The sequence below is a fragment of the Oncorhynchus gorbuscha genome, unplaced genomic scaffold (genome assembly GCF_021184085.1).
Source record: "Oncorhynchus gorbuscha isolate QuinsamMale2020 ecotype Even-year unplaced genomic scaffold, OgorEven_v1.0 Un_scaffold_1667, whole genome shotgun sequence".
NCBI classification, from domain to species: Eukaryota; Metazoa; Chordata; class Actinopteri; order Salmoniformes; family Salmonidae; genus Oncorhynchus; species Oncorhynchus gorbuscha.
Genome location: NW_025746382.1, coordinates 1 through 120,652, shown reverse-complemented (window position 1 = coordinate 120,652; position 120,652 = coordinate 1). Strand labels below are relative to the sequence as shown.

General features: G+C 46.0%; 3 protein-coding genes and 1 long non-coding RNA gene across 5 annotated transcripts; 3 read left to right on the top strand and 1 right to left on the bottom strand.

The window, feature by feature from the left end:
* Window positions 1-11,977: 11,977 nt before the first annotated feature.
* On the bottom strand, window positions 11,978-31,202 carry LOC124023649 (ciliary-associated calcium-binding coiled-coil protein 1-like; the record flags this gene model as incomplete). The annotated part of the gene is made up of 7 exons (XM_046338004.1): window positions 30,833-31,202; window positions 30,576-30,670; window positions 30,327-30,496; window positions 28,512-28,650; window positions 28,267-28,339; window positions 26,849-26,956; window positions 11,978-12,136 (listed from the first exon to the last, which is right to left on the bottom strand). Coding segments are annotated over exons 1-7 (819 nt in total), but the record flags the coding sequence as incomplete, so codon positions are not given.
* Window positions 31,203-38,921: 7,719 nt separating this feature from the next.
* LOC124023647 lies at window positions 38,922-42,633 on the top strand. The gene is made up of 3 exons (XR_006836712.1): window positions 38,922-39,170; window positions 39,276-39,372; window positions 42,546-42,633. It is a non-coding gene; the product is annotated as an uncharacterized LOC124023647 (long non-coding RNA).
* Window positions 42,634-47,618: 4,985 nt separating this feature from the next.
* Window positions 47,619-52,868, top strand: LOC124023648 (transmembrane protein 26-like). The gene is made up of 2 exons (XM_046338003.1): window positions 47,619-47,721; window positions 52,516-52,868. The coding sequence occupies exons 1-2, from the start codon at window positions 47,619-47,621 to the stop codon at window positions 52,776-52,778; spliced, it is 366 nt and encodes a 121-aa protein (XP_046193959.1). The 3' UTR covers window positions 52,779-52,868.
* A 2,549-nt stretch (window positions 52,869-55,417) lies between these two features.
* On the top strand, window positions 55,418-117,153 carry LOC124023650 (rho-related BTB domain-containing protein 1-like). Of its 2 annotated transcripts, none has more exons than XM_046338006.1 (7): window positions 55,418-55,643; window positions 97,861-98,056; window positions 101,408-101,511; window positions 106,092-106,277; window positions 111,935-112,343; window positions 112,745-113,294; window positions 117,023-117,153. In XM_046338006.1, exons 2-7 carry the CDS (start codon window positions 97,877-97,879, stop codon window positions 117,151-117,153), a joined length of 1,560 nt encoding a protein of 519 aa, XP_046193962.1. In that variant the 5' UTR covers window positions 55,418-55,643; window positions 97,861-97,876. The 2 variants fall into 2 exon arrangements, with proteins under 2 accessions (XP_046193962.1, XP_046193961.1); XM_046338005.1 differs by lacking the exon at window positions 55,418-55,643 and adding an exon at window positions 94,477-94,894.
* The last annotated feature ends 3,499 nt before the right edge of the window (window positions 117,154-120,652 follow it).

Sequence of the window (120,652 nt, the reverse complement as noted above, 5' to 3'; positions counted from 1 at the left end):
GTGGATATATTATAGTCTGTGTGGTGTATTGTGTTCATAGTGGATATATTATAGACTGTGTGGTGTATTGTGGATATATTATAGACTGTGTGGTGTATTGTGGATATTATAGTCTGTGTGGTGTATTGTGTTCATAGTGGATATATTATATCAGATATATTATATTATAGACTGTGTGGTGTATTGTGGATATATTATAGACTGTGTGGTGTATTGTGATATATTATAGACTGTGTGGTGTATTGTGGATATATTATAGACTGTGTGGTGTATATTATAGTCTGTGTGGTGTATTGTGTTCATAGTGGATATATTATAGACTGTGTGGTGTATTGTGTTCATAGTGGATATATTATAGACTGTGTGGTGTATTGTGTTCATAGTGGATATATTATAGTCTGTGTGGTGTATTGTGTTCATAGTGGATATATTATAGACTGTGTGGTGTATTGTGGATATATTATAGACTGTGTGGTGTATTGTGGATATATTATAGACTGTGTGGTGTATTGTATATATTATAGACTGTGTGGTGTATTGTGGATATATTATAGACTGTGTGGTATTGTGGACATATTATAGACTGTGTGGTGTATTGTGGATATATTATTATAGACTGTGTGGTGTATTGTGGATATATTATAGACTGTGTGGTGTATTGTGGATATATTATAGACTGTGTGGTGTGGATATGTGTTGGTGTATAGTGGATATATTATAGACTGTGTGGTGTATTGTGGATATATTATAGACTGTGTGGTGTATTGTGTTCATAGTGGATATATTTATAGACTGTGTGGTGTATTGTGTATCATAGACTGTGTGGTGTATTGGATTGTGGATATATTATAGCCTGGGTGGTGTATTGTGTTCATAGTGGATATATTATAGACTGTGTGGTGTATTGTGTTCATAGTGGATATATTATAGACTGTGTGGTGTATTGTGTTCATAGTGGATATATTATAGACTGTGTGGTGTATTGTGTTATTATAGACTGTAGTGGATATATTATAGACTGGGTGGTGTATTGTGTTCATAGTGGATATATTATAGACTGTGGTGTATTGTGTGGATATATTATAGACTGTGTGGTGTATTGTGGATATATTATAGACTGTGTGGTGTATTGTGTTTATAGTGGATATATTATAGTCTGTGTGGTGTATTGTGGATATATTATAGACTGTGTGGTGTATTGTGGATATATTATAGTCTGTGTGGTGTATTGTGTACATAGTGGATATATTATAGACTGTGTGGTGTATTGTGTTCATAGTGGATATATTATAGACTGTGTGGTGTATTGTGGATATGTTATAGACTGTGTGGTGTATTGTGGATATATTATAGACTGTGTGGTGTATTGTGGATATATTATAGACTGTGTGGTGTATTGTGGATATATTATAGACTGTGTGGTGTATTGTGTTCATAGTGGATATATTATAGACTGTGTGGTGTATTGTGTATTGTGTTCATAGTGGATATATTATAGACTGTGTGGTGTATTGTGTTCATATTGGATATATTATAGACTGTGTGGTGTATTGTGGATATATTATAGACTGTGTGGTGTATTGTGTTCATAGTGGATATATTATAGTCTGTGTGGTGTATTGTGTTCATAGTGGATATATTATAGACTGTGTGGTGTATTGTGGATATATTATAGACTGTGTGGTGTATTGTGGATATATTATAGACTGTGTGGTGTATTGTGTTCATAGTGGATATATTATAGACTGTGTGTGTAGTGTGTTCATAGTGGGTGTATATATTATAGACTGTGTGGTGTATTGTGTTCATAGTGGATATATTATAGACTGTGTGGTGTATTGTGTTCATAGTGGATATATTATAGTCTGTGTGGTATATTATAGTTCATAGTGGATATATTATAGACTGTGTGGTGTATTGTGTTCATAGTGGATATATTATAGACTGTGTGGTGTATTGTGTTCATAGTGGATATATTATAGACTGTGTGGTGTATTGTGTTCATAGTGGATATATTATAGACTGTGTGGTGTATTGTGGATATATTATAGACTGTGTGGTGTATTGTGGATATATTATAGACTGTGTGGTGTATTGTGGATATATTATAGACTGTGTGGTGTATTGTGGATATATTATAGACTGTGTGGTGTATTGTGGATATATTATAGACTGTGTGGTATATTGTGTTCATAGTGGATATATTATAGACTGTGTGGTGTATTGTGTTCATAGTGGATATATTATAGTCTGTGTGGTGTATTGTGTTCATAGTGGATATATTATAGACTGTGTGGTGTATTGTGGATATATTATAGACTGTGTGGTGTATAGTGGATATATTATAGACTGTGTGGTGTATTGTGTACATAGTGGATATATTATAGACTGTGTGGTGTATTGTGTTCATAGTGGATATATTATAGACTGTGTGTGTATTGTGGATATGTTATAGACTGTGTGGTGTATTGTGGATATATTATAGACTGTGTGGTGTATTGTGGATATATTATAGACTGTGTGGTGTATTGTGTTCATAGTGGATATATTATAGACTGTGTGGTGTATTGTGTTCATAGTGGATATATTATAGACTGTGTGGTGTATTGTGTTCATAGTGGATATATTATAGACTGTGTGGTGTATTGTGGATATATTATAGACTGTGTGGTGTGTTGTGGATATATTATAGACTGTGTGGTGTATTGTGGATATATTATAGACTGTGTGGTGTATTGTGTTCATAGTGGATATATTATAGTCTGTGTGGTGTATTATGTTCATAGTGGATATATTATAGACTGTGTGGTGTATTGTGTTCATAGTGGATATATTATAGACTGTGTGGTGTATTGTGGATATATTATAGACTGTGTGGTGTATTGTGGATATATTATAGACTGTGTGGTGTATTGTGGATATATTATAGACTGTGTGGTGTATTGTGGATATATTATAGACTGTGTGGTGTATTGTGGACATATTATAGACTGTGTGGTATATTGTGTTCATAGTGGATATATTATAGACTGTGTGGTGTATTGTGTTCATAGTGGATATATTATAGTCTGTGTGGTGTATTGTGTTCATAGTGGATATATTATAGACTGTGTGGTGTATTGTGGATATATTATAGACTGTATTATAGACTGTGTGGTGTATTGTGGATATATTATAGACTGTGTGGTGTATGTGTTCATAGTGGATATATTATAGACTGTGTGGTGTATTGTGTTCATAGTGGATATATTCTAGACTGTGTGGTGTATTGTGTTCATAGTGGATATATTATAGACTGTGTGGTGTATTGTGGATATATTATAGACTGTGTGGTGTATTGTGGATATATTATAGACTGTGTGGTGTATTGTGGATATATTATAGACTGTGTGGTGTATTGTGTTCATAGTGGATATATAGACTGTGTGGTGTATTGTGGACATATTATAGACTGTGTGGTATATTGTGTTCATAGTGGATATATTATAGACTGTGTGGTGTATTGTGGATATATTATAGACTGTGTGTGTGTATTGTGGATATATTATAGACTGTGTGGTGTATTGTGGATATATTATAGACTGTGTGGTATATGGACATATATCTGTGTTCATAGTGGATATATTATAGATTGTGTTCTGTGTGGTGTATTGTGTTCATAGTGGATATATTATAGTCTGTGTGGTGTATTGTGTTCATAGTGGATATATTATAGACTGTGTGGTGTATTGTGGATATATTATAGACTGTGTGGTGTATTGTGGATATATTATAGACTGTGTGGTGTAGTGTGTTCATAGTGGATATATTATAGACTGTGTGGTGTATTGTGTTCATAGTGGATATATTATAGACTGTGTGGTGTATTGTGTTCATAGTGGATATATTATAGACTGTGTGGTGTATTGTGTTCATAGTGGATATATTATAGTCTGTGTGGTGTATTATGTTCATAGTGGATATATTATAGACTGTGTGGTGTATTGTGTTCATAGTGGATATATTATAGACTGTGTGTATTGTGTATTGTGGATATATTATAGACTGTGTGGTGTATTGTGGATATATTATAGACTGTGTGGTGTATTGTGTTCATAGTGGATATATTATAGACTGTGTGGTGTATTGTGGATATATTATAGTCTGTGTGGTGTATTGTGTTCATAGTGGATATATTATAGACTGTGTGGTGTATTGTGGATATATTATAGACTGTGTGGTGTATTATGTGGATATATTATAGACTGTGTGGTGTATTGTGTTCATAGTGGATATATTATAGACTGTGTGGTGTATTGTGGATATATTATAGACTGTGTGGTGTATTGTGGATATATTATAGACTGTGTGGTGTATTGTGTTCATAGTGGATATATTATAGACTGTGGGGTGTATTGTGGATATATTATAGACTGTGTGGTGTATTGTGTTCATAGTGGATATATTATAGTCTGTGTGGTGTATTGTGGATATATTATAGACTGTGTGGTGTATTGTGGATATATTATAGTCTGTGTGGTGTATTGTGTTCATATAGTGGATATATTATAGACTGTGTGGTGTATTGTGTTCATAGTGGATATATTATAGTCTGTGTGGTGTATTGTGTTCATAGTGGATATATTATAGACTGTGTGGTGTATTGTGGATATATTATAGACTGTGTGGTGTATTGTGGATATATTATAGACTGTGTGGTGTATTGTGTTCATAGTGGATATATTATAGTCTGTGTGGTGTATTGTGTATTGTGTTCATAGTGGATATATTATAGACTGTGTGGTGTATTGTGGATATATTATAGACTGTGTGGTGTATTGTGTTCATAGTGGATATATTATAGACTGTGTGGTGTATTGTGTTCATAGTGGATATATTATAGCCTGGGTGGTGTATTGTGTTCATAGTGGATATATTATAGACTGTGTGGTGTATTGTGTTCATAGTGGATATATTATAGTCTGTGTGGTGTATTGTGTTCATAGTGGATATATTATAGACTGTGTGGTGTATTATGTTCATAGTGGATATATTATAGACTGTGTGGTGTATTGTGTTCATAGTGGATATATTATAGACTGTGTGGTGTATTGTGGATATATTATAGACTGTGTGGTGTATTGTGGATATATTATAGACTGTGTGGTGTAGTGTGTTCATAGTGGATATATTATAGACTGTGTGGTGTATTGTGGATATATTATAGACTGTGTGGTGTATAGTGGATATATTATAGACTGTGTGGTGTATTGTGTACATAGTGGATATATTATAGACTGTGTGGTGTATTGTGTTCATAGTGGATATATTATAGACTGTGTGGTGTATTGTGGATATGTTATAGACTGTGTGGTGTATTGTGATATATTATAGACTGTGTGGTGTATTGTGGATATATTATAGACTGTGTGGTGTATTGTGGATATATTATAGACTGTGTGGTGTATTGTGTTCATAGTGGATATATTATAGACTGTGTGGTGTATTGTGTTCATAGTGGATATATTATAGACTGTGTGGTGTATTGTGGATATATTATAGACTGTGTGGTGTATTGTGGATATATTATAGACTGTGTGGTGTATTGTGTTCATAGTGGATATATTATAGTCTGTGTGGTGTATTGTGTTCATAGTGGATATATTATAGACTGTGTGGTGTATTGTGGATATATTATAGACTGTGTGGTGTATTGTGGATATATTATAGACTGTGTGGTGTAGTGTGTTCATAGTGGATATATTATAGACTGTGTGGTGTAGTGTGTTCATAGTGGATATATTATAGACTGTGTGGTGTATTGTGTTCATAGTGGATATATTATAGACTGTGTGGTGTATTGTGTTCATAGTGGATATATTATAGTCTGTGTGGTGTATTATGTTCATAGTGGATATATTATAGACTGTGTGGTGTATTGTGTTCATAGTGGATATATTATAGACTGTGTGGTGTATTGTGTTCATAGTGGATATATTATAGACTGTGTGGTGTATTGTGTTCATAGTGGATATATTATAGACTGTGTGGTGTATTGTGGATATATTATAGACTGTGTGGTGTATTGTGGATATATTATAGACTGTGTGGTGTATTGTGGATATATTATAGACTGTGTGGTGTATTGTGGATATATTATAGACTGTGTGGTGTATTGTGGACATATTATAGACTGTGTGGTATATTGTGTTCATAGTGGATATATTATAGACTGTGTGGTGTATTGTGTTCATAGTGGATATATTATAGTCTGTGTGGTGTATTGTGTTCATAGTGGATATATTATAGACTGTGTGGTGTATTGTGGATATATTATAGACTGTGTGGTGTATAGTGGATATATTATAGACTGTGTGGTGTATTGTGTACATAGTGGATATATTATAGACTGTGTGGTGTATTGTGTTCATAGTGGATATATTATAGACTGTGTGGTGTATTGTGGATATGTTATAGACTGTGTGGTGTATTGTGGATATATTATAGACTGTGTGGTGTATTGTGGATATATTATAGACTGTGTGGTGTATTGTGGATATATTATAGACTGTGTGGTGTATTGTGTTCATAGTGGATATATTATAGACTGTGTGGTGTATTGTGTTCATAGTGGATATATTATAGACTGTGTGGTGTATTGTGGATATATTATAGACTGTGTGGTGTATTGTGGATATATTATAGACTGTGTGGTGTATTGTGGATATATTATAGACTGTGTGGTGTATTGTGTTCATAGTGGATATATTATAGTCTGGGTGGTGTATTGTGTTCATAGTGGATATATTCTAGACTGTGTGGTGTATTGTGTTCATAGTGGATATATTATAGACTGTGTGGTGTATTGTGGATATATTATAGACTGTGTGGTGTATTGTGGATATATTATAGACTGTGTGGTGTATTGTGGATATATTATAGACTGTGTGGTGTATTGTGGATATATTATAGACTGTGTGGTGTATTGTGGACATATTATAGACTGTGTGGTATATTGTGTTCATAGTGGATATATTATAGACTGTGTGGTGTATTGTGTTCATAGTGGATATATTATAGTCTGTGTGGTGTATTGTGTTCATAGTGGATATATTATAGACTGTGTGGTGTATTGTGGATATATTATAGACTGTGTGGTGTATTGTGGATATATTATAGACTGTGTGGTGTAGTGTGTTCATAGTGGATATATTATAGACTGTGTGGTGTATTGTGTTCATAGTGGATATATTCTAGACTGTGTGGTGTATTGTGTTCATAGTGGATATATTATAGACTGTGTGGTGTATTGTGGATATATTATAGACTGTGTGGTGTATTGTGGATATATTATAGACTGTGTGGTGTATTGTGGATATATTATAGACTGTGTGGTGTATTGTGGATATATTATAGACTGTGTGGTGTATTGTGGACATATTATAGACTGTGTGGTATATTGTGTTCATAGTGGATATATTATAGACTGTGTGGTGTATTGTGGATATATTATAGACTGTGTGGTGTATTGTGGATATATTATAGACTGTGTGGTGTATTGTGGACATATTATAGACTGTGTGGTATATTGTGTTCATAGTGGATATATTATAGACTGTGTGGTGTATTGTGTTCATAGTGGATATATTATAGTCTGTGTGGTGTATTGTGTTCATAGTGGATATATTATAGACTGTGTGGTGTATTGTGGATATATTATAGACTGTGTGGTGTATTGTGGATATATTATAGACTGTGTGGTGTAGTGTGTTCATAGTGGATATATTATAGACTGTGTGGTGTAGTGTGTTCATAGTGGATATATTATAGACTGTGTGGTGTATTGTGTTCATAGTGGATATATTATAGACTGTGTGGTGTATTGTGTTCATAGTGGATATATTATAGTCTGTGTGGTGTATTATGTTCATAGTGGATATATTATAGACTGTGTGGTGTATTGTGTTCATAGTGGATATATTATAGACTGTGTGGTGTATTGTGGATATATTATAGACTGTGTGGTGTATTGTGGATATATTATAGACTGTGTGGTGTATTGTGTTCATAGTGGATATATTATAGACTGTGTGGTGTATTGTGGATATATTATAGTCTGTGTGGTGTATTATGTTCATAGTGGATATATTATAGACTGTGTGGTGTATTGTGGATATATTATAGACTGTGTGGTGTATAGTGGATATATTATAGACTGTGTGGTGTATTGTGTTCATAGTGGATATATTATAGACTGTGTGGTGTATTGTGGATATATTATAGACTGTGTGGTGTATTGTGGATATATTATAGACTGTGTGGTGTATTGTGTTCATAGTGGATATATTATAGACTGTGGGGTGTATTGTGGATATATTATAGACTGTGTGGTGTGTTGTGTTCATAGTGGATATATTATAGACTGTGGGGTGTATTGTGGATATATTATAGACTGTGTGGTGTATTGTGGATATATTATAGACTGTGTGGTGTATTGTGTTCATAGTGGATATATTATAGACTGTGTGGTGTGTTGTGTTCATAGTGGATATATTATAGACTGTGTGGTGTATTGTGGATATATTATAGACTGTGTGGTGTATTGTGTTCATAGTGGATATATTATAGACTGTGTGGTGTATTGTGTTCATAGTGGATATATTATAGACTGTGTGGTGTATTGTGGATATATTATAGACTGTGTGGTGTATTGTGGATATATTATAGACTGTGTGGTGTATTGTGGATATATTATAGACTGTGTGGTGTATTGTGTTCATATTGGATATATTATAGACTGTGTGGTGTATTGTGGATATATTATAGACTGTGTGGTGTATTGTGGATATATTATAGACTGTGTGGTGTATTGTGGATATATTATAGACTGTGTGGTGTATTGTGGATGTTATAGACTGTGTGGTGTATTGTGGATATATTATAGACTGTGTGGTGTATTGTGTTATATTATAGACTGTGTGGTGTATTGTGGATATATTATAGACTGTGTGTATTGTGTATTGTGGATATATTATAGACTGTGTGGTGTATTGTGGATATGTTATAGACTGTGTGGTGTATTGTGGATATATTATAGACTGTATGGTGTATTGTGGATATATTATAGACTGTGTGGTGTATTGTGTTCATAGTGGATATATTATAGACTGTGTGGTGTATTGTGGATATATTATAGACTGTGTGGTGTATTGTGTTCATAGTGGATATATTATAGACTGTGTGGTGTATTGTGGATATATTATAGACTGTGTGGTGTATTGTGTTCATAGTGGATATATTATAGACTGTGTGGTGTATTGTGGATATATTATAGACTGTGTGGTGTATTGTGGATATATTATAGACTGTGTGGTGTATTGTGGATATATTATAGACTGTGTGGTGTATTGTGTTCATAGTGGATATATTATAGACTGTGTGGTGTATTGTGGATATATTATAGACTGTGTGGTGTATAGTGGATATATTATAGACTGTGTGGTGTATTGTGTTCATAGTGGATATGTTATAGACTGTGTGGTGTATTGTGGATATATTATAGACTGTGTGGTGTATTGTGGATATATTATAGACTGTGTGGTGAATTGTGGATATATTATAGACTGTGTGGTGTATTGTGTTCATATTATAGACTGCGTGGTGTATTGTGGATATATTATAGACTGTGTGGTGTATTGTGGATATATTATAGACTGTGTGGTGTAGTGTGTTCATAGTGGATATATTATAGTCTGGGTGGTGTATTGTGTTCATAGTGGATATATTATAGACTGTGTGGTGTATTGTGGATATATTATAGACTGTGTGGTGTAGTGTGTTCATAGTGGATATATTATAGTCTGGGTGGTGTATTGTGTTCATAGTGGATATATTATAGTCTGTGTGGTGTATTGTGGATATATTATAGACTGTGTGGTGTATTGTGGATATATTATAGACTGTGTGGTGTATTGTGTTCATAGTGGATATATTATAGACTGTGTGGTGTATTGTGTTCATAGTGGATACATTATAGACTGTGTGGTGTATTGTGGATATATTATAGACTGTGTGGTGTATTGTGTTCATAGTGGATATATTATAGACTGTGTGGTGTATTGTGGATATATTATAGACTGTGTGGTGTATTGTGGATATATTATAGACTGTGTGGTGTATTGTGTTCATAGTGGATATATTATAGACTGTGTGGTGTATTGTGGATATATTATAGACTGTGTGGTGTATTGTGGATATATTATAGACTGTGTGGTGTATTGTGGATATATTATAGACTGTGTGGTGTATTGTGGATATATTATAGACTGTGTGGTGTATTGTGTTCATAGTGGATATATTATAGTCTGGGTGGTGTATTGTGTTCATAGTGGATATATTATAGACTGTGTGGTGTATTGTGGATATATTATAGACTGTGTGGTGTAGTGTGTTCATAGTGGATATATTATAGTCTGGGTGGTGTATTGTGTTCATAGTGGATATATTATAGACTGTGTGGTGTATTGTGGATATATTATAGACTGTGTGGTGTAGTGTGTTCATAGTGGATATATTATAGTCTGGGTGGTGTATTGTGTTCATAGTGGATATATTATAGTCTGTGTGGTGTATTGTGGATATATTATAGACTGTGTGGTGTATTGTGGATATATTATAGACTGTGTGGTGTATTGTGTTCATAGTGGATATATTATAGACTGTGTGGTGTATTGTGTTCATAGTGGATACATTATAGACTGTGTGGTGTATTGTGGATATATTATAGACTGTGTGGTGTATTGTGTTCATAGTGGATATATTATAGACTGTGTGGTGTATTGTGGATATATTATAGACTGTGTGGTGTATTGTGGATATATTATAGACTGTGTGGTGTATTGTGTTCATAGTGGATATATTATAGACTGTGTGGTGTATTGTGGATATATTATAGACTGTGTGGTGTATTGTGTTCATATTATAGACTGTGTGGTGTATTGTGGATATATTATAGACTGTGTGGTGTATTGTGTTCATAGTGGATATGTTATACTACGAGGTGTATTGTAGCTATTTGCAGGCAGAATGTTTCAGTGGTTCTAGTCTGGTACTGAAACTCTCCTCCTGGACTCTCAGCTTCTCTGTGAATTCAGCCTGTAACAACACAAGAGGAAAGCCACTGATAATAGTTTGGATAATGACTCATTATTTACCACATGAAGAGTGTTTCAACGTTGTCATCCAAAAGACCATATTGTATATCCCTGGCTCAGTGTATTCCCCCTGGCTCCGTGTATTCCCCCTGGCTCAGTGTATTCCCCCCTGGCTCAGTGTATTCCCCCTGGCTCAGTGTATTCCCCCTGGCTCAGTGTATTCCCCCTGGCTCAGTGTATTCCCCCTGGCTCAGTGTATTCCCCCTGGCTCCGTGTATTCCCCCTGGCTCCGTGTATTCCCCTGGCTCCGTGTATTCCCCCTGGCTCCGTGTATTCCCCTGGCTCCGTGTATTCCCCCTGGCTCCGTGTATTCCCCCTGGCTCCGTGTATTCCCCTGGCTCCGTGTATTCCCCCTGGCTCCCCCTGGCTCCGTGTATTCCCCTGGCTCCCCTGTGTGTATTCCCCCTGGCTCCGTGTATCCCCCTGGCTCCGTGTATTCCCCCTGGCTCCGTGTATCCCCCTGGCTCCGTGTATTCCCCCTGGCTCCGTGTATCCCCCTGGCTCAGTGTATCCCCCTGGCTCCGTGTATCCCCCTGGCTCCGTGTATTCCCCCTGGCTCCGTGTATTCCCCCTGGCTCCGTGTATCCCCCTGGCTCCGTGTATTCCCCCTGGCTCCGTGTATTCCCCCTGGCTCCGTGTATTCCCCCTGGCTCCGTGTATTCCCCCTGGCTCCGTGTATTCCCCTGGCTCCGTGTATCCCCCTGGCTCCGTGTATTCCCCTGGCTCCGTGTATTCCCCTGGCTCCGTGTATTCCCCTGGCTCCGTGTATTATCATGAAATCCTACCTGTAGGGTTCCCAGCATCTCTTTGGTCAGGTCTCCCAGCACGTCTTTGACATCCTGAACGTTGTATCCTTCCAACCATGTAGCCTTGTTCTCCTTCTCCTGCTCCAGAGCTGTTTCACCTGGTACCTCTCCATCCTCCTCCTGGCTGGTCCTCTGTCCCTGGGTCAACAGAACACCACCTATCAGACAGGCCGGTCCTCTGGGTCAACAGAACACCACCTATCAGACAGGCCGGTCCTCTGGGTCAACAGAACACCACCTATCAGACAGGCTGGTCCTCTGGGTCAACAGAACACCACCTATCAGACAGGCTAGTCCTCTGGGTCAACAGAACACCACCTATCAGACAGGCCGGTCCTCTGTCCCTGGGTCAACAAAACACCACCTATCAGACAGGCTGGTCCTCTGTCCCTGGGTCAACAGAACACCACCTATCAGACAGGCTGGTCCTCTGTCCCTGGGTCAACAGAACACCACCTATCAGACAGGCTGGTCCTCTGTCCCTGGGTCAACAGAACACCACCTATCAGACAGGCTGGTCCTCTGGGTCAACAGAACACCACCTATCAGACAGGCTGGTCCTCTGGGTCAACAGAACACCACCTATCAGACAGGCTGGTCCTCTGTCCCTGGGTCAACAGAACACCACCTATCAGACAGGCCGGTCCTCTGGGTCAACAGAACACCTATCAGACAGGCTAGTCCTCTGGGTCAACAGAACACCTATCAGAACAGGCTGGTCCCCTGGGTCAACAGAACACCTATCAGACAGGCTGGTCTTCTGGGTCAACAGAACACCACCTATCTTACAGGCTGGTCCTCTGGGTCAACAGAACACCACCTATCAGACAGGCCGGTCCTCTGTCCCTGGGTCAACAGAACACCACCTATCTTACAGGCTGGTCCTCTGTCCCTGGGTCAACAGAACACCACCTATCAGACAGGCTGGTCCTCTGGGTCAACAGAACACCTATCAGACAGGCTAGTCCTCTGGGTCAACAGAACACCTATCAGAACAGGCTGGTCCCCTGGGTCAACAGAACACCTATTAGACAGGCTGGTCTTCTGGGTCAACAGAACACCACCTATCTTACAGGCTGGTCCTCTGGGTCAACAGAACACCTATCAGACAGGCTAGTCCTCTGGGTCAACAGAACACCTATCAGACAGGCTGGTCTTCTGGGTCAACAGAACACCACCTATCTTACAGGCTGGTCCTCTGGGTCAACAGAACACCACCCACCAGACAGGCTGGTCCTCTGGGTCAACAGAACACCACCTATCAGCCAGGCTGGTCCTCTGGGTCAACAGAACACCACCTATCAGACAGGCTAGTCCTATGGGTCAACAGAACACCACCTATCAGACAGGCTGGTCCTCTGGGTCAACAGAACACCACCTATCAGACAGGCTAGTCCTCTGGGTCAACAGAACACCACCTATCAGACAGGCTGGTCCTCTGTCCCTGGGTCAACAGAACACCACCTATCAGACAGGCTGGTCCTCTGGGTCAACAGAACACCACCTATCAGACAGGCTGGTCCTCTGTCCCTGGGTCAACAGAACACCTATCAGACAGGCTGGTCCTCTGTCCCTGGGTCAACAGAACACCACCTATCAGACAGGCTGGTCTTCTGGGTCAAAAGAACACCACCTATCAGACAGGCTGGTCCTCTGTCCCTGGGTCAACAGAACACCACCTATCAGACAGGCTGGTCCTCTGTCCCTGGGTCAACAGAACACCACCTATCAGACAGGCTGGTCCTCTGGGTCAACAGACACCACCTATCAGACAGGCTGGTCCTCTGTCCCTGGGTCAACAGAACACCACCTATCAGACAGGCTGGTCCTCTGTCCCTGGGTCAACAGAACACCACCTATCAGACAGGCTGGTCCTCTGTCCCTGGGCCAACAGAACACCACCTATCAGACAGGCTGGTCCTCTGGGTCAACAGACACCACCTATCAGACAGGCTGGTCCTCTGGGTCAACAGAACACCACCTATCAGACAGGATGGTCCTCTGGGTCAACAGAACACCTATCAGACAGGCTAGTCCTCTGGGTCAACAGAACACCTATCAGAACAGGCTGGTCCCCTGGGTCAACAGAACACCTAAGACAGGCTGGTCTTCTGGGTCAACAGAACACCACCTATCTTACAGGCTGGTCCTCTGGGTCAACAGAACACCACCCACCAGACAGGCTGGTCCTCTGGGTCAACAGAACACCACCTATCAGCCAGGCTGGTCCTCTGGGTCAACAGAACACCACCTATCAGACAGGCTAGTCCTCTGGGTCAACAGAACACCACCTATCAGACAGGCTGGTCCTCTGGGTCAACAGAACACCACCTATCAGACAGGCTGGTCCTCTGGGTCAACAGACACCACCTATCAGACAGGCTGGTCCTCTGTCCCTGGGTCAACAGAACACCACCTATCAGACAGGCTGGTCCTCTGGGTCAACAGAACACCACCTATCAGACAGGCTGGTCCTCTGGGTCAACAGAACACCACCTATCAGACAGGCTGGTCCTCTGTCCCTGGGTCAACAGAACACCACCTATCAGACAGGCTGGTCCTCTGGGTCAACAGAACACCACCTATCAGACAGGCTGGTCCTCTGGGTCAACAGAACACCACCTATCAGACAGGCTGGTCCTCTGGGTCAACAGAACACCACCTATCAGACAGGCTGGTCCTCTGGGTCAACAGAACTCCACCTATCAGACAGGCTGGTCCTCTGTCCCTGGGTCAACAGAACACCACCTATCAGACAGGCTGGTCCTCTGTCCCTGGGTCAACAGAACACCACCTATCAGACAGGCTGGTCCTCTGGGTCAACAGAACCACCTATCAGACAGGCTGGTCCTCTGGGTCAACAGAACACCACCTATCAGACAGGCTGGTCCTCTGTCCCTGGGTCAACAGAACACCACCTATCAGACAGGCTGGTCCTCTGGGTCAACAGAACACCACCTATCAGACAGGCTGGTCCTCTGGGTCAACAGAACACCACCTATCAGACAGGCTGGTCCTCTGGGTCAACAGAACACCACCTATCAGACAGGCTGGTCCTCTGGGTCAACAGAACTCCACCTATCAGACAGGCTGGTCCTCTGTCCCTGGGTCAACAGAACACCACCTATCAGACAGGCTGGTCCTCTGTCCCTGGGTCAACAGAACACCACCTATCAGACAGGCTGGTCCTCTGTCCCTGGGTCAACAGAACACCACCTATCAGACAGGCTGGTCCTCTGGGTCAACAGACACCACCTATCAGACAGGCTGGTCCTCTGGGTCAACAGAACACCACCTATCAGACAGGCCGGTCCTCTGGGTCAACAGAACACCACCTATCAAACAGGCTGATCCTCTGGGTCAACAGACCACACACCACCTATCAGACGGGCTGGCCCTCTGGGTCAACAGAACACCACCTATCTTACAGGCTGGTCCTCTGGGTCAACAGAACACCACCCACCAGACAGGCTGGTCCTCTGGGTCAACAGAACACCACCTATCAGCCAGGCTGGCCCTCTGGGTCAACAGAACACCACCTATCAGACAGGCTAGTCCTATGGGTCAACAGAACACCACCTATCAGACAGGCTGGTCCTCTGGGTCAACAGAACACCACCTATCAGACAGGCTAGTCCTCTGGGTCAACAGAACACCACCTATCAGACAGGCTGGTCCTCTGTCCCTGGGTCAACAGAACACCACCTATCAGACAGGCTGGTCCTCTGGGTCAACAGAACACCACCTATCAGACAGGCTGGTCCTCTGTCCCTGGGTCAACAGAACACCTATCAGACAGGCTGGTCCTCTGTCCCTGGGTCAACAGAACACCACCTATCAGACAGGCTGGTCTTCTGGGTCAAAAGAACACCACCTATCAGACAGGCTGGTCCTCTGGGTCAACAGAACACCACCTATCAGACAGGCTGGTCCTCTGTCCCTGGGTCAACAGAACACCACCTATCAGACAGGCTGGTCCTCTGGGTAACAGAACACCACCCACCAGACAGGCTGGTCCTCTGGGTCAACAGAACACCACCTATCAGCCAGGCTGGTCCTCTGTCCCTGGGTCAACAGAACACCACCTATCAGACAGGCCGGTCCTCTGGGTCAACAGAACACCTATCAGACAGGCTAGTCCTCTGGGTCAACAGAACACCTATCAGAACAGGCTGGTCCCCTGGGTCAACAGAACACCTATCAGACAGGCTGGTCTTCTGGGTCAACAGAACACCACCTATCTTACAGGCTGGTCCTCTGGGTCAACAGAACACCACCTATCAGACAGGCCGGTCCTCTGTCCCTGGGTCAACAGAACACCACCTATCTTACAGGCTGGTCCTCTGTCCCTGGGTCAACAGAACACCACCTATCAGACAGGCTGGTCCTCTGGGTCAACAGAACACCTATCAGACAGGCTAGTCCTCTGGGTCAACAGAACACCTATCAGAACAGGCTGGTCCCCTGGGTCAACAGAACACCTATTAGACAGGCTGGTCTTCTGGGTCAACAGAACACCACCTATCTTACAGGCTGGTCCTCTGGGTCAACAGAACACCTATCAGACAGGCTAGTCCTCTGGGTCAACAGAACACCTATCAGACAGGCTGGTCTTCTGGGTCAACAGAACACCACCTATCTTACAGGCTGGTCCTCTGGGTCAACAGAACACCACCCACCAGACAGGCTGGTCCTCTGGGTCAACAGAACACCACCTATCAGCCAGGCTGGTCCTCTGGGTCAACAGAACACCACCTATCAGACAGGCTAGTCCTATGGGTCAACAGAACACCACCTATCAGACAGGCTGGTCCTCTGGGTCAACAGAACACCACCTATCAGACAGGCTAGTCCTCTGGGTCAACAGAACACCACCTATCAGACAGGCTGGTCCTCTGTCCCTGGGTCAACAGAACACCACCTATCAGACAGGCTGGTCCTCTGGGTCAACAGAACACCACCTATCAGACAGGCTGGTCCTCTGTCCCTGGGTCAACAGAACACCTATCAGACAGGCTGGTCCTCTGTCCCTGGGTCAACAGAACACCACCTATCAGACAGGCTGGTCTTCTGGGTCAAAAGAACACCACCTATCAGACAGGCTGGTCCTCTGGGTCAACAGAACACCACCTATCAGACAGGCTGGTCCTCTGTCCCTGGGTCAACAGAACACCACCTATCAGACAGGCTGGTCCTCTGGGTCAACAGAACACCACCTATCAGACAGGCTGGTCCTCTGTCCCTGGGTCAACAGAACACCGCCTATCAGACAGGCTGGTCCTCTGTCCCTGGGTCAACAGAACACCACCTATCAGACAGGCTGGTCCTCTGTCCCTGGGCCAACAGAACACCACCTATCAGACAGGCTGGTCCTCTGGGTCAACAGACACCACCTATCAGACAGGCTGGTCCTCTGGGTCAACAGAACACCACCTATCAGACAGGATGGTCCTCTGGGTCAACAGAACACCTATCAGACAGGCTAGTCCTCTGGGTCAACAGAACACCTATCAGAACAGGCTGGTCCCCTGGGTCAACAGAACACCTATCAGACAGGCTGGTCTTCTGGGTCAACAGAACACCACCTATCTTACAGGCTGGTCCTCTGGGTCAACAGAACACCACCCACCAGACAGGCTGGTCCTCTGGGTCAACAGAACACCACCTATCAGCCAGGCTGGTCCTCTGGGTCAACAGAACACCACCTATCAGACAGGCTAGTCCTCTGGGTCAACAGAACACCACCTATCAGACAGGCTGGTCCTCTGGGTCAACAGAACACCACCTATCAGACAGGCTGGTCCTCTGGGTCAACAGACACCACCTATCAGACAGGCTGGTCCTCTGTCCCTGGGTCAACAGAACACCACCTATCAGACAGGCTGGTCCTCTGGGTCAACAGAACACCACCTATCAGACAGGCTGGTCCTCTGGGTCAACAGAACACCACCTATCAGACAGGCTGGTCCTCTGTCCCTGGGTCAACAGAACACCACCTATCAGACAGGCTGGTCCTCTGGGTCAACAGAACACCACCTATCAGACAGGCTGGTCCTCTGGGTCAACAGAACACCACCTATCAGACAGGCTGGTCCTCTGGGTCAACAGAACACCACCTATCAGACAGGCTGGTCCTCTGGGTCAACAGAACTCCACCTATCAGACAGGCTGGTCCTCTGTCCCTGGGTCAACAGAACACCACCTATCAGACAGGCTGGTCCTCTGTCCCTGGGTCAACAGAACACCACCTATCAGACAGGCTGGTCCTCTGGGTCAACAGAACACCACCTATCAGACAGGCTGGTCCTCTGGGTCAACAGAACACCACCTATCAGACAGGCTGGTCCTCTGTCCCTGGGTCAACAGAACACCACCTATCAGACAGGCTGGTCCTCTGGGTCAACAGAACACCACCTATCAGACAGGCTGGTCCTCTGGGTCAACAGAACACCACCTATCAGACAGGCTGGTCCTCTGGGTCAACAGAACACCACCTATCAGACAGGCTGGTCCTCTGGGTCAACAGAACTCCACCTATCAGACAGGCTGGTCCTCTGTCCCTGGGTCAACAGAACACCACCTATCAGACAGGCTGGTCCTCTGTCCCTGGGTCAACAGAACACCACCTATCAGACAGGCTGGTCCTCTGTCCCTGGGTCAACAGAACACCACCTATCAGACAGGCTGGTCCTCTGGGTCAACAGACACCACCTATCAGACAGGCTGGTCCTCTGGGTCAACAGAACACCACCTATCAGACAGGCCGGTCCTCTGGGTCAACAGAACACCACCTATCAAACAGGCTGATCCTCTGGGTCAACAGACCACACACCACCTATCAGACGGGCTGGCCCTCTGGGTCAACAGAACACCACCTATCTTACAGGCTGGTCCTCTGGGTCAACAGAACACCACCCACCAGACAGGCTGGTCCTCTGGGTCAACAGAACACCACCTATCAGCCAGGCTGGCCCTCTGGGTCAACAGAACACCACCTATCAGACAGGCTAGTCCTATGGGTCAACAGAACACCACCTATCAGACAGGCTGGTCCTCTGGGTCAACAGAACACCACCTATCAGACAGGCTAGTCCTCTGGGTCAACAGAACACCACCTATCAGACAGGCTGGTCCTCTGTCCCTGGGTCAACAGAACACCACCTATCAGACAGGCTGGTCCTCTGGGTCAACAGAACACCACCTATCAGACAGGCTGGTCCTCTGTCCCTGGGTCAACAGAACACCTATCAGACAGGCTGGTCCTCTGTCCCTGGGTCAACAGAACACCACCTATCAGACAGGCTGGTCTTCTGGGTCAAAAGAACACCACCTATCAGACAGGCTGGTCCTCTGGGTCAACAGAACACCACCTATCAGACAGGCTGGTCCTCTGTCCCTGGGTCAACAGAACACCACCTATCAGACAGGCTGGTCCTCTGGGTAACAGAACACCACCCACCAGACAGGCTGGTCCTCTGGGTCAACAGAACACCACCTATCAGCCAGGCTGGTCCTCTGGGTCAACAGAACACCACCTATCAGACAGGCTAGTCCTCTGGGTCAACAGAACACCACCTATCAGACAGGCTGGTCCTCTGGGTCAACAGAACACCACCTATCAGACAGGCTGGTCCTCTGGGTCAACAGACACCACCTATCAGACAGGCTGGTCCTCTGTCCCTGGGTCAACAGAACACCACCTATCAGACAGGCTGGTCCTCTGGGTCAACAGACACCACCTATCAGACAGGCTGGTCCTCTGTCCCTGGGTCAACAGAACACCACCTATCAGACAGGCTGGTCCTCTGGGTCAACAGAACACCACCTATCAGACAGGATGGTCCTCTGGGTCAACAGAACACCACCTATCAGACAGGCTGGTCCTCTGTCCCTGGGTCAACAGAACACCACCTATCAGACAGGCTGGTCCTCTGGGTCAACAGAACACCACCTATCAGACAGGCTGGTCCTCTGGGTCAACAGAACACCACCTATCAGACAGGCTGGTCCTCTGGGTCAACAGAACACCACCTATCAGACAGGCTGGTCCTCTGGGTCAACAGAACTCCACCTATCAGACAGGCTGGTCCTCTGTCCCTGGGTCAACAGAACACCACCTATCAGACAGGCTGGTCCTCTGTCCCTGGGTCAACAGAACACCACCTATCAGACAGGCTGGTCCTCTGTCCCTGGGTCAACAGAACACCACCTATCAGACAGGCTGGTCCTCTGGGTCAACAGACACCACCTATCAGACAGGCTGGTCCTCTGGGTCAACAGAACACCACCTATCAGACAGGCCGGTCCTCTGGGTCAACAGAACACCACCTATCAAACAGGCTGATCCTCTGGGTCAACAGACCACACACCACCTATCAGACGGGCTGGCCCTCTGGGTCAACAGAACACCACCTATCAGACAGGCTGGTCCTCTGGGTCAACAGAACACCTATCAGACAGGCTAGTCCTCTGGGTCAACAGAACACCTATCAGAACAGGCTGGTCCCCTGGGTCAACAGAACATCTATCTTACAGGCTGGTCCTCTGGGTCAACAGAACACCACCCACCAGACAGGCTGGTCCTCTGGGTCAACAGAACACCACCTATCAGCCAGGCTGGTCCTGTGGGTCAACAGAACACCAACTATCAGACAGGCTAGTCCTCTGGGTCAACAGAACACCACCTATCAGACAGGCTGGTCCTCTGGGTCAACAGAACACCACCTATCAGACAGGCTAGTCCTCTGGGTCAACAGAACACCACCTATCAGACAGGCTGGTCCTCTGTCCCTGGGTCAACAGAACACCACCTATCAGACAGGCTGGTCCTCTGGGTCAACAGAACACCACCTATCAGACAGGCTAGTCCTCTGGGTCAACAGAACACCACCTATCAGACAGGCTGGTCCTCTGTCCCTGGGTCAACAGAACACCACCTATCAGACAGGCTGGTCCTCTGTCCCTGGGTCAACAGAACACCACCTATCAGACAGGCTGGTCCTCTGTCCCTGGGTCAACAGAACACCACCTATCAGACAGGCTGGTCCTCTGTCCCTGGGTCAACAGAACACCACCTATCAGACAGGCTGGTCCTCTGTCTCTGGGTCAACAGAACACCACCTATCAGACAGGCTGGTCCTCTGTCCCTGGGTCAACAGAACACCTATCAGACAGGCTGGTCCTCTGTCCCTGGGTCAACAGAACACCACCTATCAGACAGGCTGGTCTTCTGGGTCAAAAGAACACCACCTATCAGACAGGCTGGTCCTCTGGGTCAACAGAACACCACCTATCAGACAGGCTGGTCCTCTGTCCCTGGGTCAACAGAACACCACCTATCAGACAGGCTGGTCCTCTGGGTCAACAGAACACCACCTATCAGACAGGCTGGTCCTCTGTCCCTGGGTCAACAGAACACCGCCTATCAGACAGGCTGGTCCTCTGTCCCTGGGTCAACAGAACACCACCTATCAGACAGGCTGGTCCTCTGTCCCTGGGCCAACAGAACACCACCTATCAGACAGGCTGGTCCTCTGGGTCAACAGAACACCACCTATCAGACAGGCTGGTCCTCTGGGTCAACAGAACACCACCTATCAGACAGGATGGTCCTCTGGGTCAACAGAACACCTATCAGACAGGCTAGTCCTCTGGGTCAACAGAACACCTATCAGAACAGGCTGGTCCCCTGGGTCAACAGAACACCTATCAGACAGGCTGGTCTTCTGGGTCAACAGAACACCACCTATCTTACAGGCTGGTCCTCTGGGTCAACAGAACACCACCCACCAGACAGGCTGGTCTTCTGGGTCAACAGAACACCACCTATCAGCCAGGCTGGTCCTCTGGGTCAACAGAACACCACCTATCAGACAGGCTAGTCCTCTGGGTCAACAGAACACCACCTATCAGACAGGCTGGTCCTCTGGGTCAACAGAACACCACCTATCAGACAGGCTGGTCCTCTGGGTCAACAGAACACCACCTATCAGACAGGCTGGTCCTGGGTCAACAGAACACCACCTATCAGACAGGCTGGTCCTCTGGGTCAACAGAACACCACCTATCAGACAGGCTGATCCTCTGGGTCAACAGAACACCACCTATCAGACAGGCTGGTCCTCTGGGTCAACAGAACACCACCTATCAGACAGGCTGGTCCTCTGTCCCTGGGTCAACAGAACACCACCTATCAGACAGGCTGGTCCTCTGTCCCTGGGTCAACAGAACACCACCTATCAGACAGGCTGGTCCTCTGTCCCTGGGTCAACAGAACACCACCTATCAGACAGGCCGGTCCTCTGGGTCAACAGAACACCACCTATCAGACAGGCTGGTCCTCTGGGTCAACAGAACACCACCTATCAGACAGGCTGGTCCTCTGTCCCTGGGTCAACAGAACACCACCTATCAGACAGGCTGGTCCTCTGTCCAGAACACCACCCATCAGACAGGCTGGTCAACAGAACACCCACCTATCAGACAGGCTGGTCCTCTGGGTCAACAGAACACCACCCATCAGACAGGCTGGTCCTCTGTCCCTGGGTCAACAGAACACCACCTATCAGACAGGCTGGTCCTCTGTCCCTGGTCAACAGAACACCACCTATCAGACAGGCTGGTCCTCTGGGTCAACAGAACACCACCTATCAGACAGGCTGGTCCTCTGGGTCAACAGAACACCACCTATCAGACAGGCTGGTCCTCTGGGTCAACAGAACACCACCTATCAGACAGGCTGGTCCTCTGGGTCAACAGACCACACCACCTATCAGACAGGCTGGTCCCTCTGGGTCAACAGAACACCACCTATCAGACAGGCTGGTCCTCTGGGTCAACAGAACACCTATCAGACAGGCTAGTCCTCTGGGTCAACAGAACACCTATCAGACAGGCTGGTCCTCTGGGTCAACAGAACACCACCTATCAGACAGGCTGGTCCTCTGGGTCAACAGAACACCACCTATCAGACAGGCTGGTCCTCTGGGTCAACAGAACACCACCCACCAGACAGGCTGGTCCTCTGGGTCAACAGAACACCACCTATCAGCCAGGCTGGTCCTCTGGGTCAACAGAACACCACCTATCAGACAGGCTGGTCCTCTGGGGTCAACAGAACACCACCTATCAGACAGGCTGGTCCTCTGGGTCAACAGAACACCACCTATCAGACAGGCTAGTCCTCTGGTCAACAGAACACCACCTATCAGACAGGTCCTCTGTCCCTGGGTCAACAGAACACCACCTATCAGACAGGCTGGTCCTCTGGGTCAACAGAACACCACCTATCAGACAGGCTGGTCCTCTGGGTCAACAGAACACCACCTATCAGACAGGCTGGTCCTCTGTCCCTGGGTCAACAGAACACCACCTATCAGACAGGCTGGTCCTCTGTCCCTGGGTCAACAGAACACCACCTATCAGACAGGCTGGTCCTCTGTCCCTGGGTCAACAGAACACCACCTATCAGACAGGCCGGTCCTCTGGGTCAACAGAACACCACCTATCAGACAGGCCGGTCCTCTGGGTCAACAGAACACCACCTATCAGACAGGCTGGTCCTCTGGGTCAACAGAACACACACCACCTATCAGACGGGCTGGTCCTCTGGGTCAACAGAACACCACCTATCAGACAGGCTGGTCCTCTGGGTCAACAGAACACCTATCAGACAGGCTAGTCCCCTGGGTCAACAGAACACCTATCAGACAGGCTGGTCTTCTGGGTCAACAGAACACCACCTATCTTACAGGCCGGTCCTCTGGGTCAACAGAACACCACCTATCAGACAAGCTGGTCCTCTGGGTCAACAGAACACCACCTATCAGACAGGCTGGTCCTCTGCGTCAACAGAACACCACCTATCAGCCAGGCTGGTCCTCTGGGTCAACAGAACACCACCTATCAGACAGGCTAGTCCTCTGGGTCAACAGAACACCACCTATCAGACAGGCTGGTCCTCTGGGTCAACAGAACACCACCTATCAGACAGGCTGGTCCTCTGGGTCAACAGAACACCACCTATCAGACAGGCTGGTCCTCTGTCCGCTGGGTCAACAGAACACCACCTATCAGACAGGCTGGTCCTCTGTCCCTGGGTCAACAGGCCACCTGGTCCTCTGTCCCTGGGTCAGTATCAGACATTCTGTTGCTACATGTTCAAATCAACCGTTATGGTATGTACTAGTAGTCGTGGTAACACATTGATCAGTCATAGCTTCAGTTCTCAGTGAAGAGGTCTTCAACAGTGTGACAGCACCCACCTGTGGTCTTATGGGAAATAGCAGAATCACTGACTTGGTAAAAGAGTTTTGGAATAGGAGTGACACTAACTCAGAAATAATACACAATAATACAATATGTACTATTTATTAATCTACTTGTCTTTTAAATCCAGATAGTACATGAAAATATAAAAACATCAGCTGTGAGCAGTGACCTAAGCAGAGCCCATGGTAAAGTCAATTATAGTACCTCTTCCTGCTGTTCAACAGGAGTCATGTAATGGGGGTAGTCATCAGTAGTCCTACAGTACAGTACCTCTTCCTGCTGTTCAACAGGAGTCATGTAATGAGGTAGTCATCAGTAGTCCTACAGTACAGTACCTCTTCCTGCTGTTCAACAGGAGTCATGTAATGGAGGTAGTCATCAGTAGTCCTACAGTACAGTACCTCTTCCTGCTGTTCAACAGGAGTCATGTAATGGAGGTAGTCATCAGTAGTCCTATAGTACAGTACAGTACCTCTTCCTGCTGTTCAACAGGAGTCATGTAATGAGGTAGTCATCAGTAGTCCTACAGTACAGTACAGTACCTCTTCCTGCTGTTCAACAGGAGTCATGTAATGGAGGTAGTCATCAGTAGTCCTACAGTACAGTACCTCTTCCTGCTGTTCAACAGGAGTCATGTAATGAGGTAGTCATCAGTAGTCCTACAGTACAGTACCTCTTCCTGCTGTTCAACAGGAGTCATGTAATGAGGTAGTCATCAGTAGTCCTACAGTACAGTACCTCTTCCTGCTGTTCAACAGGAGTCATGTAATGAGGTAGTCATCAGTAGTCCTACAGTACAGTACAGTACCTCTTCCTGCTGTTCAACAGGAGTCATGTAATGAGGTAGTCATCAGTAGTCCTACAGTACAGTACCTCTTCCTGCTGTTCAACAGGAGTCATGTAATGGAGGTAGTCATCAGTAGTCCTACAGTACAGTACCTCTTCCTGCTGTTCAACAGGAGTCATGTAATGAGGTAGTCATCAGTAGTCCTACAGTACAGTACCTCTTCCTGCTGTTCAACAGGAGTCATGTAATGAGGTAGTCATCAGTAGTCCTACAGTACAGTACAGTACCTCTTCCTGCTGTTCAACAGGAGTCATGTAATGAGGTAGTCATCAGTAGTCCTACAGTACAGTACAGTACCTCTTCCTGCTGTTCTACAGGAGTCATGTAATGGAGGTAGTCATCAGTAGTCCTACAGTACAGTACAGTACCTCTTCCTGCTGTTCAACAGGAGTCATGTAATGAGGTAGTCATCAGTAGTCCTACAGTACAGTACCTCTTCCTGCTGTTCAACAGAGTCATGTAATGGAGGTAGTCATCAGTAGTCCTACAGTACAGTACCTCTTCCTGCTGTTCAACAGGAGTCATGTAATGGAGGTAGTCATCAGTAGTCCTACAGTACAGTACAGTACCTCTTCCTGCTGTTCAACAGGAGTCATGTAATGGAGGTAGTCATCAGTAGTCCTACAGTACAGTACCTCTTCCTGCTGTTCAACAGGAGTCATGTAATGGAGGTAGTCATCAGTAGTCCTACAGTACAGTACAGTACCTCTTCCTGCTGTTCAACAGGAGTCATGTAATGGAGGTAGTCATCAGTAGTCCTACAGTACAGTACCTCTTCCTGCTGTTCAACAGGAGTCATGTAATGGAGGTAGTCATCAGTAGTCCTACAGTACAGTACAGTACCTCTTCCTGCTGTTCAACAGGAGTCATGTAATGGGGGTAGTCATCAGTAGTCCTACAGTACAGTACCTCTTCCTGCTGTTCTACAGGAGTCATGTAATGGAGGTAGTCATCAGTAGTCCTACAGTACAGTACAGTACCTCTTCCTGCTGTTCAACAGGAGTCATGTAATGGAGGTAGTCATCAGTAGTCCTACAGTACAGTACAGTACCTCTTCCTGCTGTTCTACAGGAGTCATGTAATGGAGGTAGTCATCAGTAGTCCTACAGTACAGTACAGTACCTCTTCCTGCTGTTCTACAGGAGTCATGTAATGGAGGTAGTCATCAGTAGTCCTACAGTACAGTACCTCTTCCTGCTGTTCAACAGGAGTCATGTAATGAGGTAGTCATCAGTAGTCCTACAGTACAGTACAGTACCTCTTCCTGCTGTTCTACAGGAGTCATGTAATGGAGGTAGTCATCAGTAGTCCTACAGTACAGTACCTCTTCCTGCTGTTCAACAGGAGTCATGTAATGGAGGTAGTCATCAGTAGTCCTACAGTACAGTACCTCTTCCTGCTGTTCAACAGGAGTCATGTAATGAGGTAGTCATCAGTAGTCCTACAGTACAGTACAGTACCTCTTCCTGCTGTTCAACAGGAGTCATGTAATGGAGGTAGTCATCAGTAGTCCTACAGTACAGTACCTCTTCCTGCTGTTCAACAGGAGTCATGTAATGGAGGTAGTCATCAGTAGTCCTACAGTACAGTACAGTACCTCTTCCTGCTGTTCAACAGGAGTCATGTAATGAGGTAGTCATCAGTAGTCCTACAGTACAGTACCTCTTCCTGCTGTTCAACAGGAGTCATGTAATGGAGGTAGTCATCAGTAGTCCTACAGTACAGTACAGTACCTCTTCCTGCTGTTCAACAGGAGTCATGTAATGGAGGTAGTCATCAGTATTCATGCCTTCTTCCAACGGGGCTACAAAGTCTGCTGAGCTGATCACCTCTATGGTCCTCTGGAATACAGTAAGTCAGGAAATAGAGGTTGTAGTCTCACCCATGATCTTACAGTAGAATATGTTGGATGTTTGCCTTCACATTTGTGAATATATTAAGAAAAGGATCATATTAACTGGTAACAGACCTTGTTAAGGTATCAATGGGAAATCAAACAGACTCATTCATTATAGCTCCAAACTGTCAGGGATAAATCACTAAACTACAGCTCGATCTGGAAATGATGAGGAGTTTATATGTCACATCCTGGAAGTTGCAGCTCCTAGAAAAGAGCTCTGATTGAACAAATCAATTGAATGGGCTCTGATGTTATTATAGGCTCCATACATGCTGTGATAATGAGATCTGATACTATAGGCTCCATACATGCTGTGATAATGAGATTTAATGTTATTATAGGCTCCATACATGCTGTGATAATGAGATATAATGTTATTATAGGCTCCATACATGCTGTGATAATGAGATATAATGTTATTATAGGCTCCATACATGCTGTGATAATGAGATTTAATGTTATTATAGGCTCCATACATGCTGTGATAATGAGATCTGATGTTATTATAGGCTCCATACATGCTGTGATAATGAGATCTAATGTTATTATAGGCTCCATACATGCTGTGATAATGAGATCTAATGTTATTATAGGCTCCATACATGCTGTGATAATGAGATCTAATGTTATTATAGGCTCCATACATGCTGTGATAATGAGATTTAATGTTATTATAGGCTCCATACATGCTGTGATAATGAGATCTGATGTTATTATAGGCTCCATACATGCTGTGATAATGAGATCTGATGTTATTATAGGCTCCATACATGCTGTGATAATGAGATCTGATGTTATTATAGACTCCATACATCACTGATGGTGAGTTCGACAGAGAGGACAGATAAATTCTCTCCTGATGGTGAGTTAGACAGAGATGACAGATAAATGGTCTCCTGATGGTGAGTTAGACAGAGATGACAGATAAATGGCCTCCTGGTGGTGAGTTAGACAGAGATGACAGATAAATGGCCTCCTGATGGTAAGTTAGACAGAGATGACAGATAAATGGTCTCCTGATGGTGAGTTAGACAGAGATGACAGATAAATGGCCTCCTGGTGGTGAGTTAGACAGAGATGACAGATAAATGGCCTCCTGGTGGTGAGTTAGTTAGACAGAGATGACAGATAAATGGTTAGGGACAATGACAGGAAAGGACTCTTTATGGTCACTGCCCTTCCAAGTTACTCACTAGCTTCCTTCAGGAAACCTCAACATACATACGGACACAATGACCCAGGCAGTCTCACCTTCTTCCCAAGGAGCAGCTCCTCTCTAGGTTGGCTGAAGAGAAACTCATAGAGTTGGTAGTTCTGAAAGAGACTATCGTAAAACAGGTGAACCAAGATAAGTAACCAACAGAGCAGAACTTCAACATCCCATATGAGGGTCACTGCTCTGAATGGATTATCACCAGGTAAGTAAGGACAGTGTTCATGTGATATTAATCATGTAGGCCTTACTAAAAAAGGCTAATAGAGAAGAGTCTTGCTACCTGCACTTCAGGTAGTCAGTGATGGACATGGCCTGCTCAGCATCAAACAGTGAGTCGACCTCTGGAGAAGGAGACTGGCGCGTTCCTGATATCATCTTGGCCAACTCATTCAGGTTATCAACAAACGGCATCTGCTTCTCTGGGACATTGAGGACAGATATGAATACAGATATTAGCCACAGCCAGTCCATATTGACGTTAGCCATAGGAATCTGACTGGACGTTCATTACTTCTCTCTCTGAGGCAGGAACGGTGCCGTGCCAAGATCAGGACAGCAAGGAGCGTGAGATGTGTCTCGGAAAACATACCTTAATCCAAGGATGGGAGATGGCGCTGTATTCCTAATTATCCCAACTGACAAATCCAGAAGATTGAAATACTTTATCTCAAATGGTGAAGTTTTGGAGGAAATTAACTCTATTTTCTTCGCTCTGCTGTCATGAGGGGGGCAACTTAAATTCTCGCAGGGTGGGGTGGGACCCCAACTAAATGTTACTTAGGGCCCACTAAAAGGCTGTCTGCATGTGTGGGTATAGATGTGGATATGCAGGCCTGCGAGCCACTGTGGCCGGTCATGAGGAGTTCAGATTTTGTGGCCCACACCCCAATTTTGTGGCCCACACCCCAAGTTTCGTGGTAACAAATCAAAATTATAGGTTGCGGCTTCCCGGGTGGCGCAGTGGTTAAGGGCGCTGTACTGCAGCGCCAGCTGTGCCACCAGAGACTCTGGGTTCGCGCCCAGGCTCTGTCGTAACTGGCCACGACCGGGAGGTCCGTGGGGCAACGCACAATTGGCCCAGCGTCGTCCGGGTTAGGGAGGGCTTGGCCGGTAGGGATATCCTTGTCTCACCAGCGACTCCTGTGGAGGGCCAGGCGCAGTGGTTGCCAGGCACATTGGAGTGTCTCCTCCGACACATTGGTGCGGCTGGCTTCCGGGTTGGATGCACGATGTGTTAAGAAGCAGTGCGGCTTGGTTTGGATTGTGTATCAGAGGACACATGACTTTCAACCTTCGTCTCTCCCGAGCCCGTACGGGAGTTGTAGCGATGAGACAAGATACTGCTAATTGGATACCATGAAATTGGGGTTGAAATAGGGGTACATTTAAAAAAAATCATAATAATAATAGGTTGCACAGTAAATTACTCATCTCATACTTTATTCTATACTATGGTATCTCATTCACTTAATAATGTCTTGCATTTTTTTTAATAATATCTTGCATTTTTCATCTCTAATAATGTTTACATATCTTGCATTTTTCATCTCTAATAATGTTTACACATCTTGCATTTCTCATCTCATGTGTAGTGTATTCTATGTCATATATACTGTATTCTATTCTACTGTATCTTAGTCTGTGTATTTCTCATCTCATATGTACATACTGTATTCTATTCTACTGTATCTTAGTCTATGTATTACTCATCTCATATGTACATACTGTATTCTATCTTAGTCCGTTCCGCTCTGACATCACTTGTCATTTACTTAGATTTGTGTGTATTGGGTTTATGTTGTGTAATTTATTAGATATTACATGTTAGATATTACTGCACTGTCAAAGCTAGGATCACAAGCGTTTCGCTACACCCACAATAACATCTGCTAATTTTATTTATTTTACCTTTATTTAAATAGGCAAGTCAGTTAAGAACAAATTCTTATTTTCAATGACGGCCTCGGAACAGTGGGTTAACTGCCTTGTTCAGGGGCAGAACGACAGATTTGTACCTCGTCAGCTCGGAGATTCGATCTGTGACCGATAAAATTTGATTTGATACTGTCTGTTACCTATAAATCCTATGACTTACCACTGATGTTGTCCAGTAACAATTGCAGTAGAGCCATGATGAATGAGATCTGTTGACAGGTGTAGTTCATCTCCCTGGTCCACCAGAAGCCAGAGACAAAGTAGTCCAACCGGGAAGCCTCCTTCAGACACGTCTGGTAGTTCTTCAAACCAAGTATTTCTTCAAACTGGCTGTTGTAAAACAAAAGGTTGATACATGAAACACTTCCAGATAAACTGGCCAGTAGGTCCATATATCCTCGTTACTTACAATTGCACTTGTTCCACTGTCAAATCCAACAGCGTGTTGATTTGTTCATGGGAAATAGGTTTCCATTGAGGGTTGGCTTTTTCAGCATCACTTTCCTGTATTAATTGGATTCAGAACACAAGTTGAGTTTGGTTAGCTGGCCAAACTAGGTTAGTTCTAGCTATGATAACAGTTTGTCAAATAATAACCAGACAAATGATGTAGTAAATATTTCATATAATATTAAATATTAATAGGGTTTTAACATATCTTCCTACTTTGGACGCAACGTCATTTCTATCGTTTGCATTTTTATCCGCTGACTTGTTGCTTTGTTTCGCTTTTGCAGACATGTTTTAGTCACCAGCGTTACCATGGCAACATGTCCACAGTGGACGGGCGGTGAGCTTCCGGTCCGGGTGATAAGCTTCCGGTCCGGGTGATGAGCTTCCGGGCGGTGAGCTTCCGGTCCGGGTGATGAGCTTCCGGGCAGTCTGGTCTATCGAGATGGATAAAGCTGATTCTACAATCGCTGTGTTGTCAACTTAGAGACTCAGTCGCTGTATTTAGCGAGTATTCAGACCCCTCTAGCGACAAATAAAAATCAATTAAAAAACGAACCGCCAATAGCTACTTTCCATTACTGAGGAGTTGGCAACACTGTGTTAGATCTGTCTAGTCAACCTGTAACCAGTGCTGTCCGGAGCGCCGTACTGGTACTTCTCATTTTGGCCGAATAGCATACCGTCTCCTCTATAGTCAATGAAAGTACAGTATCAAGACAGGCAGAAGCTGCTTCTCCAATAGAAAACCAGGCGCTAACATGGTGTCTGGCTGAGATCTAATGTTATTATAGACTCCATACATGCTGTGATAATGAGATAATGACATGGGTAGAGAGAGACATGTCTTCTGGTTAACGGTTGTCTCGCACCGAACTGCGCAAGCCGTCAACTCAAAGGCTTTTGTTTTTGATGAAAATTAAAACGTGTAATTTCTCTCTTTCACTTGGTTGGAGTAATAACATGTTCTGCTACTTAAGACACTAGCTTAAATCTATGTTGTGCTTTTAGATTTCGAGAAAAAGGATCACACAAGAATGAAGGCGGGATCTGCAATGAAGAGAGGACATTCATTTCCTGATTCAGCTTCATACAAATGTATTTGCTTTAGGGTTGTTTTCCAAACACTTAAACGACACACCCTGTCCCCTCAGCCCTCAAATTAAGTGGACGCTTCTGATAACGTTTCAAGTATACACTTGCAGGGCGAAGGAGGCAGGAATGATTTTTAAATGGACCGGACTTTCCCGGAAAGGTGTCAGTCGTTCGTTCCGCGGCGACCGGTAGTTTATGGGTGCTTTACATACGCTACAGTCAATTATGATTGTCTAATTATATTAACTATATCATTATTAATATACGCCTACTGTATGATACCTAGCAAATTAACTAACTAACGTTAGCCTGCCTAGTTGGAACTTCTGAAGAGGGAAATGTTTTTATTTCTACAATTTCCAAAAGCTAACCAAACAAAAACATCATGACTTTTAAGAGACGTGTTCGTTCATTACAGACAATGCAATCGCCATCACACTGCCCCATCAAATCAAATTGTATAAGTCACATGCGCCGAATATAACCTTACAGTGAAATGCTTACTTTACGAGCCTCTAGCCAACAATGTAGTTTAAAATTATTATTTTTGGGGGGGTTGCTCTGACTTGCACTGTCAACTGTGGAACCTTATATAGACAGGTGTGTGCCTTTCCAAATCATGACCAATCAATTGAATTTACCAGTTGGACAATCAAGTTGTAGAAACATCTCAAGGATGATCAATGGAAACAGGATGCACCTGAGCTCAATTTATGTGTTAATTTTTTATACATTTGTTTTCGATTTGTCATTATGGGGTATAGTGTAGATTGATGAGAATTGTTTTTTAATCAATTTTAGAATAAGGCTGTAACGTAACAAAATGTAGAAACGGGTCTGAATACTTTCCGAATGCACCGTATAATAATACTTCCTACATGCAACTCCCTTAAACATGTAACATTTAATTTTACTCAACTAATTGCTTTGCAATGTCGCGCGTCAAGCGCAGCATTTTGCCACCGGCAGCACCCATTGGGTATTCGTTGTGCGGAGGCTGTTTGAGCGTTAAATGACGAGACAGAGGCATTGATGCGAGTAACCAGTCTTGTTCAGTACAACAACAGAGCGATATGATCCTTGTTTCAGCAGGATGTTGTATGTCATGCCTTATTGGAATGGATTTATTGATAATATCTGTTGGAAAAAAGTTTGGATGTTGCCACAAACATACCTACTTGTTAACAAAATTAAGGAAGTTTCCTTTAAAATTATTCATAAATATTATCCTGCCAACCACTATATGAAGAAGTTTAAGGAAAACATCAACTCAAATTGCTCCTTTTGTAATGACCACCCAGAAACAGTTGTGCATCTTTTTTGGCATTGTATGCATGTAAGAAAACTGTGGCAAGACATCAGTAGGTTTATAATTGAACACATTTATGAAGATTTTACACTATTGTGGAGAGATGTACTGTTTGGATTCTTTACATACAATAGAAATAAGCGGAATCATTTTTATGTAATTAATTTCATTATTCTTTTGGCCAAATTTCATATACACAAATGTAAATTTACAAACAGAAAACCACATTTTCGTATCCTTCAAAAAGAAATTGAACTGTATTTTAAGACGGTTAAATGCTCTACTAACAAAAAAGCTGTTATAATTGTAAGTATATGCATGTCCCTTCAGGTCCTTGTGTAATTGTAATGTGATATTGTACCCCCTAGCTCGATTGTCCATTGTTTGTAATCTATGTACGCTTGTGTTCCCTCATGTGCTTTATGTATTGATTTGTTGTTAATAAAACCTACAGATTAAGTCTTTTTGGTGGCTGGCCCAGACGCCCGCAGCGTGAAAAGACAGGGGGCTTGTCTGCGAGGACTGCGGGTTCCCGCACAGGCGTGTCACCTGAACGTCTAAGGGGAGAATTGATGGGCGAGGGAGCGGCCGACCTGTGATCCCCTGGCTCTTCGCCCAGTGCCTCAGGCCACATGTGACTTGCTGGGGTTCTGTCTTTTGTCATGCGACCCCTTTGGCCATCAGGGTTCGGAGTAGGTGCTGGCTCAGCAATCCGAAGGTCAACCCTGTTACGACGGTACATTGATCCATTCACTTCAACCAAGTAGGAGCATGGTGCCACTTTCTGTACACAGGATCCGAGTCTCCAGAGGCCTGTCCGGTCCCCTGGTAGTGGCTTCATTCGCACCGTTTCACCCACCCTGAGCTCAGGTAAGTATTTTGCTGATTTGTCGTAGATGAACTTGGAGACCTGTCTTCTGTGACGTGGCTTCACCAGCACGTCTGTCACCACACATGGCTCCAGGAGAGTGCTGGCTACTGGCAGAGCTGCTTTTAAGCGCCGTGCCATGAGGCGCTGTGCCGGGCTGCTGTCCATGCCTTCTGTCGGGGTATTGCGCCACTGCAGGATTGCTTTCCAGGCATCTTTGCCCTCTTGCAGAGCCTTTTTGCAGAGGTTCTTTGCAATTTTTACTGCGGACTCCACCTTCCCATTAGCTTTAGGGTGTCGTGGTGATGAAGTGACGTGCTCGAATTCCCATCCTGCAGCAAATTTTCGGAACTCAACTCCGGAGAATTGGGGTCCATTGTCTGAAATTACCCTATCTGGCTGGCCATATAGGCAAACTGAGCCTTGCAGCGTTTGATCGTTGTCTCTGCTGAGAGGTCGGGGAGGAGGTCAATCTCCCAAAAGTCTGAGTAATGATCGACTACCAGCAGAAAGTCTTTGCCACTGTGCTGGAAGAGATCTAGACTTACTATATGCCAGGGGCGCATCGGTACCTCGTGGGACATCATCGTCTCTCTCTGTTGCTCAATGGCATATTCATTGCAGACTGTGCATTTACTGACATAGTCTTTGATTTCACTCTGCATTCCTGGCCAATACAGTGTGTCACGTGCTTGTCTGTAACAGGCCTCACCTCCTATGTGACTTGAGTGCACGCGTGCCAACATCTCAGGGCGCAGAGATCGGGGAACAACGACTCTCTGACTCTTGAATATTACTCCGTTTTGAACACTGAGCTCCTCTTTGATTGGCCAATATTCTCTGACGGCTAAAGCAGTTTCTTCCCTGCAGTCGGGCCAGCCCATCAGAATCACAGACCTCAATGCCCGTCCCTGTCTGTGTGCTGTCTGATTTGTATAAGGTGCTGGTCCGTAACATTGAGGTAGTCCGCCTGGTTGATGTGTTCAAAATCCACTTGCTCTGTTTGTAAGCTGCACACTGCGTGTTGTTCATGCATGGAGTGTGTGTGAGTGCCTGATGCAGTAGCCCTGCTGAGTGTGCCACTCATACATCTCTGGCCCTGGCTTATACACCACCTTGAGGTTGTAGTTTTGTAGGGCCAGTAGCTCTGCAGTCGTATTGGGGCATTCAGGAGAGGCTTGCTGAATATAGCAATTAGGGGCTTGTGATCTATCTCTGCGGTAATATTGTCGCGCCCGTACAGGTAGTGGTGGAAGCGTTGGCATGCAAACACAATGCTGAGGCACTCCTTCTCTATCTGGGCATAGTTCTGCTCTGTTGGGGTGAGTGCCCTAGAGGCGAATGCCACAGGCTGGCCCTCCTGCATGAGGCAACAGCCAAGTCCATACTGGCTTGAGTCACTCTGAATCGTGACAGGTTTTGACTCATTGTAGTATCGCAGTACGGGTGTCTGGGTGACCAGTTGTTTTATTTCCCTCACCGCTGCGTCATGTTTTGGGAGCCAATGCCAGATGGTGTCCTTGTCCATGAGCCTCCTTAGTGGCTCACACACTTCAGAGAGCCGCGGTAGGAATTTGGTCAGGTAGGTGACGAATCCGACGAAGCCGTCAGATGGGTGGGGCATTTCCAAGACAGCCTTCAGTTTATCAGGATCCGCCTTCACCCCCTTCACGTCAGATGGGTGGGGCATTTCCAAGACAGCCTTCAGTTTATCAGGATCCGCCTTCACCCCCTTCACGTCAGATGGGTGGGGCATTTCCAAGACAGCCTTCACATTATCAGGATCCACCTTCACCCCCTTCACGTCAGATGGGTGGGGCATTTCCAAGACAGCCTTCACTTTATCAGGATGCACCTTCACCCCCTTCACGTCAGATGGGTGGGGCATTTCCAAGACAGCCTTCACATTATCAGGATCCACCTTCACCCCCTTCACGTCAGATGGGTGGGGCATTTCCAAGACAGCCTTCACATTATCAGGATCCACCTTCACCCCCTTCACTTCAGATGGGTGGGACATTTCCAAGACAGCCTTTACATTATCAGGATCCACCTTCACCCCCTTCACGTCAGATGGGTGGGGCATTTCCAAGACAGCCTTCACTTTTTCAGGATCTGCCTTCAATCCGGTGGAGGACAAGATGTGCCCATGAAAGCGGACCTCTGGCACATTAAACTGAAGCTTTTTTATGCTTAGCCTTAGCTTGACCTGTCTGCATCTGACCATCAGGGCCAGCAGCTTGGCGTCATGGTCACTTTCTGCCTCCTCATCACTGTCCCCACAGCCCACTACGAGGATGCCATCTGCTATGGGTTCCATGCCACTGAGTCCCATCAGCAGCTTGGCGTCATGGTCACATTCTGCCTCCTCATCACTGTCCCCACAGCCCACTACGAGGATGTCATCTGCTATGGGTTCCATGCCATCTGCTATGGGTTCCATGCCATCTGCTATGGGTTCCATGCCATCTGCTATGGGTTCCACACCACTGAGCCCCATCAACAGCTCATGCTGTTTCCGCTGATACACCTCTGGAGCCACAGAGACACCAAACGGAAGCTACAACCACCTCTTCCTGCCCCAGGGTGTCCAAAAGGTGGTCATGTATCTGCTGGGCTCGTCGAGCTTGCACTGCAGGAAGGCACCTCTGGCATCCACGAGCGTGAAGACTCTGGCCTTTGGGAGCTTGTAAAGAACATCCTCCAACGTGGGCATAATGTAATGTGAACATCGCAGAGCCCGGTTGAGGTGTTTAGGATCAATGCATATCCGTAGCTTGTCTGGTTTCTTGATGATAACCATATTACTTATCCAGTCCGTAGGCTCGGTGACAGATATGATGTGGCCATCTGCTTCGTATTTGTCAAGCTGAGCCTTCGTAGCTGCTTTCAAGGCCACTGGTACATTGCGGGGTGCACACTGGACAGGCTGGATTGCTGCGTCCAACTCAAAGTGGACTTCCCCGGGAACTGACTCGACCGGTGCGTTGAAGACATCATGGTACTTGCTTAGGAGTGTCTCCTTGCTCAGGGGCCCAGCCTGGACTTTGTCTATAATGTTAAGATCAGCTGGGATGGTGAAGTTAATAAGTCCAAGGAGCTCGCATGTAGAACCTGACAGTAATGGCTGTTGACTAGCCTCAACTATTTCAAACTCAAGGGTGTATTTCTGGCCACGTAAAACACACTCTGTCACAAACAGGCCTAAAGAGGTCATGAACTGGCCTGAATACAGTTTCAGCTTGGTGCTACTCTGTGTGAGTTTGTCTCTGGGCGCGAGCCTCCTTTTGTCTTTAAGGCTCATAACGTTGCATGTGGCCCCTGAATCTAGCTGGCATTGCTGTGGTTTATTATTAAGTAGCAGAGTGACAAACCACTTTTGTCCTTTTGCCCTCACTGCCCCTATGCACTCGCTAGCATATACATCCTCTGTGCTGTCGTTCCCTGTGTTTGTTTCCATGGAGTGTCACGTTTTTCATATGGTGAAGGAGAGTCGGACCAAACTGCAGCGTGTCGATTGCAATCCATGTTTATTTAAACAACGTAACACGAATCAATACATGCACTACAAAACAAATAAACGAAACGAAAACCGAAAACATCCTATACTTGTGTCAACATACATCGAACAAGGACATCAAGACACTCAGGACAATCACCCACAATACAACCAAAGAATATGGCTGCCTAAATATGGTTCCCAATCAAAGACAACGATAAACACCTGCCTCTGATTGAGAACCACTTCAGACAGCCATAGACTCTCCTAGAACACCCCACTAAGCTACAATCCCACTAAGCTACACACCACATACAAAAACCCATGTCACACCCTGGCCTGACCAAATACATGAAGAAAAACACAAAATACTTCGAACAGGGCGTGACATGGAGTGCACTTTACCCTCCTTTCTCTTGCTTTTCATGCAGACCCTTGTGAAGTGATTAGCTATACCACAGGATTTACATATTTTTCCATAGGCCGGGCAGTGTTCTTTTCCTCGTCCATGAGAAATGCCACAATATCGGCATGTATTGGGGTTGTCTACTGCAGAGTTGACTGTAGTATTAGCATTAGCTGTGGCAAAGGGGAATTTCTTTACTGGCTGCCTGAATGTAGCATTGACATTGTCCGTATGTTGCCTTTCTAGCTCTATGGACCTTATCCATATATCAGTAAGCTCTGCTGCACGGCATGTCTCCACTGCCAAGGCCAGCGTCAGGTCACGTTCTCTCAGCAAACGTCTGCGGGTGCCCTCATCAGTTATGCCAAGCACAATCTTATCTCTGATCAGTTCATCTCTTAAAGCACCATAGTCATATGTAGCTGCCTTTTCCCTTACTTAACCTAGTGACAAAGCTGTCAATGGACTCCCCGTCCTCCTGTTTGCAACGACCGAAAACATAACGCTCGTAGATGACGTTCTTTGCCGGCGTAAAGGTGCTGTTAGGGTCAGGTTGTGTTACGTGTCGGCATTCAGTTCCCATTAAAGTCCTTAAAGTGGCAGCCACTACCTCATCTTCCTTTTCCAGAAGTCCCGTTGCTAGCGCATAGTCCTCCCATTCACCTCTAAACGTATCCCAGTTCGTGCTCCAATCCCCCGCTGAGCTTCATAACGGCGGGAGGGGGAATGTTCGCTGCCATGTCTAACCGGTGCTAACAACACAAGCTAACTAGCAAACTCACTCTAGCTAAGGCCAATTCCGGGCGAAATTTTACACAAATAAGCATTTGTTTGTAAACCAGAGCAGGTGACTCTAATTTGCGGAAAGCATGGTTAGTTATCCGACTCTGACACCATGTTTGAACGTTAAATGACGAGACAGAGGCATTGATGCGAGTGACCAGTCTTGTTCAGTACATCACAACACATCCGGGTATCTCAAGCACCCCGGTAAAACACAAGAGTTGCAGTAATGAACATTTACCAACAGATGGCATCACTGTGCCATCTTACACCCATAACAGAGGCGTGCCTAAACGGTCACTTTTTCAACAGTGTGTTGAAGTGGCTGACAGCGAGCAGACTAGAAGCATGCCCCGTTATTGAGGCAGCTGGAGTTGTATAGTATTTCTCCGACCCAGACAAAAAGATGATATTGAAGTTTATCTGTGCGGTTGTTACCCGGTCGCTATTCCTCCTCATCTCTCTGATAGGAGTATGGAGGGTGGTCTGGGTTAAGAATAATGCTCTTTATTGGTTCTTGACGATCCTTTATCTTCCTCTGGTGGTCGAGATGATTTTAACCCTGAAGAGAAAACAATTACAGGATTATAAATGGTAAATCTAAATAACATAGAACTGTGAAATGACTTTTTCTTAAAGTTTAGTAGCCTTGACTGTTTGTTTTTAATACCTTTTCATGTTATCTTTCCGTGTCTCCAGGTTTTCTCCTGCCATCTTCCTGTTCCTCATCAGTATCATTCCATCTCTATGGATTCTAGAGTTACATCATCAGCAGAACAAAGCTACTGATTCCAGGGTAAGGACTTTGGTCTTCTGTTTTATTTAGGATTTTTAATCATTTATTCCTTCACTTTAGTTGTACATTTATTTGTAACTTGCATAATGAGCGGAAATCATATACTGTGTGTAAATGATGGTGAATGTAATCATGTACTGTGTGTAAATGATGGTGAATGAAATCATGTACTGTGTGTAAATGATGGTGAATGTAATCATGTACTGTGTGTAAATGATGGTGAATGTAATCTTATACTGTGTGTAAATGATGGTGAATGAAATCATGTACTCTGTGTAAATGATGGTGAATGTAATCTTATACTGTACTGTGTGTAAATGATGGTGAATGAAATCATGTACTGTGTGTAAATGATGGTGAATGTAATCATGTACTGTGTGTAAATGATGGTGAATGTAATCATGTACTGTGTGTAAATGATGGTGAATGTAATCATGTACTGTGTGTAAATGATGGTGAATGTAATCTTATACTCTGTTTAAATGATGGTGAATGTAATCATATACTGTACTCTGTGTAAATGATGGTGAATGTAATCATGTACTGTACTCTGTGTAAATGATGGTGAATGTAATCATGTACTGTGTGTAAATGATGGTGAATGTAATCTTATACTGTACTTTGTGTAAATGATGGTGAATGTAATCATGTACTCTGTGTAAATGATGGTGAATGTAATCTTATACTGTGTGCAAATGATGGTGAATGTAATCATGTACTGTGTGTAAATGATGGTGAATGTAATCTTATACTGTACTGTGTGTAAATGATGGTGAATGTAATCTTATACTGTACTTTGTGTAAATGATGGTGAATGTAATCATGTACTGTGTGTAAATGATGGTGAATGTAATCATGTACTGTACTCTGTGTAAATGATGGTGAATGTAATCATGTACTGTGTGTAAATGATGGTGAATGTAATCTTATACAGTACTTTGTGTAAATGATGGTGAATGTAATCATGTACTGTGTGTAAATTATGGTGAATGTAATCTTATACTGTACTTTGTGTAAATGATGGTGAATGTAATCATGTACTGTACTCTGTGTAAATGATGGTGAATGTAATCATGTACTGTACTCTGTGTAAATGATGGTGAATGTAGATGTGTGTAAATGATGGTGAATGTAATCATGTACTGTGTGTAAATGATGGTGAATGTAATCATATACTCTGTGTAAATGATGGTGAATGTAATCATGTACTGTGTGTAAATGATGGTGAATGTAATCATGTACTGTGTGTAAATGATGGTGAATGAAATCATGTACTCTGTGTAAATGATGGTGAATGTAATCTTATACTGTGTGTAAATGATGGTGAATGAAATCATATACTCTGTGTAAATGATGGTGAATGTAATCATGTACTGTGTGTAAATGATGGTGAATGTAATCATGTACTGTGTGTAAATGATGGTGAATGTAATCTTATACTGTGTGTAAATGATGGTGAATGAAATCATGTACTCTGATGTAAATGATGGTGAATGTAAATCTTACTGTGTGTAAATGATGGTGAATGTAATCATGTACTGTGTGTAAATGATGGTGAATGAAATCATGTACTGTGTGTAAATGATGGTGAATGTAATCATGTACTGTGTGTAAATGATGGTGAATGTAATCATATACTGTGTGTAAATGATGGTGAATGTAATCATGTACTGTACTCTGTGTAAATGATGGTGAATGTAATCTTATACTGTACTGTGTGTAAATGATGGTGAATGTAATCATGTACTGTGTGTAAATGATGGTGAATGTAATCTTATACTGTACTTTGTGTAAATGATGGTGAATGTAATCATGTACTCTGTGTAAATGATGGTGAATGTAATCTTATACTGTGTGCAAATGATGGTGAATGTAATCATGTACTGTGTGTAAATGATGGTGAATGTAATCTTATACTGTACTGTGTGTAAATGATGGTGAATGTAATCTTATACTGTACTTTGTGTAAATGATGGTGAATGTAATCATGTACTGTGTGTAAATGATGGTGAATGTAATCATGTACTGTGTGTAAATGATGGTGAATGTAATCATGTACTGTGTGTAAATGATGGTGAATGTAATCATGTACTGTGTGTAAATGATGGTGAATGTAATCATATACTGTGTGGAAATGATGGTGAATGTAATCATGTACTGTGTGTAAATGATGGTGAATGTAATCATGTACTGTGTGTAAATGATGGTGAATGTAATCATGTACTGTGTGTAAATGATGGTGAATGTAATCATATACTCTGTGTAAATGATGGTGAATGTAATCATGTACTGTGTGTAAATGATGGTGAATGTAATCTTATACAGTACTTTGTGTAAATGATGGTGAATGTAATCATGTACTGTGTGTAAATTATGGTGAATGTAATCTTATACTGTACTTTGTGTAAATGATGGTGAATGTAATCATGTACTGTACTCTGTGTAAATGATGGTGAATGTAATCATGTACTGTACTCTGTGTAAATGATGGTGAATGTAGATGTGTGTAAATGATGGTGAATGTAATCATGTACTGTGTGTAAATGATGGTGAATGTAATCATGTACTCTGGGTAAATGATGGTGAATGTAATCTTATACTGTGTGTAAATGATGGTGAATGAAATCATGTACTGTGTGTAAATTATGGTGAATGTAATCTTATACTGTACTTTGTGTAAATGATGGTGAATGTAATCATGTACTGTACTCTGTGTAAATGATGGTGAATGTAGATGTGTGTAAATGATGTAATGTAATCATGTACTGTGTAAATGATGGTGAATGTAATCATGATGTGTGTAAATGATGGTGAATGAAATCATGTACTGTACTCTGTGTAAATGATGGTGAATGTAATCATGTACTGTGTGTAAATTATGGTGAATGTAATCATGTACTGTACTCTGTGTAAATGATGGTGAATGTAATCATGTACTGTGTGTAAATGATGGTGAATGTAATCATGTACTGTGTGTAAATGATGGTGAATGTAATCATGTACTGTGTGTAAATGATGGTGAATGAAATCATGTACTGTGTGTAAATGATGGTGAATGTAATCATGTACTGTGTGTAAATGATGCTGTTTCTTTTCTATTGTCCATACTGTAGGCTAGAACACATAGTATCGTATGAATTTAACTCATGTACTGTATGTCTGTTCATCCTCAGTGTGACAAACTGGATTCATCTGAAAACATAAAGAGCCTGTTAAACATGTGGAGAGGGAATTCCACCAATGGCAGCGAGACGTTACTCCAGGTGGGCAGAAGCCACAGTGTTTCCTGTGTCCTGCAGGTTTTTCCTACAGGCCTGTCGAGACAGAGGCTGCCTTTAACACCAGTTTGTTTGGTAATGCTGCTGGTGCACCTCAAAGACTTTATTGTGAGCTCAGACTTTTTATAACTAAAATAGATCTACAGAAGTTGTTTTTTAACTAAACAACCCTTAATAAAAACTATTACAAGCTTCGTCATACAGGACTTTTATTCATGTGGCAGACTGCTGCTGGCTGTAGTACCCTCCCTGGCCTGAACTGGGCTCTCCCTTAACCTCTTAGAAAATATTCATTCATGTTTTTAAGGAGATTTTGAGATACTGATCCTTAATAATAACAACACTGGTTGGAGTTAATAACCTCTAATCAGTTATACTAACCACTATGTGTCTCTCTGGTTGGAGTTACCTAGTCATTAATAACCTCTAATCAGTTATACTAACCACTATGTGTCTCTCTGGTTGGAGTTACCTAGTCATTAATAACCTCTAATCAGTAATACTAACCACTATGTGTCTCTCTGCTTGGCCCAACAGGGCTCAGTTATACTAACTGTGTGTCTCTCTGTGTGCGTTACCTAGTCATTACTAATCCTAATCCTTATACAACCAGACCCTGTTGATCCTGCTGGTCATAGGGAATGGCTGCTCCCTGTTGCAGGAGGGGTGACCAGGGATGAACTGTCTCAGCTATACTCCTCATCTTCTGGTTGGACTGCCGCATGACATCCTGGAATCAGTTATACTAACCTCAGAGACACTGGTTGGAGTTACCTGTCATTAATAACCTCTAATCAGTTATACTAACCCCTAACCCCTGGTTGGAGTTACCTAAATTAATAACCTAATCAGTTAACCTGACATCCTGGTTGGAGTTCACCTCAGTCATTAATAACTGTAATGGATGTACAACCACTATGTGTCTCTCTGGTTGGAGTTACCCATTAATAACCCTAATCAGTTATACCATAACCACTGACATCCTGGAGTTACACCTCATTAATAACAATCAGTTATACTAACCACTATGTGTCTCCTGGTTGGAGTTACCTAGTCATAATAACCTCTAATCAGTAATACTAACCACTATGTGTCTCTCTGCTAACCCAACAGGGTTCAACTGTTGACATCCTGGATCCTCCCTCACCAGACCCTGTTGATCCTGATGTCATAGGGAAGTGGCTCCCTGACCAGGAGGGGTGACCAGGGATGAACTGTCTCAGCTCCTCACCTAACCATAACCTGACATCCTGGAGTTCACCTCAGAGACACTGTTGGATGTCAAGTAGGTCCCTGACCTCTAACCCCTAACCCCTAACCATAACCTGACATCCTGGAGTTCACCTCAGAGACACTGTTGGATGTCAAGTAGGTCCCTGACCTCTAACCCCTAACCCCTAACCCCTAAACCCTAACCATAACCTGACATCCTGGAGTTCACCTCAGAGACACTGTTGGATGTCAAGTAGGTCCCTGACCTCTAACCCCTAACCCCTAACCCCTAACCATAACCTGACATCCTGGAGTTCACCTCAGAGACACTGTTGGATGTCAAGTAGGTCCCTGACCTCTAACCCCTAACCCCTAAACATAACCTGACATCCTGGAGTTCACCTCAGAGACACTGTTGGATGTCAAGTAGGTCCCTGACCTCTAACCCCTAACACCCTAACCATAACCTGACATCCTGGAGTTCACCTCAGAGACACTGTTGGATGTCAAGTAGGTCCCTGACCTCTAACCCCCCCTAACCATAACCTGACATCCTGGAGTTCACCTCAGAGACACTGTTGGATGTCAAGTAGGTCCCTGACCTCTAACCCCTAACCCCTAACCCCTAACCCCTAAACATAACCTGACATCCTGGAGTTCACCTCAGAGACACTGTTGGATGTCAAGTAGGTCCCTGACCTCTAACCCCTAACCCTAACCCCTAACCATAACCTGACATCCTGGAGTTCACCTCAGAGACACTGTTGGATGTCAAGTAGGTCCCTGACCTCTAACCCCTAACCCCTAACCCCTAACCCTTAAACATAACCTGACATCCTGGAGTTCACCTCAGAGACACTGTTGGATGTCAAGTAGGTCCCTGACCTCTAACCCCTAACCCTAACCCCTAACCCCTAACCATAACCTGACATCCTGGAGTTCACCTCAGAGACACTGTTGGATGTCAAGTAGGTCCCTGACCTCTAACCCCTAACCCCTAAACCCTAACCATAACCTGACATCCTGGAGTTCACCTCAGAGACACTGTTGGATGTCAAGTAGGTCCCTGACCTCTAACCCCTAACCCCTAAACCCTAACCATAACCTGACATCCTGGAGTTCACCTCAGAGACACTGTTGGATGTCAAGTGAGTCCCTGACCTCTAACCCCTAACCCTAACCTCTGAGATACTGTCTAATGTCAAGTGAGTCCCTTAACCCCGACCCCTAACCCTTAACCTCAGAAATACTTTCTGATGTAGATATTTTATGTCAGTAGACATTATATGTAGCCTGAGTGCCAGTCTGTTTCTGCACTCTTGGCATGACAATTCCATAATGAACAGAAACAGACTGGACCCAGGCTATAATACCATGACAATTCCATAATGAACAGAAACAGACTGGACCCAGGCTACAGTACCATGACAATTCCATAATGAACAGAAACAGACTGGACCCAGGCTACAGTACCATGACAATTCCATAATGAACAGAAACAGACTGGACTCAGGCTACAGTACCATGACAATTCCATAATGAACAGAAACAGACTGGACCCAGGCTAAAGTACCATGACAATTCCATAATGAACAGAAACAGACTGGACCCAGGCTACAGTACCATGACAATTCCATAATGAACAGAAACAGACTGGACCCAGGCTATAGTACCATGAACAGAAACAGACTGGACCCAGGCTATAGTACCATGACAATTCCATAATGAACAGAAACAGACTGGACCCAGGCTACAGTACCATGACAATTCCAATAGGAACAGAAACAGACTGGACCCAGGCTACAGTACCATGACAATTCCATAATGAACAGAAACAGACTGGACCCAGGCTACAGTACCATGACAATTCCATAATGAACAGAAACAGACTGGACCCAGGCTACAGTACCATGACAATTCCATAATGAACAGAAACAGACTGGACCCAGGCTACAGTACCATGACAATTCCATAATGAACAGAAACAGACTGGACCCAGGCTACAGTACCATGACAATTCCATAACGAACAGAAACAGACGGGACCCAGGCTACAGTACCATGACAATTCCATAATGAACAGAAACAGACTGGACCCAGGCTACAGTACCATGACCAGAAACAGACTGGACCCAGGCTATAGTACCATGACAATTCCATTAGGAACAGAAACAGACTGGACCCAGGAAACAGTACCATGACAATTCCATAATGAACAGAAACAGACTGGACCCAGGCTACAGTACCATGACAATTCCATAATGATCAGAAACAGACTGGACCCAGGCTACAGTACCATGACAATTCCATAATGAACAGAAACAGACTGGACCCAGGCTATAGTACCATGACAATTCCATAATGAACAGAAACAGACTGGACCCAGGCTACAGTACCATGACAATTCCAATAGGAACAGAAACAGACTGGACCCAGGCTACAGTACCATGACAATTCCATAATGAACAGAAACAGACTGGACCCAGGCTACAGTACCATGACAATTCCATAATGAACAGAAACAGACTGGACCCAGGCTACAGTACCATGACAATTCCATAATGAACAGAAACAGACTGGACCCAGGCTACAGTACCATGACAATTCCATAATGAACAGAAACAGACTGGACCCAGGCAGACTGGACAGTACCATGACAATTCCATAAGAAACAGACTGGACCCAGGAAACAGAAACAATTCCATAATGACAGAAACAGACTGACCCAGGCTACAGTACCATGACAATTCCATAATGAACAGAAACAGACTGGACCCAGGCTACAGTACCATGACCCAGAAAAACAGACTGGACCCAGGCTATAGTACCATGACAATTCCATAGGAACAGAAACAGACTGGACCCAGGAAACAGTACCATGACAATTCCATAATGAACAGAAACAGACTGGACCCAGGCTACAGTACCATGACAATTCCATAATGAACAGAAACAGACTGGACCCAGGCTACAGTACCATGACAATTCCATAATGAACAGAAACAGACTGGACCCAGGCTATAGTACCATGACAATTCCATAATGAACAGAAACAGACTGGACCCAGGCTACAGTACCATGACAATTCCATAATGAACAGAAACAGACTGGACCCAGGCTACAGTACCATGACAATTCCATAATGAACAGAAACAGACTGGACCCAGGCTATAGTACCATGACAATTCCAGAAACAGACTGGACCCAGGCTACAGTACCATGACAGAAACAGACTCCCAGGAAACAGTACCATGACAATTCCATAATGAACAGAAACAGACTGGACCCAGGCTACAGTACCATGACAATTCCATTATGAACAGAAACAGACTGGACCCAGGCTACAGTACCATGACCAGACTGGAAGGCTAGACCATGACCCAGGACTACCCAGGCTACAGTACCATGACAATTCCATAATGAACAGAAACAGACTGGACCCAGGCTACAGTACCATGACAATTCCATAAACAGAAACAGAACAGAAACAGAACAGAAACAGACTGGACCCAGGCTACAGTACCATGACAATTCCATAATGAACAGAAACAGACTGGACCCAGGCTACAGTACCATGACAATTCCATAATGAACAGAAACAGACTGGACCCAGGCTATAGTACCATGAACAGAAACAGACTGGACCCAGGCTATAGTACCATGACAATTCCATAATGAACAGAAACAGACTGGACCCAGGCTATAGTACCAGTGCAGATAAACATACATGTGAATGTTTCTGCAGCTTCCCTTACCAATGTTAAACCATGTCTCCCACAGGGACAGCAGTCCCAGCATGGTGTACGTCATCCTCGGAGTCTGGACGTGGAGTATGTTCCAGTTTCCTCTCCACCTGTCAGGTACTGTGTGTTTCTATCCTGGCTCTTCTTATGGTTACGGTAACCATCATGTTATTGTACTGTTATACAGGGAATTATGGTAACCATAATGGTATTGCTGTGTTATACAGAGAATTACGGTAACCATAATGTTATTGCTCTGTTATACAGGTGATTACGGTAACCATAATGTTATTGCTGTGTTATACAGAGAATTACGGTAACCATAATGTTATTGCTCTGTTATACAGGGAATTACGGTAACCATAATGTTATTTCTGTGAAATACAGGGAATTACGGTAACCATAATGTTATTGCTCTGTTATACAGGGAATTACGGTAACCATAATGTTATTTCTGTGTTATACAGGGAATTACGGTAACCATAATGTTATTGCTCTGTTATACAGGGAATTACGGTAACCATAATGTTATTGCTCTGTTATACAGGGAATTACGGTAACCATAATGTTATTGCTGTGTTATACAGGGAATTACGGTAACCATAATGTTATTGCTGTGTTATACAGGGAATTACAGTAACCATAATGTTATTGCTGTGTTATACAGGGAATTACGGTAACCATAATGTTATTGCTGTGTTATACAGGGAATTACGGTAACCATAATGTTATTGCTCTGTTATACAGGGAATTATGGTAACCATAATGTTATTGCTGTGTTATACAGGGAATTACGGTAACCATAATGTTATTGCTCTGTTATACAGGGAATTACAGTAACCATAATGTTATTGCTGTGTTATACAGGGAATTACGGTAACCATAATATTATTGCTGTGTTATACAGGGAATTACGGTAACCATAATGTTATTGCTCTGTTATACAGGGAATTACGGTAACCATAATGTTATTGCTCTGTTATACAGGGAATTACGGTAACCATAATGTTATTGCTCTGTTATACAGGGAATTACGGTAACCATAATGTTATTGCTCTCTTATACAGGGAATTACAGTAACCATCATGTTATTGCTCTGATATACAGGGAATTACAGTAACCTTAATGGTATTGCTCTGTTATACAGGGAATTACGGTAACCATAATGTTATTGCTCTGTTCTACAGGGAATTATCAAAATCAAATCAAATCAAATTTATTTATATAGCCCCTCGTACATCAGCTGATATCTCAAAGTGCTGTACAGAAACCCAGCCTAAAACCCCAAATAGCAAGCAATGCAGGTGTAGAAGCACGGTGGCTAGGAAAAACTCCCTAGAAAGGCCAAAACCTAGGAAGAAACATAGAGAGGAACCAGGCTATGTGGGGTGGCCAGTCCTCTACTGGCTGTGCCGGGTGGAGATTATAACAGAACATGGCCAAGATGTTCAAATGTTCATAAATGACCAGCATGGTCAAATAATAATAATCACAGGCAGAACAGTTGAAACTGGAGCAGCAGCACGGCCAGGTGGACTGGGGACAGCAAGGAGTCATCATGTCAGGTAGTCCTGAGGCATGGTCCTCGGGCTCAGGTCCTCCAAGAGAGAGAAAGAAAGAGAGAAAGAGAGAATTAGAGAGAGCATACTTAAATTCACACAGGACACCGGATAAGACAGGAGAAGTACTCCAGATATAACAAACTGACCCCCGACACATAAACTACTGCAGCATAAATACTGGAGGTTGAGACAGGAGTGGTCAGGAGACACTGTGGCCCCATCCGATGACACCCCAGGACAGGGCAAAACAGGAAGGATATAACCCCACCCACTTTGCCAAAGCACAGCCCCCACACCACTAGAGGGATATCTTCAACCACCAACTTACCATCCTGAGACAAGGCCGAGTATAGCCCACAAAGATCTCCGCCACGGCACAACCCAAGGGGGGGGCGCCAACCCAGACAGGATGACCACATCAGTGAATCAACCCACTCAGGTGACGCACCCCTTCCAGGGACGGTATGAAAGAGCCCCAGTAAGCCAGTGACTCAGCCCCTGTAATAGGGTTAGAGGCAGAGAATCCTGGTGGAAAGAGGGGATTCGGCCAGGCAGATGACAGCAAGGGCGGTTCGTTGTTCCAGAGCCTTTCCGTTCACCTTCCCACTCCTGGGCCAGACTACACTCAATCATATGACCCACTGAAGAGATGAGTCTTCAATAAAGACTTAAAGGTTGAGACCGAGTTTGCGTCTCTTACATGGGTAGGCAGACCATTCCATAAAAATGGAGCTCTATAGGAGAAAGCCCTGCCTCCAGCTGTTTGCTTAGAAATTCTAGGGACAATTAGGAGGCCTGCGTCTTGTGACCGTAGCGTACGTGTAGGTATGTACGGCAGGACCAAATCAGAGAGATAGGTAGGAGCAAGCCCATGTAATGCTTTGTAGGTTAGCAGTAAAACCTAGAAATCAGCCCTTGCCTTAACAGGAAGCCAGTGTAGAGACGCTAGCACTGGAGTAATATGATCAAATTTTTTGGTTCTAGTCAGGATTCTAGCAGCCGTATTTAGCACTAACTGAAGTTTATTTAGTGCTTTATCCGGGTAGCTGGAAAGTAGAGCATTGCAGTAGTCTAACCTGGAAGTGACAAAAGCATGGATGAATTTTTCTGCATAATTTTTGGACAGAAAGTTTCTGATTTTTGCAATGTTACGTAGATGGAAAAAAGCTGTCCTTAAAATGGTCTTGATATGTTCTTCAAAAGAGAGATCAGGGTCCAGAGTAACGCCGAGGTCCTTCACAGTTTTATTTGAGACGACTGTACAACCAGTAAGATTAATTGTCAGATTCAACAGAAGATCTCTTTGTTTCTTGGGACCTAGAACAAGCATCTCTGTTTTGTCCGAGTTTAATAGTAGAAAGTTTGCAGCCATCCACTTCCTTATTTATGTCTGAAACACATGCTTCTAGCGAGGGCAATTTTGGGGCTTCACCATGTTCATGGTGAATTATGGTAACCATAATGTTATTGCTCTGTTATACAGGTGATTACGGTAACCATAATGTTATTGCTCTGTTATACAGGTGATTACGGTAACCATGATGTTATTTTTTAAAACATTTTTATTTCACCTTTATTTAACCAGGTAGGCTAGTTGAGAACAAGTTCTCATTTGCAACTGCAACCTGGCCAAGATAAAGCAAAGCAGTTTGACACAAACAACAACACAGAGTTACACATGGAATAAACAAACATACAGTCAATAATACAGTACAAAAATCTATATACAGCATGTGCAAATGAGGTAAGATTAGGGAGGTAAGGCAATAAATAGGCCATGGTGGCGAAGTAATTACAATATAGAAATTAAACACTGGAATGGTAGGATGTGCAGAAGATGAATGTGCAAGTAGAGATAATGGGGTGTAAAGGAGAAAGATAAATAAATAAATACAGTATGGGGATGAGGTAGATTGGAAGGGCTATTTACAGATAAGCTACGTACATGTGCAGGGAACTGTGAGCTGCTCTGACAGCTGGCGCTTAAAGTCAGTGAGGGAGGTAAGAGTCTCCAGCTTCAGATTTTGCAGTTCGTTCCAGTCATTGGCAGCAGAGAACTGGAAGGAGAGGCGGCCAAAGGAAGAATTGGCTTTGGGGGTGACCAGGGAGATATACCTGCTGGAGCACGTGCTATGGGTGGGTGCTGCTATGGTGACCAGTGAGCTCAGATAAGGTGGTGCTTTAGCTAGCAGAGACTTGTAGATGACCTGGAGCCAGTGGGTTTGGCGACGAGTATGTAGTGAGGGCCAGCCAACGAGAGCATACAGGTCGCAGTGGTGGGTAGTATATGAGGCTTTGGTGACAAAACGGATGGCACTGTGATAGACTGCATCCAATTTGCTGAGTAGAGTATTGGAGGCTATTTTGTAAATGAGTCGAAAGCCTTGGCCAGATTGATGAATACGGCTGCACAGTAATGTCTCTTATCGATGGCGGTTCTGATATCTTTTAGTACCTTGAGTGTGGCTGAGGTGCACCCATGACCAGCTCTGAAACCAGATTGCATAGCGGAGAAGGTACAGTGAGATTCGAAATGGTCAGTAATCTGTTTGTTAACTTGGCTTTCAAAGACCTTAGAAAGGCAGGGTAGAATAGATATAGGTCAGTAGCAGTTTGTGTCTAGAGTGTCTCCCCCTTTTGAAGAGGAGGATGACCACGGAAGTTTTCCAATCTTTGGGAATCTCACACGATACGAAAGAGAGGTTGAACAGGCTAGTAATAGGGGTTGCAACAATTTCGGCAGATAATTTTAGAATGAGGGGGTCCAGATTGTCTAGCCCGGCTGATTTGTAGGGGTCCAGATTTTGCAGCTCTTTCAGAACATCAGCTGACTGGATTTGGGAGAAGGAGAAATGGGGAAGGCTTGGGCGAGTTGCTGTTGGGGGTGCAGTGCTGTTGACCGGGGTAGGAGTAGCCAGGTGGAAAGCATGGCCAGCCGTAGAGAAATGCATATTGAAATTCTCAATTATGGTGGATTTATCGGTGGTGACAGTGTTTCCTATCTTCAGTGCAGTGGGCAGCTGGGAGGAGGTGTTCTTATTCTCCATGGACTTTACAGTGTTTCCTAGCCTCAGTGCAGTGGGCAGCTGGGAGGAGATGCTCTTATTCTCCAGAACTTTTTGAGTTTGTGCTACAGAATACAAATTTCTGCTTGTAATGTTATACAGGGAATTATGGTAATGGAAATATTTTCCACCAGAATTTCTTGGGACCCAACTGCAAATATATTTATATTTATTTTATTCAGTCAGTATTTATGTATGTGGCGATATTTAGACACAGATTCTGGATTTCAATGTCACTAACTTATCCCACATGACCAGCTGACCAATGTCTCTTCTATCCCCAGTGTCTACCTCCAGACCTGATGAATATTCAGAGGGGGACCAGGGTGTGTCTCTGCTGGCCAGACTAAGGACAGATATCTGGAGCATGGTGGAGAGCCTCTTCGTTCAGGACGGACCCTTCCTGGTGGTCCGCCTCACCCTCATCCTCTACTTCCAGGTCATACACCAGATGCTCATCTTCTTCGCCATCAAGAACTTCCTGGTGGTCATTCTGAACTTCTACCGTCTGTTTGCCATCTACTGCGACTACAAGGCTTCAGGTTGATCTGGGGTTATTGTCACGACTTCCTCAGAAGTCGGTCCCTCTCCTTGTTCGGGCGACGTTCGGCGATCGACGTCACTGGTCTTCTAGCCATCGCCGATCCATTTTCCATTTGTTTTTTGTCTTGTCTTTCCACACACCTGGTTTCAATTCCACTACATTACATGTTGTTTATTTAACCCTCTGTTCCCCCATGTCCTTGTCCGGGATTATGTTTGTATGTGCTTGTGCACGTTATGCTGGTGTGCGGCAGGTTTTTGTACCATTTATTGATTGTTCTGTTTTTATGAATAAACTGCGCCGTTGGAAACACTGTTTTTGCTCTCCTGCGAACTGATAAATATCTCTGGGTTAGGGTGGTAGAGGGCTGACAGCAGAGGTGTCTGTCTGAACTGATAAATATCTCTGGGTTAGGGTGGTAGAGGGCTGACAGCAGAGGTGTCTGAACTGATAAATATCTCTGGGTTAGGGTGGTAGAGGGCTGACAGCAGAGGTGTCTGTCTGAACTGATAAATATCTCTGGGTTAGGGTGGTAGAGGGCTGACAGCAGAGGTGTCTGTCTGATGAAAATATCTCTGGGTTAGGGTGAGGGCTGACAGCAGGGTGTCTGTCTGAGCTCTGGGTTAGACAGCAGGGTGTCTGTCTGAACTGATAAATATCTCTGGGTTAGGGTGGTAGAGGGCTGACAGCAGAGGTGTCTGTCTGAACTGATAAATATCTCTGGGTTAAGAGGGCTGACAGCAGAGGTAACTGATAAATCTCTGGGTTAGGGTGGTAGAGGGCTGACAGCAGAGGTGTCTGTCTGAACTGATAAATATCTCTGGGTTAGGGTGGTAGAGGGCTGACAGCAGAGGTGTCTGTATGAACTGATAAATATCTCTGGGTTAGGGTGGTAGAGGGCTGACAGCAGAGGTGTCTGTCTGAACTGATAAATATCTCTGGGTTAGGGTGGTAGAGGGCTGACAGCAGAGGTGTCTGTCTGAACTGATAAATATCTCTGGGTTAGGGTGGTAGAGGGCTGACAGCAGAGGTGTCTGTCTGAACTGATAAATATCTCTGGGTTAGGGTGGTAGAGGGCTGACAGCAGAGGTGTCTGTCTGAACTGATAAATATCTCTGGGTTAGGGTGGTAGAGGGCTGACAGCAGAGGTGTCTGTCTGAACTGATAAATATCTCTGGGTTAGGGTGGTAGAGGGCTGACAGCAGAGGTGTCTGTCTGGATTTTTAACAGTCACAGCTACTGACAAATTATAAACATAAGATTGTTCATGTTTGTTTGATCTCTCTGGGCGCTTCCCCTTTAATGCCCAATTAAATAGTGCTTCTCCTTCCAATAGGGCGCTTCACCTTTAATTCCCAATTAAATAGTGCTTCTCCTTCCAATAGGGCGCTTCCCCTTTAATTCCCAATTTAAGAGTGCTTCTCCTTCCAATAGGGCGCTTCACCTTTAATTCCCAATTAAATAGTGCTTCTCCTTCCAATAGGGCGCTTCCCCTTTAATTCCCAATTTAAGAGTGCTTCTCCTTCCAATAGGGCGCTTCCCCTTTAATTCCCAATTAAATAATGCTTCTCCTTCCAATAGGGCGCTTCCCCTTTAATTCCCAATTAAATAGCGCTTCTCCTTCCAATAGGGAGCTTCCCCTTTAATGCCCAATTAAATAATGCTTCTCCTTCCAATAGGGCGCTTCCCCTTTAATTCCCAATTAAATAATGCTTCTCCTTCCAATAGGGAGCTTCCCTTTAATTCCCAATTTAATAATGCTTCTCCTTCCAATAGGGCTCCAATAGGGCGCTTCCCCTTTAATTCCCAATTAAATAGTGCTTCTCCTTCCAATAGGGAGCTTCCCTTTAATGCCCAATTAAATAATGCTTCTCCTTCCAATAGGGCGCTTCCCCTTTAATTCCCAATTAAATAATGCTTCTCCTTCCAATAGGGAGCTTTCCCTTTAATTCCCAATTAAATAATGCTTCTCCTTCCAATAGGGCGCTTCCCCTTTAATTCCCAATTAAATAATGCTTCTCCTTCCAATAGGGCGCTTCCCCTTTAATTCCCAATTTAAGAGTGCTTCTCCTTCCAATAGGGCGCTTCCCCTTTAATTCCCAATTAAATAGTGCTTCTCCTTCCAATAGGGCGCTTCCCCTTTAATTCCCAATTTAAGAGTGCTTCTCCTTCCAATAGGGCGCTTCCCCTTTAATTCCCAATTAAATAATGCTTCTCCTTCCAATAGGGCGCTTCCCCTTTAATTCCCAATTAAATAGCGCTTCTCCTTCCAATAGGGAGCTTCCCCTTTAATGCCCAATTAAATAATGCTTCTCCTTCCAATAGGGCGCTTCCCCTTTAATTCCCAATTAAATAATGCTTCTCCTTCCAATAGGGAGCTTCCCCTTTAATTCCCAATTTAATAATGCTTCTCCTTCCAATAGGGCGCTTCCCCTTTAATTCCCAATTAAATAGTGCTTCTCCTTCCAATAGGGAGCTTCCCCTTTAATGCCCAATTAAATAATGCTTCTCCTTCCAATAGGTTCCCTTTAATTCCCAATTAAATAATGCTTCTCCTTCCAATAGGGAGCTTTCCCTTTAATTCCCAATTAAATAATGCTTCTCCTTCCAATAGGGCGCTTCCCCTTTAATTCCCAATTAAATTTCCAGCATCAGCTGCGCAAAAGTGGGGTTGTGATGGAGACGTGAATCAGGATGTGTTCAACCCCCAGTGCTGAAGCTTCTCTCTTCCGTTTATTTTGTTGCATTTAAAAGTGTGTTTGTAGCCTAATAACAAGTTTACCCAGGATAGTATCCACTCTTTGCGTCCGTTGGACTACAACTCTCCGTTGTTCTTCGTGGCCTTGTTTGACTGGCTACAACCTTTTTGTATGTGGTATTTCATTTGTTTTGATGTATACTGTGATGATTTATGTAGTTAGTTGTAGTTGAGGACTTATTAAGAGTTGATACGCTTCATGGTTGTGTGGTAAAATAATTTGTTATATTGATTGTATGATTAATACTGGGTTTACGCTACACTTGAATGAACGGACAAACATTGCGTGACAAAGGTCACTGGAGTTCACTGAACTCCGTTACCGGGCTGGACTCTTTTAGGCCCGAGGTACAGGACATTTCTGGAGTTCCATGAACTCCTTTACCGGGCTGGACTCTTTTAGGCCCGAGGTACAGGACATTTCTGGAGTTCCCTGAACTCCTTTACCGGGCTGGACTCTTTTAGGCCCGAGGTACAGGACATTTCTGGAGTTCCCTGAACTCCTTTACCGGGCTGGACTCTTTTAGGCCCGAGGTACAGGACATTTCTGGAGGAACCAGAACTCATTGTGTCATATTATTATATGTGTGTGTAATCATTGATGTTGTTAATACAACCCACGCAAAAGAATAGTTGTTTTTCAAGTTCTTTCCAATGTTTTAAGGGTTTATGAAAAGTTTATTTCCATCCTGACTTTTACACGAGTCCCTTGTATTGGTGTAGACTTGACGGACCAGATGGGACTCATTCCCTCCCAAATATCTAACAATTTCACAACATATACACACAAATCTAAGTAAAGGATTGGAATATAGAAATATATGGATGAGTAATGTCAGAGCGCCATAGACTAAGATACTGTGTAGATGAGTAATGCAAGATATGTAAACATTATTAAAGTGACTAGTGATCCATTTATTAAAGTGGCCAATGATTTTGAGTCTATGTAGGCAGCAGCCTCTGTGCTAGTGATGGCTGTTCAACAGTCTGATGGCCTTGAGATAGGTGTTTTTCAGTCTCTTGGTCCCTGCTTTGATGCACCTGTACTGACCTCGCCTCCCAGATGGTAGCGGGATAAACAGGCCGTGGCTCGGGTTGTTGTTGTCCTTGATATTTTTGTCCTTCCTGTGACATCGGATGGTGTAGGTGTCCTGGAGGGCAGGTAGTTTGTCCCCGGTGATGCGTTGTGCAGACCTCACTACCCTCTGGAGAGTCCTACGGTTGTGGGAGAGGCAGTGCTCTCAATTGTGCATGTATTAAAGTTTCTGAGGGTTTTAGGTGCCAAGCTGTTGCACCTTCACCACACTGGGTGGGTGGAACATTTAATTTAGTCAGTGATGTGTACACTGAGGAACTTGAAGCTTTCCACCTTCTCCACTGCGGTCCTGTAGATGTGGATAGGGGGTTGCTCCCTGCTGTTTCCACAATCATCTCCTTTGTTTTGTTGACGTTGAGTGAAAGGTTATTTTCCTGGCACCACACTCCCAGAGCCCTCACCTCCTCCCTGTAGGATGTCTTGTCCCCTTGTGGGGCCCCAGTGTTGAGGTTATTTTCCTGGCACCACACTCCCAGAGCCCTCACCTCCTCCCTGTAGGATGTCTCGTCCCCTTGTGGGGCCCCAGTGTTGAGGTTATTTTCCTGGCACCACACTCCCAGAGCCCTCACCTCCTCCCTGTAGGATGTCTCGTCCCCTTGTGGGGCCCCAGTGTTGAGGTTATTTTCCTGGCACCACACTCCCAGAGCCCTCACCTCCTCCCTGTAGGATGTCTCGTCCCCCTGTGGGGCCCCAGTGTTGAGGTTATTTTCCTGGCACCACACTCCCAGAGCCCTCACCTCCTCCCTGTAGGATGTCTCGTCCCCTGTGGGGCCCCAGTGTTGAGGTTATTTTCCTGGCACCACACTCCCAGAGCCCTCACCTCCTCCCTGTAGGATGTCTCGTCCCCCTGTGGGGCCCCAGTGTTGAGGTTATTTTCCTGGCACCACACTCCCAGAGCCCTCACCTCCTCCCTGTAGGATGTCTCGTCCCCTTGTGGGACCCCAGTGTTGAGGTTATTTTCCTGGCACCACACTCCCAGAGCCCTCACCTCCTCCCTGTAGGATGTCTCGTCCCCCTGTGGGGCCCCAGTGTTGAGGTTATTTTCCTGGCACCACACTCCCAGAGCCCTCACCTCCTCCCTGTAGGATGTCTCGTCCCCCTGTGGGGCCCCAGTGTTGACGTTCAGTGAAGTGGAGGTGTTGTTACCTTCACCAGTGGAGTGGAGGGCACTATGGTGTTAAATGCCGAGCTATAGTCAATAAACAGCATTCTTACATAGGTATTCCTCTTGTCCAGATGGGATAAGGCAGAGTGATGGCGATTGTATCGTCTGTGGATCTATTGGGGCGGTAAGCAAATGATTTGTACAGCCTGTGTGGGGAATGTCAGTGAATGGTTTTAATCAGTAGTCAGTATAGCTAGATAGTAGCAACGCTCATAACAGAAGAATGTAATTCCATGTCGTTTTATTATGCTGCATCTTTATTTTATTCAACAGTTGAATGTATGGCCAAGCGTTGCCTTAGCAGTTCCATCAAGTACTGTACAAATATTTTATCTTTCATTTTAAAATCTGTAGAAACTATGAGAATAGAACGTTTCAGAACTTGTGTGAAACATCACAGCACAGTTGAGAAAAAAATATGACAAATAGAAATGGATGTTGGATGTTGTTCAGAGATAGATGGGAGGGGTTGAGGGGAGCTGAAGGACTGGATGGTGGTCAGAGATAGATGGGAGGGGTTGAGGGGAGCTGAAGGACTGGATGTTGGTCAGAGATAGATGGGAGGGGTTGAGGGGAGCTGAAGGACTGGATGGTGGTCAGAGATAGATGGGAGGGGTTGAGGGGAGCTGAAGGACTGGATGGTGGTCAGAGATAGATGGGAGGGGTTGAGGGGAGCTGAAGGACTGGATGGTGGTCAGAGATAGATGGGAGGGGTTGAGGGGAGCTGAAGGACTGGATGGTGGTCAGAGATAGATGGGAGGGGAGTTGAGGGGAGCTGAAGGACTGGATGGTGTTCAGAGATAGATGGGAGGGGTTGAGGGGAGCTGAAGGGTGGGACTGGATGGTGTTCAGAGATAGATGGGAGGGGTTGAGGGGAGCTGAAGGACTGGATGGTGTTCAGAGATAGATGGGAGGGGTTGAGGGGAGCTGAAGGGTGGGACTGGATGGTGTTCAGAGATAGATGGGAGGGGTTGAGGGGAGCTGAAGGACTGGATGGTGTTCAGAGATAGATGGGAGGGGTTGAGGGGAGCTGAAGGACTGGATGGTGGTCAGAGATAGATAGATGGGAGGGGTTGAGGGGAGCTGAAGGGGGGACTGGATGGTGGTCAGAGATAGATGGGAGGGGTTGAGGGGAGCTGAAGGACTGGATGGTGTTCAGAGATAGATGGGAGGGGTTGAGGGGAGCTGAAGGACTGGATGGTGGTCAGAGATAGATAGATGGGAGGGGTTGAGGGGAGCTGAAGGGGGGACTGGATGGTGGTCAGAGATAGATGGGAGGGGTTGAGGGGAGCTGAAGGACTGGATGGTGGTCAGAGATAGATGGGAGGGGTTGAGGGGAGCTGAAGGACTGGATGGTGGTCAGAGATAGATGGGAGGGGTTGAGGGGAGCTGAAGGGTGGGACTGGATGGTGTTCAGAGATAGATGGGAGGGGTTGAGGGGAGCTGAAGGACTGGATGGTGGTCAGAGATAGATGGGAGGGGTTGAGGGGAGCTGAAGGGTGGGACTGGATGGTGGTCAGAGATAGATGGGAGGGGTTGAGGGGAGCTGAAGGGTGGGACTGGATGGTGGTCAGAGATAGATGGGAGGGGTTGAGGGGAGCTGAAGGGTGGTTATAACATTCTGAAAATATTCAGACCCCTTTTGACTTCTTCCACCTTTTGTTACGTTACAGCCCGTTTCCCTCATCAATCTACACACAATACCCCCTAATGACAAAAGCAGAAATATCTTCATTATAAAAGTATTCAGACCCTTTGCTATGAGACTTGAAATTGATCTCCGGTACATTCTGTTTCCATTGATCATCCTTGAGATGTTTCTACCACTTGATTAGAGTGAACCTGTGGTAAATGAAATTGATTGGACATGGTTTGGAAAGGCACATACCAGTCTATTTAAGGTCCCACAGTTGTCAGAGCGAAAACCAAGCCATGAGGTCGAAGGAATTGTCCCCAGAGCTCTGAGAAAGGATTGTGTCGAGGCACAGATCTGGGGATGTGGATACCAAAACATTTCTGCAGTATTAGGGGGTCGGAATACTTTTGGAATGCACTGTATAATGTCTCTAACTCTGTCCTCAGTTATGGGAGTTATAATGTCTTTCTAACTCTGTCCTCTGTTATGCGAGCTATAATGTCTCTGTAACTCTGTGGTCTGTTATGGGAGCTATAATGTCTCTGTAACTCTGTGGTCTGTTATGGGAGCTATAATGTCTCTCTAACTCTGTCCTCAGTTATGGGAGCTATAATGTCTCTGTAACTCTGTGGTCTGTTATGGGAGCTATAATGTCTCTGTAACTCTGTGGTCTGTTATGGGAGCTATAATGTCTCTATAACTCTGTGGTCTGTTATGGGAGCTATAATGTCTCTGTAACTCTGTGGTCTGTTATGGGAGCTATAATGTCTCTATAACTCTGTGGTCTGTTATGGGAGCTATAATGTCTCTGTAACTCTGTGGTCTGTTATGGGAGCTATAATGTCTCTGTAACTCTGTGGTCTGTTATGGGAGCTATAATGTCTCTGTAACTCTGTGGTCTGTTATGGGAGCTATAATGTCTCTCTAACTCTGTCCTCAGTTATGGGAGCTATAATGTCTCTGTAACTCTGTGGTCTGTTATGGGAGCTATAATGTCTCTGTAAATCTGTGGTCTGTTATGGGAGCTATAATGTCTCTGTAACTCTGTGGTCAGTTATGGGAGCTATAATGTCTCTGTAACTCTGTGGTCTGTTACGGGAGCTATAATGTCTCTGTAAATCTGTGGTCTGTTATGGGAGCTATAATGTCTCTGTAACTCTGTGGTCAGTTATGGGAGCTATAATGTCTCTGTAACTCTGTGGTCTGTTACGGGAGCTATAATGTCTCTGTAAATCTGTGGTCTGTTATGGGAGCTATAATGTCTCTGTAACTCTGTGGTCTGTTATGGGAGCTATAATGTCTCTGTAACTCTGTGGTCTGTTATGGGAGCTATAATGTCTCTGTGGTCTGTTATGGGAGCTATAATGTCTCTCTAACTCTGTCCTCAGTTATGGGAGCTATAATGTCTCTGTGGTCTGTTATAGGAGCTATAATGTCTCTGTAACTCTGTGGTCTGTTATGGGAGCTATAATGTCTCTGTAACTCTGTGGTCTGTTATGGGAGCTATAATGTCTCTGTGGTCTGTTATGGGAGCTATAATGTCTCTCTAACTCTGTCCTCAGTTATGGGAGCTATAATGTCTCTGTGGTCTGTTATAGGAGCTATAATGTCTCTCTAACTCTGTCCTCAGTTATGGGAGCTATAATGTCTCTGTGGTCTGTTATGGGAGCTATAATGTCTCTGTAACTCTGTGGTCTGTTATGGGAGCTATAATGTCTCTGTGGTCTGTTATGGGAGCTATAATGTCTCTCTAACTCTGTCCTCAGTTATGGGAGCTATAATGTCTCTGTGGTCTGTTATGGGAGCTATAATGTCTCTGTAACTCTGTGGTCTGTTATGGGAGCTATAATGTCTCTGTAACTCTGTGGTCAGTTATGGGAGCTATAATGTCTCTGTAACTCTGTGGTCTGTTATAGGAGCTATAATGTCTCTAACTCTGTGGTCTGTTATGGGAGCTATAATGTCTCTCTAACTCTGTCCTCAGTTATGGGAGCTATAATGTCTCTGTAACTCTGTGGTCTGTTATGGGAGCTATAATGTCTCTGTAACTCTGTGGTCTGTTATAGGAGCTATAATGTCTCTAACTCTGTGGTCTGTTATGGGAGCTATAATGTCTCTCTAACTCTGTCCTCAGTTATGGGAGCTATAATGTCTCTGTAACTCTGTGGTCTGTTATGGGAGCTATAATGTCTCTGTAACTCTGTGGTCTGTTATAGGAGCTATAATGTCTCTAACTCTGTGGTCTGTTATGGGAGCTATAATGTCTCTGTAACTCTGTGGTCTGTTATAGGAGCTATAATGTCTCTAACTCTGTGGTCTGTTATGGGAGCTATAATGTCTCTGTAACTCTGTGGTCTGTTATAGGAGCTATAATGTCTCTAACTCTGTGGTCTGTTATGGGAGCTATAATGTCTCTCTAACTCTGTCCTCAGTTATGGGAGCTATAATGTCTCTGTAACTCTGTGGTCTGTTATGGGAGCTATAATGTCTCTGTAACTCTGTGGTCTGTTATGGGAGCTATAATGTCTCTGTGGTCTGTTATGGGAGCTATAATGTCTCTGTAACTCTCTGGTCTGTTATGGGAGCTATAATGTCTCTGTAACTCTGTGGTCTGTTATGGGAGCTATAATGTCTCTGTAACTCTGTGGTCTGTTATGGGAGCTATAATGTCTCTGTAACTCTGTGGTCTGTTATGGGAGCTATAATGTCTCTGTAACTCTCTGGTCTGTTATGGGAGCTATAATGTCTCTGTAACTCTCTGGTCTGTTATGGGAGCTATAATGTCTCTGTAACTCTGGTCTGTTATGGGAGCTATAATGTCTCTGTAACTCTGGTCTGGTATGGGAGCTATAATGTCTCTGTAACTCTGTGGTCTGTTATGGGAGCTATAATGTCTCTGTAACTCTGTGGTCTGTTATGGGAGCTATAATGTCTCTATAACTCTGTGGTCTGTTATGGGAGCTATAATGTCTCTGTAACTCTGTGGTCTGTTATGGGAGCTATAATGTCTCTATAACTCTGTGGTCTGTTATGGGAGCTATAATGTCTCTGTAACTCTGTGGTCTGTTATGGGAGCTATAATGTCTCTGTAACTCTGTGGTCTGTTATGGGAGCTATAATGTCTCTAACTCTGTGGTCTGTTATGTGAGCTATAATGTCTCTAACTCTGTGGTCTGTTATGGGAGCTATAATGTCTCTCTAACTCTGTCCTCAGTTATGGGAGCTATAATGTCTCTGTAACTCTCTGGTCTGTTATGGGAGCTATAATGTCTCTGTAACTCTGTGGTCTGTTATGGGAGCTATAATGTCTCTGTAACTCTGTGGTCTGTTATAGGAGCTATAATGTCTCTAACTCTGTGGTCTGTTATGGGAGCTATAATGTCTCTCTAACTCTGTCCTCAGTTATGGGAGCTATAATGTCTCTGTAACTCTGTGGTCTGTTATGGGAGCTATAATGTCTCTGTAACTCTGTGGTCTGTTATAGGAGCTATAATGTCTCTAACTCTGTGGTCTGTTATGGGAGCTATAATGTCTCTGTAACTCTGTGGTCTGTTATAGGAGCTATAATGTCTCTAACTCTGTGGTCTGTTATGGGAGCTATAATGTCTCTGTAACTCTGTGGTCTGTTATAGGAGCTATAATGTCTCTAACTCTGTGGTCTGTTATGGGAGCTATAATGTCTCTCTAACTCTGTCCTCAGTTATGGGAGCTATAATGTCTCTGTAACTCTGTGGTCTGTTATGGGAGCTATAATGTCTCTGTAACTCTGTGGTCTGTTATGGGAGCTATAATGTCTCTGTAACTCTGTGGTCTGTTATGGGAGCTATAATGTCTCTCTAACTCTGTCCTCAGTTATGGGAGCTATAATGTCTCTGTAACTCTCTGGTCTGTTATGGGAGCTATAATGTCTCTGTAACTCTGTGGTCTGTTATGGGAGCTATAATGTCTCTGTAACTCTGGTCTGTTATGGGAGCTATAATGTCTCTGTAACTCTGGTCTGTTATGGGAGCTATAATGTCTCTGTAACTCTGGTCTGTTATGGGAGCTATAATGTCTCTGTAACTCTGGTCTGTTATGGGAGCTATAATGTCTCTGTAACTCTGGTCTGTTATGGGAGCTATAATGTCTCTGTAACTCTGGTCTGTTATGGGAGCTATAATGTCTCTGTAACTCTGTAGTCAGTTATGGGAGCTATAATGTCTCTGTAACTCTGTGGTCTGTTATGGGAGCTATAATGTCTCTCTAACTCTGTGGTCTGTTATGGGAGCTATAATGTCTCTGTAACTCTGTGGTCTGTTATGGGAGCTATAATGTCTCTGTAACTCTGTGGTCTGTTATGGGAGCTATAATGTCTCTGTAACTCTGTGGTCTGTTATGGGAGCTATAATGTCTCTGTAACTCTGTGGTCTGTTATGGGAGCTATAATGTCTCTATAACTCTGTGGTCTGTTATGGGAGCTATAATGTCTCTGTAACTCTGTGGTCTGTTATGGGAGCTATAATGTCTCTGTAACTCTGTGGTCTGTTATGGGAGCTATAATGTCTCTGTAACTCTGTGGTCTGTTATGGGAGCTATAATGTCTCTGTAACTCTCTGGTCTGTTATGGGAGCTATAATGTCTCTGTAACTCTGTGGTCTGTTATGGGAGCTATAATGTCTCTGTAACTCTGGTCTGTTATGGGAGCTATAATGTCTCTGTAACTCTGGTCTGTTATGGGAGCTATAATGTCTCTGTAACTCTGGTCTGTTATGGGAGCTATAATGTCTCTGTAACTCTGGTCTGTTATGGGAGCTATAATGTCTCTGTAACTCTGTGGTCTGTTATGGGAGCTATAATGTCTCTGTAACTCTGTGGTCTGTTATGGGAGCTATAATGTCTCTCTAACTCTGTGGTCTGTTATGGGAGCTATAATGTCTCTGTAACTCTGTGGTCTGTTATGGGAGCTATAATGTCTCTGTAACTCTGTGGTCTGTTATGGGAGCTATAATGTCTCTGTAACTCTGTGGTCTGTTATGGGAGCTATAATGTCTCTATAACTCTGTGGTCTGTTATGGGAGCTATAATGTCTCTGTAACTCTGTGGTCTGTTATGGGAGCTATAATGTCTCTATAACTCTGTGGTCTGTTATGGGAGCTATAATGTCTCTGTAACTCTGTGGTCTGTTATGGGAGCTATAATGTCTCTGTAACTCTGTGGTCTGTTATGGGAGCTATAATGTCTCTGTAACTCTGTGGTCTGTTATGGGAGCTATAATGTCTCTGTAACTCTCTGGTCTGTTATGGGAGCTATAATGTCTCTGTAACTCTGTGGTCTGTTATGGGAGCTATAATGTCTCTGTAACTCTGTGGTCTGTTATGGGAGCTATAATGTCTCTCTAACTCTGTGGTCTGTTATGGAGCTATAATGTCTCTGTAACTCTGTGGTCTGTTATGGGAGCTATAATGTCTCTGTAACTCTGGTATGGGAGCTATAATGTCTCTAACTCTGTGGTCTGTTATGGGAGCTATAATGTCTCTAACTCTGTGGTCTGTTATGGGAGCTATAATGTCTCTGTAACTCTGGTCTGTTATGGGAGCTATAATGTCTCTCTAACTCTGTCCTCAGTTATGGGAGCTATAATGTCTCTGTAACTCTGTGGTCTGTTATGGGAGCTATAATGTCTCTGTAACTCTGTGGTCTGTTATAGGAGCTATAATGTCTCTAACTCTGTGGTCTGTTATGGGAGCTATAATGTCTCTCTAACTCTGTCCTCAGTTATGGGAGCTATAATGTCTCTGTAACTCTGTGGTCTGTTATGGGAGCTATAATGTCTCTGTAACTCTGTGGTCTGTTATAGGAGCTATAATGTCTCTAACTCTGTGGTCTGTTATGGGAGCTATAATGTCTCTGTAACTCTGTGGTCTGTTATGGGAGCTATAATGTCTCTGTAACTCTGTGGTCTGTTATAGGAGCTATAATGTCTCTAACTCTGTGGTCTGTTATGGGAGCTATAATGTCTCTCTAACTCTGTCCTCTGTTATGGGAGCTATAATGTCTCTGTAACTCTGTGGTCTGTTATGGGAGCTATAATGTCTCTGTAACTCTGTGGTCTGTTATGGGAGCTATAATGTCTCTGTGGTCTGTTATGGGAGCTATAATGTCTCTGTAACTCTCTGGTCTGTTATGGGAGCTATAATGTCTCTGTAACTCTGGTCTGTTATGGGAGCTATAATGTCTCTGTAACTCTGTGGTCTGTTATGGGAGCTATAATGTCTCTCTAACTCTGTGGTCTGTTATGGGAGCTATAATGTCTCTGTAACTCTGTGGTCTGTTATGGGAGCTATAATGTCTCTGTAACTCTGTGGTCTGTTATGGGAGCTATAATGTCTCTGTAACTCTGTGGTCTGTTATGGGAGCTATAATGTCTCTGTAACTCTGTGGTCTGTTATGGGAGCTATAATGTCTCTATAACTCTGTGGTCTGTTATGGGAGCTATAATGTCTCTGTAACTCTGTGGTCTGTTATGGGAGCTATAATGTCTCTATAACTCTGTGGTCTGTTATGGGAGCTATAATGTCTCTGTAACTCTGTGGTCTGTTATGGGAGCTATAATGTCTCTGTAACTCTGTGGTCTGTTATGGGAGCTATAATGTCTCTGTAACTCTGTGGTCTGTTATGGGAGCTATAATGTCTCTGTAACTCTGTGGTCTGTTATGGGAGCTATAATGTCTATGTAACTCTGTGGTCTGTTATGGGAGCTGTAATGTCTCTGTAACTCTCTGGTCTGTTATGGGAGCTATAATGTCTCTCTAACTCTGTGGTCTGTTATGTGAGCTATAATGTCTCTGTAACTCTGTGGTCTGTTATGGGAGCTATAATGTCTCTGTAACTCTGTGGTCTGTTATGGGAGCTATAATGTCTCTGTAACTCTGTGGTCTGTTATGGGAGCTATAATGTCTCTGTAACTCTCTGGTCTGTTATGGGAGCTATAATGTCTCTGTAACTCTGTGGTCTGTTATGGGAGCTATAATGTCTCTGTAACTCTCTGGTCTGTTATGGGAGCTATAATGTCTCTGTAACTCTGTGGTCTGTTATGGGAGCTATAATGTCTCTCTAACTCTGTGGTCTGTTATGTGAGCTATAATGTCTCTGTAACTCTCTGGTCTGTTATGGGAGCTATAATGTCTCTGTAACTCTGGTATGGGAGCTATAATGTCTCTAACTCTCTGGTCTGTTATGGGAGCTATAATGTCTCTGTAACTCTGTGGTCTGGTATGGGAGCTATAATGTCTCTGTAACTCTGGTCTGTTATGGGAGCTATAATGTCTCTGTAACTCTCTGGTCTGTTATGGGAGCTATAATGTCTCTGTGGTCTGTTATGGGAGCTATAATGTCTCTGTAACTCTCTGGTCTGTTATGGGAGCTATAATGTCTCTGTAACTCTCTGGTCTGTTATGGGAGCTATAATGTCTCTGTAACTCTCTGGTCTGTTATGGGAGCTATAATGTGTCTGTAACTCTCTGGTCTGTTATGGGAGCTATAATGTCTCTGTAACTCTCTGGTCTGTTATGGGAGCTATAATGTCTCTGTAACTCTGTGGTCTGTTATGGGAGCTATAATGTCTCTGTAACTCTCTGGTCTGTTATGGGAGCTATAATGTCTCTGTAACTCTCTGGTCTGTTATGGGAGCTATAATGTCTCTCTAACTCTGTCCTCAGTTATGGGAGCTATAATGTCTCTGTAACTCTCTGGTCTGTTATGGGAGCTATAATGTCTCTGTAACTCTGTGGTCTGTTATGGGAGCTATAATGTCTCTGTAACTCTGTGGTCTGTTATAGGAGCTATAATGTCTCTAACTCTGTGGTCTGTTATGGGAGCTATAATGTCTCTCTAACTCTGTCCTCAGTTATGGGAGCTATAATGTCTCTGTAACTCTGTGGTCTGTTATGGGAGCTATAATGTCTCTGTAACTCTGTGGTCTGTTATAGGAGCTATAATGTCTCTAACTCTGTGGTCTGTTATGGGAGCTATAATGTCTCTGTAACTCTGTGGTCTGTTATAGGAGCTATAATGTCTCTAACTCTGTGGTCTGTTATGGGAGCTATAATGTCTCTGTAACTCTGTGGTCTGTTATAGGAGCTATAATGTCTCTAACTCTGTGGTCTGTTATGGGAGCTATAATGTCTCTCTAACTCTGTCCTCTGTTATGGGAGCTATAATGTCTCTGTAACTCTGTGGTCTGTTATGGGAGCTATAATGTCTCTGTAACTCTGTGGTCTGTTATGGGAGCTATAATGTCTCTGTAACTCTGTGGTCTGTTATGGGAGCTATAATGTCTCTCTGTAACTCTGTCCTCAGTTATGGGAGCTATAATGTCTCTGTAACTCTCTGGTCTGTTATGGGAGCTATAATGTCTCTGTAACTCTGTGGTCTGTTATGGGAGCTATAATGTCTCTGTAACTCTGGTCTGTTATGGGAGCTATAATGTCTCTGTAACTCTGGTCTGTTATGGGAGCTATAATGTCTCTGTAACTCTGGTCTGTTATGGGAGCTATAATGTCTCTGTAACTCTGGTCTGTTATGGGAGCTATAATGTCTCTGTAACTCTGGTCTGTTATGGGAGCTATAATGTCTCTGTAACTCTGGTCTGTTATGGGAGCTATAATGTCTCTGTAACTCTGTAGTCAGTTATGGGAGCTATAATGTCTCTGTAACTCTGTGGTCTGTTATGGGAGCTATAATGTCTCTCTAACTCTGTGGTCTGTTATGGGAGCTATAATGTCTCTGTAACTCTGTGGTCTGTTATGGGAGCTATAATGTCTCTGTAACTCTGTGGTCTGTTATGGGAGCTATAATGTCTCTGTAACTCTGTGGTCTGTTATGGGAGCTATAATGTCTCTGTAACTCTGTGGTCTGTTATGGGAGCTATAATGTCTCTATAACTCTGTGGTCTGTTATGGGAGCTATAATGTCTCTGTAACTCTGTGGTCTGTTATGGGAGCTATAATGTCTCTGTAACTCTGTGGTCTGTTATGGGAGCTATAATGTCTCTGTAACTCTGTGGTCTGTTATGGGAGCTATAATGTCTCTGTAACTCTCTGGTCTGTTATGGGAGCTATAATGTCTCTGTAACTCTGTGGTCTGTTATGGGAGCTATAATGTCTCTGTAACTCTGGTCTGTTATGGGAGCTATAATGTCTCTGTAACTCTGGTCTGTTATGGGAGCTATAATGTCTCTGTAACTCTGGTCTGTTATGGGAGCTATAATGTCTCTGTAACTCTGGTCTGTTATGGGAGCTATAATGTCTCTGTAACTCTGTAGTCAGTTATGGGAGCTATAATGTCTCTGTAACTCTGTGGTCTGTTATGGGAGCTATAATGTCTCTCTAACTCTGTGGTCTGTTATGGGAGCTATAATGTCTCTGTAACTCTGTGGTCTGTTATGGGAGCTATAATGTCTCTGTAACTCTGTGGTCTGTTATGGGAGCTATAATGTCTCTGTAACTCTGTGGTCTGTTATGGGAGCTATAATGTCTCTATAACTCTGTGGTCTGTTATGGGAGCTATAATGTCTCTGTAACTCTGTGGTCTGTTATGGGAGCTATAATGTCTCTATAACTCTGTGGTCTGTTATGGGAGCTATAATGTCTCTGTAACTCTGTGGTCTGTTATGGGAGCTATAATGTCTCTGTAACTCTGTGGTCTGTTATGGGAGCTATAATGTCTCTGTAACTCTGTGGTCTGTTATGGGAGCTATAATGTCTCTGTAACTCTCTGGTCTGTTATGGGAGCTATAATGTCTCTGTAACTCTGTGGTCTGTTATGGGAGCTATAATGTCTCTGTAACTCTGTGGTCTGTTATGGGAGCTATAATGTCTCTCTAACTCTGTGGTCTGTTATGTGAGCTATAATGTCTCTGTAACTCTCTGGTCTGTTATGGGAGCTATAATGTCTCTGTAACTCTGGTATGGGAGCTATAATGTCTCTAACTCTGTGGTCTGTTATGGGAGCTATAATGTCTCTAACTCTGTGGTCTGTTATGGGAGCTATAATGTCTCTGTAACTCTGGTCTGTTATGGGAGCTATAATGTCTCTCTAACTCTGTCCTCAGTTATGGGAGCTATAATGTCTCTGTAACTCTGTGGTCTGTTATGGGAGCTATAATGTCTCTGTAACTCTGTGGTCTGTTATAGGAGCTATAATGTCTCTAACTCTGTGGTCTGTTATGGGAGCTATAATGTCTCTCTAACTCTGTCCTCAGTTATGGGAGCTATAATGTCTCTGTAACTCTGTGGTCTGTTATGGGAGCTATAATGTCTCTGTAACTCTGTGGTCTGTTATAGGAGCTATAATGTCTCTAACTCTGTGGTCTGTTATGGGAGCTATAATGTCTCTGTAACTCTGTGGTCTGTTATGGGAGCTATAATGTCTCTGTAACTCTGTGGTCTGTTATAGGAGCTATAATGTCTCTAACTCTGTGGTCTGTTATGGGAGCTATAATGTCTCTCTAACTCTGTCCTCAGTTATGGGAGCTATAATGTCTCTGTAACTCTGTGGTCTGTTATGGGAGCTATAATGTCTCTGTAACTCTGTGGTCTGTTATGGGAGCTATAATGTCTCTGTGGTCTGTTATGGGAGCTATAATGTCTCTGTAACTCTCTGGTCTGTTATGGGAGCTATAATGTCTCTGTAACTCTGGTCTGTTATGGGAGCTATAATGTCTCTGTAACTCTGTGGTCTGTTATGGGAGCTATAATGTCTCTGTAACTCTGTGGTCTGTTATGGGAGCTATAATGTCTCTGTAACTCTGTGGTCTGTTATGGGAGCTATAATGTCTCTGTAACTCTGTGGTCTGTTATGGGAGCTATAATGTCTCTGTAACTCTGTGGTCTGTTATGGGAGCTATAATGTCTCTGTAACTCTGTGGTCTGTTATGGGAGCTATAATGTCTCTATAACTCTGTGGTCTGTTATGGGAGCTATAATGTCTCTGTAACTCTGTGGTCTGTTATGGGAGCTATAATGTCTCTATAACTCTGTGGTCTGTTATGGGAGCTATAATGTCTCTGTAACTCTGTGGTCTGTTATGGGAGCTATAATGTCTCTGTAACTCTGTGGTCTGTTATGGGAGCTATAATGTCTCTGTAACTCTGTGGTCTGTTATGGGAGCTATAATGTCTCTGTAACTCTGTGGTCTGTTATGGGAGCCATAATGTCTATGTAACTCTGTGGTCTGTTATGGGAGCTGTAATGTCTCTGTAACTCTCTGGTCTGTTATGGGAGCTATAATGTCTCTCTAACTCTGTGGTCTGTTATGGGAGCTATAATGTCTCTGTAACTCTGTGGTCTGTTATGGGAGCTATAATGTCTCTGTAACTCTGTGGTCTGTTATGGGAGCTATAATGTCTCTGTAACTCTGTGGTCTGTTATGGGAGCTATAATGTCTCTGTAACTCTCTGGTCTGTTATGGGAGCTATAATGTCTCTGTAACTCTGTGGTCTGTTATGGGAGCTATAATGTCTCTGTAACTCTCTGGTCTGTTATGGGAGCTATAATGTCTCTCTAACTCTGTGGTCTGTTATGTGAGCTATAATGTCTCTGTAACTCTCTGGTCTGTTATGGGAGCTATAATGTCTCTGTAACTCTGGTATGGGAGCTATAATGTCTCTAACTCTCTGGTCTGTTATGGGAGCTATAATGTCTCTGTAACTCTGTGGTCTGTTATGGGAGCTATAATGTCTCTGTAACTCTGGTCTGTTATGGGAGCTATAATGTCTCTGTAACTCTCTGGTCTGTTATGGGAGCTATAATGTCTCTGTAACTCTGGTCTGTTATGGGAGCTATAATGTCTCTGTAACTCTGGTCTGTTATGGGAGCTATAATGTCTCTGTAACTCTGGTCTGGTATGGGAGCTATAATGTCTCTGTAACTCTGGTCTGTTATGGGAGCTATAATGTCTCTGTAACTCTGTGGTCTGTTATGGGAGCTATAATGTCTCTGTAACTCTCTGGTCTGTTATGGGAGCTATAATGTCTCTGTAACTCTGGTCTGTTAAGCTATAATGTCTCTGTAACTCTGGTCTGTTATGGGAGCTATAATGTCTCTGTAACTCTGGTCTGTTATGGGAGCTATAATGTCTCTGTAACTCTCTGGTCTGTTATGGGAGCTATAATGTCTCTGTAACTCTCTGGTCTGTTATGGGAGCTATAATGTCTCTGTAACTCTCTGGTCTGTTATGGGAGCTATAATGTCTCTGTAACTCTGGTCTGTTATGGGAGCTATAATGTCTCTGTAACTCTGGTCTGTTATGGGAGCTATAATGTCTCTGTAACTCTGGTCTGTTATGGGAGCTATAATGTCTCTGTAACTCTGTGGTCTGTTATGGGAGCTATAATGTCTCTGTAACTCTCTGGTCTGTTATGGGAGCTATAATGTCTCTGTAACTCTCTGGTCTGTTATGGGAGCTATAATGTCTCTGTAACTCTGTGGTCTGTTATGGGAGCTATAATGTCTCTGTAACTCTCTGGTCTGTTATGGGAGCTATAATGTCTCTGTAACTCTCTGGTCTGTTATGGGAGCTATAATGTCTCTGTAACTCTCTGGTCTGTTATGGGAGCTATAATGTCTCTGTAACTCTGTGGTCTGTTATGGGAGCTATAAGCTATAATGTCTCTGTAACTCTGTGGTCTGTTATGGGAGCTATAATGTCTCTGTAACTCTGTGGTCTGTTATGGGAGCTATAATGTCTCTGTAACTCTGGTCTGTTATGGGAGCTATAATGTCTCTGTAACTCTCTGGTCTGTTATGGGAGCTATAATGTCTCTGTAACTCTGGTCTGTTATGGGAGCTATAATGTCTCTGTAACTCTCTGGTCTGTTATGGGAGCTATAATGTCTCTGTAACTCTCTGGTCTGTTATGGGAGCTATAATGTCTCTGTAACTCTGGTCTGTTATGGGAGCTATAATGTCTCTGTAACTCTGGTCTGGTATGGGAGCTATAATGTCTCTGTAACTCTGGTCTGTTATGGGAGCTATAATGTCTCTGTAACTCTGTGGTCTGTTATGGGAGCTATAATGTCTCTGTGGTCTGTTATGGGAGCTATAATGTCTCTGTAACTCTCTGGTCTGTTATGGGAGCTATAATGTCTCTGTAACTCTCTGGTCTGTTATGGGAGCTATAATGTCTCTGTAACTCTCTGGTCTGTTATGGGAGCTATAATGTGTCTGTAACTCTCTGGTCTGTTATGGGAGCTATAATGTCTCTGTAACTCTCTGGTCTGTTATGGGAGCTATAATGTCTCTGTAACTCTGTGGTCTGTTATGGGAGCTATAATGTCTCTGTAACTCTCTGGTCTGTTATGGGAGCTATAATGTCTCTGTAACTCTCTGGTCTGTTATGGGAGCTATAATGTCTCTGTAACTCTCTGGTCTGTTATGGGAGCTATAATGTCTCTGTAACTCTCTGGTCTGTTATGGGAGCTATAATGTCTCTGTAACTCTGGTCTGGTATGGGAGCTATAATGTCTCTGTAACTCTGGTCTGTTATGGGAGCTATAATGTCTCTGTAACTCTGTGGTCTGTTATGGGAGCTATAATGTCTCTGTAACTCTCTGGTCTGTTATGGGAGCTATAATGTCTCTGTAACTCTCTGGTCTGTTATGGGAGCTATAATGTCTCTGTAACTCTCTGGTCTGTTATGGGAGCTATAATGTCTCTGTAACTCTGGTCTGTTATGGGAGCTATAATGTCTCTGTAACTCTGGTCTGGTATGGGAGCTATAATGTCTCTGTAACTCTGGTCTGGTATGGGAGCTATAATGTCTCTGTAACTCTGGTCTGTTATGGGAGCTATAATGTCTCTGTAACTCTGTGGTCTGTTATGGGAGCTATAATGTCTCTGTAAGTCTTGTAGTTACCTGCAATCTGACATTAATGTAGCCTTTCTTCTGTAAATAAAGCATAGGTGAATTCCATGACAAATCTGCTTATCAGAATGTCTGTTGGGAAATCAAGATGGTCATATATCAAACGGAAATAAAATTCCATTTTGATCTCTCGTGTACACTGAGTCTCCAAAACATTAGGAACACCTGCTCTTTCCATGACAGACTGACCAGGTGAATCCAGGTGAAGGCTATGATCCCTTATTGATGTCACATGTTAAATCCACTTCAATCAGGGAGGAGACGGTTAAATAAGGATGTTTAAGCCTTGAGACAATTGAGACACGGATACACAGAGTGTGAATGGGCAAGACAACAGATGTAAGTGTCTTTGAACGCGATGTGGTAGAAGTGCCAGACGCACCAGTTTGAGTCAAGAGCAGCAATGCTGTGTGGATCAAGAATGGTCAACCACCCAAAAGATATCCAGCCAACTTGATACAACTTTGGGAAGCATTGGAGTCAACATGGGCCAGCATCCCTGTGGAACACTTTTATCAACTTCTAGAGTCCATGCCCCGACGATGACTTGAGGCTGTTCTGAGGGCAAAACGGGGAGCAATTCCATATTGGGAATCTAAGGTTCCTAATGTTTTGTCCACTCAGTGTAGATGTAGGACAGAATCATTATACTGTTAAAGGAAAAGTAATGATATCATCTGTCCTCCAGGAGGAGGTATTGGGTCACTAAACAACAATAGTAATGACATCATTTGTCCTCCAGGAGGAGGTATTGGGTCACTAAACAACAATAGTAATGACATCATCTGTCCTCCAGGAGGAGGTATGGGTCACTAACAACAATAGTAATGACATCATTTGTCCTCCAGGAGGAGGTATGGTCACTAAACAACAATAGTAATGATATCATCTGTCCTCCAGGAGGAGGTATGGGTCACTAAACAACAATAGTAATGACATCATCTGTCCTCCAGGAGGAGGTATTGGGTCACTAAACAACAATAGTAATGACATCATTTGTCCTCCAGGAGGAGGTATTGGGTCACTAAACAACAATAGTAATGACATCATCTGTCCTCCAGGAGGAGGTATGGGTCACTAAACAACAATAGTAATGACATCATCTGTCCTCCAGGAGGAGGTATTGGGTCACTAAACAACAATAGTAATGACATCATCTGTCCTCCAGGAGGAGGTATGGTCACTAAACAACAATAGTAATGACATCATCTGTCCTCCAGGAGGAGGTATGGTCACTAAACAACAATAGTAATGACATCATCTGTCCTCCAGGAGGAGGTATTGGGTCACTAAACAACAATAGTAATGACATCATCTGTCCTCCAGGAGGAGGTATGGTCACTAAACAACAATAGTAATGACATCATCTGTCCTCCAGGAGGAGGTATGGTCACTAAACAACAATAGTAATGACATCATCTGTCCTCCAGGAGGAGGTATTGGGTCACTAAACAACAATAGTAATGACATCATCTGTCCTCCAGGAGGAGGTATGGTCACTAAACAACAATAGTAATGACATCATCTGTCCTCCAGGAGGAGGTATGGTCACTAAACAACAATAGTAATGACATCATCTGTCCTCCAGGAGGAGGTATTGGGTCACTAAACAACAATAGTAATGACATCATCTGTCCTCCAGGAGGAGGTATGGGTCACTAAACAACAATAGTAATGACATCATTTGTCCTCCAGGAGGAAGTATGGGTCACTAAACAACAATAGTAATGACATCATTTGTCCTCCAGGAGGAGGTATTGGGTCACTAAACAACAATAGTAATGACATCATCTGTCCTCCAGGAGGAGGTATGGGTCACTAAACAACAATAGTAATGACATCATCTGTCCTCCAGGAGGAGGTATGGGTCACTAAACAACAATAGTAATGACATCATCTGTCCTCCAGGAGGAGGTATGGGTCACTAAACAACAATACTAATAACATCATCTGTCCTCCAGGAGGAGGTATGGGTCACTAAACAACAATACTAATAACATCATCTGTCCTCCAGTCTGCTACATCATACAGTACAGTAGACTGCTACATCATACAGTAAAGTAGACTGACACATCATACAGTAGACTGCAACATCATACAGTACAGTAGACTGCTACATCATACAGTACAGTAGACTGATACATCATACAGTACAGTAGACTGATACATCATACAGTAGACTGATACATCATACAGTAGACTGCTACATCATACAGTAGACTGTTACATCATACAGTAGACTGTTACATCATACAGTACAGTAGACTGTTACATCATACAGTAGACTGTTACATCATACAGTAGACTGCTACATCATACAGTAGACTGATACATCATACAGTAGACTGATACATCATACAGTAGACTGCTACATCATACAGTAGTCTGTTACATCATACAGTAGACTGATACATCATACAGTAGACTGCTACATCATACAGTAGACTGTTATATCATACAGTACAGTAGACTGCTACATCATACAGTAGTCTGTTACATCATACAGTAGACTGATACATCATACAGTAGACTGCTACATCATACAGTAGACTGTTATATCATACAGTACAGTAGACTGTTACATCATACAGTAGACTGCTACATCATACAGTAGACTGTTATATCATACAGTAGACTGATACATCATACAGTAGACTGTTATATCATACAGTACTGTAGACTGCTACATCATACAGTAGACTGATACATCATACAGTAGACTGTTATATCATACAGTACTGTAGACTGCTACATCATACAGTAGACTGCTACATCATACAGTAGACTGATACATCATACAGTAGACTGATACATCATACAGTAGACTGCTACATCATACAGTAGACTGTTATATCATACAGTACAGTAGACTGCTACATCATACAGTATACTGCTACATCATACAGTAGACTGATACATCATACAGTAGACTGCTACATCATACAGTAGACTGCAACATCATACAGTACAGTAGACTGATACATCATACAGTAGACTGATACATCATACAGTAGACTGATACATCATACAGTAGACTGCAACATCATACAGTACAGTAGACTGCAACATCACAGTACAGTAGACTGTTACATCATACAGTACAGTAGACTGATACATCATACAGTAGACTGCTACATCATACAGTACAGTAGACTGTTACATCATACAGTAGACTGTTACATCATACAGTACAGTAGACTGTTACATCATACAGTAGACTGTTACATCATACAGTAGACTGCTACATCATACAGTACAGTAGACTGCTACATCATACAGTAGACTGCAACATCATACAGTAGACTGCTACATCATACAGTAGACTGCTACATCATACAGTAGACTGCTACATCATACAGTAGACTGCAACATCATACAGTACAGTAGACTGCTACATCATACAGTAGACTGCAACATCATACAGTACAGTAGACTGTTACATCATACAGTAGACTGTTACATCATACAGTACAGTAGACTGTTACATCATACAGTAGAGTAGACTGTTACATCATACAGTACAGTAGACTGTTACATCATACAGTAGACTGTTACATCATACAGTACAGTAGACTGTTACATCATACAGTAGACTGTTACATCATACAGTAGACTGTTACATCATACAGTAGACTGTTACATCATACAGTAGACTGTTACATCATACAGTAGACTGCTACATCATACAGTACAGTAGACTGTTACATCATACAGTAGACTGTTACATCATACAGTACAGTAGACTGTTACATCATACAGTAGACTGTTACATCATACAGTACAGTAGACTGTTACATCATACAGTAGACTGTTACATCATACAGTACAGTAGACTGTTACATCATACAGTAGACTGTTACATCATACAGTAGACTGCTACATCATACAGTACAGTAGACTGTTACATCATACAGTAGACTGCTACATCATACAGTACAGTAGACTGCTACATCATACAGTAGACTGCTACATCATACAGTAGACTGCTACATCATACAGTACAGTAGACTGCTACATCATACAGTACAGTAGACTGCTACATCATACAGTACAGTAGACTGATACATCATACAGTACAGTAGACTGCTATATCATACAGTACAGTAGACTGATACATCATACAGTACAGTAGACTGCTACATCATACAGTAGACTGTTACATCATACAGTACAGTAGACTGTTACATCATACAGTACAGTAGACTGTTACATCATACAGTACAGTAGACTGCTACATCATACAGTAGACTGCTACATCATACAGTAGACTGCTACATCATACAGTAGACTGTTACATCATACAGTACAGTAGACTGTTACATCATACAGTACAGTAGACTGTTACATCATACAGTACAGTAGACTGCTACATCATACAGTACAGTAGACTGCTACATCATACAGTAGACTGTTACATCATACAGTAGACTGTTATATCATACAGTACTGTAGACTGCTACATCATACAGTAGACTGCTACATCATACAGTAGACTGCTACATCATACAGTAGACTGCTACATCATACAGTAGACTGTTACATCATACAGTAGACTGTTACATCATACAGTACAGTAGACTGCTACATCATACAGTACAGTAGACTGTTACATCATACAGTAGACTGTTACATCATACAGTAGACTGATACATCATACAGTAGACTGATACATCATACAGTAGACTGATACATCATACAGTAGACTGATACATCATACAGTAGACTGATACATCATACAGTACTGTAGACTGCTACATCATACAGTAGACTGCTACATCATACAGTAGACTGATACATCATACAGTAGACTGCTACATCATACAGTAGACTGATACATCATACAGTAGACTGATACATCATACAGTAGACTGATACATCATACAGTAGACTGATACATCATACAGTAGACTGATACATCATACAGTACAGTAGACTGCTACATCATACAGTAGACTGTTACATCATACAGTACTGTAGACTGCTACATCATACAGTAGACTGTTACATCATACAGTACAGTAGACTGTTACATCATACAGTAGACTGTTACATCATACAGTAGACTGATACATCATACAGTAGACTGTTACATCATACAGTAGACTGTTACATCATACAGTAGACTGATACATCATACAGTACAGTAGACTGCTACATCATACAGTACAGTAGACTGTTAAATCATACAGTAGACTGTTACATCATACAAGGTTGTTCAGTGCTCCCAGTCCCAGCTATAGTAGAGAGGCTGTTCAGTGCTCTCAGTCCCAGCTATAGTAGAGAGGCTGTTCAGTGCTCTCAGTCCCAGCTATAGTAGAGAGGCTGTTCAGTGCTCCCAGTCCCAGCTATAGTAGAGAGGCTGTTCAGTGCTCCCAGGCCCAGCTATAGTAGAGAGGCTGTTCAGTGCTCCCAGGCCCAGCTATAGTAGAGAGGCTGTTCAGTGCTCCCAGGCCCAGCTATAGTAGAGAGGCTGTTCAGTGCTCCCAGGCCCAGCTATAGTAGAGAGGCTGTTCAGTGCTCCCAGTCCCATCTATAGTAGAGAGGCTGTTCAGTGCTCCCAGTCCCAGCTATAGTAGAGAGGCTGTTCAGTGCTCCCAGTCCCAGTCCCAGCTATAGTAGAGAGGCTGTTCAGTGCTCCCAGTCCCAGCTATAGTAGAGACGCTGTTCAGTGCTCCCAGTCCCAGCTATAGTAGAGAGGCTGTTCAGTGCTCCCAGTCCCAGCTATAGTAGAGAGGCTGTTCAGTGCTCCCAGTCCCAGCTATAGTAGAGAGGCTGTTCAGTGCTCCCAGTCCCAGCTATAGTAGAGAGGCTGTTCAGTGCTCCCAGTCCCAGCTATAGTAGAGAGGCTGTTCAGTGCTCCCAGTCCCAGCTATAGTAGAGAGGCTGTTCAGTGCTCCCAGTCCCAGTCCCAGCTATAGTAGAGAGGCTGTTCAGTGCTCCTGGTCCAGGTCCCAGCTATAGTAGAGAGGCTGTTCAGTGCTCCCAGTCCCAGCTATAGTAGAGAGGCTGTTCAGTGCTCCCAGTCCCAGTCCCAGCTATAGTAGAGAGGCTGTTCAGTGCTCCCAGTCCCAGTCCCAGCTATAGTAGAGAGGCTGTTCTGTGCTCCCAGTCCCAGCTATAGTAGAGAGGCTGTTCAGTGCTCCCAGTCGTAGCTATAGCAGAGAGGCTGTTCAGTGCTCCCAGTCCCAGCTATAGTAGAGAGGCTGTTCAGTGCTACCAGTCCCAGCTATAGTAGAGAGGCTGTTCAGTGCACCCAGTCCCAGTCCCAGCTATAGTAGAGAGGCTGTTCAGTGCTCCCAGTCCCATCTATAGTAGAGAGGCTGTTCAGTGCTCCCAGTCCCAGCTATAGTAGAGAGGCTGTTCAGTGCTCCCAGTCCCAGTCCCATCTATAGTAGAGAGGCTGTTCTGTGCTCCCAGTCCCAGCAGTCTGTTCAGTGCTCCCAGTCCCAGTCCCAGCTATAGTAGAGAGGCTGTTCAGTGCTCCCAGTCCCAGTCCCAGCTATAGTAGAGAGGCTGTTCTGTGCTCCCAGTCCCAGCTATAGTAGAGAGGCTGTTCAGTGCTCCCAGTCGTAGCTATAGCAGAGAGGCTGTTCAGTGCTCCCAGTCCCAGCTATAGTAGAGAGGCTGTTCAGTGCTACCAGTCCCAGCTATAGTAGAGAGGCTGTTCAGTGCACCCAGTCCCAGTCCCAGCTATAGTAGAGAGGCTGTTCAGTGCTCCCAGTCCCATCTATAGTAGAGAGGCTGTTCAGTGCTCCCAGTCCCAGCTATAGTAGAGAGGCTGTTCAGTGCTCCCAGTCCCAGTCCCAGCTATAGTAGAGAGGCTGTTCAGTGCTCCCAGTCCCAGTCCCAGCTATAGTAGAGAGGCTGTTCAGTGCTCCCAGTCCCAGTCCCAGCTATAGTAGAGAGGCTGTTCAGTGCTCCCAGTCCCAGCTATAGTAGAGAGGCTGTTCAGTGCTCCCAGTCCCATCTATAGTAGAGAGGCTGTTCAGTGCTCTCAGTCCCAGCTATAGTAGAGAGGTTGTTCAGTGCTCCCAGTCCCAGCTATAGTAGAGAGGCTGTTCAGTGCTCCCAGTCCCAGCTATAGTAGAGAGGCTGTTCAGTGCTCCCAGTCCCAGTCCCAGCTATAGTAGAGAGGCTGTTCAGTGCTCCCAGTCCCAGCTATAGCAGAGAGGCTGTTCTGTGCTCCCGGTCCCAGTCCCATCTATAGTAGAGAGGTTGTTCAGTGCTCCCAGTCCCAGCTATAGTAGAGAGGCTGTTCAGTGCTCTCAGTCCCAGCTATAGTAGAGAGGCTGTTCAGTGCTCCCAGTCCCAGCTATAGTAGAGAGGCTGTTCAGTGCTCCCAGTCCCAGCTATAGTAGAGAGGCTGTTCAGTGCTCCCAGTCCCATCTATAGTAGAGAGGCTGTTCAGTGCTCCCAGTCCCAGTCCCAGCTATAGTAGAGAGGCTGTTCAGTGCTCCCAGTCCCAGCTATAGTAGAGAGGCTGTTCAGTGCTCCCAGTCCCATCTATAGTAGAGAGGCTGTTCAGTGCTCCCAGTCCCAGTCCCAGCTATAGTAGAGAGGCTGTTCAGTGCTCCCAGTCCCAGCTATAGTAGAGAGGCTGTTCAGTGCTCCCAGTCCCAGCTATAGTAGAGAGGCTGTTCAGTGCTCCCAGTCCCAGCTATAGTAGAGAGGCTGTTCAGTGCTCCCAGTCCCAGCTATAGTAGAGAGGCTGTTCAGTGCTCCCAGTCCCAGTCCCAGCTATAGTAGAGAGGCTGTTCAGTGCTCCCAGTCCCAGTCCCAGCTATAGTAGAGAGGCTGTTCAGTGCTCCCAGTCCCAGCTATAGTATAGAGGCTGTTCAGTGCTCCCAGTCCCAGCTATAGTAGAGAGGCTGTTCAGTGCTCCCAGTCCCAGTCCCAGCTATAGTAGAGAGGCTGTTCAGTGCTCCCAGTCCCAGCTATAGTAGAGAGGCTGTTCAGTGCTCCCAGTCCCAGCTATAGTAGAGAGGCTGTTCAGTGCTCCCAGTCCCAGTCCCAGCTATAGTAGAGAGGCTGTTCAGTGCTCCCAGTCCCAGTCCCAGCTATAGTAGAGAGGCTGTTCAGTGCTCCCAGTCCCAGTCCCAGCTATAGTAGAGAGGCTGTTCAGTGCTCCCAGTCCCAGCTATAGTAGAGAGGCTGTTCAGTGCTCCCAGTCCCAGCTATAGCAGAGAGGCTGTTCAGTGCCAGCCCAGCTATAGTAGAGAGGCTGTTCAGTGCTACCAGTCCCAGCTATAGTAGAGAGGCTGTTCAGTGCACCCAGTCCCAGTCCCAGCTATAGTAGAGAGGCTGTTCAGTGCTCCCAGTCCCATCTATAGTAGAGAGGCTGTTCAGTGCTCCCAGTCCCAGCTATAGTAGAGAGGCTGTTCAGTGCTCCCAGTCCCAGTCCCAGCTATAGTAGAGAGGCTGTTCAGTGCTCCCAGTCCCAGTCCCAGCTATAGTAGAGAGGCTGTTCAGTGCTCCCAGTCCCAGCTATAGTAGAGAGGCTGTTCAGTGCTCCCAGTCCCATCTATAGTAGAGAGGCTGTTCAGTGCTCCCAGTCCCAGCTATAGTAGAGAGGCTGTTCAGTGCTCCCAGTCCCATCTATAGTAGAGAGGCTGTTCAGTGCTCCCAGTCCCAGCTATAGTAGAGAGGCTGTTCAGTGCTCCCAGTCCCAGCTATAGTAGAGAGCTGTTCAGTGCTCCCAGTCCCAGTTATAGTAGAGAGGCTGTTCAGTGCTCCCAGTCCCAGCTATAGTAGAGAGGCTGTTCAGTGCTCCCAGTCCCAGTCCCATCTATAGCAGAGAGGCTGTTCAGTGCTCCCAGTCCCAGTCCCAGCTATAGTAGAGAGGCTGTTCAGTGCTCCCAGTCCCAGCTATAGTAGAGAGGCTGTTCAGTGCTCCCAGTCCCATCTATAGTAGAGAGGCTGTTCAGTGCTCCCAGTCCCAGCTATAGTAGAGAGGCTGTTCAGTGCTCCCAGTCCCAGCTATAGTAGAGAGGCTGTTCAGTGCTCCCAGTCCCATCTATAGTAGAGAGGCTGTTCAGTGCTCCCGGTCCAGGTCCCAGCTATAGTAGAGAGGCTGTTCAGTGCTCCCAGTCCCAGCTATAGTAGAGAGGCTGTTCAGTGCTCCCAGTCCCAGCTATAGTAGAGAGGCTGTTCTGTGCTCCCAGTCCCAGCTATAGTAGAGAGGCTGTTCAGTGCTCCCAGTCCCAGCTATAGTAGAGAGGCTGTTCAGTGCTCCCAGTCCCAGTCCCATCTATAGTAGAGAGGCTGTTCAGTGCTCCCAGTCCCAGTCCCATCTATAGCAGAGAGGCTGTTCAGTGCTCCCAGTCCCAGTCCCAGCTATAGTAGAGAGGCTGTTCAGTGCTCCCAGTCCCAGCTATAGTAGATAGGCTGTTCAGTGCTCCCAGTCCCAGCTATAGTAGAGAGGCTGTTCAGTGCTCCCAGTCCCAGCTATAGTAGAGAGGCTGTTCAGTGCTCCCAGTCCCAGCTATAGTAGAGAGGCTGTTCAGTGCTCCCAGTCCCAGCTATAGTAGAGAGGCTGTTCAGTGCTCCCAGTCCCAGTCCCAGCTATAGTAGAGAGGCTGTTCAGTGCTCCCAGTCCCAGCTATAGTAGAGAGGCTGTTCTGTGCTCCCAGTCCCAGTCCCATCTATAGCAGAGAGGCTGTTCAGTGCTCCCAGTCCCAGCTATAGTAGAGAGGCTGTTCAGTGCTCTCAGTCCCAGCTATAGTAGAGAGGCTGTTCAGTGCTCCCAGTCCCAGCTATAGTAGAGAGGCTGTTCAGTGCTCCCAGTCCCAGCTATAGTAGAGAGGCTGTTCAGTGCTCCCAGTCCCATCTATAGTAGAGAGGCTGTTCAGTGCTCCCAGTCCCAGTCCCAGCTATAGTAGAGAGGCTGTTCAGTGCTCCCAGTCCCAGCTATAGTAGAGAGGCTGTTCAGTGCTCCCAGTCCCAGCTATAGTAGAGAGGCTGTTCAGTGCTCCCAGTCCCAGCTATAGTAGAGAGGCTGTTCAGTGCTCCCAGTCCCAGTCCCATATAGTAGAGAGGCTGTTCAGTGCTCCCAGTCCCAGTCCCAGCTATAGTAGAGAGGCTGTTCAGTGCTCCCAGTCCCAGCTATAGTAGAGAGGCTGTTCAGTGCTCCCAGTCCCAGCTATAGTAGAGAGGCTGTTCAGTGCTCCCAGTCCCAGCTATAGTAGAGAGGCTGTTCAGTGCTCCCAGTCCCAGTCCCAGCTATAGTAGAGAGGCTGTTCAGTGCTCCCAGTCCCAGCTATAGTAGAGAGGCTGTTCAGTGCTCCCAGTCCCAGCTATAGTAGAGAGGCTGTTCAGTGCTCCCAGTCCCAGTCCCATCTATAGTAGAGAGGCTGTTCAGTGCTCCCAGTCCCAGTCCCATCTATAGCAGAGAGGCTGTTCAGTGCTCCCAGTCCCAGTCCCAGCTATAGTAGAGAGGCTGTTCAGTGCTCCCAGTCCCAGCTATAGTAGAGAGGCTGTTCAGTGCTCCCAGTCCCAGCTATAGTAGAGAGGCTGTTCAGTGCTCCCAGTCCCAGCTATAGTAGAGAGGCTGTTCAGTGCTCCCAGTCCCAGCTATAGTAGAGAGGCTGTTCAGTGCTCCCAGTCCCAGCTATAGTAGAGAGGCTGTTCAGTGCTCCCAGTCCCAGTCCCAGCTATAGTAGAGAGGCTGTTCAGTGCTCCCAGTCCCAGCTATAGCAGAGAGGCTGTTCTGTGCTCCCGGTCCCAGTCCCATCTATAGTAGAGAGGCTGTTCAGTGCTCCCAGTCCCAGCTATAGTAGAGAGGCTGTTCAGTGCTCTCAGTCCCAGCTATAGTAGAGAGGCTGTTCAGTGCTCCCAGTCCCAGCTATAGTAGAGAGGCTGTTCAGTGCTCCCAGTCCCAGCTATAGTAGAGAGGCTGTTCAGTGCTCCCAGTCCCATCTATAGTAGAGAGGCTGTTCAGTGCTCCCAGTCCCAGTCCCAGCTATAGTAGAGAGGCTGTTCAGTGCTCCCAGTCCCAGCTATAGTAGAGAGGCTGTTCAGTGCTCCCAGTCCCAGCTATAGTAGAGAGGCTGTTCAGTGCTCCCAGTCCCAGCTATAGTAGAGAGGCTGTTCAGTGCTCCCAGTCCCAGTCCCAGCTATAGTAGAGAGGCTGTTCAGTGCTCCCAGTCCCAGTCCCAGCTATAGTAGAGAGGCTGTTCAGTGCTCCCAGTCCCAGCTATAGTAGAGAGGCTGTTCAGTGCTCCCAGTCCCAGCTATAGTAGAGAGGCTGTTCAGTGCTCCCAGTCCCAGCTATAGTAGAGAGGCTGTTCAGTGCTCCCAGTCCCAGTCCCAGCTATAGTAGAGAGGCTGTTCTGTGCTCCCAGTCCCAGCTATAGTAGAGAGGCTGTTCAGTGCTCCCAGTCCCAGTCCCAGCTATAGTAGAGAGGCTGTTCAGTGCTCCCAGTCCCAGTCCCAGCTATAGTAGAGAGGCTGTTCTGTGCTCCCAGTCCCAGCTATAGTAGAGAGGCTGTTCAGTGCTCCCAGTCCCAGTCCCAGCTATAGTAGAGAGGCTGTTCAGTGCTCCCGGTCCAGGTCCCAGCTATAGTAGAGAGGCTGTTCAGTGCTCCCAGTCCCAGTCCCAGCTATAGTAGAGAGGCTGTTCAGTGCTCCCAGTCCCAGTCCCAGCTATAGTAGAGAGGCTGTTCTGTGCTCCCAGTCCCAGCTATAGTAGAGAGGCTGTTCAGTGCTCCCAGTCGTAGCTATAGCAGAGAGGCTGTTCAGTGCTCCCAGTCCCAGCTATAGTAGAGAGGCTGTTCAGTGCTACCAGTCCCAGCTATAGTAGAGAGGCTGTTCAGTGCACCCAGTCCCAGTCCCAGCTATAGTAGAGAGGCTGTTCAGTGCTCCCAGTCCCATCTATAGTAGAGAGGCTGTTCAGTGCTCCCAGTCCCAGCTATAGTAGAGAGGCTGTTCAGTGCTCCCAGTCCCAGTCCCAGCTATAGTAGAGAGGCTGTTCAGTGCTCCCAGTCCCAGTCCCAGCTATAGTAGAGAGGCTGTTCAGTGCTCCCAGTCCCAGCTATAGTAGAGAGGCTGTTCAGTGCTCCCAGTCCCATCTATAGTAGAGAGGCTGTTCAGTGCTCCCAGTCCCAGCTATAGTAGAGAGGCTGTTCAGTGCTCCCAGTCCCATCTATAGTAGAGAGGCTGTTCAGTGCTCCCAGTCCCAGCTATAGTAGAGAGGCTGTTCAGTGCTCCCAGTCCCAGCTATAGTAGAGAGGCTGTTCTGTGCTCCCAGTCCCAGTTATAGTAGAGAGGCTGTTCAGTGCTCCCAGTCCCAGCTATAGTAGAGAGGCTGTTCAGTGCTCCCAGTCCCAGTCCCATCTATAGTAGAGGCTGTTCAGTGCTCCCAGTCCCAGTCCCATCTATAGCAGAGAGGCTGTTCAGTGCTCCCAGTCCCAGTCCCAGCTATAGTAGAGAGGCTGTTCAGTGCTCCCAGTCCCAGCTATAGTAGAGAGGCTGTTCAGTGCTCCCAGTCCCAGCTATAGTAGAGGCTGTTCAGTGCTCCCAGTCCCAGCTATAGTAGAGAGGCTGTTCAGTGCTCCCAGTCCCAGCTATAGTAGAGAGGCTGTTCAGTGCTCCCAGTCCCAGCTATAGTAGAGAGGCTGTTCAGTGCTCCCAGTCCCATCTATAGTAGAGAGGCTGTTCAGTGCTCCCAGTCCCATCTATAGTAGAGAGGCTGTTCAGTGCTCCCAGTCCTAGTCCCAGCTATAGTAGAGAGTCTGTTCAGTGCTCCCAGTCCCAGCTATAGTAGAGGCTGTTCAGTGCTCCCAGTCCCAGCTATAGTAGAGAGGCTGTTCAGTGCTCCCAGTCCCAGCTATAGTAGAGAGGCTGTTCAGTGCTCCCAGTCCCAGTCCCAGCTATAGTAGAGAGGCTGTTCAGTGCTCCCAGTCCCAGCTATAGTAGAGAGGCTGTTCAGTGCTCCCAGTCCCAGCTATAGTAGAGAGGCTGTTCAGTGCTCCCAGTCCCAGCTATAGTAGAGAGGCTGTTCAGTGCTCCCGGTCCAGGTCCCAGCTATAGTAGAGAGGCTGTTCAGTGCTCCCAGTCCCAGCTATAGTAGAGAGGCTGTTCAGTGCTCCCAGTCCCAGCTATAGTAGAGAGGCTGTTCTGTGCTCCCAGTCCCAGCTATAGTAGAGAGGCTGTTCAGTGCTCCCAGTCCCAGCTATAGTAGAGAGGCTGTTCAGTGCTCCCAGTCCCAGTCCCATCTATAGTAGAGAGGCTGTTCAGTGCTCCCAGTCCCAGTCCCATCTATAGCAGAGAGGCTGTTCAGTGCTCCCAGTCCCAGTCCCAGCTATAGTAGAGAGGCTGTTCAGTGCTCCCAGTCCCAGCTATAGTAGAGAGGCTGTTCAGTGCTCCCAGTCCCAGCTATAGTAGATAGGCTGTTCAGTGCTCCCAGTCCCAGCTATAGTAGAGAGGCTGTTCAGTGCTCCCAGTCCCAGCTATAGTAGAGAGGCTGTTCAGTGCTCCCAGTCCCAGTCTATAGTAGAGAGGCTGTTCAGTGCTCCCAGTCCCAGCTATAGTAGAGAGGCTGTTCAGTGCTCCCAGTCCCAGTCCCAGCTATAGTAGAGAGGCTGTTCAGTGCTCCCAGTCCCAGCTATAGTAGAGAGGCTGTTCAGTGCTCCCAGTCCCAGTCCCAGCTATAGTAGAGAGGCTGTTCAGTGCTCCCAGTCCCAGTCCCAGCTATAGTAGAGAGGCTGTTCAGTGCTCCCAGTCCCAGCTATAGTAGAGAGGCTGTTCAGTGCTCCCAGTCCCAGCTATAGTAGAGAGGCTGTTCAGTGCTCCCAGTCCCAGCTATAGTAGAGAGGCTGTTCAGTGCTCCCAGTCCCAGCTATAGTAGAGAGGCTGTTCAGTGCTCCCAGTCCCAGCTATAGTAGAGAGGCTGTTCAGTGCTCCCAGTCCCAGCTATAGTAGAGAGGCTGTTCAGTGCTCCCAGTCCCAGCTATAGTAGAGAGGCTGTTCAGTGCTCCCAGTCCCAGTCCCAGCTATAGTAGAGAGGCTGTTCAGTGCTCCCAGTCCCAGTCCCAGCTATAGTAGAGAGGCTGTTCAGTGCTCCCAGTCCCAGCTATAGTAGAGAGGCTGTTCAGTGCTCCCAGTCCCAGCTATAGTAGAGAGGCTGTTCAGTGCTCCCAGTCCCAGCTATAGTAGAGAGGCTGTTCAGTGCTCCCAGTCCCAGCTATAGTAGAGAGGCTGTTCAGTGCTCCCAGTCCCAGCTATAGTAGAGAGGCTGTTCAGTGCTCCCAGTCCCAGCTATAGTAGAGAGGCTGTTCAGTGCTCCCAGTCCCAGTAGAGAGGCTGTTCAGTGCTCCCAGTCCCAGCTATAGTAGAGAGGCTGTTCAGTGCTCCCAGTCCCAGTCCCATCTATAGTAGAGAGGCTGTTCAGTGCTCCCAGTCCCAGTCCCATCTATAGCAGAGAGGCTGTTCAGTGCTCCCAGTCCCAGTCCCAGCTATAGTAGAGAGGCTGTTCAGTGCTCCCAGTCCCAGCTATAGTAGAGAGGCTGTTCAGTGCTCCCAGTCCCAGCTATAGTAGAGAGGCTGTTCAGTGCTCCCAGTCCCAGCTATAGTAGAGGCTGTTCAGTGCTCCCAGTCCCAGCTATAGTAGAGAGGCTGTTCAGTGCTCCCAGTCCCAGCTATAGTAGAGAGGCTGTTCAGTGCTCCCAGTCCCATCTATAGTAGAGAGGCTGTTCAGTGCTCCCAGTCCCATCTATAGTAGAGAGGCTGTTCAGTGCTCCCAGTCCTAGTCCCAGCTATAGTAGAGAGTCTGTTCAGTGCTCCCAGTCCCAGCTATAGTAGAGGCTGTTCAGTGCTCCCAGTCCCAGCTATAGTAGAGAGGCTGTTCAGTGCTCCCAGTCCCAGCTATAGTAGAGGCTGTTCAGTGCTCCCAGTCCCAGTCCCAGCTATAGTAGAGAGGCTGTTCAGTGCTCCCAGTCCCAGCTATAGTAGAGAGGCTGTTCAGTGCTCCCAGTCCCAGCTATAGTAGAGGGCTGTTCAGTGCTCCCAGTCCCAGCTATAGTAGAGAGGCTGTTCAGTGCTCCCAGTCCCAGCTATAGTAGAGAGGCTGTTCAGTGCTCCCAGTCCCAGCTATAGTAGAGAGGCTGTTCAGTGCTCCCAGTCCCAGCTATAGTAGAGGCTGTTCTGTGCTCCCAGTCCCAGCTATAGTAGAGAGGCTGTTCAGTGCTCCCAGTCCCAGCTATAGTAGAGAGGCTGTTCAGTGCTCCCAGTCCCAGTCCCATCTATAGTAGAGAGGCTGTTCAGTGCTCCCAGTCCCAGTCCCATCTATAGCAGAGAGGCTGTTCAGTGCTCCCAGTCCCAGTCCCAGCTATAGTAGAGAGGCTGTTCAGTGCTCCCAGTCCCAGCTATAGTAGAGAGGCTGTTCAGTGCTCCCAGTCCCAGCTATAGTAGAGAGGCTGTTCAGTGCTCCCAGTCCCAGCTATAGTAGAGAGGCTGTTCAGTGCTCCCAGTCCCAGCTATAGTAGAGAGGCTGTTCAGTGCTCCCAGTCCCAGCTATAGTAGAGAGGCTGTTCAGTGCTCCCAGTCCCAGCTATAGTAGAGGCTGTTCAGTGCTCCCAGTCCCAGCTATAGTAGAGAGGCTGTTCAGTGCTCCCAGTCCCAGCTATAGTAGAGAGGCTGTTCAGTGCTCCCAGTCCCATCTATAGTAGAGAGGCTGTTCAGTGCTCCCAGTCCCATCTATAGTAGAGAGGCTGTTCAGTGCTCCCAGTCCTAGTCCCAGCTATAGTAGAGAGGCTGTTCAGTGCTCCCAGTCCCAGCTATAGTAGAGAGGCTGTTCAGTGCTCCCAGTCCCAGCTATAGTAGAGAGGCTGTTCAGTGCTCCCAGTCCCAGCTATAGTAGAGAGGCTGTTCAGTGCTCCCAGTCCCAGTCCCAGCTATAGTAGAGAGGCTGTTCAGTGCTCCCAGTCCCAGCTATAGTAGAGAGGCTGTTCAGTGCTCCCAGTCCCAGCTATAGTAGAGAGGCTGTTCAGTGCTCCCAGTCCCAGCTATAGTAGAGAGGCTGTTCAGTGCTCCCGGTCCAGGTCCCAGCTATAGTAGAGAGGCTGTTCAGGGCTCCCAGTCCCAGCTATAGTAGAGAGGCTGTTCAGTGCTCCCAGTCCCAGCTATAGTAGAGAGGCTGTTCTGTGCTCCCAGTCCCAGTCCCAGCTATAGTAGAGAGGCTGTTCAGTGCTCCCAGTCCCATCTGTAGTAGAGAGGCTGTTCAGTGCTCCCAGTCGTAGCTATAGCAGAGAGGCTGTTCAGTGCTCCCAGTCCCATCTATAGTAGAGAGGCTGTTCAGTGCTCCCAGTCCCAGCTATAGCAGAGAGGCTGTTCAGTGCTCCCAGTCCCAGCTATAGTAGAGAGGCTGTTCAGTGCTCCCAGTCCCAGCTATAGTAGAGAGGCTGTTCAGTGCTCCCAGTCCCAGCTATAGTAGAGAGGCTGTTCAGTGCTCCCAGTCCCATCTATAGTAGAGAGGCTGTTCAGTGCTCCCAGTCCCATCTATAGTAGAGAGGCTGTTCAGTGCTCCCAGTCCCATCTATAGTAGAGAGGCTGTTCAGTGCTCCCAGTCCCAGTCCCAGCTATAGTAGAGGCTGTTCAGTGCTCCCAGTCCCAGCTATAGTAGAGAGGCTGTTCAGTGCTCCCAGTCCCATCTATAGTAGAGAGGCTGTTCAGTGCTCCCAGTCCCATCTATAGTAGAGAGGCTGTTCAGTGCTCCCAGTCCTAGTCCCAGCTATAGTAGAGAGGCTGTTCAGTGCTCCCAGTCCCAGCTATAGTAGAGAGGCTGTTCAGTGCTCCCAATCCCAGCTATAGTAGAGAGGCTGTTCAGTGCTCCCAGTCCCAGCTATAGTAGAGAGGCTGTTCAGTGCTCCCAGTCCCAGTCCCAGCTATAGTAGAGAGGCTGTTCAGTGCTCCCAGTCCCAGCTATAGTAGAGAGGCTGTTCAGTGCTCCCAGTCCCAGCTATAGTAGAGAGGCTGTTCAGTGCTCCCAGTCCCAGCTATAGTAGAGAGGCTGTTCAGTGCTCCCGGTCCAGGTCCCAGCTATAGTAGAGAGGCTGTTCAGTGCTCCCGGTCCAGGTCCCAGCTATAGTAGAGAGGCTGTTCAGTGCTCCCGGTCCAGGTCCCAGCTATAGTAGAGAGGCTGTTCAGTGCTCCTAGTCCCAGCTATAGTAGAGAGGCTGTTCAGTGCTCCCAGTCCCAGCTATAGTAGAGAGGCTGTTCAGTGCTCCCAGTCCCAGTCCCAGCTATAGTAGAGAGGCTGTTCAGTGCTCCCAGTCCCAGCTATAGTAGAGAGGCTGTTCAGTGCTCCCAGTCCCATCTATAGTAGAGAGGCTGTTCAGTGCTCCCAGTCCCAGCTATAGTAGAGAGGCTGTTCAGTGCTCCCAGCCACAGCTATAGTAGAGAGGCTGTTCAGTCCTCCCAGTCCCAGCTATAGTAGAGAGGCTGTTCAGTGCTCCCAGTCCCAGCTGTGTGGTTTTGATGTGTCTGACATATATACAGAATGCTGTGTTGTTCTGATGTCTGACATATCTACAGAATGCTGTGTTGTTCTGATGTGTCTGACATGTCTACAGAATGCTGTGTTGTGCTGATGTCTGACATATCTACAGAATGCTGTGTTGTTCTGATGTCTGACATATCTACAGAATGCTGTGTTGTTCTGATGTCTGACATATCTACGGAATGCTGTGTTTTTCTATTTTGTCTGACATGTCTACAGAATGCTGTGTTGTTCTGATGTCTGACATATCTACAGAATGCTGTGTTGTTCTGATGTCTGACATATCTACAGAATGCTGTGTTGTTCTGATGTCTGACATATCTACGGAATGCTGTGTTTTTCTGATTTGTCTGACATGTCTACAGAATGCTGTGTTCTGATGTCTGACATATCTACAGAATGCTGTGTTGTTCTGATGTCTGACATAGCTACAGAATGCTGTGTTCTGATGTCTGACATATCTACAGAATGCTGTGTTGTTCTGATGTCTGACATATCTACAGAATACTGTGTTGTTCTGATGTGTGACATATCTACAGAATACTGTGTTGTTCTGATGTGTGACATATCTACAGAATACTGTGTTGTTCTGATGTCTGACATATCTACAGAATGCTGTGTTGTTCTGATGTCTGACATATCTACAGAATGCTGTGTTCTGATGTGTGACATATCTACAGAATACTGTGTTGTTCTGATGTCTGACATATCTACAGAATACTGTGTTGTTCTGATGTCTGACATATCTACAGAATGCTGTGTTGTTCTGATGTGTGACATATCTCCAGAATGCTGTGTTGTTCTGATGTGTTTGACATATCTACAGAATGCTGTGTTGTTCTGATGTGTGACATATCTCCAGAATGCTGTGTTGTTCTGATGTGTTTGACATATCTACAGAATGCTGTGTTGTTCTGATGTGTCTGACATATCTACAGAATGATGTGTTGTTCTGATGTGTTTGACATATCTACAGAATGCTGTGTTGTTCTGATGTGTGACATATCTCCAGAATGCTGTGTTGTTCTGATGTGTTTGACATATCTACAGAATGCTGTGTTGTTCTGATGTGTGACATATCTCCAGAATGCTGTGTTGTTCTGATGTGTTTGACATATCTCCAGAATGCTGTGTTGTTCTGATGTGTTTGACATATCTACAGAATGCTGTGTTGTTCTGATGTGTCTGACATATCTACAGAATGATGTGTTGTTCTGATGTGTCTGACATATCTACAGAATGATGTGTTGTTCTGATGTGTCTGACATATCTACAGAATGATGTGTTGTTCTGATGTGTGACATATCTCCAGAATGCTGTGTTGTTCTGATGTGTTTGACATATCTACAGAATGCTGTGTTGTTCTGATGTGTCTGACATATCTACAGAATGATGTGTTGTTCTGATGTGTCTGACATATCTACAGAATGCTGTGTTGTTCTGATGTGTCTGACATATCTACAGAATGATGTGTTGTTCTGATGTGTTTGACATATCTCCAGAATGCTGTGTTGTTCTGATGTCTGACATATCTACAGAATGCTGTGTTGTTCTGATGTGTCTGACATATCTACAGAATGCTGTGTTGTTCTGATGTCTGACATATCTCCAGAATGCTGTGTTGTTCTGATGTGTTTGACATATCTACAGAATGCTGTGTTGTTCTGATGTCTGACATATCTACAGAATGCTGTGTTGTTCTGATGTGTCTGACATATCTACAGAATGCTGTGTTGTTCTGATGTCTGACATATCTCCAGAATGCTGTGTTGTTCTGATGTGTTTGACATATCTACAGAATGCTGTGTTGTTCTGATGTGTCTGACATATCTACAGAATGCTGTGTTGTTCTGATGTGTTTGACATATCTACAGAATGCTGTGTTGTTCTGATGTGTCTGACATATCTACAGAATGCTGTGTTGTTCTGATGTGTTTGACATATCTACAGAATGCTGTGTTGTTCTGATGTGTCTGACATATCTACAGAATGCTGTGTTGTTCTGATGTGTCTGACATATCTACAGAATGATGTGTTGTTCTGATGTGTTTGACATATCTCCAGAATGCTGTGTTGTTCTGATGTGTTGTCATCTTATATAGAAGGAAAAAGCTCATTGCGTCCCATTCATTTAAATTGCAGCGGCTCATATCTCACGGACCACTGCTTTAACCTGTTAGTTTAGACACAATTTGAATGGATGCAAACAACAGGATGCGGAAAGCATGAATGATTCTGATTGGTCCTTGTCTCAACCTTCAGCCCTTCCAACCGCTCTGTCTAGTCTATCACATGATTATGTTCCGTTTCCAATCTCTGCATTATTCCAATGGAAGGCTTACATAACTCATTTTAATATTAATGACGCCTTTTGCAGCTGTCCTTTTTAGTGCCTGGACTTCAGTGTCAGTTGAAACATAGTGGTCCAGATACTACCGCTTGCCCGGTACAGTATATCATTAGTGCACAAGATATTTACCTTGTTGTCAATACCACTTCAGTTATAACTTTATCAAATGTTGATATTCTGTATAACATATTTCTCTCAAATGATAAACATGTCTCCTATATTCACAGATGGCATCGGTCGAAACGCTCAGCTCAGCAGCGTCCCTCCCTGCCCGGTCTCTCTCTGTCTCCAGCGGGACAGGCTATACAGACAAGCCTGGTGCCCACATGGATGATGTATGTTGCGCAGTTTAAAAGTGAAGGGTGTGTGGAGACAAATGAATTCGGTTCAGTCAGTCGTCCTGATAAGCCCTTCCGATAAAGTTTAGCAACAGACGCAGCATGGCACTAGTTCAAACTTGTAAAAGAAAGTGGTTTATTTCGATGGCCGAGGGAGAAATTACTTGTAGTATTGGTCACCATCTTCAATTTGTTCCATCCCACTTGATTTTATTCCGAGTAGGATAGCAGCCTACACGATAAATAACTTGTAATAGTGGTAGTAACTGCCGGGATGTCACCGTGATACAGTCTACACTGCTCAATGGGGAGAGTTTGCGCTGCAAGCAGACATCACAACATTTTTATTTTATTTAACAAGGAAAGTCTGATAAGAACAAATGATTATTTACAATGACGGCCTACCCCGGCCAAACCTGGACGACGCTGGGCCAATTGTGCGCCGCTCTATGGGACTCCTAATCACGGCCTCCCCGGGCAAACCTGGACGACGCTGGGCCAATTGTGCGCCGCTCTATGGGACTCCTAATCACGGCCGGATGTGATACACCATGGGCCACATCACTGTCATCGCTCCTGCTGGAGGTGGAAGTAGATAGATATAGTGTAGCCAATATCAGGCCAGGGTGAAAGCTAAAGCACATTCATTGTAGTGGTTTTCGACGAAAATGTACAACTATGGCATTAATTTCGGTCTAAAGAGACATTTGTGTCTAAATAAATAAATAACACTATTACTCCGGTAGAACGGAATGATTCTGAACACTCCCACGTCCCAACTTCGACAGACACGTTTCAAATGATCACTGACATTTCTAGACAAAAACATAAATCCTTTAACTGAGAATCAGGATGACTGACTGAACCGAATCCGTTTGTCTCCACTCGACTCAACTGCGCTCCAAACGTCATCAATTTAGGCACCCGGCGTCCGCGTATAACCTCTCCCGTCGCGGGCTGAACCACCTGGTTTTCTGAATGAAACCGTAGCTCGCCTCGCGCTATAAATAGAACTGACGGGGCTTGACGTCACCATGGAAGCCGCATCACGTCGTTTTGTTCCGTGCTGTTGTGGCTGCAGATGATTTTTCCCCCCGAAGCGCTTTCGGATGGGGACGGACGGAGTACTTCTGAAGGCAGCCCGAACAATCAAGCCGGATACATAGTAGTGGTTCATGTTCCATTGGGAGAAAAGGATTAACGTTCAACATGCTGGGGCGTGATACCAGTTACGAAATGATCTTGCAGTATTTGCCTAGCTAGCGGCGAGCGATTCTTATTTGTACAGGAGCCATCGAGCTACCTGCAATTATTGAATCGCACTCTGAACTCCTGCCTGTAGTTTTGGTTGACCAGATCACACTCACTCAGCCCTAGAGAACGGTAGGTGCTTCTGTTATGACATCTTGGCCAACTGGAACGAAGACTAGGGTGTCGTCCTCTCTGTTATGTCATTACAGAGCTGTGCTTGGCACTTACACGGTAGTTGAGTCGAGAGGCACTTCAACTCATTTTAATGTGGATACAAATTATATCATGCAAGGACATCATCCTTGTTACATTATTTGATTCATTTCATTATTTGAGTCCCAAGTTAGTGTCAATTTCGAGTAAACTACAGCAGTCTGGTTGTGAAACACATTGTGGAGGTTTGGAAACGTTTAAAGACTTTGCACCTAAATGACATCGGAGTGATTATGCCAAGCAGCAGACTCCCATCAACTATCTTCTGAAATTATAAACAAGTCATGTTTAATTATTTTAAAAAATGTATGTAGCTAATTAGATTAGTTTATTAGTCACATGCACAGGGTCACAAATGTAATTGCAGGGTACAGTGAAATTCTTAAGTTCTGACATGTTATTACACTCAGGCCCATTTTGGGGAATATCTCCTGTCATCAAATCTCTGACATGTTATTACACTCAGGCCCATTTTGGGGAATATCTCCTGTCATCAAATCTCTGACATGTTATTACACTCAGGCCCATTTTGGGGAATATCTCCTGTCTTCAAACCTCTGACATGTTGTTACACCCCGTTTCCTCCTCTGTCAGAGTAGCATCACTGGTGTTGACTAGGCCCGTTTCCTCCTCTGTCAGAGTAGCATCACTGGTGTTGACTAGGCCCGTTTCCTCCTCTGTCAGAGTAGCATCACTGGTGTTGACTAGGCCCGTTTCCTCCTCTGTCAGAGTAGCATCACTGGTGTTGACTAGGCCCGTGTCAGAGTAGCATCACTGGTGTTGACTAGGCCCGTTTCCTCCTCTGTCAGAGTAGCATCACTGGTGTTGACTAGGCCCGTTTCCTCCTCTGTCAGAGTAGCATCACTGGTGCTGACTAGGCCCGTTTCCTCCTCTGTCAGAGTAGCATCACTGGTGCTGACTAGGCCCGTTTCCTCCTCTGTCAGAGTAGCATCACTGGTGCTGACTAGGCCCGTTTCCTCCTCTGTCAGAGTAGCATCACTGGTGCTGACTAGGCCCGTTTCCTCCTCTTTCAGAGTAGCATCACTGGTGTTGACTAGGCCCGTTTCCTCCTCTGTCAGAGTAGCATCACTGGTGTTAACTGGCCCGTTTCCTCCTCTGTCAGAGTAGCATCACTGGTGCTGACTAGGCCCGTTTCCTCCTCTGTCAGAGTAGCATCACTGGTGTTGACTAGGCCCGTTTCCTCCTCTGTCAGAGTAGCATCACTGGTGTTGACTAGGCCCGTTTCCTCCTCTGTCAGAGTAGCATCACTGGTGTTGACTAGGCCCGTTTCCTCCTCTGTCAGAGTAGCATCACTGGTGTTGACTAGGCCCGTTTCCTCCTCTGTCAGAGTAGCATCACTGGTGTTGACTAGGCCTTTTCCTCCTCTGTCAGAGTAGCATCACTGGTGTTGACTAGGCCCGTTTCCTCCTCTGTCAGAGTAGCATCACTGGTGCTGACTAGGCCCGTTTCCTCCTCTGTCAGAGTAGCATCACTGGTGTTGACTAGGCCCGTTTCCTCCTCTGTCAGAGTAGCATCACTGGTGCTGACTAGGCCCGTTAGCATCACTGGTGCTGACTAGGCCCGTTTCCTCCTCTTTCAGAGTAGCATCACTGGTGTGACTAGCCCCTTCCTCCTCTGTCAGAGTAGCATCACTGGTGTTGACTAGACCCTCCTCTGTCAGAGTAGCATCACTGGTGCTGACCCCGTTTCCTCCTCTGTCAGAGTAGCATCACTGGTGCTGACTAGGCCCGTTTCCTCCTCTGTCAGAGTAGCATCACTGGTGTTGACTGGCCCGTTTCCTCCTCTGTCAGAGTAGCATCACTGGTGTTGACTAGGCCCGTTTCCTCCTCTGTCAGAGTAGCATCACTGGTGTTGACTAGGCCCGTTTCCTCCTCTGTCAGAGTAGCATCACTGGTGTTGACTAGGCCCGTTTCCTCCTCTGTCAGAGTAGCATCACTGGTGTTGACTAGGCCCGTTTCTCCTCTGTCAGAGTAGCATCACTGGTGTTGACTAGGCCCGTTTCCTCCTCTTAGCTACTGAGGTCAACTGTTCTGAATGCCATGGCCTCCTACCTTCAGCTGGCCCCTCTTTACCTGAGACCTGTCAGCTGGCCCCTCTTTACCCGAGACCTTTCAGCTGGTCCCTCTTTACCCGAGACCTGTCAGCTGGCCCCTCTTTACCCGAGACCTGTCAGCTGGCCCCTCTTTACCCGAGACCTTTCAGCTGGTCCCCTCTTTACCCGAGACCTGTCAGCTGGTCCCTCTTTACCCGAGACCTGTCAGCTGGTCCCTCTTTACCCGAGACCTGTCAGCTGGCCCCTCTTTACCCGAGACCTTTCAGCTGGCCCCTCTTTACCCGAGACCTGGCTGGCCCCTCTTTACCCGAGACCTGTCAGCTGGTCCCTCTTTACCCGAGACCTTTCAGCTGGCCCCTTTACCCGAGACCTGTCAGCTGGCCCCTCTTTATCCGAGACCTTTCAGCTGGCCCCTCTTTACCCGAGACCTGTTAGCTCTGTTGAAGAGCTAAACTGATTTGTTTTGGATGCAGGGCTGCGGATTAGAGCCAGTTTCCTCCTCCTCCCTTTATTCCCTGACCTCTGGATGTGTTCTGCAGCAGTGTGGTTCTAGAGCAGCAGAGTGACAGATTAGTGGACCTCAGTGTTAATACTATCCTGTTGCCATGTCATCAGTATAATCATAAGAATGTGAATAGCTGCTTATTAGAACGTGTTTCAGGGTTGTTTTGAATGAACTGCGTGAAAATGAAGTCTTAATTTAAACGTGTACCTACGTTACGTTGTTCATCTGCGTTGTTTAGACGATCTACTACCTGACGTTGCATCGTCATCCAAGGTGATTGAGCCTGTTTTCTCTCCTGTCACACAGGGCCCTGAACAGTAGTATGGACTACGAGAGACCCAATGTTGAGACCATTAAGTGTGTTGTGGTGGGGGACAATGCCGTAGGGAAGACACGGCTGATCTGTGCTCGGGCCTGCAACACCACTCTGAACCAGTACCAACTACTGGCCACACACGTCCCGACGGTCTGGGCTATAGACCAGTACAGAGTCTGTCAAGAGGTACCATACCTAACCCTGACCCCTAACCCCAACACACTTCCCTACGTTCTGGGCTATAGACCAGTACAGAGTGTGTCAAGAGGTACAAACCTAACCCTGACCCCTAACCCCAACACACGTCCCTACGGTCTGGGCTATAGACCAGTACAGTCTGTCACTACCTGTCACACTGCAGCTGAAACAGCCCTAACCTGTCACCAAACAGCCCTAACCACCAAACAGCCCTCCCTACCTGTCACCAAACAGCCCTCCCTACCTGTCATCAAACAGCCCTCCCTACCTGTCACAAACAGCCCTCCCTACCTGTCATCAAACAGCCCTCCCTACCTGTCATCAAACAGCCCTCCCTACCTGTCACCAAACAGCCCTCCCTACCTGTCACCAAACAGCCCTCCCTACCTGTCACTAAACAGCCCTCCCTACCTGTCAGCTGAAACAGCCCTCCCTACCTGTCACCAAACAGCCCTCCCTACCTGTCACCAAACAGCCCTCCCTACCTGTCATCAAACAGCCCTCCCTACCTGTCACCAAACAGCCCTCCCTACCTGTCACCAAACAGCCCTCCCTACCTGTCATCAAACAGCCCTCCCTACCTGTCATCAAACAGCCCTCCCTACCTGTCATCAAACAGCCCTCCCTACCTGTCATCAAACAGCCCTCCCTACCTGTCATCAAACAGCCCTCCCTACCTGTCATCAAACAGCCCTCCCTACCTGTCACCAAACAGCCCTCCCTACCTGTCACCAAACAGCCCTCCCTACCTGTCACCAAACAGCCCTCCCTACCTGTCATCAAACAGCCCTCCCTACCTGTCATCAAACAGCCCTCCCTACCTGTCATCAAACAGCCCTCCCTACCTGTCACCAAACAGCCCTCCCTACCTGTCACCAAACAGCCCTCCCTACCTGTCACCAAACAGCCCTCCCTACCTGTCACCAAACAGCCCTCCCTACCTGTCATCAAACAGCCCCCCTACCTGTCACCAAACAGCCCCCCTACCTGTCATCAAACAGCCCCCCTAGCCTGTCATCAGCCCTCCCTACCTGTCATCACTCACCCCCAGCCTGTCATCACTCACCCCCAGCCTGTCATCACTCACCCCCAGCCTGTCATCACTCACCCCCAGCCTGTCATCACTCACCCCCAGCCTGTCATCACTCACCCCCAGCCTGTCATCACTCACCCCCCAGCCTGTCATCACTCACCCCCAGCCTGTCATCACTCACCCCCAGCCTGTCATCACTCACCCCCAGCCTGTCATCACTCACCCCCAGCCTGTCATCACTCACCCCCAGCCTGTCATCACTCACCCCCCAGCCTGTCATCACTCACCCCCAGCCTGTCTTCACTCACCCCCAGCCTGTCTCACTCACCCCCCAGCCTGTCATCACTCACCCCCAGCCTGTCATCACTCACCCCCAGCCTGTCATCACTCACCCCCAGCCTGTCATCACTCACCCCCAGCCTGTCATCACTCACCCCCAGCCTGTCATCACTCACCCCCAGCCTGTCATCACTCACCCCCCAGCCTGTCATCACTCACCCCCCCGCCTGTCATCACTCACCCCCCCGCCTGTCATCACTCACCCCCCGCCTGTCTTCACTCACCCCCCCGCCTGTCTTCACTCACCCCCAGCCTGTCTTCACTCACCCCCCAGCCTGTCATCACTCACCCCCAGCCTGTCTTCACTCACCCCCCAGCCTGTCATCACTCACCCCCAGCCTGTCATCACTCACCCCCAGCCTGTCATCACTCACCCCCCAGCCTGTCATCACTCACCCCCAGCCTGTCATCACTCACCCCCAGCCTGTCATCACTCACCCCCCAGCCTGTCATCACTCACCCCCCAGCCTGTCATCACTCACCCCCAGCCTGTCTTCACTCACCCCCCGCCTGTCTTCACTCACCCCCCAGCCTGTCATCACTCACCCCCAGCCTGTCATCACTCACCCCCAGCCTGTCATCACTCACCCCCCAGCCTGTCTTCACTCACCCCCCAGCCTGTCTTCACTCACCCCCCAGCCTGTCTTCACTCACCCCCAGCCTGTCATCACTCACCCCCCCGCCTGTCATCACTCACCCCCAGCCTGTCATCACTCACCCCCAGCCTGTCATCACTCACCCCCAGCCTGTCATCACTCACCCCCAGCCTGTCTTCACTCACCCCCAGCCTGTCTTCACTCACCCCCAGCCTGTCATCACTCACCCCCAGCCTGTCATCACTCACCCCCAGCCTGTCATCACTCACCCCCAGCCTGTCATCACTCACCCCCAGCCTGTCATCACTCACCCCCAGCCTGTCATCACTCACCCCCAGCCTGTCATCACTCACCCCCAGCCTGTCATCACTCACCCCCCAGCCTGTCATCACTCACCCCCAGCCTGTCATCACTCACCCCCAGCCTGTCATCACTCACCCCCAGCCTGTCATCACTCACCCCCAGCCTGTCATCACTCACCCCCAGCCTGTCATCACTCACCCCCAGCCTGTCATCACTCACCCCCAGCCTGTCATCACTCACCCCCAGCCTGTCATCACTCACCCCCAGCCTGTCATCACTCACCCCCAGCCTGTCATCACTCACCCCCCCGCCTGTCATCACTCACCCCCAGCCTGTCATCACTCACCCCCCCGCCTGTCATCACTCACCCCCCAGCCTGTCATCACTCACCCCCAGCCTGTCATCACTCACCCCCCCGCCTGTCTTCACTCTCACCCCCGCCTGTCTTCACTCTCAGCCCCCGCCTGTCATCACTCACCCCCCAGCCTGTCATCACTCACCCCCCGCCTGTCATCCTCTCACCCCCAGCCTGTCATCACTCTCAGCCCCCAGCCTGTCATCACTCTCAGCCCCCGCCTGTCATCACTCTCAGCCCCCAGCCTGTCATCACTCACCCCCCAGCCTGTCATCACTCACCCCCCAGCCTGTCATCACTCTCAGCCCCCGCCTGTCTTCACTCACCCCCCAGCCTGTCTTCACTGTCACCCCCCGCCTGTCTTCACTCTCAGCCCCCGCCTGTCTTCACTCTCAGCCCCCGCCTGTCATCACTCTCAGCCCCGCCTGTCTTCACTCTCAGCCCCCGCCTGTCTTCACTCTCAGCCCCCGCCTGTCTTCACTCTCAGCCCCCGCCTGTCTTCACTCACCCCCCAGCCTGTCATCACTCTCAGCCCCCGCCTGTCTTCACTCTCAGCCCCCGCCTGTCTTCACTCTCAGCCCCCGCCTGTCTTCACTCACCCCCCAGCCTGTCATCACTCACACCCACCTGCATTCTATGTACAGTATTTTAAATGAATCTTGTTTAAAAATCTGTATGTTTTCTAATATGTGTCTCTGTGTGACCCGCTGTAGGTGTTGGAGCGCTCCAGGGATGTGGTGGATGAGGTCAGTGTGTCTCTCAGGCTGTGGGACACCTTTGGCGATCATCATAAAGACAGACGCTTCGCATACGGAAGGTGAACCTGAGGCTGGGACCTGCTGGGAGGCTGGGATGCTGGGAGGCTGGGAGGCTGGGAGGCTGGGATGCTGAGGCTGGGATGCTGAGGCTGGGATGCTGAGGCTGGGATGCTGAGGCTGGGATGCTGAGGCTGGGATGCTGAGGCTGGGATGCTGGGGCTGGGATGCTGGGGCTGGGATGCTGGGGCTGAGGCTGGGACTGAGGCGTATTTTTCTGGAATGGCTAAGGATGAGTAGGGATGGATTGGGTAAGGATGGGATGGATGGGATGGGATGGGTAACGATGGGTAAGGATGGGATGGGTAAGGATGGGATGGGTAACGATGGGTAAGGATGGGATGGGTAACGATGGGTAAGGATGGGATGGGTAACGATGGGTAAGGATGGGATGGGTAACGATGGGTAAGGATGGGATGGAGTAACGATGGGTAACGATGGGTAAGGGTGGGATGGGTAAGGATGGGATGGATGGGTATGGTGTGGGTAAGAATGGGATGGATGGATAGGATGGGTAAGGATGATGGATGGTAGGGATGGATAATCATGGAATGGGATGGATGGGTAGGGTGGGATGGATAAGGATGGATGGATGGGTAGGGATGGATAAGGATGGGATGGATGGTTAGGTGTGGATAAGGATGGATGGATGGTAGGTGTGGATAAGGATGGATGGGGGTAGGTGTGGGTAAGGATGGGATGGGTAAGGATGGAGGGATGGGATGGGTAAGAATGGGATGGATGGGTAGGTGTGGGTAAGAATGGGATGGATAAGGATGGGGATGGGTAGGTGTGGGTAAGAATGGGGATGGTAGTGTCTGGGTAGGTTGGTAGTGGATGGTAGTGTCTGCTTGGTTAGGTAGTGTATGCTACTCTGCTTGGTTAGGTAGTGTATGCTACTCTGCTTGGTTAGGTAGTATATACTACCTAATAGACGTGAGTCCTGATATATTTGGCATGGACTGATGGCTGCATGCATAGTGTAGTGATCCTGTCTAATGAGCCATGTTACAATTCCCACCGAGTGGGTTAAGCCTATTGGCCCAATGTCAGCGACCTGGTTTCCCGGTTCTGACCCTCTGGACACTAAAATATTCAGCTGGTTTTAGACTTCCTGTAAATTAGTTTTCTCTCGATCTTAGTATCCGACTGTGTTATTCTTAAATGATGCCTCAGACTGTCTTAATGGAACTGGTGCCTCCGATGAGCTTTCATTGATTGGTGGATTGATCGTTGTCAAGCTGCCACCATCATCCTCTAACATCTGTTGATGTCGGCGAGACATGAGGTCTGTCTGTCTGTTTACCTTGAAGGCAGTTTAAACCCACACCCCTCTAATCATTCATTATAACCTCTGTTATAACAGGTGTTTGGTGTAGTACTGTAGCTGTTGTCTTGTCAGAGTGGTGTTGTGTTTGGTGTAGTACTGTAGCTGTTGTCTTGTCAGAGTGGTGTGTTCTGTTTACTGGTGTTGTCTTGTCAGAACTGTTTGGTGTAGCTGTTGCCTTGTCAGAGTGGTGTTGTGTTTGGTGTAGTACTGTAGCTGTTGCCTTGTCAGAGTGGTGTTGTGTTTGGTGTAGTACTGCAGCTGTTGTCTTGTCAGAGACTAGGTTAAATTTAGTTCCTCAGTTAGGTGGTTAACCGATAATTGTACTCCGACGTCCTTGTGTAGGTGGAGGGAGTCTGGAAGGGAATTTAGGAATATTTGGGTTGTCTGAGAATTTATAGCATGGCTTTTGATGATCCTTGGTTGGGATCTGAGCAGATTATTTGTTGCATATGTAATAAAATGGTGGTCCGATCGTCCACGATTATGAGGAAAAACATTAAGATCCACAACATTTATTCCACGGGACAAAACTAGATCCAGAGTTTGACTGTGGCAGTGAGTAAGTCTTGAGACATGTTGGACAAAACCCACTGAGTCGATGATGGCTCCGAAAGCCTTTTGGAGTGGGTCTGTGGACTTTTCCATGTGAATATCAAAGTCACCAAAAACTAGAATATTATCTGCCCTGACAACAAGGTCCGATAGGAATTCAGGGAACTCAGTTAGTGACGCTGCCTACAGACAGAAAATAAAACGGGAGGCCCCCACGCTGAGGTCTGTCCAACGCTGGTCCGACCAAGCTGATTCCACACTCAAAGACTGCTTCCATCACGTGGACTGGGATATGTTTCGTATTGCGTCAGATAACAACATTGACGAATACGCTGATTCGGTGTGCGAGTTCATTAGAACGTGCGTTGAAGATGTCGTTCCCATAGCAATGATTAAAATATTCCCTAACCAGAAACCGTGGATTGATGGCAGCATCCGCGTGAAACTGAAAGCGCGAACCACTGCTTTTAATCAGGGCAAGGTGACTGGTAACATGACCGAATACAAACAGTGTAGCTATTCCCTCCGCAAGGCAATCAAACAAGCTAAGCCTCAGTACAGAGACCAAGTGGAATCTCAATTCAATGGCTCAGACACAAGAGGCATGTGGCAGGGTCTACAGTCAATCACGGACTACAAGGATAAAACCAGCCCAGTCACGGACCAGGATGTCTTGCTCCCAGGCAGACTAAATAACTTTTTTGCCTGCTTTGAGGCAATACAGTGCCACTGCCACGGCCTGCAATGAAAACATGCTGACTCTCCTTCACTGCAGTCGAGGTGAGTAAAACATTTAAACGTGTTAACCCTCGCAGGGCTGCAGGCCCAGACGGCATCCCCAGCCGCGCCATCATAGAGCATGCGCAGACCAGCTGGCCGGTGTGTTTACGGAAATATTCAATCAATCCCTATACCAGTCTGCTGTTCCCACATGCTTCAAGAGGGCCACCATTGTTCCTGTTCCCAAGAAAGCTAAGGTAACTGAGCTTAACGACTACTGCCCCGTAGCACTCACTTCCGTCATCATGAAGTGCTTTGAGAGACTAGTCAGGGACCATATCACCTCCACCCTACCTGACACCCTAGACCCACTCCAATTTGCTTACCGCCCAAATAGGTCCACAGACGATGCAATCTCAACCACACTGCACACTGCCCTAACCCATCTGGACAAGAGGAATACCTATGTGAGAATGCTGTTCATCGACTACAGCTCGGCATTCAACACCATAGTACCCTCCAAGCTCGTCATCAAGCTCGAGACCCTGGGTCTCAACCCCTGCCCTGTGCAACTGGGTACTGGACTTCCTGACGGGCCTCCCCAGGTGGTGAGGGTAGGCAACATCATCTCCACCCCGCTGATCCTCAACACTGGGGCCCCACAAGGGTGCGTTCTGAGCCCTCTCCTGTACTCCCTGTTCACCCACGACTGCGTGGCCACGCACGCCTCCAACTCAATCATCAAGTTTGCGGTCGACACAACAGTGGTAGGCTTGATTACCAACAACGACGAGACGGCCTACAGGGAGGAGGTGAGGGCCCTCGGAGTGTGGTGTCAGGAAAATAACCTCACACTCAACGTCAACAAAACTAAGGAGATGATTGTGGACTTCAGGAAACAGCAGAGGGAACACCCCCCTATCCACATCGATGGAACAGTAGTGGAGAGGGTAGTAAGTTTTAAGTTCCTCGGCATACACATCACAGACAAACTGAGTTGGTCCACTCACACAGACAGCAACCTCAGGAGGCTGAAGAAATTCGGCTCGTCACCAAAAGCACTCACAAACTTCTACAGATGCACAATCGAGAGCATCCTGGCGGGCTGTATCACCGCCTGGTACGGCAACTGCTCCGCCCACAACCGTAAGGCTCTCCAGAGGGTAGTGAGGTCTGCACAACGCATCACCGGGGGCAAACTACCTGCCCTCCAGGACACCGACACCACCCGATGTTACAGGAAGGCCATAAAGATCATCAAGGACAACAACCACCCGAGCCACTGCCTGTTCACCCCGCTATCATCCAGAAGGCGAGGTCAGTACAGGTGCATCAAAGCTGGGACCGAGAGACTGAAAAACAGCTTCTATCTCAAGGCCATCAGACTGTTAAACAGCCAACACTAACATTGAGTGGCTGCTGGCAACACACTGACACTGCCACTGACTCAACTCCAGCCACTTTAATAATGGGAATTGATGGGAAATGATGTAAAATATATCACTAGCCACTTTAAACAATGCTACCTAATATAATGTTTACATACCCTACATTATTCATCTCATATGCATACGTATATACTGTACTCTATATCATCTACTGCATCCTTTGTAATAAATGTATCACTAGCCACTTTAAACTATGCCACTTTGTTTACATACTCATCTCATATGTATATACTGTACTCTATATCATCTACTGTAGAGCCTATGCTGCTCTGTACCATCACTCATTCATATATCTTTATGTACATATTCTTTATCCCCTTACATTGTAATTTTGGAATTGTTAGTTAGATTACTTGTTGGTTATTACTGCATTGTCGGAACTAGAAGCACAAGCATTTCGCTACACTCGCATTAACATCTGCTAACCATGTGTATGTGACAAATAACATTTGATTTGATTTGCATACGGCCCAGGAGGCCTGTAAACAGTAGCTTTCTGTGTGTCTTTCTGGCTCCTGTCTGTTCTCTCCAGGTCAGACGTGGTTGTGCTGTGTTTCTCCATCGCCAACCCCAACTCTCTGCATCACGTCAAGACCATGTGGCACATGGAGATCAAGCACTTTTGTCCCAGGACGCCTGTCATCCTGGTGGGTTGTCAGCTGGACCTGCGTTACGCTGATCTGGAGGCCGTCAACAGGGCCAGGAGGCCACTAGCCAGGTATAGAAACAGCATTATGTCACCATGTGACTGTCAACAGGGCCAGGAGGCCACTAGCCAGGTATAGAATCAGCATTATGTCACCATGAGACTGTCAACAGGGCCAGGAGGCCACTAGCCAGGTATAGAATCAGCATTATGTCACCATGAGACTGTCAACAGGGCCAGGAGGCCACTGGTCAGAAACAGCATTATGTCACCATGTAGCTGTCAACAGGGCCAGGAGGCCACTAGCCAGGTATAGAATCAGCATTATGTCACCATGTAGCTGTCAACAGGGCCAGGAGGCCACTAGCCAGGTATAGAAACAGCATTATGTCACCATGTAGCTGTCAACAGGGCCAGGAGGCCACTAGCCAGGTATAGAATCAGCATTATGTCACCATGTGACTGTCAACAGGGCCAGGAGGCCACTAGCCAGGTATAGAATCAGCATTATGTCACCATGTGACTGTCAACAGGGCCAGGGCCAGGCCACTAGCCAGGTATAGAATCAGCATTATGTCACCATGTGACTGTCAACAGGGCCAGGAGGCCACTAGCCAGGTATAGAATCAGCATTATGTCACATGTGGCCAGGAGGCCACTAGCCAGGTATAGAATCAGCATTATGTCAGGTCAACAGGGCCAGGAGGCCACTAGCCAGGTATAGAATCAGCATTATGTCAGGGCTGTCAGGGCCAGGAGGCCACTAGCCAGGTATAGAATCAGCATTATGTCACCATGTGGCTGTCAACAGGGCCAGGAGGCCACTAGCCAGGTATAGAATCAGCATTATGTCACCATGTGACTGTCAACAGGGCCAGGAGGCCACTAGCCAGGGCCACTATAGAATCAGCATTATGTCACCATGTGACTGTCAACAGGGCCAGGAGGCCACTAGCCAGGTATAGAATCAGCATTATGTCACCATGTGACTGTCAACAGGGCCAGGAGGCCACTAGCCAGGTATAGAATCAGCATTATGTCACCATGTGACTGTCAACAGGGCCAGGAGGCCACTAGCCAGGTATAGAAACAGCATTATGTCACCATGTGACTGTCAACAGGGCCAGGAGGCCACTGGTATAGAATCAGCATTATGTCACCATGGGTCAACAGGGCCAGGGCCACTAGCCAGGTATAGAATCAGCATTATGTCACCATGTGACTGTCAACAGGGCCAGGAGGCCACTAGCCAGGTATAGAAACAGCATTATGTCACCATGTGACTGTCAACAGGGCCAGGAGGCCACTAGCCAGGTATAGAATCAGCATTATGTCACCATGTAGCTGTCAACAGGGCCAGGAGGCCACTAGCCAGGTAGCATTATGAATGTGACTGTCAACAGGGCATTATGTCATAGAATCATTATGACCATGTGACAACAGGGCCAGGAGGCCACTAGCCAGGTATAGAATCAGCATTATGTCACCATGTGACTGTCAACAGGGCCAGGAGGCCACTAGCCAGGTATAGAATCAGCATTATGTCACCATGTGACTGTCAACAGGGCCAGGAGGCCACTAGCCAGGTATAGAATCAGCATTATGTCACCATGTGACTGTCAACAGGGCCAGGAGGCCACTAGCCAGGTATAGAATCAGCATTATGTCACCATGTGACTGTCAACAGGGCCAGGAGGCCACTAGCCAGGTATAGAATCAGCATTATGTCACATGTATGTCACCATGAAACAGCATTATGTCTGTCAACAGGGCCAGGAGGCCACTAGCCAGGTATAGAATCAGCATTATGTCATATGTGACTGTCAACAGGGCCAGGAGGCCACTAGCCAATAGAATCAGCATTATGTCACCATGTGATGTCAACAGGGCCAGGAGGCCACTAGCCAGGTATAGAATCAGCATTATGTCACCATGTGGCTGTCAACAGGGCCAGGAGGCCACTAGCCAGGTATAGAATCAGCATTATGTCACCATGTGACTGTCAACAGGGCCAGGAGGCCACTAGCCAGGTATAGAATCAGCATTATGTCACCATGTGACTGTCAACAGGGCCAGGAGGCCACTAGCCAGGTATAGAATCAGCATTATGTCACCATGTGACTGTCAACAGGGCCAGGAGGCCACTAGCCAGGTATAGAATCAGCATTATGTCACCATGTGACTGTCAACAGGGCCAGGAGGCCACTAGCCAGGTATAGAATCAGCATTATGTCACCATGTGGCTGTCAACAGGGCCAGGAGGCCACTAGCCAGGTATAGAATCAGCATTATGTCACCATGTGACTGTCAACAGGGCCAGGAGGCCACTAGCCAGGTATAGAATCAGCATTATGTCACCATGTAGAACTGTCAGCATTATGTCACCATGTGGCCAGGAGGCCACTAGCCAGGTATAGAATCAGCATTATGTCACCATGTGTCAACAGGGCCAGGAGGCCACTAGCCAGGTATAGAATCAGCATTATGTCTGTCAACAGGGCCAGGAGGCCACTAGCCAGGTATAGAATCAGCATTATGTCACCATGTGACTGTCAACAGGGCCAGGAGGCCACTAGCCAGGTATAGAATCAGCATTATGTCACCATGTGACTGTCAACAGGGCCAGGAGGCCACTAGCCAGGTATAGAATCAGCATTATGTCACCATGTGACTGTCAACAGGGCCAGGAGGCCACTAGCCAGGTATAGAATCAGCATTATGTCACCATGTGGCTGTCAACAGGGCCAGGAGGCCACTAGCCAGGTATAGAATCAGCATTATGTCACCATGTGACTGTCAACAGGGCCAGGAGGCCACTAGCCAGGTATAGAATCAGCATTATGTCACCATGTGACTGTCAACAGGGCCAGGAGGCCACTAGCCAGGTATAGAATCAGCATTATGTCACCATGTGGCTGTCAACAGGGCCAGGAGGCCACTAGCCAGGTATAGAATCAGCATTATGTCACCATGTAGAAGGCCACAGCATTATGTCACCATGTGACTGTCAACAGGGCCAGGAGGCCACTAGCCAGGTATAGAAACAGCATTATGTCATCATGTGACTGTCAACAGGGCCAGGGCCAGGGGCCACTAGCCAGGTATAGAATCAGCATTATGTCATCATGTGACTGTCAACAGGGCCAGGAGGCCACTAGCCAGGTATAGAATCAGCATTATGTCAACAGGGCCAGGAGGCCACTCCAGGTGAATCAGCATTATGTCACCATGTGACTGTCAACAGGGCCAGGAGGCCACTAGCCAGGTATAGAATCAGCATTATGTCACCATGTGACATGAAACAGGGCCAGGAGGCCACTAGCCAGGTATAGAATCAGCATTATGTCACCATGTGACTGTCAACAGGGCCAGGAGGCCACTAGCCAGGTATAGAATCAGCATTATGTCACCATGTGACTGTCAACAGGGCCAGGAGGCCACTAGCCAGGTATAGAATCAGCATTATGTCACCATGTGGCTGTCAACAGGGCCAGGAGGCCACTAGCCAGGTGAATCAGCATTATGTCACCATGTGACTGTCAACAGGGCCAGGAGGCCACTAGCCACATTATGTCACCATGGACTGTGGTTAGAATCAGTCACCATGTGACTGTCAACAGGGCCAGGTATAGAAACCATTATGTCACCATGTGAGCCAGGTATAGAATCAGCATTATGTCACCATGTGCTGTCAACAGGGCCAGGAGGCCACTAGCCAGGTATAGAATCAGCATTATGTCACCATGTGACTGTCAACAGGGCCAGGAGGCCAGGCCACTTAGTCCAGGTATAGAATCAGCATTATGTCACCATGTGAGACTGTCAACAGGGCCAGGAGGCCACTAGCCAGGTATAGAATCAGCATTATGTCACCATGTGACTGTCAACAGGGCCAGGAGGCCACTAGCCAGGTATAGAATCAGCATTATGTCACCATGGACTGTCAACAGGGCCAGGAGGCCACTAGCCAGGTATAGAATCAGCATTATGTCACCATGTGACTGTCAACAGGGCCAGGAGGCCACTAGCCAGGTATAGAATCAGCATTATGTCACCATGTGACTGTCAACAGGGCCAGGAGGCCACTAGCCAGGTATAGAATCAGCATTATGTCACCATGTGACTGTCAACAGGGCCAGGAGGCCACTAGCCAGGTATAGAAACAGCATTATGTCACCATGTGACTGTCAACAGGGCCAGGAGGCCACTAGCCAGGTATAGAATCAGCACAGCATTATGTCACCATGTAGCTGTCAACAGGGCCAGGAGGCCACTAGCCAGGTATAGAATCAGCATTATGTCACCATGTGACTGTCAACAGGGCCAGGAGGCCACTAGCCAGGTATAGAATCAGCATTATGTCACCATGTGACTGTCAACAGGGCCAGGAGGCCACTTAATCAGCATTATGTCACCATGTGCTGTCAACAGGGCCAGGAGGCCACTAGCCAGGTATAGAATCAGCATTATGTCACCATGTGACTGTCAACAGGCCAGGAGGCCACTAGCCAGGTATAGAATCAGCATTATGTCACCATATGTCACCCATGTGGCCACTGTCAACAGGGCCAGGAGGCCACTAGCCAGGTATAGAATCAGCATTATGTCACCATGTGACATTATGTCACCATGTCAGGTCAACAGGGCCAGGAGGCCACTAGCCAGGTATAGAATCAGCATTATGTCACCATGTGACTGTCAACAGGGCCAGGAGGCCACTAGCCAGGTATAGAATCAGCATTATGTCATGTCACAGGGCCAGGTGACTGTCAATGTGACAGGGCCAGGAGGCCACTAGCCAGGTATAGAATCAGCATTATGTCACCATGTGACTGTCAACAGGGCCAGGAGGCCACTAGCCAGGTATAGAATCAGCATTATGTCACCATGTGATGTCACCATGTGACTGTCAACAGGGCCAGGAGGCCACTAGCCAGGTATAGAAACAGCATTATGTCACCATGTGACTGTCAACAGGGCCAGGAGGCCACTAGCCAGGTATAGAATCAGCATTATGTCACCATGTGACTGTCAACAGGGCCAGGAGGCCACTAGCCAGGTATAGAATCAGCATTATGTCATCATGCAGCATTATGTCACCATGTCAACAGGGCCAGGAGGCCACTAGCCAGGTATAGAATCAGCATTATGTCATGTGACTGTCAACAGGGCCAGGAGGCCACTAGGGTATAGAATCAGCATTATGTCACCATGTGACTGTCAACAGGGCCAGGAGGCCACTAGCCAGGTATAGAATCAGCATTATGTCACCATGTGCAGCCAGGTATAGAATCAGCATTATGTCACCATGTGACTGTCAACAGGGCCAGGAGGCCACTAGCCAGGTATAGAAACAGCATTATGTCATTACATTTACATTTTACATTTAAGTCATTTAGCAGACGCTCTTATCCAGAGCGACTTACAAATTGGTGCATTCACCTTATGACATCCAGTGGAACAGTCACTTTACAATAGTGCATCTAAATCTTAAAGGGGGGGGGGGGGTGAGAGGGAATACTTATCCTATCCTAGGTATTCCTTAAAGAGGAATGTCATCATGTAGCTGGTTTTGGTTGACGAAATCTATACATTTTAGTGTTAGTTGAAACTCTGTGCAGTAACTACTGACATTTTATTAAATTTAGCAAACTGGTTTACATACATTTAATAAATAATGACTTTGTATTCTTCCGTATTGAGAATAGCTCTTATTTCCTCCCCACCAGGCCGATAAAGCCCGGAGACATCCTTCCTCCAGAGAGTGGCCGGGAGGTGGCCAAGGAGCTGGGCATCTCCTACTATGAGACCAGTGTGTTCGACCAGTTTGGCATCAAGGATATCTTCGACAATGCCATTCGAGCCGCGCTCATCTCCCGTCGACACCTGCAGTTCTGGAAGTCCCACCTCCGGAAGGTCCAGAAGCCCCTCCTCCAGGCGCCCTTCCTGCCGCCCAAAGCACCGCCCCCTCTCATCAAGATTCCAGAGTGTGTCATCAACAACGGGGAGGGTCCTGGCCTCCTATTGGACAGTCCTCTTTGTGCTGACGTCATGTTCATCCTCCAGGACCACATCCACATCTTCGCCCACAAGATCTACCTCTCTACCTCCTCCTCCAAGTTTTATGACCTGTTCCAGGTAGTGTCTCTTTGCCTGGTTCCTCTCTAGGTTCCTCTCTAGGTTCCTCTCTAGTTTCCTCTCTAGGTTCCTCTCTAGGTTCCTCCCTAGGTTCCTCCCTAGGTTCCTCTCTAGGTTCCTCTCTAGTTCCTCTCTGGTTCCTCTCTGGTTCCTCTCTCGGTTCCTCTCTCGGTTCCTCTCTAGGTTCCTCTCTAGGTTCCTCTCTAGGTTCCTCTCTAGGTTCCTCTCTAGGTTCCTCTCTAGGTTCCTCTCCAGTTCCTCTCTAGGTGTCCTTCCTTCTAGGTTTTTATTCCTAGCCACTGTGCTTCTGCCTCAGTATTGCTTGCTCTCTGTGGTTTCCGGTTGGGTTTCTGTAGAGCACTTTGACATAAAAAACCCGTTATAAATGTGATTGTTTCCAGATGGACTTCAGTGACGAGTCCCAGTGCCTGGTGGTGACGGAGCGGCATGCCCGGGACTCTCTCCTCAGGACCCTTAGTCTGGACACAGAGGAGGACGTGGCTGTGCTCCCCAACCTCTCTCCCTGTTCCCTCCGGGCCTCTAAGAGTGACGGCACCCTGAAGATGATGAGCTTCTCTGGTAAGCACCGGCGCACCAAGCTGTCCTTGGCCTCCTGGAGCAAGGCCTTCTACAGCATCCACAAGGAGAGTGTGACCAACCCTGTGACGGGCTCCCCGGCTCACATGACGGTGGTGAAGATGGACTACTCCATCCAGCTGGGTCCGTTCAGTGCCGTGTTGAGGTTCCTCTACACTGGGGAGCTGGATGAAGAGGAGCGGGATCTGATGAAGATCGCCCAGATCGCGGAGGTCCTGGAGGTGTTTGACCTGAGGATGATGGTGGAGAACATCATGAACCATGAAGGCTTCATGAACCAGGAAATCACCAAGGCCTTCCACGTCAGGAAATCCAACCGCATCAAGGAGTGTCTCAACAAGAACACCTTCACAGGTAAACCATGCTGCATCGTAGATCAAAGTGTTTTCTGTTGCTTTTGACTAGGAAGTTATCATGTGTTTGGAACTTTGGATGGGGGTGATGTGTTCTGTTTAATGTGTTTCTCTGTCTCAGACGTCACCTTCAGGTTGTTGTTGTAATGTCTCAGACGCGTCACCTTCAGGTTGTTGTTATAATGTCTCTGTCTCAGACGTCACCTTCAGGTTGTTGTTATAATGTCTCAGACGTCACCTTCAGGTTGTTGTTATAATGTCTCTGTCTCAGACGTCACCTTCAGGTTGTTGTTATAATGTCTCAGACGTCACCTTCAGGTTGTTGTTATAATGTCTCAGACGTCACCTTCAGGTTGTTGTTATAATGTCTCTGTCTCAGACGTCACCTTCAGGTTGTTGTTATAATGTCTCTGTCTCAGACGTCACCTTCAGGTTGTTGTTATAATGTCTCTGTCTCAGACGTCACCTTCAGGTTGTTGTTATAATGTCTCTGTCTCAGACGTCACCTTCAGGTTGTTGTTATAATGTCTCTGTCTCAGACGTCACCTTCAGGTTGTTGTTATAATGTCTCTGTCTCAGACGTCACCTTCAGGTTGTTGTTATAATGTCTCTGTCTCAGACGTCACCTTCAGGTTGTTGTTATAATGTCTCTGTCTCAGACGTCACCTTCAGGTTGTTGTTATAATGTCTCTGTCTCAGACGTCACCTTCAGGTTGTTGTTATAATGTCTCTGTCTCAGACGTCACCTTCAGGTTGTTGTTATAATGTCTCTCTGTCTCAGACGTCACCTTCAGGTTGTTGTTATAATGTCTCTCTGTCTCAGACGTCACCTTCAGGTTGTTGTTATAATGTCTCTCTGTCTCAGACGTCACCTTCAGGTTGTTGTTATAATGTCTCTCTGTCTCAGACGTCACCTTCAGGTTGTTGTTATAATGTCTCTCTGTCTCAGACGTCACCTTCAGGTTGTTGTTATAATGTCTCTCTGTCTCAGACGTCACCTTCAGGTTGTTGTTATAATGTCTCTCTGTCTCAGACGTCACCTTCAGGTTGTTGTTATAATGTCTCTCTGTCTCAGACGTCACCTTCAGGTTGTTGTTATAATGTCTCTCTGTCTCAGACGTCACCTTCAGGTTGTTGTTATAATGTCTCTCTGTCTCAGACGTCACCTTCAGGTTGTTGTTATAATGTCTCTCTGTCTCAGACGTCACCTTCAGGTTGTTGTTATAATGTCTCTCTGTCTCAGACGTCACCTTCAGGTTGTTGTTATAATGTCTGTCTCAGACGTCACCTTCAGGTTGTTGTTATAATGTCTGTCTCAGACGTCACCTTCAGGTTGTTGTTATAATGTCTCTGTCTCAGACGTCACCTTCAGGTTGTTGTTATAATGTCTCTGTCTCAGACGTCACCTTCAGGTTGTTGTTATAATGTCTCTGTCTCAGACGTCACCTTCAGGTTGTTGTTATAATGTCTCTGTCTCAGACGTCACCTTCAGGTTGTTGTTATAATGTCTCTGTCTCAGACGTCACCTTCAGGTTGTTGTTATAATGTCTCTGTCTCAGACGTCACCTTCAGGTTGTTGTTATAATGTCTCTGTCTCAGACGTCACCTTCAGGTTGTTGTTATAATGTCTCTGTCTCAGACGTCACCTTCAGGTTGTTGTTATAATGTCTCTGTCTCAGACGTCACCTTCAGGTTGTTGTTATAATGTCTCTGTCTCAGACGTCACCTTCAGGTTGTTGTTATAATGTCTCTGTCTCAGACGTCACCTTCAGGTTGTTGTTATAATGTCTCTCTGTCTCAGACGTCACCTTCAGGTTGTTGTTATAATGTCTCTCTGTCTCAGACGTCACCTTCAGGTTGTTGTTATAATGTCTCTGTCTCAGACGTCACCTTCAGGTTGTTGTTATAATGTCTCTGTCTGTCTTCAGGTTGTTGTTATAATGTCTCTGTCTCAGACGTCACCTTCAGGTTGTTGTTATAATGTCTCTGTCTCAGACGTCACCTTCAGGTTGTTGTTATAATGTCTCTGTCTCAGACGTCACCTTCAGGTTGTTGTTATAATGTCTCTGTCTCAGACGTCACCTTCAGGTTGTTGTTATAATGTCTCTGTCTCAGACGTCACCTTCAGGTTGTTGTTATAATGTCTCTGTCTCAGACGTCACCTTCAGGTTGTTGTTATAATGTCTCAGACGTCACCTTCAGGTTGTTGTTATAATGTCTCTGTCTCAGACGTCACCTTCAGGTTGTTGTTATAATGTCTCTGTCTCAGACGTCACCTTCAGGTTGTTGTTATAATGTCTCTGTCTCAGACGTCACCTTCAGGTTGTTGTTATAATGTCTCTGTCTCAGACGTCACCTTCAGGTTGTTGTTATAATGTCTCTGTCTCAGACGTCACCTTCAGGTTGTTGTTATAATGTCTCTGTCTCAGACGTCACCTTCAGGTTGTTGTTATAATGTCTCTCTGTCTCAGACGTCACCTTCAGGTTGTTGTTATAATGTCTCTCTGTCTCAGACGTCACCTTCAGGTTGTTGTTATAATGTCTCTCTGTCTCAGACGTCACCTTCAGGTTGTTGTTATAATGTCTCTCTGTCTCAGACGTCACCTTCAGGTTGTTGTTATAATGTCTCTCTGTCTCAGACGTCACCTTCAGGTTGTTGTTATAATGTCTCTGTCTCAGACGTCACCTTCAGGTTGTTGTTATAATGTCTCTGTCTCAGATGTCACCTTCAGGTTGTTGTTATAATGTCTCAGACGTCACCTTCAGGTTGTTGTTATAATGTCTCTCTGTCTCAGACGTCACCTTCAGGTTGTTGTTATAATGTCTCTCTGTCTCAGACGTCACCTTCAGGTTGTTGTTATAATGTCTCTGTCTCAGACGTCACCTTCAGGTTGTTGTTATAATGTCTCTGTCTCAGATGTCACCTTCAGGTTGTTGTTATAATGTCTCAGACGTCACCTTCAGGTTGTTGTTATAATGTCTCTCTGTCTCAGACGTCACCTTCAGGTTGTTGTTATAATGTCTCTGTCTCAGATGTCACCTTCAGGTTGTTGTTATAATGTCTCAGACGTCACCTTCAGGTTGTTGTTATAATGTCTCTGTCTCAGACGTCACCTTCAGGTTGTTGTTATAATGTCTCTGTCTCAGACGTCACCTTCAGGTTGTTGTTATAATGTCTCAGACGTCAACTTCAGGTTGTTGTTATAATGTCTCTGTCTCAGACGTCACCTTCAGGTTGTTGTTATAATGTCTCTGTCTCAGACGTCACCTTCAGGTTGTTGTTATAATGTCTCTGTCTCAGACGTCACCTTCAGGTTGTTGTTATAATGTCTCTGTCTCAGACGTCACCTTCAGGTTGTTGTTATAATGTCTCAGACGTCACCTTCAGGTTGTTGTTATAATGTCTCTGTCTCAGACGTCACCTTCAGGTTGTTGTTATAATGTCTCTGTCTCAGACGTCACCTTCAGGTTGTTGTTATAATGTCTCTGTCTCAGACGTCACCTTCAGGTTGTTGTTATAATGTCTCTGTCTCAGACGTCACCTTCAGGTTGTTGTTATAATGTCTCTGTCTCAGACGTCACCTTCAGGTTGTTGTTATAATGTCTCAGACGTCACCTTCAGGTTGTTGTTATAATGTCTCTGTCTCAGACGTCACCTTCAGGTTGTTGTTATAATGTCTCTGTCTCAGACGTCACCTTCAGGTTGTTGTTATAATGTCTCTGTCTCAGACGTCACCTTCAGGTTGGAGGATGGAACCATCAATGCTCACAGACCTCTGCTCATCTCCTCCTGTGATTGGATGGCTGCTTTGTTCGGAGGATCCTTCATGGAGAGTGCTAACCTTCAGGTGAGTCTATAACACAGAGTAATATCTAGTGTTGGGGTTAGGGTGCTTTGTTCGGAGGATCCTTCATGGAGAGTGCTAACAACGAGGTGATTCACAACACAGAGTAATATCTAGTTTTGGGGTTAGGGTGCTTTGTTCTGAGGATCCTTCATGGAGAGTGCTAACAACGAGGTGAGTCTACAACACAGACCATCTAGTGTTGGGGTTAGGGTGCTTTGTTCAGAGGATCCTTCATGGAGAGTGCTAACATCTGATTCCAACACAGAGTAATATCTAGTTTTGGGGTTAGGGTGCTTTGTTCGGAGGATCCTTCATGGAGAGTGCTAACAACGAGGTGAGTCTACAACACAGAGTAATATCTAGTGTTGGGGTTAGGGTGCTTTGTTCGGAGGATCCTTCATGGAGAGTGCTAACAACGAGGTGAGTCTACAACACAGAGTAATATCTAGTGTTGGGGTTAGGGTGCTTTGTTCGGAGGATCCTTCATAGAGAGTGCTAACAACGTGGTGAGTCGACAACACAGAGTAATATCTAGTGTTGGGGTTAGGGTGCTTTGTTCGGAGGATCCTTCATGGAGAGTGCTAACAACGAGGTGAGTCTACAACACAGAGTAATATCTAGTGTTGGGGTTAGGGTGCTTTGTTCGGAGGATCCTTCATGGAGAGTGCTAACAACGTGAGTCTACAACAAGAGTAATATCTAGTGTTGGGGTTAGGGTGCTTTGTTCGGAGGATCCTTCATGGAGAGTGCTAACAACGAGGTGAGTCTACAACACAGAGTAATATCTAGTGTTGGGGTTAGGGTGCTTTGTTCGGAGGATCCTTCATAGAGAGTGCTAACAACGTGGTGAGTCGACAACACAGAGTAATATCTAGTGTTGGGGTTAGGGTGCTTTGTTCGGAGGATCCTTCATGGAGAGTGCTAACAACGAGGTGAGTCTACAACACAGAGTAATATCTAGTGTTGGGGTTAGGGTGCTTTGTTCGGAGGATCCTTCATGGAGAGTGCTAACAACGAGGTGAGTCTACAACACAGAGTAATATCTAGTGTTGGGGTTAGGGTGCTGTGTTCGGGGGATCCTTCATGGATAGTTAACTTGTCTACAGCACAGTCTGGGTTAGGGTTATCTTCGTCCCAAATGGCACCCTATTCCCTATGTAGTAAAGTACTTTTGAGCAGGGTATTTTAATTACAAGCAAAAAGGAAGTACCAGTGAGGAGTTTAACACATCAGCCACTGGCTTCATTAAGTACATTGGCGAAGTCATCACTCCACATACAATACCCTATAATGACAAAGAAAAAATACATATTTTATTTTATTGCACTTTTATACAAAATTAAATATAGAAATACCTTATTTCCATAAGTATTCAGACCCTTTGCTATGAAACTTGAAATTGAGCTCAGGTGCATCCTGTTTCCATTAATCATCCTTGATGTTTCTTCAACTTGATTGGAGTCCACCTGTGGTGAATTCAATTGATTGGACATGATTTGGAAAGGCACACACTTGACCAAGATCCATAGGGATTACCAGGATCCATAGGGAATATAGGGAATGGGATGTTGTCTCTAGTTGACCAGGATCCATAGGGATCACCAGGATCCATAGGGGATATGGGATGTTGACCAGGATCCATATGGGAATGGGATGTTGACCAGGATCCATAGGGGATATGGGATGTTGTCTCCAGTTGACCAGGATCCATAGGGGATATGGGATGTTGACCAGGATCCATAGGGAATAGGGGATGTCTCCAGTTGACCAGGATCCATAGGGAATAGGGGATGTTGTCTCCAGTTGACCAGGATCCATAGGGGATATGGGATGTTGTCTCCAGTTGACCAGGATCCATAGGGGATATGGGATGTTGTCTCCAGTTGACCAGGAGCCATAGGGGATATGGGATGTTGACCAGGATCCATAGGGGATATGGGATGTTGACCAGGATCCTTAGGGGATATGGGATGTTGACCAGGATCCATAGGGGATATGGGATGTTGACCAGGATCCATAGGGGATATGGGATGTTGACCAGGATCCATAGGGGATATGGGATGTTGACCAGGATCCATAGGGGATATGGGATGTTGACCAGGATCCATAGGGGATATGGGATGTTGACCGGGATCCATAGGGGATATGGGTTGTTGTCTCCAGTTGACCAGGATCCATAGGGGATATGGGATGTTGTCTCCAGTTGACCAGGATCCATAGGGGATATGGGATGTTGACAAGGATCCATAGGGGATATGGATGTTGTCTCCAGTTGACCAGGATCCATAGGGGAATGGGATGTTGTCTCCAGTTGACCAGGATCCATAGGGGATATGGGATGTTGACCGGGATCCATAGGGGATATGGGATGTTGTCTCCAGTTGACCAGGATCCATAGGGGATATGGGATGTTGTCTCCAGTTGACCAGGATCCATAGGGGATATGGGATGTTGACCAGGATCCATAGGGGATATGGGATGTTGACCAGGATCCATAGGGGATATGGGGATGTTGACCAGGATCCATAGGGATATGGGATGTTGTCTCCAGTTGACCAGGATCCATAGGGGATATGGGATGACCAGGATCCATGACAGGATCCATAGGGGATATGGGATGTTGTCTCCAGTTGACCAGGATCCATAGGGGATATGGGATGTTGTCTCCATAGGGGATATGATGTTGATCCAGATATGGGATGTTGTCTCCAGTTGACCAGGATCCATAGGGGATATGGGATGTTGACCCGGGATCCATAGGGGATATGGGATGTTGTCTCCAGTTGACCAGGATCCATAGGGATATGGGATGTTGTCTCCAGTTGACCAGGATCCATAGGGGATATGGGATGTTGACCAGGATCCATAGGGGATATGGGATGTTGTCTCCAGTTGACCAGGATCCATAGGGGATATGGGATGTGGACCAGATCCATAGGGGATATGGGATGTTGTCTCCAGTTGACCAGGATCCATAGGGATATGGGATGTTGTCTCCAGTTGACCAGGATCCATAGGGGATATGGGATGTTGTCTCCAGTTGACCAGGATCCATAGGGGATATGGGATGTTGACCGGGATCCATAGGGGATATGGGATGTTGTCTCCAGTTGACCAGGATCCATAGGGATATGGGATGTTGACCAGGATCCATAGGGGATATGGGATGTTGACTCCAGTTGACCAGGATCCATAGGGGATATGGGATGTTGACCAGGATCCATCTCCAGTTGACCAGGATCCATAGGGGATATGGGATGTTGTCTCCAGTTGACCAGGATCCATAGGGGATATGGGATGTTGTCTCCAGTTGACCAGGATCCATAGGGATATGGGATGTTGTCTCCAGTTGACCAGGATCCATAGGGATATGGGATGTTGTCTCCAGTTGACCAGGATCATAGGGACAGGGGATGTTGATGTTGACCAGGATCCATAGGGGATATGGGATGTTCTCCAGTTGACCAGATCCATAGGGGATATGGGATGTTGACCAGATCCATAGGGGATA

Bases quoted from the DNA above. Each gene is read 5' to 3' on its own strand.
- LOC124023648 (XM_046338003.1), top strand. From the start codon at position 47,619: ATGTTAAACCATGTCTCCCACAGGGACAGCAGTCCCAGCATGGTGTAC. The intron at 47,722-52,515 runs GTACTGTGTGTT...TTCTATCCCCAG, and splicing joins GTTTCCTCTCCACCTGTCAG to TGTCTACCTCCAGACCTGAT.
- LOC124023650 (XM_046338006.1), top strand. From the start codon at position 97,877: ATGGACTACGAGAGACCCAATGTTGAGACCATTAAGTGTGTTGTGGTG. The intron at 98,057-101,407 runs GTACCATACCTA...GACCCGCTGTAG, and splicing joins AGTACAGAGTCTGTCAAGAG to GTGTTGGAGCGCTCCAGGGA. The intron at 101,512-106,091 runs GTGAACCTGAGG...TGTTCTCTCCAG, and splicing joins AGACGCTTCGCATACGGAAG to GTCAGACGTGGTTGTGCTGT.